The sequence below is a fragment of the Podarcis vaucheri genome (genome assembly GCF_965113315.1).
Source record: "Podarcis vaucheri genome assembly, chromosome: 12".
In the NCBI taxonomy this organism is placed as follows: Eukaryota; Metazoa; Chordata; class Lepidosauria; order Squamata; family Lacertidae; genus Podarcis; species Podarcis vaucheri.
The window spans coordinates 56855104-56999282 of NC_138750.1; the positions used below are offsets into that span (position 1 = coordinate 56855104).

The 144179-nt window shown below is 46.4% G+C and overlaps 1 protein-coding gene across 2 annotated transcripts; it reads left to right on the forward strand.

The window, feature by feature from the left end:
* The first annotated feature begins 958 nt into the window (after positions 1-958).
* MINDY4 (MINDY lysine 48 deubiquitinase 4) lies at positions 959-98811 on the forward strand. Of its 2 annotated transcripts, none has more exons than XM_082192289.1 (18): positions 959-1197; positions 3782-3901; positions 4979-5196; positions 13656-13899; positions 18087-18541; positions 37119-37177; positions 38021-38130; positions 39827-39943; positions 41321-41409; positions 50916-51020; positions 52802-52865; positions 56175-56240; positions 57832-57899; positions 70276-70339; positions 73191-73352; positions 86253-86433; positions 89714-89786; positions 96009-98811. In XM_082192289.1, the coding sequence occupies exons 1-18, from the start codon at positions 1135-1137 to the stop codon at positions 96064-96066; spliced, it is 2316 nt and encodes a 771-aa protein (XP_082048415.1). In that variant the 5' UTR covers positions 959-1134; the 3' UTR covers positions 96067-98811. The 2 variants fall into 2 exon arrangements, with proteins under 2 accessions (XP_082048415.1, XP_082048416.1); XM_082192290.1 differs by lacking the exon at positions 96009-98811 and adding an exon at positions 94595-94799 and having other exon boundaries at positions 960-1197.
* Positions 98812-144179: the final 45368 nt, after the last annotated feature.

Below are 144179 nucleotides of genomic sequence, written 5' to 3' on the forward strand. Positions count from 1 at the left end.
TAATTATAAAAAGCAGAATGTAGGCACCCTATATAGAGAAATGAGCAAACTAGCGATATTTTAGGGAGCAGGCTAGCAGGCGGGGCCCATGACTTACATCCTAGGAGTCTACACAACACAAAACACTGTTGCTTTATGCTGGTTTTATTTTATGTACTTTTTAATTTTATATTTTGGAAATGTACACTCAGGGGTTTTTTTTCCTCCTTTAATTTTTTTGAGGGGTCCCCAAGAGAGTGGGGCCCTAGGCTAAAGCAAGCTCCACTTCTCCTTTGGTGATCCCTCGTAGCTGAGTAAGATTGTCTTCCATAAACACGGTTTTAACAATGAGTCCGTAAGTGACTGTGGAGGCCAATTCTGCATCCACACGTCCTTCCACAGCGGGGACATTGGTTTCTGGGCGGGAGTTGATCACAGTGTGGATTTGCCAAGCGTGCCTTCCTCTTAGACCAGGGGTCAGCAAACTTTTTCAGCAGGGGGCCGGCCCACTGTCCCTCCGACCTTGTGGGGGGCCAGACTATATTTTGGAAAGGGAAAAAAATGGACGAATTCCTATGCCCCACAAAGAACCCTGAGATGCATTTTAAATAAAAGGACACATTCTACTCGTGTAAAAACACACTGATTCCCGGACCATCCGCAGGCTGGATTGAGAAGGCGATTCGGCCTCAGTTTGCCAACCCCTGTCTTAGCACGTTTCTCCCTTGCGTCCTGAGTTCGAGTGTCTTCAAAGCCCATGACACCTTTAGTAAAGGCTGTTCTCCAACTGGAGCGCTCGCAGGTAAATCCGGCACTGGCTGGGTCCCTCCGAAGTGCCCGGCGCGCTGAGTACCTTGCCTTGCGCGTTTACCTGTGCGCGCTCAGGTGAGTTGCCTCGCCGCGCCGGGTGCCTTGCCCCCGCAGGAGCGGCAGGGGGCGCTGCGAACGCTCTCCCGGCCATGATTCCATCGCCACGGCAACCTGCCAACGGCAACGCAACAGCCGGGTTGCAGATGGAGACCTGGAAGCTGCGCAGCTGCAGTTCGCCAGGCGCACAAAACAAAGGCGCTCTCTTTTTCTCCCTCTCCCGGTCCTTAAACTGAGCCAGCAAACGCAGATCTCCCTTTTTTTTTTGCATGCTCTGGGAGTTTTGCAATGGAAGCCTCTTTCCTGGAAGAGGTGGCTGCATCCTTGGTGAGAGAATTTCTCAGCAAAAAGGTAAAGGATAATAAAAATAAAGAGCTTGCGATCTGCCTTGGAGAGCAGTGCATGCGCGCTTTACGATGCTTTGGGAAGGGGGAAAAATAGCAATGCATTTTGTTAAGCTTAAAACATTCTTTCTGCTTTCCCCAGATTTTGCTAAGATAATTAATGCTTGTGTGTGTGTACATATATATGCATATACATGAGAATGACTTTGATTCAGGCTGCAACAACAAGATCTCAGCCACCCACCACGAGGACTACATTTCCCAGAATGCACGTGGGATTCCCATGAACGCGGAAGCAGAAACATGAGTTTTTCCACCCAATTTGATAGGAAAATGCTGTCCAAATGTTAAAACAGAGCGTAGATTGTGTCGAACGGATGTGTACTGGAGAGAAAAAATAAGCACGAGCGATGAAGCTGTGCTAGTGATTATTCTGTTTAAAAATAACATTTTTAATTTTTTTAAAAAGTGGAGGGGAGAAAGGGATTGAAAGCTCCCCGGTAGGAGGTGCTATTAAAAGTCATCTGTTTGGCCGCTTCTAGCATTTTATCCATTAAAAGCTGCAGAGTCGGCGAGAAAGAGACAGAGAAGGAATTTCCAATAGTAAAAATGTATGTCTGCTTTTGTGACCCATATCCATTTCACACATCTAATTCAAGCCTGGATTATTTATCTTATTTGTTAGTTTCACGGAATCGTAGAATTGCCGTGTGGGAAGCGACTCATCTAGTCCAACCCTCCGCATCCTTTGTTTATGTTTCTTTATGCATTTATTTACATGCTTGGTCGACACTTCATATCATCAGGGACAGCTTGCAAGCTCAATAAAAAAAATAAATTGCAACTTGTGGTGGGAAAACAAGCAAACAGAACTGATACAATGCAAATGAAATCATATAACTTTTTTAAATGGTTTTTTTAAAAAAACAAACAAACCCAAAAGTTGCAATACAGCTTTGTCCCCTGCCATAATGTCACAGTTTTAAAGAAATTGAAACCTGGGGGGAATGGTTTTGCAAAGCATGGTTTTGCTGCCTTGCAAAGCAGCTAACCTCACTTCTTCAGGATCCAGCCCTGGTGAGGATCGTGACCTGCTAGAGGGGCATAGGGTTGTAAACACCCGCAACCTCTCTTCCAAACAGGGTGCATAAAAATCAATGATTTAAAAAAATTAATTAATTAAAAATGGATTTTTTAAAATTTAAATCAGATTTTTAAAATAAAATGCTTTTGGAGGAGAAATCTTTCTAAAGATAGTTTTCTATTTAAGTTACATTATAGTCCAGAGGCTATTCATCAGGAAATAAGGATTTAAGTTTTTCATGTGTGCTAAAACTCAGTCTAAGTTTTTTTTAAAAAAAGCATTTAACCACATCAGTTAACAAACATGGATACATATGCTATAATGTTATTGCTTTAGTTAAATAAATTGTTTAAATGGTTGTTAAGGAAATGATTATTTTTTCTCCTTCCAATAAAGTACAGCAGAAAAGTTGCCCAAATATAAACAGTTAACTTATGAAACCTCACAATGATTTCATAATTATCTGTCTTTGTATTTCCAATAGTATAACCAAATCAGTAATTTTCGATATAACTGTAAAAACTACTCTGAAAATTTATCGTTCCAAAAAAAGAAACCTTCCTCTGGTTGTAAATATTAAGATTACACCAGCAAGAATGAGTCTTTCTGTAAAACAAATGATTTAAATCAAGTATTATTGACTAGTGGTTTAAATCGTGATTTAAATCGATTTGATCTAAATCAAATCCACCCTGCTTCCAAAACTCAAAATCTGCCCACAGACCCCAAAAGGTTGGCAACCTTTGCTTTATGCACAGAATCCTATTGCATGCCCCTATGTGCTATGCCAGGGACACGGGTGGCGCTGTGTGTTAAACCACAGAGCCTAGGACTTGCCGATCAGAAGGTTGGCGGTTCGAATCCCCGCGACGGGGTGAGCTCCTGTTGCTCGGTCCCTGCTCCTGCCAACCTAGCAGTTCGAAAGCACGTCAAAGTGCAAGTAGATAAATAGGAACCGCTCCAGCGGGAAGGTAAACGGCGTTTCCGTGCGCTGCTCTGGTTCACCAGAAGCGGCTTAGTCATGCTGGCCACATGACCCGGAAGCTGTACGCCGGCTCCCTCGGCCAATAAAGCGAGATGAGCGCCGCAGCCCCAGAGCTGGTCACGACTGGACCTAACGGTCAGGGGTCCCTTTACCTTTATGGTAACCTTTGGCAAGGATATCTAAAAGGTAAAGGACCCCTGGATGGTTAAGTCCAGCCAAAGGCAACTATGAGGTTGCGGAGCTCTTATTCCTTTCCTGATGGGTCCGTTCAGGATTGGCCACGACTCAATAGGGTCAGCTTCCACATAGTGATTTTATACAGTTCATAATGCAAATATTCCCTAGCGACGACTGGACCTAATGGTCAGGGGTCCCTTTACCTTTATGTGCTGTGCCAACTTCACTGGATAGTATTTTTCTGTAGGAACTTTATCAACAAGTTGTCCTGAACTGTTAAGACAGGATGGGGAGAGGTCTCTATTTTGCACAGCGCCACGTCCGTCCTCTCTCTTCCTTCCGCAGTGCTTGAAGAAAACCATCGTTGTGATGGACGAAGAGTTGCCCCGAACAGCTCTCAGCATCAACAACAGAAATGAACTGCGAAATGTCTTGCACCTCCAGTCTTTGTGCAAGCAAAACAAGGTGAGAAGATGAATCCTCTGTACAAAATTCCCCGGATCCTTTGGAAACCTGAGAGCGGGTGGAGATGAGGCCAGCCGTTCCATAGATAAACTACGGAACTCGCTGGACATGTAAAAAGGTAAAAGTGTATTGGGAAATGAGATATAATGAGTTGAAAAAAAAATGTTTAAAACTACTTTTCCAAAAACACACACACCAGAGTCCTTTTTATCGAGGATAACCCAGACTGAAATTCCTAGGGGTCAGGAAAGGTTATTTATGTATGCAACAACTGCAGCCCATGTTTTGTTAGCCCATAAATGGACAGTGAGTGTGAGGTCCCACCTAAAAAGAGTTGGTAACTTAAGTTGACAGAATATGCAGAACTTGTAGGTTTAATATATAGAATAAGACAGCAAGAAGAACATACATTTAAAGAAGATTGGAAAGCATTTACTGAATATATGGAAAATAACTGTACACAGCTGAAAATGCTGGCAGCATTAAGATAAATTCAACAGAGTAAATAATTTTTGATGGATGTGAAAGTGGAAAACGGATTTGGACAGTTATAGTAAGATATGCAGGGATGTATATGATATGTAAAATGAACCACAGGAAGAGAAGAAGGGTAGTGTTATGTACTGAAGTTCTCACCCTGGGCCAGCAGGGGGATACTGTAGATAGTTATGCAAATAAGGGATTGAAAGTGACGTTCAGTGATTGGATAGTTTTAGAAAATTGTTACAGTTACGTTGTACTGGAGCTCTATATAAGCAGGCTGGCTGAACCCTTCAGTTCAGTTCTGTTTGAAGAATCGCTGTGTTGTCTGATATGTTCACCCACAACTTAACAGGTAGCTCCTGCAGGCAGTGGGAAGCTGCGCACGCCTCCTCCGTCCCGGAAGGAGCGCCGGAAATAGTGTTTGCACATGCGTGAACTAGCCTAAGCCACAAAAACTTTGCCGACTCCTGGTGTAGACAATATTGAGCTTGTTGAACCGGTAGTCTGAAGCAGCTTCCACTGTGCACATATCTCAGTTAAGAGTTCAATGAAAGACAGAGGTTTTCTCTAACCAGCTGAGCTCTTCTGTTGCAGGCAAGGGAGAATCCCTTGAAAACCCTCCTTGAAGTCATGGCCAGCTATTTTCTGGAGCATACGAGCGGCTCCAAGGGTGTTAAGGGGAGCCCGCCAGCCCCACGGAAGAAGCTCAGCCAGCCCAGGTGTACAGAGGACTCTGTCCTGAAGAATTATCTCTCTGATGAAGACGCCCACTTGCAAACTGGGCCTGGAAAAAGCAAAACCGAGACCTACAGGTATGGATAAGCGCTTTGATTCTAAATCCATTTTCTTGGGCCAAGAAATGTCGCTACAGATGAATCTTCTTGGTGTAACTCAGAAGTGGAGAGCATTTTTCATCTCTGCATTCCCTTTTGGAGATCCTTCTAGGCAGCGGCGTAGCGTGAGTTGTCAGCACCCGGGGCAATGCAAGTAATTTGCGCCCCCTAACCCGGGGCAAGGCAAGTAACTTGCGCCCCCCCTAACCCCTAACCTGCAAGTTGCCGCTGGCGCTGCCGCCCAAACGACGCCGCTTGCCCGGAGGAGGAGGGGGGCAGAGAGGCGAGGAAAATGCAACGGCCCAGCAGCTGCAGCAGCACCGGCGGAGGCGGGGCTGTGAGGAGGGGGTGCCTGGCGCGTCCTCCGCGGCGAGCGCTGAGAGCCGCTGCCTGCCGGGCGCCTTCAGCCGGGCGCTGCGAGACATGCGGCTCCGCTACAGCCTGCGCCCGAGGCTCTTCGGCGACTCCGGAGGCAGCGAGCGCGCCCCCCCAGATGTTGCGCCCGGTGCGGCCGGCACCCCTGGCACCCCCCACGCTACGCCACTGCTTCTAGGGACCACATACCGGTGTTGGGTGGGGCCAGGTTGGCTAGTGGGTGGAGCAATGGATGTGACTTTGACCTTTGCACAGGAGATTCCAGCCACAGGAAGGTCAGGGGTTTCTACACACACAAACCTCTCTTCATCCTTTGCCCATGCAACTGAGGCACGGATGCTGCAGCACAATTGTTGACAGGAGCGAGGCCTTGTGTGCATTTACGTAATGCCTGGACTCAGAGGTCTGTTCCAGTTGTGGGCTGGCCCAGTATACCTGAAGGAGCATCTCTACCCCCATCGTTCAGCCCGGATACTGAGGTCCTGCTCTGAGGACCTTCTGGCGGTTCCCTCGCTGAGAGAAGTGAAGTTACAGGGAACCAGGCAGAGGGCCTTCTTGGTGGGGGTGCCCGCCCTGTGGAATGCCCTGCCATCAGATGTCAAGGAAATAAACAACTATCTGACATTTAGAAGACATCTGAAGTCAGCCCTGTTTAGGGAAGTTTTTAATGTTTTCTTACATTTTTAATCTATTGTTGGAAGCTGCCCAGAGTGTCTGGGGAAACCTAGCCAGATCATAGAATCATAGAATAGAATCATAGAATCATAGAGTTGGAAGAGACCACAAGGGCCATCGAGTCCAACCCCCTGCCAAGCAGGAAACACCATCAGAGCACTCCTGACATATGGTTGTCAAGCCTCTGCTTAAAGACCTCCAAAGTAGGAGACTCCACCACACTCCATGGCAGCAAATTCCACTGTCAAACAGCTCTTACTGTCAGGAAGTTCTTCCTAATGTTTAGGTGGAATCTTCTTTCTTGTAGTTTGGATCCATTGCTCCGTGTCCGCTTCTCCGGAGCAGCAGAAAACAACCTTTCTCCCTCCTCTATGTGACATCCTTTTATATATTTGAACATGGCTATCATATCACCCCTTAACCTCCTCTTCTCCAGGCTAAACATGCCCAGCTCCCTTAGCCGTTCCTCATAAGGCATCGTTTCCAGGCCTTTGACCATTTTGGTTGCCCTCCTCTGGACACGTTCCAGTTTGTCAGTGTCCTTCTTGAATTGTGGTGCCCAGAACTGGACACAGTACTCCAGGTGTGGTCTGACCAGAGCAGAATGCAGTGGCACTATTACTTCCCTTGATCTAGATGCTATACTCCTATTGATGCAGCCCAGAATTGCATTGGCTTTTTTAGCTGCCGCGTCACACTGTTGGCTCATGTCAAGTTTGTGGTCAACCAAGACTCCTAGATCCTTTTCACATGTACTGCTCTCAAGCCAGGTGTCACCCATCTTGTATTTGTGCCTCTCATTTTTTTTTTGCCCAAGTGCAATACTTTACATTTCTCCCTGTTAAAATTCATCTTGTTTGTTTTTGCCCAGTTCTCTAATCTGTCAAGGTCGTTTTGAAGTGTGATCCTGTCCTCTGGGGTGTTAGCCACCCCTCCCAGTTTGGTGTCATCTGCAAATTTGATCAGGATGCCCTTGAGTCCATCATCCAAGTCGTTGATAAAGATGTTGAATAAGACCGGGCCCAAGACAGAACCCTGTGGCACCCCACTAGTCACTCTTCTCCAGGATGAAGAGGAACCATTGATGAGCACCCTTTGGGTTCGGTCAGTCAGCCAGTTACAAATCCACTGAGTGGTAGCATAGTCAAGACCTCATTTTACCAGCTTCTTTACAAGAATATCATGGGGCACCTTGTCAAATGCCTTGCTGAAATCAAGGTAGGCTACATCCACTGCGTTCCCTTCATCTACCAGGCTTGTAATTCTGTCAAAAAACGAGATCAGGTTAGTCTGACATGACTTATTTTTCAGAAATCCATGCTGACTATTGGTGATCACAGCATTCCTTTCTAGGTGCTCACAGACTGTTTGCTTAATGATCTGCTCCAGAATCTTCCCTGCTATTGATGTCAGACTGACTGGGCGGTAATTATTTGGGTCCTCTCTTTTTCCCTTTTTGAAAATAGGGACAACATTTGCCCTCCTCCAGTCTGCCGGGACTTCGCCTGTTCTCCAGGAATTCTCAAAGATGACTGCCAGTGGTTCTGAGATCACATCTGCCAGTTCTTTTAATACTCTTGGATGCAGTTCATCTGGCCCTGGAGACTTGAATACATCTAAACTAGCCAAATATTCTTGTACTATCTCCTTAGTTATTCTGGGCTGTGTTTCCTTTGCTGAATCATTTGCTCCAAATTCTTCAGGTCGGGTATTGTTTTCTTTATCGGAGAAGACTGAGGCAAAGAAGGCATTGAGGAGTTCAGCCCTTTCTGTGTCCCCTGTTTGCATTTCACCATCTTCTCCTCTGAGTGACCCCACTGTTTCTTTGTTCTTCCTTTTGCTACGGACATACCCATAAAAGCCTTTTTTGTTGCTTTTAACCTCTCTAGCAAGCCTGAGTTCATTCTGTGCTTTAGCTTTTCTGACTTTGTGTCTACACGTGCTGGCTATTTGTTTGAATTCCTCTTTGGTGGTTTCCCCCCTTTTCCATTTTTTGTACACATCCTTTTTTAATCTTAATTCAGTTAAAAGTTCTTTAGATAGCCACACTGGCTTCTTTAGGCACCTTCCATGTTTCCGTCTCATTGGTATTGCCTGACGTTGTGCTTTTACTATCTCCCTCTTAACAAACTCCCAGCCATCATGAACTCCCTTTCCTTTTAGTATTGCTGTCCATGGGATCTCACCCAGCACTTCCCTAAGTTTTATGAAGTCGGCTTTCTTAAAGTCAAGAAATTGAGTCCTAGTATGCTTGGCTGCTCCTTTCCGCTGTATAGTAAACTTCAGAAGAGCATGATCACTCGCGCCTAATGATCCTTCCACTTCTACCCCACTAACCAGGTCATCGACATTGGTTAGGACCAGATCTAAAATGGCTGTTCCTCTTGTTGCTTCTCCCACTTTCTGGACAATGAAGTTGTCTGCAAGTCCAGTGAGGAATCTGTTTGACCTTATGCTCTTGGCTGAGTTTGACATCCAACAAATATCCGGGTAATTGAAGTCCCCCATTACTACTATCTCCCTTCCTTTTGCATGCTTGGCCATCTGTTCCAGGAAGGCATTATCTATGTCCTCCGTTTGGGTTGGGGATCTATAGTAAACTCCCACAATGAGGTCTCTGTTATTCTTCTCTCCCTTAATTTTGACCCAAATGCTCTCACTTTGGCTTTGAGGATCTAAATCTTGGATCTCTTCACAGGTATACACATCCCTGACATATAACACCACTCCTCCTCCTTTCTTGTCTGGTCTGTTTCTCTGAAATAGATTGTATCCCCCCATTATTACATTCCAATCGTGGGACTTATCCCACCAGGTTTCAGTGATGCCTATTATGTCATATTTAGTTTGCTGTACTAAGAGCTCAAGCTCATCTTGTTTATTTCCCATGCTTTGCGCATTAGTGTACAGACATTGAAGTCCATTAATCATTCCCCCGTGTCTCTTATGTAAGGATTTTTTCCTCCGACCACTAGGTCCGCGTGCTGTTTGCTCCATTTGGTCTATGACATTTGGATGATCATCTTCATTAATTGATAGACTCCTACCTTCAGGAGCACTGTCTCCCTCCCCCATATTAGTCAGTTTAAAGCCCTCCTGATGAGGTTTCTGAGATTTTTGGCAAAAACATTTCTCCCAACCGTTGTGAGGTGCAGCCCATCCCTTGCCAGAAGTCCATCTTCAAGAAACTGCAGTCCGTGATCTAAGAATCCAAACCGTTCCTGTTTACACCATTTGCGAAGCCAGCTGTTCACTTCCACTATTTTCCCCTCTCTCCCTGGGCTACGTCGTTCAACTGGGAGAACAGATGAGATGACAATTTGTGCATTTAGTTGCTTCAATTTCCTGCCGAGAGCCTCGTAGTCTCTTTTGATCTTCTGGAGGCTATTGCTTGCAGTGTCATTGGTTCCCACATGAACCAAGAGGAAGGGGTATTTGTCAGTGGGTTTTATGATTCCTTGCAGTCGTTCAGTTACATCTTGGATCTTAGCTCCGGGGAGACAGCACACTTCCCGAGACATCTTGTCAGGCCCACAGATCACTGCTTCTGTTCCCCTCAGTAGGGAATCCCCTATCACCACTACACGCCTCCTCTTGGGTTTGGTCGGGGTTCTTCCGTGCGCTGTCCGTTCCAAGGTCGCCTGCACATTCCCTGAGGACTGACTTTGCTGCTCGTCTTCATTTACCTGATCGACTGTAATGAGGGAGAGATCCTCAAATGGAGTCTGCTCTTCGTCTTCCATGCTAGGGGAGAGGACCTCAAAGCGATTGTGTATTTCTAAACAATCAGAGTGAACCCTGGGCCTCCTACTTCTTTGAGTCACGTTTCTCCAAATATCTGGCTCCTGTGTTGGTGAACTAGCCTCCTTCTCAGGGGATTCCCCTGTCTCCTCCTTGGTGGAGACGGTGTGCTCTGTTGCTTCCAAGAAGAGCTCCAGCTCTCTAATTCTATGGAGCGTAGCTACATGTTCCTCCAGTTGCTGGACTTTGTCTTTTAAGAGGGCAATCAACATGCAATTGCTGCAGGTAAAGCTGCCTGCAACCTTTGGCAAGATGGCAAACATTGCGCAGGAATCGCAGGCGACTGCAGCTGTTCCCTCCCCTTCCATCTTGAGATCGTGTCGTTGGGGGTGGCTACAGAGGTCCTCCATCATAAAAAGCTTGGAGACAGGACAAATAACTTCCTCCACAAAAAAAAGAACCCTAGGTCTCCCCCAACAAACGTTTGAGACTAGCTCCCCTAAATCTAAAAGATGGATATAACTGCGCGCGCCGCTAGGCACGCGCCGCTGCCCTGCAAGCTCTGATAAGCTCCTCCCACAGCTAATCCCCTGCCTCAACAGAAACCCTGCCCCCTCTGACCTTTACACAGGGAAAACAGCTAATCAGCCACAAAGAAACACACACACACAAGAAAACCCTTTTTGCTCCTTCTTCAACTGCTGCCCTGCAAACTCTGATAAGCTCCTCCCACAGCTAATCCCCTGCCTCAACAGAAACCCTGCCCCCTCTGACCTTTACACAGGGAAAACAGCTAATCAGCCACAAAGAAACACACACACACAAGAAAACCCTTTTTGCTCCTTCTTCAACTGCTGCCCTGCAAGCAGATGGGCGGGGTATAAATAATAAAATATTATTATTACTACTTCAATAAGTTATTGATAGTATTTAAAGCCCTTAGGACCTGCAAGATCGCCTCACCCACTTCAGTTGATGCAATTAACACTCCTACAGGTACCAAATAACTAGGGCTGGGTGGTATCAAGTTAATAATAACTAGTCATAATAATAATTTTATTATTTATACCCTGCCCATCTGGCTGGGTTTCCCTAGCCAATCTGGGCAGCTTATATCACTTATAGGTAAAGGTACCCCGACCGTTAGGTCCAGTCGTGACTGACTCTGGGGTTGTGGCGCTCATCTCGCTTTATTGGCCGAGGGAGCTGGCGTACAGCTTCCGGGTCATGTGGCCAGTATGACTAAGCCGCTTCTGGCGAACCAGTGCAGCGCACAGAAACACTGTTTACCTTCCCGCCGGAGTGGTACCTATTTATCTACTTGCACTTTGATGTGCTTTCGAACTGCTAGGTTGGCAGGAGCAGGGACCGAGCAACGGGAGCTCACCCCGTTGCGGGGATTCGAACCGCCGACCTTCTGATCAGCAAGTCCTAGGCTTTGTGGTTTAATCCACAGCGCCACCCACGTCCCTTATAGCACTTACAGAAACATAATAAAAGGTCAGACATTAAGTAATTCCCCATATAGGGCTGTCTTCAGTTGTCTTATAAAACTTGTGTAGTTCCTTATCTCCCTGACATCTGATGGCAGGGTGTTCCACAGGGAGGGCGCCACTACCAAGAAGACCCTCTGCTTGCATTCCTGTAATTTCGCTTCTCACAGGAAGGGAACTGCCAGAAGGCCCTCGGAGCTGGAATTCGGTGTCCGGGCAGAATGATGAGGGTGGAGACGCTCCTTCAGGTATACTGGGCCGAGGCTCTTTAGGGCTTTAAAGGTCAGCACCAGCACTTTGAATTGTGCTCAGAAACGTACTGGCAGCCAGTGTAGGTCTTTCAGGACCGGTGTTATGTGGTCTTGGCAGCCACTTGTTATATGCTCCTGGCAGCCACTCCCAGTCACCAGTCTAGCTGCCACATTCTAGATTAATTGCAGTTTCCAGGTCACCTTCAAAGGTAGCCCCACGTAGAGCGCATTGCAGTAGTTCAAGCGGGAGATAACCAGAGCAGGCACAACTCTGGCAAGACAGTCTGCAGGCAGGTAGGGTCTCGGCCTGCGTACCAGGTGGAGCTGGTAGACAGCTGCCCTGGACACAGAATTGACCTGCATTTCCATGGACAGCTGTGAGTCCAAAATGTCTCCCAGGCTGCGCACCTGGTCCTTCAGGGGCACAGTTACCCCATTCAGGACCAGGGAGACCTCTACATCTGCCTATCCCATCCCCCCAAAACCGTACTTATGTCTTGTCGAGATTCACAATGGTTTTCAACATATCCCCAACTCAACACCGCAATCCCCAACTCAACACCGCAATACAGTGGTACCTCAGGTTAAGTACTTAATTCATTCTGGAGGTCCGTTCTTAACCTGAAACTGTTCTTAACCCGAAGCACCACTTTAGCTAATGGGGCCTCCTGCTGCTGCCGCACTGCTGGAGCACGATTTCTGTTCTCATCCTGAAGCAAAGTTCTTAACCCGAGGTACTAATTCTGGGTTAGCGGAGTCTGTAACCTGAAGAGTATGTAACCTGAGGTACCACTGTATACTGTTGTTGCCTTCCTATTAATATAGTGCGGTGCACACCCCAATCTCTGAATAGTAAGAGAACCCAGAGGGCTTAATTTCCTTGGAAGCAAGGTCACTGGTGGCTCCTTTGTCATATTATGGTTTTATTTATGCGCCTGTGCCTGATGAACGGAAGAGAGAAAGCTCACTGAAATGACATTCATGCCTGCTTAAACCATGAGACACAGTTTCTAAACCAAAGTGTGCTTCTATTCCACTCCATAGCTCTCCAGGCAGCTGTTCCCATACTGTGGTCTGTCCTTTAGCAATCACTCGTAGCCGAGTAAGATTGTCTTCCTTAAATACAGTTTTAACAATGAGTCTGTAAGTGACCGTGCAGGCCAATTCTGGATCCACATGTCCTTCCACAGTGGGAACATCGGTTTCCAGGCAGGTTATGATCACGGTGTGGATTTGCCAAGCGTGCCTTCCTCTTAGCATGTTTCTCCCTTGCGTCCTGTCTTCAAAGCCCATGACACCTTTGGTAAAGGCTGTTCTCCAACTGGAGTGCTCGCAGGCAAGTGTTTCCCAGTTGTTGGTGTTTATACTTCTCCTGCCAACCCAGCAGTTCGAAAGCACGTCAAAGTGCAAGTAGATAAATAGGTACCGCTCTGGCAGGAAGGTAAACGGCATTTCTGTGCGCTGTTCTGGTTCTCCAGAAGTGGCTTAGTCATGCTGGCCACGTGACCCGGAAGCTGTACGCCAGTTCCCTTGGACAATAAAGCGAGATGAGCGCCACAACCCCAGAGTCGGCCATGACTGGACCTAATGGTCAGGGGTCCCTTTACCTTTTTATACTACATTTTTTAAGATTTGCCTTGAGACAGTCTTTAAACCTCTTTTGTTGACCACCAGCATTACGCTTTCCATTTTTAAGTTTGGAATAGAGTAGTTGCTTTGGAAGACGATCATCAGGCATCCACATAACATGACAAGTCCAACGAGGTAGATGTTGAAGAATCATTGCGTCAACACTGGTGATCTTTGCTTCTTCCTGTACGCTGGTCTGTAGAACCATCAGTGGTCCATGAACTTCATTCAGGCGGTCTAAATGACAGACCTCCTTGCATCTGTGTCCTTGCAGCTACGAGATTGATCGGGAAATAATCCCCAAGCGAGACCAGCACAAGAAAAGCGAAAAGTGCAAATCTGGGACGGCTTTTGAGAGCAGCTCACTTTCTGAGGGAGAGAAACCGGCGAGCCATCACCATGGGGACTTCAGGACACCTGAGCTGTCTTTGAATGCCACGAGGGAGCAACCCCAAGCCAGGAGCGGTGGTCTATTTGGCAGAGGAACGATGGCGGGCCCCCCAGTCAACTCTCCAGAGGTTCTTTGCTCTCATTCTAAACATTTTGTTATTTTTATTATTATAAAAAAAATTTATTTATTGCACTTCTGTACCACCTTTCTGACAAGGCAGCCCAATAAAATTTTGCAATTTAAGATATGAAAACAGAACGAGAAAACCCCCAACATTGGAAAATATGTAAACATAGCAAAAAAAACAACAACCCCAGAGTCATTTCAGGTCGTTGGTGGTTTCCTCAGAACCTGAAGACAGGGACTTCCTTAGCTGGGCTCCCCAGACTAGTGAGAAATTAAATTAAATTCCCAAATTCGTACTTCCTGAAACAATATGAGAACTGGAAAAAAGCAGCCCTCCTTCAAAATTTCCACTGCTCTGAATTTGGCAATGTCATTTTATAGTGTGCATATATGTTGTGCATACATTGGTAAGAATAATGTCCAAGAATGAATTGTATTAAGGGAACTAGCTCTGTAAAAATGTGTATATTAGACAAAATGGCTTAGGAAGTGTGTGTTGTAGAAGAAATTCACACAAAAACGCTGCGGCATTTCCCCTTTTTAAACAGCAATGCAGACTGATGTAGATATGTCGAGAACTGAACATAATAAGGCTGGAAGAGTGAGGAAATGAGAGAAGCCAAACGGACGTATTTGCCTATCATCCACCTCTGATTTTAGGAGGGAGCAGGAAGTTGCGTTATTATTAGTCCACATAGCTCCATATTGTCTACACTGAGCAGCAGGGACTCTCCAGGGTTTCAGACCTGCGATATACATTCCCAACCCTACCTGCAGATGTTGGGGGTGAAACCCAATACCTTCTTTGGATAGAGCAGATGTTCTCCCATTGAGCCATGGACCTTTCCATGGGGTTTATCTGAAGAGCCAAAGTGCTGGGACAAATCTGTGGAAGGATAAAAGCCACATCTTTTAAAAGGCAGCAGATGGTTTGTTGATTAGGACAGCTCTACCTCTATGCTGGTGGCGCTGTGGGTTAAACCACAGAGCCTAGGACTTGCCAATCAGAAGGTCAGCGGCTTGAATCCCCACGACGGGGTGAGCTCCTGTTGCTCGGTCCCTGCTCCTGCCCACCTAGCAGTGCAAGTGCAAGTAGATAAAGTGCAAAGTGCAAGTAGATAAATAGGTACCGCTCCGGCAGGAAGGTAAACGGTGTTTCAGGGGACTGCTCTGGTTCGCCAGAAGCGGCTTAGTCATGCTGGCCACATGACCCGGAAGCTCCCTCGGCCAATAAAGTGCGATGAGCGCCGCAACCCCAGAGTCGGCCACGACTGGACCTAATGGTCAGGGGTCCCTTTACCTTTACCTCTGTGCAAACCTGTTGGGTTGTGCAGGACTGAGTTGGGGGTTTTATACGATACAATACGATACGATAATCTTTATTGTCATTGTCCCATACAGAACAAAGAAATTGAAAATCTACATCAGACATTCAAAAACCAACAAGCCTGCTATCCCAGCCATCCCAGCCTGGTTAACCCCCTAAAAACCTCTGATACCCCATAATTAAATACAGTATACTCCCATAGAGACTACCTTACACTGCAATTAAAACCAAAATCGCATTTGAATAGAAACTGTTTCTCAGGCGGCTAGTCCTAGTCTTTATAACCCTGTACCTTCTTCCAGAAGGCAGAAGCTGAAAGAGATCATTTCTGGGGTGCGCACTATCCTGCACTATCTCTGCAGCTTTCTTGTGACACCTAGAAGCATAGATTTGATCTAAGGTGGGAAGAGTGCATCCAGTTATTCTCTCTGCAGTCTTTACCACCCTGGACAGCATTGTTTTTCCCCTGGCCGTGCAGCTCCCAAACCACACACACAGACCATAAGTTAATACACTCTCAACAGTACAATGGTAAAATGCCATCAACAGGTCCTTTGAGACATTATTTTTCCGGAGGAGTCTCAGAATATATAACCTCTGCTGTGCTCTCTTCATCAGGTCTTTGCTGTTTTCTCCCCAGGTTAGGTCATTTCTCTCTCTTTTTTTTATAAGATATTTATTAAGATTTTCAAAATATTACAAAATAAAAATAGAAAAAAGAAAAATACAAAATAAAAGTAATTAAAAACAACTCAATCTTTCCATTACTTATTTTTCATTAGCTTGTTTCCCAGACCTCCTCACGCCTCCCTTTTTTGTATTCCAATTCAATTTGTTGGTTCAGCCAATCCTCCCCCTCTTTGTTTATCCTAATCTTTAATCTTAAAATATTATAACATTAAATCTTTACCTATTAATAATCTATTTTTCATATTCCCTTATAATATTGCAGCTAAAAACCACTTAGTTTCTATCCAACATCATTCTAACATTCATTAATTTTACAATATTTCTGTAAATAATCTTTAAATTTCTTCCAACCTTCTTCCACCAACTCTTCTCCCTGGTCTCGGATTCTGCCAGTCATTTCCGCCAGTTCCATATAGTCAATCACCTTCATCTGCCATTCTTCCAGAGTGGGTAGATCTTGTGTCTTCCACAGGTTAGGTCATCTCTCAACGCTATTCCCAGAAATCGAAACACCGAGATCTGTTCCACACACTTCCCCTCAATAATAAGTGGCTGAATACTCAATTTACATTTCCTACATGTCCACAATAATCTCTTTTGTTTTCTTTAAGTATGTGCTGTTAATGGAGGAGATCTGGGTTCCAGTGAATGACCCACCCAGGCTTTCCCTGTAAGGGAAAGTAATTGTTTGGGGGAAATGACTTTCACCAGGTGACAAGGGGGCGGGGCCTAGCAACACATAGTGACTGCTCATTGGGTGCATTTGTCTGCAGACTTGCAGCTGATTGGCCACCAGAGGTAGACTGAGTGATCTAATTGATGATTATGTGGGTCATTATGTTGGGGTGACAGGAACAGTGTTGAACCCTGGCTGGGAGAAGGGCAGTGCCCCATTTTGCCCTGAAGAGAAACCACCTATTCTGGGCTACATGGACCCAGAACCTGGCTCAATGTAAGGCAGATTTGACCATCCTAATCCCTATGGTGCAGCAATTAAAACTGCACATTTGCAAAGCTAAGCAGGGTCTGACATGGTTTCAAACTGGATGGGAGACCGTGTGTTGAGATTCCTCCATTTGCAGGGGGTTGGACTAGATGACCCTTGGTGCCCCTTCCAACTCTACAGTTTTTTGATTCTTTGCCATCATGTGTGGCTCATCCTAAGGCCACTTTTAGATGTTTTGAGGAGTCGAGTTAACAATGTCTCTTGTACAGAAGAGAAGGACAAGTGTAGGTCGGTTACCCCTCTGTCATTAAAAACACTGCTGTGTGTATATTCTCATTTTATTCCAAAAACATGCAGTTTGCTTTGGTGCATCAAGGCCTATAGAATTGTAGCAAGGCCTGTATACCTGAAGGAGCGTCTCCACCCCCATCATCCAGCCCAGACACTGAGGTCCAGCTCCGAGGGCCTTCTGGCGGTTCCCTCCCTGCGAGAAGTGAGGTTACAGGTAACCAGGCAGAGGGCCTTCTCGGTAGTGGCACCCGCCCTGTGGAATGCCCTCCCATCAGATGTCAAGGAAATAAACAACTATTTTACTTTTAAAAGACAACTGAAGGCGGCCCTGTTTAGGGAAGTTTTCAATGTCTGATGTTGTATTGTTTTTAATATTCAGTTGGAAGCCGCCCAGAGTGGCTGGGGAAACCCAGCCAGATGGGCGGGGTATAAATAATAAATTATTATTATTATTAAATGCACTTGATTCAACCAACCTTAACCAATGTGGGAAAAGGAGCCTGGGGTTGCTCCAGAATCTCTATGGGTTTCCATAGGAGGTAGTCTTGGGGCTTGCCTGCCTGTCTTCTTTAAGAAGGTATTTTTCAGGGGGAACATTGAAATCAACAGCAAATCCCACCAAGAGCAATGAGTCTTGATGATAGCACAAGAATATCAGTAATAATTCTACTTACCGTGTATGTATTTTACATTCAGTTCCCTTTTAGAGTCATAGGGAGAATTGTGCCTACTTTATGTGAAGTAATATATTATTATTATTATTATTATTATTATTATTATTATTATTAAGCTTCAGAAGGGTACCCAAGGGTCATCTAGTCCAACCCCTGCAATACAGGAATCGTTCGCCCAGTGTGGGTCGCGAACTCATAACCCCGAGATTAAAAGCTTCGTGCTTTGACCACCGCTCTCCTCTCTCGACAATTTATTTCAGGAATCCTTGAAAAGACGGCGCACGAAACAACCATCTGGAATCCGGAGAACATTTAAACCCGGAGAGGAAAAGGAAACTGGGGACCGTTTGGCCTCTCCAATGGGGGATTCGCAAGAGTGGGCAGGAATCCCCAGGCCATCTGCAAATCTCTTTTCTCCGCACCTCGGCCGTTCCATCGACGTAACCAAGGACTATTCATCCACGATCCTGACTGGCTCGTACACAAATGCCGGTGGGGAAGGGGCAAGAAATTCAGCCCAAAGCATCGAAGGCCCGTTTGCCAAACTGATGTCCGAAAGACGCCCAGTTGAAGAAAGGAAAGCTGCACCCCTCTACCCTGCGGAGGTGAATAAGGGGAGCAGCCGCTTGAACTTTCTTCCGAGGCAGATGGGAGCTGAGCGTGAAAGGACAGCGAGATCCGCACCAAAGAGCGAACCTCAAAATACAGAATTCAGGTAGGATCAAGATTTGAAATGGGCTCTATGTGGGCTGCAATGCGCTGTATGTGGGGGCTACCTTTGAAGGTGATTCGGAAACTACAACTAATCCAGAATGCGGCAGCTAGACTGGTGACTGGGAGAGGCCCCTAGACCATATAACACTGGTCCTGAAAGACCTACACTGGCTCCCAGTACGTTTCCAAGCACAATTCAAAGTCTTGGTGCTGACCTTTAAAGCCCTAAACGGCCTCGGTCCAGTATACCTGAAGGAGCATCTCCACCCCCATCGTTCTGCCCGGACACTGAGGTCCAGCTCTGAGGGCCTTCTGGCGGTTCCCTCACTACGAGAACCCAAGTTACAGGGAACCAGGCAGAGGGCCTTCTCGGTAGTGGCACCCGCCCTGTGGAACGCCCTCCCATCAGATGTAAAAAACCCAAAAAAACTACCAAACTTTTAGAAGACATCTGAAGGCAGCCCTGTTTAGGGAAGCTTTTAACATTTAATAGGTTATTGTATTTTAGTGTTTTGTTGGAAGCCGCCCAGAGTGGCTGGGGAAACCCAGCCAGATGGGCGGGGTAGAAATAAATTATTATTATTATTATTATTATTATTATTATTATTATTATTATTAATGACATCCAGTCGTTTATACACACGCTTGTGTGTAAATATGCCACACCAGTGCTTTATTTTCCTGTAGGTTAGGATAGCTCCGTCGGTAAAAAGCATGAGATTCTTAATCTCAAGGTTGTGGGTTCAAGCCCCATGGGGGGCAAAGAGATTCCTGCATTGCAGGGGGTTGGACTAGATGACTCTTGTGGTCCCTTCAAACTCTACAATTCTATAATATAATGATAACCAAAAAGAAAGATCCCCTTTCTTGGTTGGAAGAGAACTTTTTGGCTCAGCCTTCTCCAGTCTTTAGCCATCCAGATCTTGTTTGACCTCAGCTTCCATCATCCCAGACGAATGACTGTTTGGGGCTGATGAAGTACAACATCTGGAGGGCACCAGAGGCTGGTCATTTCTTTTGAATTTAAACCAGAATAGGTTGTGTAATTGTTATTGGACGTTAAAGCTGCTTTGTGACGAGAGGCTGGGCAGAGATGTTCTGCATTCAAAGTAGATGCTCCATCCATAATTGCATATCTACAAGAAACAGGAACAGTTCAGGATTACGCATCCGAACCCGTTGAGTGAGATTCGGGGAGTGGCTTCCTTCGATTCCCGCACGTGGGAATCGCGCGAGACGTCTTTGATCCGTACGTTTCATTTCCCTCCTTGTCTGTGCTGATTTGAAAGCCCCCTCCCTTTCAGAGTCTGAGCTCCGTTCCCGAGCCTCTGGGTGGTTGAAGGGCTCTGGACCATCCCTGAGCCCTTCCTCCTCCTGGCTAATCTCCACCCTCTCTTCCGCTTCCTCTACCTCTGGGCGGTTGAAGGGCTCTGCACCATCCCTGAGCCCCTGCTCCACCTCTTCTGTCACTTGCTCCTCCGAATTCTCCCTGACACCCTTGTAGGAGATGGGTTGAGGATTAAATCTGTAGATTAAAATTTAAACCTCCTATGGTCAGGGGTCCCTTTACCTTTATCCCACATGCATGGAAGAAACACAAAATTAAGCCAGCTGCATAGCCTTTCTAGCAGAGAAAACACTTGTACATTTTTCAGCTCACTAAACATTTTCTTTAACTCATTATATACCATTTCCCTGAAAGCCTTTACCTCTTTACAAGTCCACCACATGTGATAGAAAATACCTTCCTTTTCTTGACAGTTCAGTCCAGCCACAGATGACTCTGGGGTTGCGGCACTCATCTCGCTTTACAGGCAGAGGGAGTCGGCGTTTGTCTGCAGACAGTTTTTCTGGGTCATGTGGCCAGCATGACTAATCCGCTTCTGGCGAACCAGAGCAGTGCACGGAAACACCATTTATCTTTCCGCTGGAGCGGTACCTATTTATCTGCTTGCACTTTGACGTGCTTTCGAACTGCTAGGTGGGCAGGAGCAGGGACCAAGCAACGGGAGCTCACCCCCTTGCAGGGATTCGAACTGCCAACCTTCTGATTGGCAAGTCCTAGGCTCTGTGGTTTAACCCACAGCACCACCTGTGTCCCTTGGCAAGTTTAGCTGGCGTTAAATACCATCTATACGTCAGATTCAGACCATAAATCTAAAGCACTTATGGTAACACTTTAAACAGCTGTGGCTTCCCCTGTAAAATTCTGGGAGCTGTAGTTTCTCAAGGGTGCTTGTTAGCTGCTAAGACGTTCCTATTCCTCATCCAGAGCTACGATTCCCAGAGTCCCCCTGCGGAGGGAGATGGACTGTTTGAAATCTTTTCTGACTTGGGATGCCTGCAGTACGGTCATACATTCAGAAGTCCAGCAGAGGGCACTCTCTGAAAAGCAATGCTCCCTGCCGTTGCTTCCTTGGCAGATAGCTTGCCCCCATTCTGCCAGCTCCCAAAATTCACCGTCCAAAATGCTGTGACTCAGAGCTTCTGACTAATGCTTCAGAAAGATGTGCGATCGCTGACCTTTGAGCAGGAGGAGCTGCCTCAGTTCAACTCGGTTTGGTGTGATCAGCGATCGCAGGATTGCAACACCTTCCAGGCAAGGAGAGAGAGTGACTTTTCGGGGGTCCAGTCTTTAGAAAAACAAGGTGATTTAGGAGGGGGGAAGGCCATGCTGGGAGATTTCTAAAGGTGCGTGTGGTGCAAAGAAAGATTTTGTTCCCCCCCCCCTCCGGCCACGTTCACGGCAAGCATTTAAACAGCTACAACTTTCCCCAAAGAAGTTTTGGAGCTGTAGTTTGTTGAGGGTGCTGAGAGTTGCTAGGAGGCCACCTTCAAGGAACTACACTTCCCAGAGTGATTTAACAATCTCAGAATCGTCGAGTTGGAAAGGACCGCAGGAATCATCTAACCTAACCCCCTGAATCGCCGGAGAATGGATGCTTTTGAATTATGGTGCTGGAGGAGACTCTTGAGAGTCCCATGGACTGCAAGAAGATCAAACCTCTCCATTCTGAAGGAAATCAGCCCTGAGTGCTCACTGGAAGGACAGATCCTGAAGCTGAGGCTCCAATACCACCTCATGAGAAGAGAAGACTCCCTGGAAAAGACCCTGATGTTGGGAAAGATGGAGGGCACAAGGAGAAGGGGACGACAGAGGACTAGGTGGTGGGACAGTGTTCTTGAAGCTACCAGCATGAGTTTGACCAAACTGCGGGAGGCAGTGGAAGACAGGAGTGCCTGGCGTGCTCTGGTCCACGGGGTCACAAAGAGTCGGACGCGACTAAACGACTAAACAACAACAACAACCCCCTGAAATGCGGAAATCTGTTGCCCAATGTGGGATTCGAACCCACAACCATGAGATTAAGAGTCTCATGCTCCGGCATCCAATGCCCTGTTAAATGCGTTCTGCAAGGGGTTATTGGCTTGCTGCTGTTCTTATTTATCTATATATTTTGTGGTTTTCATGTTGTGATTTTACGTGGCGAACTGCCATGAGGTCTGCAGTTGCAGGGCAGTATACAAATTCAGTTGTTGTTATTGATAATGAGGATGCTGATGCTCTACAAACTGAGTGAAACCAGGACGCGCCAGACTCCTTCCCAGGGAACTCTGGGAATTTTAGCTCTGTGCACCCTTAACAAACTACACCTCCCAGGATTCTGGGGTGACTGTTATTTCGAAATTCATTTTTATTTGATTTTACAAAACAAAGTTATAAGAAAAATGATAAAATGCATATCAATATACAGAGATTCCTCTGCATCTCAGGACTTTCCCCTCGCTGGAGTCCCATTTTAAACATTTTAAACTGCATCTTTTCCCATACTCTGTCATATCAGTCCATATTTTCCATGGTAATTGTCACACTATAAGTGAGGGCCGGTCCACTGTCCCTCAGACTTTGTGGGGGGCCGGACTATATTTTTTTTGGGGGGGGGGCGGGGAATGAACAAATTCCTATGCCGCACAAATAACCCAGAGATGCATTTTAAATAAAAGGACACATTCTACTCATGTAAAAACACATTGATGCCCAGACCGTCTGTGGGCCGGATCTGGCTCTGGACCTTAGTTTGTCTAAGGTAAAGGTAAAGGGACCCCAGACCATTAAGTCCAGTCGCGGATGACTCTGGGGTTGCGGTGCTCATCTCCCTTTACTGGCCGAGGGAGCCGGTGTACAGCTTCCAGGTCATGTGGCCAGCATGACTAAGCCGCTTCTGGCGAACCAGAGCAGCGCACAGAAATGCAGTTTACCTTCCCACCGGAGTGGTACCTATTTATCTACTTGCACTTTGACGTGCTTTCAAACTGCTAGGTTGGCAGGAGCAGGGACCGAGCAACGGGAGCTCACCCCGTCGCGGGAATTCAAAAAAACCGACCTTCTGATTAGCAAGTCCTAGGCTCTGTGGTTTAAATAACTCATACATAACTCCAGCAGCTTGGTTTCCCATTCTTCTCTGGTCGGGAGGAGCCGTGACTGTTCTAAGTGTTATCACAGGACTTTAAAGACGTCATTAACCACGACTAGCTCAGACTTGGCCCTTTCCTGTCCTTGGAAGCAGTGGCATAGCGTGGGGGGTGCAGGGGGGCCGGCCGCACCGGGCGCAACATCTGGGGGTTAGGGTTAGGGGGCGCAAATCCACGGGTTAGGGGGCGCAAATTACTTGCCTTGCCCCGGGTGCTGACAACCCACGCTACGCCACTGCTTGGAAGACAACTCTCTGTCAGTTCCAGCTGTTGGGAATTCTGGGATGTGCCCTCTGAAACGCCAATCAAGAAATACATTTCTTGTTCTTTTCCTTCCCGTTCTACTTTTTGTTGTTGTTGGTGGTGATGGTTTTTCTTTCTTTCTTTTTGAACACCCACCCTGTGGTTTGACATTTTCAAAAACGCCTGTTGCTGATCCGCCACTAGCCTCAGGCACCTTTATTTTATTATTTAATTTTTTTGCCTATGCTTGCTGTCTAGAGAGGGATTAGGTCCAAGAACCAGAGCGCTGCATCAAAAAGACTTGTCTGAAGAGCAATGAATTTGAGGCATCAGGGAGGGAGAGGGTTTAAAATAAATAAATAGCTGGCCAGTGAAAGGAAGATGCTGGTTTTTAGTTTTAGGGAAGGGTAAAAGAAGAGTGGAGAATCTCAGGCCTGAGGGCTGGATTTCTTCTCTATATAGTCCTTGGGACTCTTCCTAGGATTCTTCTTCTTCTTCTTCTTCTTCTTCTTCTTCTTCTTCTTCTTCTTCTTCTTCTTCTCCTCCTCCTCCTTCAGCAATCGCTCGTAGCCGAGTAAGATTGTCTTCCATAAACACGGTTTTAACAATGAGTCCGTAAGTGACTGTGGAGGCCAATTCTGGATCCACACGTCCTTCCACAGTGGGGACATAGGTTTCCAGGCAGGAGTCGATCACAGTGTGGATTTGCCAAGCGGGCTCTTAGCATGTTTCTCCCTTGTGTCCTGAGTTCGAGTGTCTTCAAAGCTCATGACCCCTTTGGTAAAGGCTGTTCTCCAATTGGAGCGCTCGCAGGCCAGTGTTTCCCAGTTGTTGGTTACTACATTTTTAAAGATTTGCCTTGAGACAAATGTAGCCAGCATGACTAAGCCGCTTCTAGCGAACCAGAGCAGCACACGGAAATGCCGTTTACCTTCCCGCTGGAGTGGTACCTATTTATCTACTTGCATTTTGACGTGCTTTTGAACTGCTAGGTTGGCAGGAGCAGGGATCGAGCAACAGGAGCTCACCCAATCACAGGGTTTCGAACCGCCGACCTTCTGATCGGCAAGTCCTAGGCTTTGTGGTTTAACACACAGCACCACCCATGTCCCTGCCGCGTCCAGCAATCTGTGCTGGGATGTAAACAGACATGTGACATGCAATAATCCCACACATCTGCAGCTCGGGAGGAGTGTAATCCCAACATAGATGACCTTAGAATCTACAATTCTATTATCTATGATCCACTATGGTTCTATGTGATGTGCAAACACAGCCATTATAGCTCTGTGTTTGTGTACAGGGACCAGCCAACAGAGCCCCTCTCTCTCTCGCAAGTGCAAAGGGAACAGCTTGGAGTAATTGTCTGGGAAGCAAAATGGCCTAAAGTGTCTCCTTTTTAAAAAAACGATGCTTCTCTGAAACATGACTAATTTTCCAATAGAGGCCTTTTAAGCCTTTGTGGCCATTTCAGGATCCCTCCATAGACGCAGCTCGAAAACAACCCATTATCAAATGATGAGGTTTTTGCAGTGATATTTCAGGAGCTATTAAAAAGCACTTGCCTCTGTGCAGGGTAGGTGAGTTGTCGGTGGGTAGAGAAGGCGAAATCTTCCATGCCAAAGATGAGGTGTTGGGCCAACTAATTCTTTCCCATTCAGAGGAGAGAAGGAGGGATAGATGGCAGGAGGTGAACACTGTGATGGCCTGGGACTCGGGCTCAGACTCAGAACCAGAGGAGACTCAGTCTGCACCGGATCCTTTGCCTCAGGCGGAATCTGAACCAAGTCTGGGGCCTGATCCTGAAGAGTCCCAGTCTGCACAGGTTCCCTTGCAGCAAACACCAGCTGGGCCGAGTCAGGGGCCTGAGCCTGCCCTGGCTCCAGATGCAGGGATGACCTCGTTGCCTTCAGCTGGAATATCACTTATAGCTGCTCCACTACCGGTTGGGTCAGGGGAGGCTGAGGCAGCCTCTGGGTCTAGTAACCCACTGACATCTCCTGAGCTGCAGAGACTCAGGTCTGAGAGAAGGAGAGACCTGAGTACTTGCAGCCTCGTGTCCTGCCTCGGCCAGTCGGACTGACTCCTTGCAGAACCCCTGGATTCGGGACTGGACTTGGACCGTGCTACTCGTGTTACCCCCAGGCCCAGCACAACAATAAGGGTCACTGTTTTAAATGCTCCCTGGGCCTTCTCCAAATTTGGTGGGCCTTGGTGGTGGGCAGTGAGAAGGCTCCAAACACTGGAAAATGTGTTGAGGTAAAGTGGATCATAGAATCATAGCGTTGGAAGAGATCCCAAAGGTCATCTAGGCCAACCCCTTGCAATGGAGGATTCTCAACTAAAGCAGCCATGATTTAATCATTTAATCCTTATGGCAGCGGTTGAGATATTTGAAGATGGCTCTCGTATCTCCTCTTAAGTCTCCTCTTTTCCAGGCTAAACATTCCCAGCTCCTTCAACCGTTCCTCATCAGGCTTGGTTTCCAGAGCCTTGATCATCTTGGTCCCCCTCCTGTGCAAACGTTCCAGCTTGTCAACATCGTTCTTAAATTGTGGTGCCCAGAAATGGACACAGTATTCCAAGTGTGGTCTGACCAAGGCAGAATAGAGCAGTACTATTACTGAGAGTGAGAACTGGACCATAAAGAAGGCTGATGGCTGAAGAATTGATGCTTTTGAATTATGGCGCTGGGGGAGACTCTTGAGAGTCCCATGGACTGCAAGAAGATCAAACCTTCTGAAGGAAATCAGCCCTGAGTGCTCACTGGAAGGACAGATCCTGAAGCTGAGGCTCCAATACTTTGGCCACCTCATGAGAAGAGAAGACTCCCTGGAAAAGACCCTGGTGTTGGGAAAGATGGAGGGCACAAGGAGAAGGGAACGACAGAGGACGAGATGGTGGGACAGTGTTCTCGAAGCTACCAGCATGAGTTTGACCAAACTGCGGGAGGCGGTGGAAGACAGGAGTGCCTGGCGTGCTCTGGTCCATGGGGTCACAAAGAGTCGGACACGACTAAACGACTAAACAACATTGCTTCTCTTGATCTGGACACCGTACAGTACTTCTGTTGATGCAGCCTAGAAGAGCATTCACGTTTTTTGCTGCTGCATCACACTGTTAACTCATAGAATCATAGAACTGTAAAGTTGGAAGGGGCCATGTGAAGCTTGTGGTTTATTATGGCCCCTAGATCCTTTTCACATGCACTGCTAGCAAGCCACCCTATATTTGTGCATCTGGTTCTTCCTGCCTAAGTGCAGAACCTTACATTTGTCCCTATCGAAACTCATTTTGTTATCTTGGGCTCAGTTCTCCAATCTCTTAAGGTCATATTCTGTCTTCGGTGCATTAGCTACCCCTCCCAGTTTGGAGTCATCTGCAAATCTGATGAAGATTTGGTGGGGGGGATTATTGCTCTTCTCCCTTTGGACCTGATGCATTCGGCGTACAGTCACTGCTCTTCCTTCCCTGCAACATTTTGTGGAGGAAATCTGGCGTTCGTAAATCCCATTATCTTTGGCGAGGCTGGTCCAAGTTTAGTGCAGGCTCGTGAGATCAGCAAACCCGTTTCCCCCGATTCTTCTCTAACGCTTTGCTTCATCCCTGCTATCCCAGCCTGTAAAGCAAAATCCTCTTTGTTTTTTTTTGCAGATGGAAATTTTAGTCTCGTTTTCTTTGCAGCCCGTTTTCCCAAGCCGCCACGGATAGCGGTTCTAACAAATTAACCCACCAGTAGCAGAGGCTGCAAAAAGTTTTTGAGACGGCACTTAACCTATGACACCCCTCTGAGTGTTGAGCCTCTGGGGAAGACGGACAGGCTCTGGGGATGGAAAAAGTGTTTATCTAATATTATCTAAACCGCGGCTTAGTTCTTCCCTCGCTATAAAACTCTACCCAAGCCTTGCCGTTTGCTCTGTCAGTGCTGCTCCTGTCTGTTCTGTGGAACATCTGGCTATCTGTGGAACCAGCCCAGTCCTTAGGCTCTAGATTTGCAGTGGCACATCCAACTGCCCCTTATTCTGGTTAGCAATACAGTTCTGTCACAGTTAGAGGATAGAAACTGCAATTGCCACCTTCCGCACCAGAGTGACTTGTCTCACTTCTTTCATCAAGGGACAGGGCCATCTTTACCTGTGAGTGCAAGGGGTGCGGGGCACCCGGGCACCGAATTTTGGGGGCACCAAGTGCCCGCCGCTGAAGCCGCCTAAGCTCTTAACTATCTACGTATTACGGAATAATAAATAATTTTGATCAAGCTAGAAAAACAAAATACATATATACTTAGGTATTACTGAAATGTATACCTACTGTTTCACTAAAGGACTTTCGATTTTGTGCACTTATTTACAAAAGACGCGGTGCTTGTTATTCACAACGGCGGTACTTGTCAGACTCGACGTTCTCAGTGGCACTGTGCATGCGAAATTAACTAAATTATTTGTGTATGTATATGTATACACACGCACACATTTTTATTAATTTTTTAACATATCATTTCCAACAGTCATTTAGCATAACTTCTTATCTTATACAATATTTTAGACTTCCGTCAACAATCTCTGAAGATTTTCCGTTCTTTATCACTTATTCTGCATTTCTTAATTTCTCTATTACTTTTAATTATCATTAACTAATAATTCTCTTCATAGTCTTCCTTGCAATATTTCATATAATCCTCCTTACAGAACTTCTTGTAGTCCTACTAGCGTAATCTGCTTATTACAGTTGCTTTTCAAACAGTTCAAATATTTACTCCAGTCTTCTAAGAATCTCTGGTCCCGCAGGTTTCGAATCCTTCCTGTTAATTTATCTAATTCTGCATAGTCCATTAATTTCATTTGCCATTGTTCTTTCGTCGGTAATTCTTCTTGCTTTCATTTTTGTGCCAATATTATTCTTGCTGCCGTTACTGCATATAAAAACAACTTACAGTCCTGTCTGTTAACATCCTCCCCTACAATGCCAATAAATTAACTAAATTTGGGGACGATGAGCGGATCTTTGCACCCCGGTGGCGCATATTCTAAAGATGGCCCTCTCAAGGGAAGCCTGATATCCATTAGATTTCCCTGGAGTCTGGTCTCGTGGCAGATGATGCAGCCTTTTCTTTTAATACATTTTACTGCTTTTTCACATGTAATAAGCATAATTTAAAATACAATAAACAACAACAATAGCAGCTAGTCTGTCATTTCTTGGAAAAAGGCATAGCAGCAGCTTCAAGTTACTTAGAAAACCGGTTTGTGATGCGTATTAAAGACTGTAATCCGATAGGTTTCTCCATATGTTTCTGTGCAGCTTGTCTCGATAGATTGTCATTTCTCATATGGATGCCAGGTGCTGTAGAAGGATAAAGGGCATCTTGCCTCAGGTCATCCTAACCTGGCAGGTAAATTTATTGGCAGTACGCTGGATTGTTGTTTTTTCATGTACAGGATAAGAATGTGAATAGGCTCCAAGATTCACCTTGTATCTGTGTGTGTTTCGAAGAAGAAGAAAAAGCCCAGTCTGTTTTTGAGCGACTCTGTGCTCTGTTCAATTCATTCTGGGATGGAAAAAGGGTCATGAAGCATCAGGCAGCTGCGAGGGATGTGCAATTTGGTGCGGCATAAATAGTTTAAAGGTGGGCTATAAATGCCAAATATTAATAAATCAGTGCATTCCATAGACAGGGAGCCACTGCAGAGAAGGCCCCGTTTTCGTGTTGCTGCCCTCTAGACCTTTTGAGGAGGAGGAACATGAAGAAGGACCTCAGAGGATGATCTCAGGGTCCGGGTAGGTTCATATGGAGAGAGGCAGTCGTTGAGGTATTGTGGTCCTGAGCCATTTGGAAAACCTTGCAAACAACCTCTGTGCTTTGCTCAGTTACAGTTGTTGTTATTGTTTATTTATTTCATTTCTATACCGCTTTATATTTTTAAGGAAAATCTCAAAGTGGTTTACATAATATTGAAACATCAGTAAAACAATCCAGAATCAAACATTTCTGAAGAAAGTCAGATATAGAACATACAGTCAAAGCAACATAATTAACAGAAAGCTTAAAATATTATCTTAAAGGTTTCAAAAGAAAACATTACAAAGGAGGTCAAGTGCAGAATATGTATTTAACACAAAGTTAACAAAAAACCCCTTAAACATTTCAAAAAAACAAACAAACATTGCTAAGTGAAGTCAGATATAAAATGCACAGCATAATTAACAAGAGAATAAAATGGGTTTTTAAAGGTTATCCTTTCATTGATTGGTACATCTTACTAACTTTATAGCTGTAAATATATATATGCATATCTTATTCCAGAGCTGGACTGGGTGGGTGTTGGCTCTGAGTCAGAAACCAGGAATTGGTGGAGTTGGTACCGAATTCTGGAAGGAAGTCCTGTGTCGTCGTCTTTTTTTGGGGAGGAAAGGGCCTTTTGTCTCTGGGCCCAGCTTACGAGTCTGAGTCTTCTTCCCGTCCTCTCTGACTCCCAGGCTATCGTCATGCAAAGGGCAGCTCTTCATTTCCTGTGCCCCTTATTCCCCAGCTTGACGTCACCGCTGCCTTTGGAGCCCTGGCAGGCAGGAAATGGCAGGAGGGAATGACAGCTGGCACTTTGCTTCAGAGACGGAACGCCTCGCCCCTGCCAACTTTGCCTCTGGATAGCGAGAGACAGAAAGGGAACGCCTTGCCTAGTACCACTGAGTGCATCCAGCCACACGCTGGCTACCGAGCAAAGGGAGTCCAGGATAATGTTTGGGCACTGTCTTGGGCTCGTATGGGGAAATAGATCGTTCATTTAAACTGTGGAACTCCTTGCCACAGGAGACAGTCACGGCCACCAACCTTTTCAGTACTGGCCCCGACTTGGTGGAACGCTCTGTCACAAGAGACCAGGGCCCTGCGGGATTTGACATCTTTCCGCAGGGCCTGCAAGACAGAGCTGGTCCGCCTGGCTTTTGGTTTGGACTCAGTCTGACCCTTATGTTTCCCTCCCCTTATGGTTTTGATCTATGGGCTACCTTTAAAATGAGGCTGCATTTTAAATTGCATTTTAACCTGTATTTTAAATTGTTCCCTCCCCCCCCCATTATGCTTTTACTGTAATTTTACTGGTGTTAGCCGCCCTGAGCCCTGCTCTGGCCGGGGAGAGCGGGGTATAAATATTATTATTATTATTATTATTATTATTATTATTATTATTATTATTATTATTATTTTATTTATTGCTTTAAAAGAGACCGAGAAGCAATAAATTCATGGAAGAGAGGACTACTGATGGCTATCCTCTGCCCTCCACGGTTGGAGGCAGCGATGCTTCTGAGTGACAGGTTTCTATTGCTCGAATCCTGTTTGCGGGTTTCCCACAAGTATCTTCTGGCGGTTTCCTCCCTGTGAGAAGTGAGGTTACAGGGAACCAGGCAGAGGGTCTTCTCGGTGGTGGCGCCCGCCCTGTGGAACGCCCTCCCATCAGATGTCAAGGAAATAAACAACTATTTGACCTTTGGGAGACATCTGAAGGCAGCCCTGTTTAGGGAAGTTTTTAATGTTTGATGTTTTATTCTTTTTATTTATCTGTTGGGAGTGCCCAGTGTGGCTGGGTATAAATAATAATAATAATAATAATAATAATAATAATAATAATAATAATAGGTTCAGCCTCTGTGAGAGCAGGATGCTGGCTCAAATGGGCCACTGGACTTATCCTACAAACTCTCTTTCTGTTCTTATAAGCCTTTTTGTCGCTTAGTCGTGTCCAACTCTTCATGACCCCCTGGACCAGAGCACACCAGGCACTCCTGTCTTCCACTGCCTCCTGCAGTTTGGTCAAACTCATGCTGGTAGCTTTAAGAACACTGTCCAACCATCTCGCCCTCTGTTGTCCCCTTCTCCTTGTGCCCTCCATCTTTCCCAACATCAGGGTCTTTTCCAGAGAGTCTTCTCTTCTCATGAGGTGGCCAAAGTATTGGAGCCACAGCTTCAGGATCTGTCCTTCCAGTGAGCACTCAGGGCTCATTTCCTTCAGAATGGAGAGGTTGGATCTTCTTGCAGTCCATGGGACTCTCAAGATTCTCCTCCAGCACCATAATTCAAAAGCATCCATTCTTCGGCGATTAGCCTTCTTTATGGTCCAGCTCTCACTTCCATACATCACTACTGGGAAAACCATAGCTTGAACTATACGGACCTTTGCCGGCAAGGTGCTGTCTCTTATAAGCCTAGAAGAGTTCTTTTGAGGCTCTAGATTTATTTCTAAAGCTACCACCATGCCGTGGAAGACCCATCAAGCAAGCCAGCCCAATGCTGCAGCTTGATTTCTCCTGCAAGGAGAGTTGGTTGTTTTGAAGTGGCCGGTGACCATTGCTTATTTAAAAAACCCTTTGTGTATTTGTTCTATACTGTAAATAGGAAGCTGTAGAGGAAGAGGGCCTTATTGTATCAAGAGAGGGACTTTCCCCAGCAGCGTTGCTCTTCGTGTAAACACCGGGCCCGCAATGCGTGGAGATCAAAAGGGGGAGGCCTGTCAATCTGGAGAGAGTGCAGTATGGCTTCCTTATGGGGAGGCCTATTTTCTTCCTGCCCCCTTTTCCTAATGTGATGGATTGCTTCCTTCTTACAACATGCGGGAACCGTGCATTTTCCTGCTCCACCAACCCATGCGTGCTATGTATACAATAGCTGCGATTGCGAGATCATCTGCTGAAGGGGAAACAGTTGTAAAGTCCTTGCGAGTCTTTCCCAGCCCCACAAACCCTCTTGTTTCAACTTTTGGGATTGTGGTTTTTGCATTGTGTTGACTGGGAGGCAGTGTGCAGATGCCAGAGTTGTGTTGCTGTACCCTGGTGCACAAGGGACGCGGGTGGCGCTGTGGGTAAAACCTCAGTGCCTAGGACTTGCCGATTGTATGGTCGGCGGTTCGAATCCCCGCGGCGGGGTGAGCTCCCGTCTCTCGGTCCCAGCTCCTGCCCACCTAGCAGTTCGAAAGCACCCTTAAGTGCTTAAGAAAGCACCGCTTTATAGCGGGAAGGTAAACGGCGTTTCCGTGTGCTGCGCTGGCTTGCCAGATGCAGCTTCGTCACGCTGGCCACGTGACCCGGAAGTGTCTCCGGACAGCGCTGGCTCCCGGCCTCTAGAGTAAGATGGGCGCACAACCCTAGAGTCGGACACGACTGGCCCGTATGGGCAGGGGTACCTTTACCTTTACCTTACCCTGGTGCACACTTATTTATTTGTCTGTTTCTTGCATTCATGCTTCACCCTTTTCTCCAAGGAGCTTATTAGGTACTCTCCTTCCTAATTGATCTCCACAACAGCCCTGCGAGGTATGCTAGGCTGAGAGGCAGCGACTGGCCCAAGGTCACTCTCAGATACCTTGAGAGACTACATTTCCCAAGACACCCTGCTGATGGCGCACATGCACAAGCTTGCTCTGCATTTTGTGTTGAAGAACTTCAGGAAAACCGAGCTCATCTTGTAATATAATTGAACATTACAAGATGGGGAATATTTGCACTATGAACTGTATAAAATCACCATGTGGAATCTGACCCTATTGAGTCGTGGTCAGTCCTGAATCAGGAAAGGAATAAGAGCTCCGCAACCCCATAGTCGCCCTTGGCTGGACTTAACCATCCAGGGGTCCTTTACCTTTTACCTTTTAGATATCCTTGCCAAAGGTTACCATAAAGGTAAAGGGATCCCTGATCATTAGGTCCAGTCGTGGCTGGCTCTGGGGTTGCGGCGCCCATCTCACTTTATTGGCCGAGGGAGCTGGCGTACAGCTTCTGGGTCATGTGGCCAGCATGACTAAGCTGCTTCTGGCAAACCAGAGCAGCGCACGGAAACGCCGTTTACCTTCCCACCAGAGTGGTACCTATTTATCTACTTGCACTTTGACATGCTTTCGAACTGCTAGGTTGGCAGGAGCAGGGACCGAGCAATGGAAGCACACCCTGTCGCGGGGATTCAAACCGCCGACCTTCTCATCGGCAAGTTCTAGGCTCTGTGGTTTAACCCACAGCGCCACCCGCATCCCAAAGGTTACCATACCCCACTGCAATGTAATTTTATTGATTTGCAACCCATTTGATTCAATCCCATGGCTGGTCTTTTAAAACACGGATGTTCACTGGGTGGGGTTTTCTTTTTTTGCCTTGACTCATCCCTAACGCCGGTGATTCATTTTCTACTCCAGTGTGTACGCATGCTTCAGTTCTTCTGACTGAGTCACGTTGTTGAATCAATACTTTTTAGCTTTCCAGGGTGAAAACAAGCTCTAGCTTTATGTTCTTAAGTTGCAGAAGGGGTCCAGTAGTCAGAGGTCCAGGAGACACCCCCGCCCCACCAGAAAAAGCCCCCCGTATTCTGCTACGAAGGTCCTGAATGTCACGAAGGGAGTTCCCTACTTTGCTCATCTCCTGCTAAAGAGCCAGGAGGGGAAACGTATGAATGGGAAGGATGTTGCAAGTCGGCAATCGCTGATGCGATGACATTGTTGAGCTGGGAATGTGTGGGATCCCATATCCTGGATAACGACCTCCGTCTCTCCTCCCATCTGGGTGTGGAAACGGTTCCCTCACTCTGTGGAGACAAAGAGATGCCAGGAATAGGGTCCGATTTCAGATACCAAACTGGAGCAGATCCAAGTAGGTTTAACAGCCCGATGGGAAGACAACGCAATGTGCAAAACGAGGACGGGAGGAGCCCATGCAACGTGCCATGCAATAATAGTCAAAATAAGAATTAAAAGTCCTCTGTGACAAGAGGTTTGGTTTTTTTAAAAAAATCATTTTTACTGGTTTTACAAATACAAAATTATAAACAAAGAATCAAAAAGGACAGTAGTACCTCGGTTTCAGAACAGCCCTGTTTAAGAACGATTCGATTTACGAATTGCACAAAACCGGAAATAGTGTCCCGGTTTGAGAACTTTACCTTGGTCTAAGAACGGACTCCGAATGGTGGAAGGGCACCAGCTGCGGGAGGCCTCATTAGGGAAGGTGCGCCTCAGTTTAAGAACGTTTTCGGTTTAAAAACGAACTTCCGGAACGGATTAAGTTCGTAAACCGAGGTACCACTGCATATCCATAGAAAGAGATTCCTCCGAATCTCTGCATTCCCCTCCCCCACCCTCTCCATGGGGTCCCATTTTAAACATTTCTGCTGCATCTTCTTCCACACTCCAATTTTTATATCAAACCATATTATCCATGGTGATTGTCACACTACCGGTGAAATCAAAATCCTGCTAATGTTTCCATCTGCTTACAGTGGTCTCCTAAATAACTTCTACATTTCCCCCATTCTTTTATAAAGCTTTTGTCCTCTTGGATTCTGAGTTTTCCGGTCAGTTTTGCCATTTTGGCGTAGTCCCATCAACTTGGTTTGCCAATCCTCTCTGGTACGGACTTTGTGTTCTTTCCATCTCTGGGCTAGTAGCATCCGAGTGGCTGTTGTCCTTTCAGATATCGGTACCTATAATTCCTAATAGAAAAGCTTCTGTTTTCTTAACAAAGGTTATTCTAAGCATTTTTTCCCATTTCATTATATATCACATGGGTAGGCAAACTAAGGCCTGGGGGCCGGATCTGGCCCAATCGCCTTCTAAATCCGGCCCCAGGACAGTCTGGGAATCAGCATGTTTTTACATGAGTAGAATTTGCCCTTTTTTTAAAAAAAATGCATCTCTGGGTTATTTGTGGGGCCTGCCTGGTGTAACATGAGTAGAATGTGTGATTTTATTTAAAATGCATCTGTGATGGCCTGGGATTCGGCTGAACCTGAGGGATCTCAGCCTGCACAGGATTCCCGGCCTCCAGAAGCAGTTGAGCCGGGGCTGGGGCATGAGCCTGAAGGGCCCTCACCTGTGCTGGATCCTCAGGTGCAGGCACCAGCTGAGTCTGCTCTGGCTCCTGAGGTGATGGAGGACCCATTGCCTGCAGGTGCTCCACTCTCAGCCCCGTCAGGGGAAGCTGGGGTTGCCTCTGGGTCCGGTAACCCTCCAGCCTCTCCTGAGCTGCAGAGGCTCAGGGCAGAGAGGCGGAGGGAAGTAAGTTCCCGCAGGAGGAGGGCTCGCCTTAAGGCCAGGAGAGATGAGTCCCCAGAGGATCGGGGTTGCCCTATGCCTCAGGGCAGATAAAAGCCAGCCAGCCCCAGTCCCAGGTTGCAGGAGCAACATTGTTGGTTGCTAGTTCCTGCCTGCACCCTGTCCTGCCGGATCTCCTGACCTCGCCCAACTCCCTGCCTTGCACCCAGCTTCAGCTTTGACGGACGGCCTCAATACTGCACCCTTGACCTCAGACTGGACTCGGACCATGCCTCACGGAAACCCACGGGACCAGCACAGCATCTCTGGGTTATTTGTGGGGCATAGGAATTCGTTCATTTCCCCCCAAAAAATATAGTCCAGCCCCCCACAAGGTCTGAGGGACAGTGGACCGGACCCCTGCTGAAAAAGTTTGCTCACCCTTGATATATCATCTCCCAGAAAGCTTTTATTACCTTACAAGTCCCCCACATATGATAAAAGTTACCTTCATTTTCTTTACATTTCCAGCAGGTATTTGTACTTGTCCTATACATTTTTGCCAACTTAGTAGGGGTTAAATACCACCGGTACATCATTTTCCCATAGTTTTCTTTCAATGCACAACATGTCGTCAAGAAGTTGTTGGCTTTTTCGAAGGCCCTGGCTAAAATTGCACCCACGCTTCCATTTCACTACTCTATTAGCAGATACTAAAATGAAAGGGCAATTTTGACTTTCCCCTGCAGGGACGGGATTTGCAGTAGCATCAGGACTCCTGTCCATCGCTGGAGCAACCATTTCCTGCATCCCAAAATGGCAGATATTGAAACTATATGAGTGTTGCTACATCATACAGTGGTGGCTCGCAAGACGAAAAGAATTCGTTCTGTGATTCTCTTCGTCTAGCGGTTTTTTCGTCTTGCGAAGCAAGCCCATTGACGGATTAGCGGATTAGCGCTATTAGCGCTATTAGTGGCTTTTAGCGGCTTATCTGCTGATCGGATCAGCTGATAAGCGGCTTAGCGGCTTAGAAAAAGGGGGGAAGGGGGAAAAAACAGCAGGAACTCGCAAGACATTGTCGTCTTGCGAAGCAAGCCCATAGGAAATTCGTTTTGCGAAGCACCTCCAAAACGGAAAACTCTTTCGTCTAGTGAGTTTTCCGTCTTGCGAAGCATTCGTCTTGCGGGGCACCACTGTATAGACTAGCCTGCCAGGGCTTTTCAGAGAAAACATGGCAGCAGGGCATTCTCCCCTGCCTAAAAATGTATTGCCCCCCAATAGGAATGGGGGGATTTAATTTTGTTTGCATTTCAGTGAGAAGCTACCCAATTCACACTTTGCAAACCCAAATACAGCTATCCTTCAGAATTCTCACTCGCTTGATTTTTTTTGCAGCGCACTTTTCCAACCAAGCAATATTTACAAAAAATTCACATATTTGGGGCATGAAAACTAATGTGATAGCAAAATGCCTCACAAAAATGCACTCCCTTAGGGGAAACTGCTTGCTAAGATGTGTACGTTGGTCGGAACTGCAGACGAGAATGGGTTTATTGGGAGAAATTGGAAGTGCTGGCGAATCTCTGCAAGCATTAAAGAAGAAATGGCAAATTTGCTGTGGAGGTCTGAATTTAAGATCGCGAAACTGAGAACTGAGATTGACAGTCCCTCAATTTTGTTGAGGGGGGTGGGGGACTTGATGCCTTCGCCCCCATCCTTCTGAGCACAGAATGCGGATGAAAAACTGCTCTCCTTGCTGAAATGTTGTTGTTTATCTCTGTTTATACAGCAGCCTTTCTGATAAATTGCCTCTTGTTTGGTCATCTGTGTGCTTAATTTGTTTCTGTCCAGAAAGATGCCTGTGTCCTCTCCCAGCAGAGACAGCTTGAACCAAGACGCTCTGGAATTAGGTATGTCTTATTCCGTTCTCAACTAGCTCACTTATTGCGAGGGTAAGGATTTTACACGTCTATCCATCGCTATTTCTGGAGGCCGATAGAAATTTTTATTGATTTATTTTATTGGGCTTTATAAACAAGAATAACGTTATACAAATAAGTATAGCAAGTTTTCTCATGTTATTTGTATGCCACAAAAATAGCATAATAAATGTGGGAAAATATCTACAACATATGTTTCATTTACAGGTAGGCAGCCGTGTTGGTCTGCCATAGTCAAAACAAAATAAAAAAATTCCTTCCAGTAGCATCTTAGAGCCTCTGCGCACTGGGTCTTCATCGAGCTGCCTGCTATGACCCCAAGCTCTCGTAATGAAAATCCAAATTCTTTATAGCAGAACTTTATGTACGTGTCAAATCAGTATTCCTGGAGGGTGATGCTTGTGTGTGTCAGCCAGCATGGTGTAGTGGTTAAGAGGGGTGGACTTGTAATCTGGTGAACTGGGTTTGCTTCCCCGCTCCTCCACATGCAGCTGCTGGGTGACCTTGGGCTAGTCACACTTCTCTGAAGTCTCTCAGCCTCACTCACCTAACAGAGTGTTAGTTGTGGGGGAGGAAGGGAAAGGAGATTGTTAGCTGCTTTGAGACTCCTTCAGGTAGTGATAAAGTGGGATATCAAGTCCAAATTCTTCTTCTTCAGCCGTGACAGATATGTAGACAGAACACATATTTAAAGACTGGAAGAGAACGGAGGGCGCCTTCACTTGCCAATGCCACAAAAGCTAATGTTTTGGGGTTGCATGTTTCTGAGTATGTGTTCTGGGTATTAAACAGCCTTTCCTTTGCCCTCCGCAGTTGATGTCGAGGACGAAGAAAATTTCGAGGACGTCTACATGATCCCCGACTCTTCCGCTCTGTCTGCTGTCCAAGTAACGTCAAAGCCCATTGACTACTATCTTGCAAGGGTAAGAAACACATTGATGTGGCTAATGCAGAACATTCTGTTGGAAAGGCCGAATGACTCTTGCTGTACATGGAAGCAGACCAGCACCCCCAGATCTAGCCCAGTGTGGTCAACATTTAGGAGGTCTCAGGCCCAGCTCTTTGGAGAGAGGTTCTTCAGAAGTTGGCTGTCACCTTCATTGCACAAATTCTGTCTTACGCTGAAGATGCATCTCTTTAACTTAGCCTTCTTCATTTACCCTGCCCTTCAAGATTCACCTATTCTCTTTGACTGCAAAGTGTTTTAAGCTGATTTTAATACCATATTTTAACAACAACAACAACATAATATTTATACCCTGTCCATCTGGCAACAACAACAACAACAACAAAATATTTATACCCCGTCCATCTGGCTGGGTTTTCCCAGCCACTCTGGGCAGCTTCCAACAAAAGATTAAATATACATTAAAGCATCAGTCATTTAAACTTCCCTAAACAGGGCTGCCTTCAGGTGTCTTCTAAATGTCAGGTGGTTGTTTATTTCTTTGACATCTGGTGGGAGGGAGTTCCACAGGGCGGGTTCCACTACCGAGAAGGCCCTCTGCCTGGTTCCCTGTAACCTCACTTCTTACAGTAAGGGAACCGCCAGAAGGCCATCAAGCTGGACCTCAGTGTCTGGGCAGAACAATGGGGGTGGAGGCTCTCCTTCAGGTATACAGTGATACCTCGGGTTACAGACGCTTCTGGTTACAGACGCTTCAGGTTACAGACTCCGCTAACCCAGAAATAGTACCTCGGGTTAAGAACTTTGCTTCAGGATGATAACAAAAATCGCGCAGCGGCAGCAGCGGGAGGCCCCATTAGCTAAAGTGGTGTCTCAGGTTAAGAACAGTTTCAGGTTAAGAACGGACCTCCAGAATGAATTAAGTTCTTAACCCAAGGTACCACTTACTGGGCTGAGGCCGTTTAGGGCTTTCAAGGTCAGCACCAACACTTTGAATTGTGCTCAGAAACATACTGGGAGCCAATGTTGTAGCCAAACTGGTGGAACCCATCCTGAGCCGGAGTGCTCCACGCTGTAATATTTTGATAGCACACAAATACCCTGGAAAAAAAATGCTTTTCAACTTTTCAAATTAATTATCTGCCCCCCCCCCCCCGAGCTGCAGTGGGTTCCATTTTCTTTTAACAATTAGGCTTGGCACAGCCTTCCCGAAGATAATGGAAGACTGGTTGAGTCCCAAGTGGGTCTGCAGCCAAAAAGCCTCATTCTGTTGCAGTGACACACACACACAGAGCCATTTATGCCGAAGGAACATTGCGAGGGAAGGAAAAAACGACTCCTCGGGTTAATCAGGACAACTGTATGCGCCATTTATTTTTATTAAATTTACGAGTGTGGCGAGACAGGCTTGGGCAGCGTGCCTCTGGGTTTCTCCTTCCTGCTTGGAAATCCCTGCAGGAATCAGGGGGCTCAGAATGCTGACAGGGGGAGAGAGAATGGAATGGAGTTCCCTGAAATAGGGTGTGGCTGGCTGCAATCCTAACTGTCTGGATCACGCATGCGCCCTTGGGCTATCCCTGAAAACTTCTTACTTGTTGGGAGTTTGTGTGCACCCCCCAGAGTGAAGAATTAGATTTCAAAAAGAACAGGAGGTCTGTCCTTCCCTTTTTAAAATTCTTAATCTCACGTTTCCCCTCCTCATTTAAATCAAGGACCTGAAGATCCTTTTGTTTGGATCCAGCCTCGGCTGCTTCAGTGAGGAATGGAAAATACAGAGCTTTATGTTTAACGACAACCCTCAGCTGAAGTATGGCATTGTGCAGAAAAAGGTAAAGTCTGGAGGCAGGATTTCGAAGCCACTGGGGGCACAGTTTATGGGGGGAAGGAGGTGGGCACTGTCCTAGGCTAGTCCCGTTGAAATGGCTCTAGTGTAATAGTGTGCAAGGTGGCTTTCATCTGGACGGAACCCTAGGCTCAGTCAATTGTGCTTGTGCGTAAATCACCGCACATCTTGATGAGGCTGTACTGGTGACCTCACGAAAGACTGTCTTTGCTCTTCGGCAGCAATGCAGACTCGTGCCTCGGTAATATAGTTGGGGCCTGGGATGAGCAAAGCAGCTGAAGGAACCGGAAGCTGTGGCAAACAGTGCATGCACAGAATTCCTGATGCACCGATCCCACTTCTGGGACAAGAGCAGATCACCTGCGACTCCAGGACACAGAAAGTTCCGTTCAGTCATTCCCCTCTGAATATTCATGCACGCGCTGGCCAGGTGGAGATTCGAACCCTGGTCTCCCAGTCTGAACCCTCCAAACATTGCCCAGTTGGCTGCCTTAAGGAAGAGGACTTCGTATCAGTGCCCCATGTGCTCAAGTCTGTGGATCCATTACTGACCTCCTAAGAATAAGACTTAGGACGTGGGCAGTGCTGTGGGTTAAACCACAGAGCCTAGGACTTGCCGATCAGGTCGGTGGTTCGAATCCCCGCAACGGGGTGAGCTCCCGTTGCTCGGTCCCTGCTCCTGCCAACCTAGCAGTTCGAAAGCACGTGAAAGTGCAAGTAGGTAAATAGGTACCGCTCCGGCGGAAAGGTAAACAATGTTTCCGTGTGCTGCTCTGGTTCACCAGAAGCGGCTTAGTCATGCTGGCCACATGACCCAGAAGCTGTACGCTGGCTCTCTTGGCCAATAAAGCGAGATGAGCGCCACAACCCCAGAGTCGTCCACGACTGGACCTAATGGTCAGGGGTCCTTTACCTTTAAGAGTAAGACTTAGAAGGATACAGATGGGGAGACCAGGGTTCAAATCTCCTCCTGGCTGGGATATTTGAGCTCTTCTGCTCCAGCCGTTTGCTCCCAGGCCACCTGGCCACTGAGAGAAATCAGACCCCTCCTTCACCCCTTGACGACTGAACAAATCAACCATATGCTCCAGATCTTGGCATCACCCACACATACTGTTCTAAGGTTTTCGTCTCCGGGAAAACATCCAGGGATGCAACCTTTTAAGTACAAGTGCAGAATTTTCAGCCGGTTGCAACGTCCACGACATTTGGGCCACAGCGGTTAAAAACACAGAAAACAAAGGGAAACAAGAGGCAGGAGACTAGGTGGAGCTGAAGAGGGTTGCAGCTTATGCAAGCTTCTCACCAGCTTCAAACAGCGCTCATTGTTTTTCTCCGTCCCTTGCCTTTTGCCGCTGTCTAGGGTGGGCCGTGCGGGGTCCTGGCAGTAGTCCAAGCCTGCCTCCTGCGACATCTTATCTTTGGAGACAGCAGCAGGAACAGCGATACATGGTGAGTCGACGCTGGTGAGAGCCGGCCTGTTTTCCACCCTGAGCTGAATGCAAATCCCCCTCTATTGTTGGAAGGGGAAAAGGGGTCTTCCTGGTCTTGACCTCATTAAAGGGAGATAAAGTCCAAATTGCAGCGCCAGTGTTGACTGAGAGGGTAATGGACACCGTCCTTCAGGGTCAAGCCCCATGTATTTTTTGCACTTGCAAAACACACGTTGTTCGTGACGGGCCGGGTGCGTTTGGGGAGGGCTAGGAAGCCAGACGGACCCTCTGTAGAAGCAGTGTGTCGCTGTGCGCAAGTGCACAAACACGTTCTGCATGCACAAACACGGCACAGATGTTGGCAGGTCACTGCATCAGCTCCCCACCGCCATGTCTCTTGGTCCTATGTACACCGTGAGACAGTACTCTCTGCCTCCCCCTTAAATTCCTCTGCAAAATTCCCTTGCAAATGCCCCCGTTTGAGAGGCCTGTTTGCAACTCTCGGCCACGAGCTCCCAGAAGCTGCAATGAGCTAAGTTTGACTGCTGCTGACTGCTAACTCCTCCCGATTAAAATAATGAATACCTAAGCTATGGTTTTCCCGGTAGTGATATATGGAAGTGAGAGCTGGACCATAAAGAAGGCTGATCGCCGAAGAATTGATGCTTTTGAATTCTGGTGCTGGAGGAGACTCTTGAGAGTCCCATGGACTGCAAAAAGATCAAACACATCCATTCTTTTTTTTTCTTCTTTTTTTTTGAAACCAGATTTTAATGGCAAATAAAGTGTTTAAAACTACAATGTGGAGGAATTCACTTAAACAATGCTTCAAGCAGCAAAAGCTTTTTCTTTCCGCCCAAGGCATTTAATTTCTCATGCTTTTCCTGTACTCTGAAAGGAAGGTTCCAATAATTTCTCTTGCCCCAGGACAAACAAACAAAAGGTTAAAAGTTACAGATAGAGGCCCTCTGGGGTGCCTTCTTGTTTCTTATAAAGAACATTCTGAAGGAAATCAGCCCTGAGTGCTCACTAGGACAGATCCTGAAGCTGAGGCTCCAATACTTTGGCCACCTCATGAGAAGAGAAGACTCCCTGGAAAAGACCCTGATGCTGGGGAAGATGGAGGGCACAAGGAGAAGGGGATGAGAGAGGACGAGATGGTTGGACAGTGTTCTCGAAGCTACCAGCATGAGTTTGACTAAACTGCAAGAGGCAGTGGAAGACAGGAGTGCCTGGCGTGCTGTGGTCCATGGGGTCACGAATAGTCGGACACGACTAAATGACTAAAGAACAACAACAACACTTTTATCAGGGTGCCTTTCCAAAATGCAAGGCTTCCCGTTCAAGGTTTACTAAGAAAGCGAGCTTGCAATTTTTGAGATGGTGAAGGGTGTTCATTCATATGGTATGGGGTCAGCAGCAAATAGCCCACGGACCAAGGCTGCCATACTGAATAATAATATCACCTGTCTCCTTCCTTTACCGACCTTGGAGGAGGGAAGAGGGCTGTGGAGGAACAGTGTATATCAGGCATAGGCAAACTCAGCCCTTCAGATGTTTTGGGACTACAACTCCCATCATCCCTAGCAGGGCCAGTGGTCAGGGATGATGGGGGTTGTAGTCCCAAAATATCTGGAGGGCTAAGTTTGCCTGTGCCTGGTGTATATGAAGACGGTCTTGGCAGCTGGTTATTTTGAGGGAAGGAGGTCATTCCTGACCATTTCTGGTCCTCCATCAAATGCAGCTCCTGACCTGAGATGAAAGAGAAGCAAAATTGTTTGTTTAGTTGTTTAGTCGTGTCCGACTCTTTGTGACCCCAAGGACCAGAGCATACCAGGCACTCCTGTTTTCCACTGCCTCCCGCAGTTTGGTCAAACTCATGCTGGTAGCTTCGAGAACACTGTCCAACCATCTCGTCCTCTGTCGCCCCCTTCTCCCAACATCAGGGTCTTTTCCAGGGAGTCTTATCTTCTCACGAGGTGGCCAAAGTCTTGGAGCCTCAGCTTCAGGATCTGTCCTTCCAGTGAGCACTCAGGGCTGATTTCCTTAAGAATGATTTCCTTAGAATGAAGCAAAATTAAATTGGTTTAATTCATCAGGGCTGCAATGTCGCTCCCAATACTCACCCCCCTGAAGTAAACCGAAAGGGGGATAAGATCAAAATCCCTTCCACGCACATTCTAAATCTGAAACATCCGCATTTCAGATGAAGACGCCATTTGGAATTTTAGACAATAGCAGGCATCTCTGTGAGAGATAAGTCTTCTCAGTGTTCCCACTGCTGGTCTGCTCAAAAGATCTCCCCATTTGAGAAGACTAAACATCAAATCAAAGCATCAGACATGAAAGAGAGTCCTTTGGCGTTCTTCCTCTGCCTTTGGGACAGTGTGGGATGTCTCCTCGGAAGGGTGTTGGTGACTTGCAGGGAAGCAGATAAAGGCGAAGCGAAATCTTACATCACTCACAGCTAATCTGGGCACTTCTTGGTGTTGGTCACTTACGGGCAAGGAAAGAGGAAGCAAGATCTTATGTCACCTGCAGCTATTTTGGGTGCTTCTTGGGAGCATTTGAGGACACAGTGCCAGGGGTCAGATTGATAGCCTTGCAGGCCAAGCACCAGTTGGGCAGTTGAGTTGGGTTGGCTGGGCTTACTGGAAGCTACCAGGTTGGCAAAGACTAGCCTACCTTGCATCAGATGGATTGCATCCAATAGGGACCCACTTGGGCAGGTGTTAACATGGCGAATATCCAAAATTTAGCAGGTGGGAGCAGGTGCAAGTCCTACGGCTCACTACCCCTGTCCCAAATCATGAGCTCAAACTGTCATCAGCCTGGGATGAAGAATAATAATATTTTTATTATTTGTACCCCGCCCATCTGACTGGATTGCCCCAGCCACTCTGGGTGGCTTTCAACATATACAAAACCACAATGAAACATCAAACATATATAAACTTCCTGACACAGGGCTGCCTTCAGATGTCTAAAGAAAGTCGTATAATTGCTTATCTCTTTGCCATCTGATGGGAGGGTGTTCCATAGAGTGGGCGCCACTACCGAGAAGGCCCTGTGCCTGGTTCCCTGTAACCTCACATCTTGGAGTGAGGGAACCGCCAGAAGGCCCTCGGAGCTGGACCTCAGTGTCCCGGCTGAATGCTGGGGGTGGAGATGCTCCTTCAGGTATACAGGGCCAAAGCTGTTGAAGACTTTGAATTTTTTTTCAGTTTCTGCATTTCTCCGCCTCTGCTTTCAATTCTCAGGGCTGAGTGGTATGTTGAAACCCTGGCAGTGAGGGACAACCTAAAGCCTCCCACGCTTAAGCTTATGGGTTATAATCAGGAGTCATCAGCCCATCATCATCATCATAATGTTCATTTGTTTTGGTTTTTCTTCCCCTCTCAGCCGTTCCACAAAATGTCCCCCTTGGGGTCTCCTTTGCCCTAGCCAAAGTACATTCTTCTGCATCCTACGGAACTCGCTGTCCAGGGCGGGGTCGTTTTCCAATATCTGGCCCGAAATGGCCCTTTCCTAATGCCTTCCCTCTGCTTTTAACCTTTATGCTAAGTACTTCCTTTCCCTCCCGATCTGAACCCATCAGCTATTTCCAGACATCTGCCATCGTGCTCTGCAAGCCGCCACTTCGCTCGCCCGGCCGCCTCTCATAGAAATCAATCAGCCTCCTTTGAAAAGGGAGTGTCGTTCTTTGAACCAAAGATCTAAAATGGAAAGGGCATTAAGGAAGAGGAGTTTGTGCGGCCAGCGCAAAGGTTGCTTTCAGATCATGACACAGCCGGCTCCCCTGTCGGTTTCTTGCACCTCTCAAGATTTTGTTTCAGTGCATACAAAGGCGTATTGCGTGCCAAAGATGCGTGCAAAATTTGCATTTTGCAACCGAATGTGTCAAATTGTGTGTACGTTAGCAATTCTTTTCAAGTGTGCACCTTGCGTAGAAAGTACCGTATTTTTTGCTCTATAAGACTCACTTTTTCCCTCCTAAAAAGGAAGGGGAAATGTCTGTGCATCTTATGGAGCGAATGCAGGCTGCGCAGCTATCCCAGAAGCCAGAACAGCAAGAGGGATTGCTGCTTTCACTGCACAGCGATCCCTCTTGCTGTTCTGGCTTCTGAGATTCAGATTTGTTTTTCTTCTTGTTTTCCTCCTCCAAAAACTAGGTGCATCTTGTGGTCTGGTGCGTCTTATAGAGCGAAAAATACGGTACATACAAATTGTGTGCAATTTAAATGTGAAGTTTTGCTTCGTCTGTTTGAAAAATCTGCACTGCAAACAGATGAAAACATGAGCAGAGTTGCAATAACACTTGTAATGTAACGGGTATTCTGGAGATAATGAAGTTTTTAATAATAATAATAATAATAATAATAATAAGGAGCACAGTCGTACCTTGGTTGTTGAACGCCTTGGTACTCGTCCGTTTTGCTCCCAAACGCCACAAAGTGAGTATTCTGGTTTGCGAACGTTCTTTGGAAGCCGAACGTCTGACATGGTTTGCACAGCTTCCGATTGAGTGCATAAAGCTCCTGCAGCCAATTGGAAGCCGTGCCTTGGCTTTCGAACATTTTCAGAAGTGGAATGGACTTCTGGAACGGATACCGATCGACAACCAAGTTGCGACTGTATAGAAAAAGATGCAGTAGAAAAGATTTAATAACAGAGCCCATGGATGGGATGGTGGGAAGTCCAGAGCTTTGGAGAAATCTCTTAATTGCTATGTTATTTTTCTAATTTTATACTTGCAAAATAAAATAAAAAATATGTTAAAAAAGAGAGAGTATTCTGCATGAATCAGAATGGTGTCTACCAATGTTTGAGCAACAGCAAGGCTGATATGTGAGAGAATTGGCTGCTTGGTTCTCCCCTAGAACAGCGTCTAATGAGAGTGTGGCTCAGAAGAGGACATTTCAACACATACAGCTTATTGGTGGGGTAGAGGAAGGAAGAGGTGTACAGACTGCAATTTCTCCTCTAGCATAATCCTTTGCGTGTTTACTCAGAAGGAAGCTCTGCTGTGTTCAGTGGAACTTACTTTCTCAGATAGAGATGGGGGAGAAATAGAATGTGAACTGACCTAATTTACGGTCCAAAACAATGTGGAAACTGAAACACTGCCTTCTTTTGAAATTCGCACCTCTCTGAATTTTGCAACACAGTTTTGCAGCCAAGTACGTGGTAGCACTGTGGGTTAAACCACTGAGCCTCTTGGGCTTGCTGATCAGAAGGTCAGGGGTTCAAATCCCCACGACAGGGAGCTCCCGTTCCTCTATCCCAGCTTCTGCCAACCTAGCAGTTCGAAAGCACGCCAAAGTGCAAGTAGATAAATAGGTACCGCTCCGGCGGGAAGGTAAACTGCATTTCCGTGCACTGCTCTGGTTCGCCAGAAGCGGCTTAGTCATGCTGGCCACATGACCCGGAAGCTGTACACCGGCTCCCTCGGCCAATAAAGCGAGATGAGCGCCACAACCCCAGAGTCAGCCACGACTGGACCTAATGGTCAGGACATTTACCTTTACAATGTGTAACCAAAGTGCATATACTAGGAGAGGAAAGCATGCAAATAAAATATGCATATTTGTGAAAATAAGGAACAAGAGGCAAAAATTGCTTTGAAAAATCTGGGAGGAAATACAAAAAAAAAAATGTTTATATTATTAGAAATTCACACTAAAATTCTGGTGTGTTTTCATGTGAACCGAGGGGATCGGAATTTAATATTGGAATCCCAGCAGATCCTGGAAGAGCTGGGAATGTTCTCCATCAGAAGCCCTGCAGAGCAGCTGCTGCCAGCCAGTGTAGGCATTATTGAACTACAGGGGCCAATGAGCTGACTTGGCAGAAGGCAGCTTTCTAGGCAGGCTGGTACGGAGGCTAAGACCCTACCTGTCCACAGACTGTCTTGCCAGAGAGGTGCATGCTCTGGTTATCTCCTGCTTGGACTACTGCAATGCGCTCTACGTGGGGCTACCTTTGAAGATGACCCGGAAACTACAACTAATCCAGAATGCAGGAGCTAGACTGGTGACTGGGAGTGGCCACCGGGACCACATAACACCGGTCCTGAGAGATCTGCATTGGCTCCCAGTATGTTTCTGAGCACAATTCAAAGTGTTGGTGCTGACCTTTAAAGCCCTAAACGGCCTCATTCCAGTATACCTGAAGGAGCGTCTCCACCCCCAACATTATGCCCAGACACTGAGGTCCAGCTCCGAGGGCCTTCTGGTGGTTCCCTCATTGCGAGAAGTGAGGTTACAGGGAACCAGGCAGAGGGCCTTCTCGGTAGTGGCGCCCACCCTGTGGGACACCAGATGTGAAGGAAATAAGCAGCTAAATCCTTAAATAAGAGACACGGGGGAATGATTAATGGACTTCAATGTCTGTACACTAATGCGCAAAGCATGGGAAATAAACAAGATGAGCTTGAGCTCTTGGTACAGCAAACTAAATATGACATAATAGGCATCACTGAAACCTGGTGGGATAAGTCCCACGATTGGAATGTAATAATGGGGGGATACAATCTATTTCAGAGAAACAGACCAGACAAGAAAGGAGGAGGAGTGGCGTTATATGTCAGGGATGTGTATACCTGTGAAGAGATCCAAGATTTAGAACCTCAAAGCCAAAGTGAGAGCATTTGGGTCAAAATTAAGGGAGAGAAGAATAACAGAGACCTCATTGTGGGAGTTTACTATAGATCCCCAAGCCAAACGGAGGACATAGATGATGCCTTCCTGGAACAGATGGCCAAGCATGCAAAAGGAAGGGAGATAGTAGTAATGGGGGACTTCAATTACCCGGATATTTGTTGGACGTCAAACTCAGCCAAGAGCATAAGGTCAAACAGATTCCTCACTGGCCTTGCAGACAACTTCATTGTCCAGAAAGTGGGAGAAGCAACAAGAGGAACAGCCATTTTAGATCTGGTCCTAACCAATGTTGATGACCTGGTTAGTGGGGTAGAAGTGGAAGGATCATTAGGCGCGAGTGATCATGCTCTTCTGAAGTTTACTATACAGCGGAAAGGAGCAGCCAAGCATACTAGGACTCAATTTCTTGACTTTAAGAAAGCCGACTTCATAAAACTTAGGGAAGTGCTGGGTGAGATCCCATGGACAACAATACTAAAAGGAAAGGGAGTTCATGATGGCTGGGAGTTTGTTAAGAGGGAGATAGTAAAAGCACAACGTCAGGCAATACCAATGAGACAGAAACATGGAAGGTGCCTAAAGAAGCCAGGGTGGCTATCTAAAGAACTTTTAACTGAATTAAGATTAAAAAAGGATGTGTACAAAAAATGGAAAAGGGGGGAAACCACCAAAGAGGAATTCAAACAAATAGCCAGCACGTGTAGACACAAAGTCAGAAAAGCTAAAGCACAGAATGAACTCAGGCTTGCTAGAGAGGTTAAAAGCAACAAAAAAGGCTTTTATGGGTATGTTCGTAGCAAAAGGAAGAACAAAGAAACAATGGGGTCACTCAGAGGAGAAGATGGTGAAATGCAAACAGGGGACACAGAAAGGGCTGAACTACTCAATGCCTTCTTTGCCTCAGTCTTCTCCGATAAAGAAAACAATGCCCGACCTGAAGAATTTGGAGCAAATGATTCAGCAAAGGAAACACAGCCCAGAATAACTAAGGAGATAGTACAAGAATATTTGGCTAGTTTAGATGTATTCAAGTCTCCAGGGCCAGATGAACTGCATCCAAGAGTATTAAAAGAACTGGCAGATGTGATCTCAGAACCACTGGCAGTCATCTTTGAGAATTCCTGGAGAACAGGCGAAGTCCCGGCAGACTGGAAGAGGGCAAATGTTGTCCCTATTTTCAAAAAGGGGGAAAGAGAGGACCCAAATAATTACTGCCCAGTCAGTCTGACATCAATAGCAGGGAAGATTCTGGAGCAGATCATTAAGCAAACAGTCTGTGAGCACCTAGAAAGGAATGCTGTGATCACCAATAGTCAGCATGGATTTCTGAAAAATAAGTCATGTCAGACTAACCTGATCTCGTTTTTTGACAGAATTACAAGCCTGGTAGATGAAGGGAACGCAGTGGATGTAGCCTACCTTGATTTCAGCAAGGCATTTGACAAGGTGCCCCATGATATTCTTGTAAAGAAGCTGGTAAAATGCGGTCTTGACTATGCTACCACTCAGTGGATTTGTAACTGGCTGACTGACCGAACCCAAAGGGTGCTCATCAATGGAGAGGAGTGACTAGTGGGGTGCCACAGGGTTCTGTCTTGGGCCCGGTCTTATTCAATATCTTTATCAACGACTTGGATGATGGACTCAAGGGCATCCTGATCAAATTTGCAGATGACACCAAACTGGGAGGGGTGGCTAACACCCCAGAGGACAGGATCACACTTCAGAACGACCTTGACAGATTAGAGAACTGGGCAAAAATAAACAAGATGAATTTTAACAGGGAGAAATGTAAAGTATTGCACTTGGGCAAAAAAAATGAGAGGCACAAATACAAGATGGGTGACACCTGGCTTGAGAGCAGTACATGTGAAAAGGATCTAGGAGTCTTGGTTGACCACAAACTTGACATGAGCCAACAGTGTGACGCGGCAGCTAAAAAAGCCAATGCAATTCTGGGCTGCATCAATAGGAGTATAGCATCTAGATCAAGGGAAGTAATAGTGCCACTGTATTCTGCTCTGGTCAGACCACACCTGGAGTACTGTGTCCAGTTCTGGGCACCACAATTCAAGAAGGACACTGACAAACTGGAACGTGTCCAGAGGAGGGCAACCAAAATGGTCAAAGGCCTGGAAACGATGCCTTATGAGGAACGGCTAAGGGAGCTGGGCATGTTTAGCCTGGAGAAGAGGAGGTTAAGGGGTGATATGATAGCCATGTTCAAATATATAAAAGGATGTCACATAGAGGAGGGAGAAAGGTTGTTTTCTGCTGCTCCGGAGAAGCGGACACGGAGCAATGGATCCAAACTACAAGAAAGAAGATTCCACCTAAACATTAGGAAGAACTTCCTGACAGTAAGAGCTGTTCGACAGTGGAATTTGCTGCCAAGGAGTGTGGTGGAGTCTCCTCCTTTGGAGGTCTTTAAGCAGAGGCTTGACAACCATATGTCAGGAGTGCTCTGATGGTGTTTCCTGCTTGGCAGGGGGTTGGACTTGATGGCCCTTGTGGTCTCTTCCAACTCTATGATTCTATGATTCTATGATTCTCTTTAAAAGACATCTGAAGGTAGCCCTGTTCAGGGAATTTTTTAATATTTAACGCTGTACTGTTTTTAACACTTGATTGGGAGCCGCCCAGAGTAGCTGGGGAAACTCAGTCAGATGGGCGGTGTATAAATAATAAATAATAAATTATTATTATTATTATTATTATTATTATTATTATTATTATTATTATTACTACTACTACTACTATGTTCACTGCAGAATGGTCCTCCCTGTTCATTGCCCATTTCATTTCTCCCCTTGCAACGTTTGCCGCTGGTGACGCCTTGCTATCTCTTTTTGTCTCGAAACAGGCAGTGCCTCCAAGTGTCGGCGGCTACTAGAACCCAGTGCCTCACTCTGGCCATCGCCGGCATTTTGTGGCGTGCAGGCGGATGCAGGAAAGCCACGATTGCCTTGTAAGTGAAAGACACATTTTCGGGAAGTTTGAGCAGACCTCCTCCCTTTCCCGTCCCCCTTCTGACAACGCCCTCCTTAAGCCACTGATTTTTGCACATTTCATCAATAAAGATCCTGATAATAGAGGGTCTGGGGACGCGGGTGGCGCTGTGGGTTAAACCACAGACCCTAGGACTTGCCGATCAGCAGGTGAGCTCCCGTTCTGTCCCTGCTCCTGCCAACCTAGCAGTTCGAAAGCACATCAAAGTGCAAGTAGATAAATAGGTACCACTCTGGTGGGAAGGTAAACGGTGTTTCCGTGAGCTGCTCTGGTTCACCAGAAGCGGCTTAGTCATGCTGGCCACGTGAACCGGAAGCTGTACGCCGGCTCCCTCGGCCAATAAAGCGAGATGAGCGCTGCAACCCCAGAGTCGGTCACAACTGGACCTAATGGTCAGGGGTCCCTTTACCTTTAATAGAGAGTCAGCTTCCTTCGGAGACAGCTCGGCCTCCCTTACAGATTTTCCACCTGGGAAGATACGGGGAAATATTGTGCATGTCAGAACACGCCAAACCAGGCGGGATGCTGCGTGAAAATCCCTTGGGTTTTTCCTCTCCTAGTTAACAGCAGCCGCAGGGAGTGGTGTTCATTAGGACCACAGCAAGGGAGAGAAGGTCTAATCCTGGCCACTCAGCACCACTCAAGTCCCAAAGATTTTGGGTGCCTTTCACATCTGCTCCTAATTTGGAAAACACACCCACGCACCCTGGTATGTTTGCAAAAGTTGCACAGAGCATTGTGACAACCGTGCCCACTCTGCACACGTAGTATTCGTCCTTTTATGAAACTGCAGCGAGCGCTGCAACAAAAGGTTGCAGCGTGGAGACCGCGCTGCTGTTTTCAGGGAGAGGCCCTTGTTGCTCGCTGGCAGTAGCAGAATCAGTCAGAATATGTCAGTTCTGTTAATATTTTTGCAGCAAATTAATTATTTTTGCAGCAAGGACTAATCATGTATGTTTAAGTACTGTTGAAAATGATATATTAAAAAAACTGTGTGTGTGTGTGTGTGTGTGTATTGCAGCAAAGACATGGGAGGCTGCCAGGATATATTGGCCCCCTTTTCCATAGAAAAACCTTATACAGTGGTGCCTCGCAAGACGAAAAGAATCCTTTCTGTGATTCTCTTCGTCTAGCAGTTTTTTCGTCTTGCGAAGCAAGCCCATTGACGGATTAGCGGATTAGCGCTATTAGCGGCTTTTAATGGCTTTTAGCGGCTTATCTGCTGATCGGATCAGCTGATAAGCGGCTTAGCGGCTTAGAAAAAGGGGGGGGGAGGAAAAAACCCAGCAGGAACTCGCAAGACATTGTCGTCTTGTGAAGCAAGCCCATAGGAGATTCGTTTTGCGAAGCACCTCCAAAACGGAAAACTCTTTCGTCTAGCGAGTTTTCCGTCTTGCGAGGCATTCATCTTGCGGGGCACCACTGTAATAGCTTTGGTAGTTCTTTGGACCATAGTTGGACCAGTGGTGTCGCTCGGAGGAGAGGATGTTTTCCCAACCTCTGAGGTTCCTATTTAAAGAAAATCTGAAGGACAAAAGCACATGGGATTGCTGTTTTCCTCTTCCCTGGGAAAGTATCGAGGGGGAGAGATTCCAGACTCTAGTTGCTCCTCCAGCCCCTGCCAAATATTGACCCTGGATGCAAAGGGCACAGTCCTTCAATGACTCCTGCCCTTAGCGAACAGGGCTCCTCATCGGCTGTTTTCCTTCTTCAGATCTTTTGTTGTTCTGTTCTTTTTAGGTGCAGTGGAACGCAGCAGTTCACTCCTGTAGGGAAATACAAAGCAGATGGGATCTTGGAAACGGTAATGTTTTGGCCAGAACTATCCTCCACCCTCCCTCAACCTTTCATAGAATTGTAGAAAGTTGGGAGAGACCCTGAGGGGTCATCTAGTCCAACCCCCTGCAGTGCAGAAACCTTTCTTGGGTATATGTTTCTGCTTTGTAGTTAGAAATAGCATACAGTGGTACCTTGGTTCTCAAACGCCTTGGTACTCAAACAACTTGGAACCCAAACACTGCAAACCCGGAAGTAAAGTCTTCCAGTTTGCAAACTTTTTCTGCAAGCTGAACGTGCTCCGTTATGAGTGTTACGCTTCGGATTTGAGCGCCACACTTCCATTTTGAGTCTTACACTGAGGTCTGTCTCTTTTTGCTATTCGTTTTGCTGCTTTTTTGTTTCTGTGACACTGTGCAACCCAGTTCAGCTACTGATGGATTGATTGTGTGGCTGCAGAGCATTCTTTATTGCTTTCATTTTATGGGCTAATGGTCTCGTTAGATAGTAAAAATCATGTTAAATTGCGGCTTTAGGGGTTGTTTTTAAAAGTCTGGAATGGATTAATCCGTTTTGCATGACTTTCTATGGGAAAGCGTGCCTTGTTTTTTGGAACGCTTTGGTTTTGGAGCGGACTTCCGGAACGGATTAAGTTTGAGAACCGAGGTACCACTGTACTCTATTCTGCACGTGTGGAATTTGCAAACTTGTGCATCTGGGATTTGCGCTCTCGGGATCCCAAGAATCCCTGCTATCCATCAAACTTTAAATGCATGCTTCTAGCCCTTAATGCCAACAAGAACAGAACCGGGAAATATGTGGTCAGCGTCTGGCAAACACTGAGAAGCCAGAGCAGGGTTCAGCAAATCTGGGGGTTTAGCTGCTTGACAGTTATTTCCACAGTCCTGGGAGGGTGTGGTTGTGTGTGTGTGTGTTTTCCCAAAAAAGAGGGAACCCAAATTCCATTTCTTTCAGCGGGGCTGCTGTTAGGGTGGGGAACAGGCGTAAAACATTACGCAGCAGTTAAAAAACAAACCATAAAGTATTTATGTACGCCACGACCGCCACTAGGATTCTAGTGGCTCAAAAATGGAAAACCCAGGAAATCCCAACTTTAATGGAGTGGCAGACGAAAATGTTTGAATACGTAGAATAGGCGAAAATGACCTATAAGATTCGGAACCAAAAAGTAACAAAGTTCAGAGAGGAGTGGAGTAAATTTGTTGAGTACATACAGAATAATTGTAGAAGCTTAAAGACTGTAGCAAGGTTAATATAAATCTTGTGACGTGGACAAAGTGTAAATAAGAATCTGTAAGAGAGCATGTTAATTGTGAAAGCCGATGTAGGGAAGGAAGGAAGTCCGGGCGCAATAGCGCACATGGTAAATAAGAAGACACAAAAATGTTGAATGTAAGAGTATATGCTTTGTTTATTTTTGTTTTGGAAAATCAATAAAAAGCATTAAAAAACAAACAAACAGAAACCTTGACACCGGGAATCCAATATACATGTTTGCACAAAACCCGTGCAGTGAGTCCCAAACTGAGCAGAGTGGAGATGAGATCAAAACAGTAATGAACCGGAAAGATCGTTCTTGTGGAATGAACGTCATGAAAAATACAAGGCGTTTCAATTTAAGCCTCCTTGGGGAGCCGCGGAGCTTCGCGTTCCACCTCCGCAACAGAGGATCCTGATCAGCCCTACATCTCCCGACCATCTCAAAAAGTAGGGGGGAGAGAGAGAAAGAGAAAGAGAGACACCATAGTTCAGGGCTTTCCGTCTTCAGAGGGTCCCAGGTGATGGGAAAGCCCCCCCCCCCAATTGAGACACTGGGGAGTTGTGGCTGGTCAGAGACAATCTTGGGTTAGGCAGACAAATTGTCTCACCTGACCAGGCAGCTTCCCGGGCTCTTGTACGTTATTCCTGGACCCCCCCCCTTCTTCAAAGCTCCACTAAGCCTTCTCCTTAACCCATTTGAGCCACATTTCTGCTTTTTTGAAGGGGGTGTCATTTTTAATTGATTTTACAAATGTGAATTAGTTACAGTACCAAATACGTATCTGTAAAACAAGATTTCTCTGAATCTCACAACTCCCCCACCCCATCCCCTCCATGGGTCCTGTTGTCAACACTTCCAACTGCATCTCATTTCATAGTCTCTGTTTTGTATCTATCCACATTGTCCATAGGGGACGCGGGTGGCGCTATGGTCTAAACCACTGAGCCTAGGGCTTGCCAATCGGAAGGTCGGCGGTTCGAATCCCCGTGACGGGGTGAGCTCCCGTTGCTCGGTCCCTGCTCCTGCCAACCTAGCAGTTCGAAAGCACGTCAAAGTCCAAGTGGAGAAATAGGTACCACTCTGGCTGGAAGATAAACAGCGTTTCTGTGCACTGCTCTGGTTCGCCAGAAGCGGCTTAGTCATGCTGGCCACATGACCTGGGAAAACTGTCTGTAGACAAATGTCAGCTCCCTCGGCCAGTAAAGCGAGATGAGTGCCGCAACCCCAGAGTCGTCTGTGACTGGACTTAATGGTCACGGGTCCCTTTGCCTTAACTTTCATTGTCCATATTTCTTACATTTCAAGTGGGATTAAAATCTTGCTAACATTTTCATCTGCTTACAGCAGTCTCCTAAATAAATTATAAACTTTTCCCATTCTTTCTTGAATTTCTCGTCTTCTTGGTCTCTGAGTTTCCCAGTCAGTTTTGCCATTTCGGCATAATCTAACAGTTTAGTTTGCCACATTCCTGCTTAAACCAGGGCCACATCCACGCCGTGACTTTAGAGCAGCATCGTGCCGTGTTAAACCACCGTGGCTTCCTGCAAAGAATTCTGGGAGCTATAGTTTGTTCAGGGTGGTGAGCGCTATCGGGAGGCCTCCTGATTCCCCTCACAGAGCTACAGTTCCCAGAGCTCCCTGTGAAGGTAAAAAAGGTAAAGGACCTCTGACAATTAAGTCCAATCACAGACGACTCTAGGATTGCAGTGCTCATCTTGCTTTACAGGCCTGCGTTTGTCCGCAGACAGCTTTTCCGGGTCATGTGGCCAGCATGACTAAGCTGCTTCTGGTGCAATGGAACACCAAAACCAGAGCAGCACACGGAAACGCTGTTTACCTTCCCACTGGAGTGGTACCTATTTATCTACTTGCACTTTGACGCCCTTTCAAACTGCTAGGTTGGCAGAAGCTGGGACCGAGCAACGGGAGCTACATATGACAGTAGTCCTATCTCTCTCTCTCTCAGTTTGGGATTTGTTGCCTAGACCTTGGCTGGATGTTCCCCTTGTATTTTGGCCTAAATCCCCCCCCCATGCTTTTTTCTTCCTTTCGCAGCTGATGTTGCACGTTGCCACAAGTTACGAAGACCTGCTGAGGTTCCTGCAACAAAATATTCATCAGGTACGAATCTCGGCCAGGTCCGGTTCTCAATAGCTTCTCAATCGCAGCGTGATTTTTCTCTCACACACTTGTTCAGAGTATTTATTTCCATTTGCACATTGCCTTACATGATTCATAAATCTACAAGTGAGGCACTCAAACTATATCCTTCTTCTTCCTGTGTGTGCCAACTATTCTGTCTGTGATGTTTCTTCCTGTCCTTGTAAAGTGTTATATCTATCTTTTCCTGGTTGTTGCTGTTCTGCGTCCTGCCTTGGGCAGAGCTGATATCAGCTCATTGTTGTTTCAGAAATTCTCCATTGCTCTGCCCTGTGTTTCGTTGTTTTGCAACTTTTTACAGCAGCTGCAAAAATCACTGTCCCAATAAATAACTACGATTCTACACTTCTACCTTGATGGCTTTACCTCCAGCTAGGAAAGGGAGGAAAACCTTCTTTCCTTCAGCTTGTCTACTATAATCTTCAGTTAGCAAGTTTCTGTGGAGCATGTAGCAGACTTGGCTGGCGACAGTAACTTGTCAAAGAGACTGGATTTGACCCCTTTAGCTGTATCTTCTTCTGTAGAATCTCATCTGCCAGGTACAGAATGCTGAGAAGGTCCATAGATTAGAGGCAGAATGTCTGCTTTGCAATCAAGAGCTTACTGGTTCAATCCCTGAAGTCTCCAGGCAGGGTTAGGAGAGGCTGCCTGCCAGAAATCCTCTGCCAGTCAGAGTAAGCTATACTGAGCAAGACAGACCAAACATTCTGCCTTGGTATAAGGCAGCTCCCCCCTATATTTCTAAAATCACAGGTTTGGCAGGGACTCCAAAAATGACTTACAGACCAACTCCCAATTCTACATCAGTACAAAATAAATTCAACCCCCCCCCCAATCAATCATCATAATAAATATTGTGATATTTTGGTTGGCCTAATATCGGGTGGTAGTTCACAGTTTTGCTTAAGAGTAGACCTAGTGAAATCAATGGACCTAACTTAGTCATGTCCATTCTTTTCAATGGGTCTGAGAAAGGTAAGATAAATGACCCCGGGTGGTTAAGTCTAGTCAAAGTTGACTATGGGTTTGCGGCACTCATCTCGCTTTCAGGCTGAGGGAGCCAGTGTTTGTTCACAGACAGCTTTCCGGGTCATGTGACCAGCATGACTAAACCGCTTCTGGTGCAACTGGACACCGTGATGGAAGCCGGAGCGTATGGAAATGCCGTTTACATTCCCGCTGCAGCGGTACCTATTTATCTGCTTGCACTGGCATGCTTTTGAACTGCTAGGAGCAACAGGAGCTCACTCCGTCGGGGGGATTCGAACCGCTGACCTTCCGATCGGCAAGCCCAAGAGGCTCAGTGGTTTAGACCACAAGGCCACCTGTCTTTGTAGGTTTGGGATTCTTTTCTTAGGCACCAACATAATTACCTTTACATTTTTTAAGATGAAACCAAAGTATCTGCCAAAAGGATAGTTGGTGCTCCTGTTCCACTCGGTCAGCACCACCACCTTGCAATTTAACACAAATGGATGCATTTTTGGTTCTAGTTTGAAAGGTGTGCCTTCCAGCTGAGAACCTTGACCTTCTTCTCTTCCTTTCCTCCCAGTTTGAAGCTGGTCCGTACGGGTGCATTCTTCTGACTTTGTCCGCGATACTATCAAGATCCATCGATCAGTGAGTATATCTGCATTTCTTTCTGAAGGGTGGCTGGCATTGGCTCCTAAGCCTCTGGGATATAGTTGTGCGATGTGCAGCGTGGCCAAAGTTTCCAAGTATGCTCTGGCTTATCGCGGATGGAATTCCTTAGGCCCTGGTTTCTCGAAAAAAGGCTTCCCTGAGACTCCCTTAACGGGCACGTCTCCTTGCGCTCCACCTGCCCAGGTAGCATCTGTTATGTGTGCAGTGTTTTAAAGTTCATTAAACCAAAATGGCAAGCATAGACAGTCACTATCAAGGCACACTGCGATGAAGGCAGGATGCCTTTCAGTAGTCAATGTCCTGCAGGAAGTGGTGATAGGCGCTCCAGCAGAAAAGAGCAGAACAGTTTTTCCAGATAGATGAACTGTTAGTATAGTATATAGTATAGTATACCTGAAGGAGCGTCTCCACCCCCACCGTTCTACCCGGACACTGAGGTCCAGCGCCGAGGGCCTTCTGGCAGTTCCCTCACTGCGAGAAGCCAAGTTACAGGGAACCAGGCAGAGGGCCTTCTCGGTGGTGGCACCTGCCCTGTGGAACACCCTTCCACCAGATGTCAAACAGAAAAAACAACTATCAGACTTTTAGAAGACATGTGAAGGCAGCCGCATTCCCACGGCTCCTACCAAAACGTAAGAAGGAAACTAGGGTGGGGTTCTCCCGTTAGTCGTGTGGGTTTCCTGCGAAGTTTCTTTGCCATACCAGGACAGCTGGCCAGAAATTCCCATCCCTTCCATTGCTTCCCATGCCCAAACGATGCCTGCCTCGTCCGTTTAGCTGCCCTTCGCAATGCCTGTACCAGAAACTCATTGGTACATATTTTTTTCCTTGGGCAAGAAAACAAGGGAATCCATCTTCCCCTGAAAGTTTTGACAGTAGTAATTAGAAATATACTTAGGGCAGGGCAGCCTGCTCCTTACACTCCTGCCCTGCAGAGCCGTCCAAAAAACAGCAACACCCCACAAGTCATTCTCGGGAGAGATAAGCGATAAGCTCATTAAGGTTCTTGAATGTAAACAGATGATAAGAACTGGGGCATTTTAGTTCCTCTGCTCGCTTCCTCTGGGCAGCGGCTCTGATCCACCTAATGCCTTTTTGATTGCTTTGTGTTTTTCGATTTGCAACGCCCGCCTCTCCCGACTTTGACATTCAGAGCGTTGGAAGCCAGGGATGGATTTAGGTTTGATTTGGCCCTAAGCTACTGAAGGCAACGGGGCCCTTTATATGTCCAGCTGTCCTTTGTCAACAACAAATTGCCGCTGCTTTTTTGTTTTGAATATATGCTATATGGTAATTTATGGACCTAGTAGGTATCTAAAGCCATTTGCACATGCAGAATGTAGGCACCCTATATATAGAAATGAGCAAACCAGTGATATTTTAGGGAGCAGCCTAGCAGGCGGGGCCCATGACTTACATCCTAGGAGCCGACACAACACAAAACACTGTTGCTGTATGTAGGGTTTATTTTATTGGTTTTTTATCTTTGGAAATGTACATCCAGGTTTTTTTTCCCTTTTAATTTTTGCCCCCCCCCCAAGAGAGTGGGGCCCTAAGCTATAGCTTGTTTAGCTTATACGCAAATCCGGCACTGGCATCCTGGATGCGAGGGCTGTTGGAGAATTCTGATGAACGCAGAACCCAGAGAAAAAAAGTGGCCTGCACAATTTCCCTAATTCCTATAATTGATTATGCAAGTTGTGTAAGCTACTTAGTGTTGCCGCGGCAGGTGGCAAGACAGATGCTGTAGTTTTTGGTGGTAGCCCTAAGCTATACAGTGGTACCTCAGGTTACATACGCTTCAGGTTATAGAGTCTGCTAACCCAGAAATAGTGCTTCAGGTTAAGAACTTTGCTTCAGGACGAGAACAGAAATTGTGCTCTGGCAGCGCGGCAGCAGCAGGAGGCCCCATTAGCTAATGTGGTGCTTCAGGTTAAGAACAGTTTCAGGTTAAGAACAGACCTCCGGAATGAATTAAGTACTTAACCTGAGGTACCACTGTAGCTTGTTAGCTTATACGTCAATCTGGCCCTGGTTGGAAGTCTCCATTTCAAGCATCGTCTTCAACAAAAGCTCAGCAGAGGGCCTTGGGCGCTAAAGGCCTCAGAGTCCTTTCCTGCCCCGTTCTGAAATGCAGAGGGGAGACTAAGGAGGTATGGCTCAGCGGCAGAGCATCTTCTTGGCATTCAGAGGGTCCTGACCTCACTCTTGAGCATCTTCAATGTGGAGCTAAATGGACCAATGGTCTGAATATGTTCCTATATCCCCAGTGGCAGAGCCTTCGCTTCTGCACACAGCGCATAGTTGGACTGCGGAACTCCCTCCCACAAGAGGGAGTGATGGCCACCAACTTGGATGGCTTCAAAAGACAATGAGGGAAATTCACAGAGGACAAGGATATTGATGGCTACTAGGCATGATAGCTGTGCTTTTGCCTCCACGGTTGGAGGCAGTCCAACGCGGGTGGCTCTGTGGGTTAAACCACAGAGCCTAGGGCTTGCTGATCGGAAGGTTGGCGGTTCGAATCCCCGTGACAGGGTGAGCTCCCATTGCTCGGTCCCTGCTCCTGCCAACCTAGCAGTTCGAAAGCACATCAAAGTGCAAGTAGATAAATAGGTACCGCTCTGGCGGGAAGGTAAACGGCATTTCCGTGCGCTGCTCTGGTTCGCCAGAAGTGGCTTAGTCATGCTGGCCACATGACTCGGAAGCTGTATGCCAGCTCCCTCGGCCAATAAAGCGAGATGAGCACCGCAACCCCGAGTCATCCGCAACTGGACCTAACGGTCAGGGGTACCGTTACCTTTAGGCACGATGGCTGCGTTTTGCCTCCACAGTTGGAAGCAGTCATGCTTTTGAATTATAAATGTTGTTGTTGTTCTTATTACAGTGGTACCTCAAGTTCTCGAGTCTTTCGGAAGCTGGACATTTCGGTTTTCGAACGCCGAAACCCAGAAGTCATTGCTTCCATTTTTGAACGCTGTTCGGAAGTCAAATGGCTTCTGCTGAATTTTTTCCCCAATTTCCCCCATTGATATTGCAGACCGCCCTTTGCGCCTCGGTTTTCGAACGTTTCGGAAGTTGAACTGTCTTCCGGAACAAATTATTTTCGAAAACCAAGGTACTACTGTATTATTGTTTTTATATAAAGATGAAGGGTGGTTTACAATATAAAAACACAGCAGTACATACAGTATTGTAGTAAGAAACAAACAGACACACACACACACACAGAGAGAGAGAGAGAGAGAGTTAGCCAAAGAATTAGGCAAAGGCCTGAGAGAAGCTGAACATTTTCCATGCCTTCTTGTTGCTGAAAACTGCAGGAGGTGAGAATACTCTTTTGCTAAGGTCTCCCTCGGGACGTGGTGGATTCTCCTTCCTTGCACTTTTTAAGCAGAGGATGGCTGGCCACCTGTCATGGATGTTTTAGCTGAGATTCCTGCATTGCAGTGGGCTAGACTAGATGGCACTTGGGGTCCTTTCCAATTCTACAGTTCTGTGTGTCAGATGCTGTTTGGTGGTTGCTCGTGAGTAACCAGGCAGGACTCCGACCTGTCTTTTACAGGTTTTATCGTGCAAACTGTTTACAGTACAGATACACAAAGTTCATGTCTGTCTTAGTCACGTGCAGAATCTGGGAGTGGCCTCTTCCGGCTTCTCCCCCAAAATGCCTCGGTCCTGTATACCTGAAGGAGCGTCTCCACCCCCACCGTTCTACCCGGACACTGAGATCCAGCGCCGAGGGCCTTCTGGCAGTTCCCTCGCTGTGAGAAGTGAGGCTACAGGGAACCAGAAAGAGGGCCTTCTCGGTAGTGGCGCCCGCCTTGTGGAACGCCCTCCCATCAGATGTCAAGGAGATAAACAACTATCTGACTTTTAGATGACATCTTAAGGCAGCCTTGTTCAGGGAAGTTTTTAATATGTAACGCTGTACTGTTTTTAACACTGATTGGGAGCCGCCCAGAGTGGCTGGGGAAACTCAGCCAGATGGGCGGGGTATAAATAATAAATTATTATTATTATTATTATTATTATTATTATTATTATTATTAGAACTTCGGCACCCCAAGCCTCCGCCTCCCCTCCTTGCGTCTCACCCCTCTGCGCAAGCTGGGCGACGGAAGTGGCGTGCGTCCCTCCTGGCCCGCCACTGGGGCTTTCAGGAGCATCCACAAGCCCTTTCCTCGCTCGGCTAGCCCCTTCCCTCTCTTCTCCACTGGAGGTGTGGCTTTTCCCATCACTGAAAGAGGAGCTGCTTCTTAGGAGTTTCGGAGGCTCTCTGTATCCCAACGGCCCCCCTGCCTTCCTCCCCTGTTCCGATGGCCGTCCCCTGACACCATGGTTCTCTGATTCTGTGCTCTGTGGTTTCCCATTGGCCACCGTGATGCTGGACAAGACAGGCCATTGGCCTGTTCCAACAGGCTCTTGTTGCGCTCTTCCCTGCATGCGGAAAGGGTTCCAGCTTCAATCCCCATCATCTCAACATTTTTTTGCACTTGGGCAAAAAAAATGAGAGGCACAAATACAAGATGGGGGACACCTGGCTTGAGAGCAGTACATGTGAAAAGGATCTAGGAGTCTTGGTTGACCACAAACTTGACATGAGCCAACAGTGTGACGCGGCAGCTAAAAAAGCCAATGCAATTCTGGGCTGCATCAATAGGAGTATAGCATCTAGATCAAGGGAAGTAATAGTGCCACTGTATTCTGCTCTGGTCAGACCTCACCTGGAGTACTGTGTCCAGTTCTGGGCACCACAATTCAAGAAGGACACTGACAAACTGGAACGTGTCCAGAGGAGGGCAACCAAAATGGTCAAAGGCCTGGAAACAATGCCTTATGAGGAACGGCTAAGGGAGCTGGGCATGTTTAGCCTGGAGAAGAGGAGGTTAAGGGGTGATATGATAGCCATGTTCAAATATATAAAAGGATGTCACATAGAGGAGGGAGAAAGGTTGTTTTCTGCTGCTCCGGAGAAGCGGACACGGAGCAATGGATCCAAACTACAAGAAAGAGGATTCCACCTAAACATTAGGAAGAACTTCCTGACAGTAAGAGCTGTTCGACAGTGGAATTTGCTGCCAAGGAGTGTGGTGGAGTCTCCTACTTTGGAGGTCTTTAAGCAGAGGCTTGACAACCATATGTCAGGAGTGCTCTGATGGTGTTTCCTGCTTGGCAGGGGGTTGGACTCGATGGCCCTTGTGGTCTCTTCCAACTCTATGATTCTATGATTCTATGATCTCCAGCTAGGACACAGAGTGGCTCCATCTGCAGCCCTGGAGAATCGCTGCCAGTCGTTCAGTCCTGAGCTGGATGGAGCAGCGGTCTGACTCAGTATGAGGTTGAGGTTCCTGCGTTGCAGGGGTTGGTCTAGATGTCCTTTGGGGTCCCCTCCAACTCTCTGTGATTCTGTCAAGCTGCTTCCTGTGGAAGAGGAGAGCCTCTGGAGATTGCCATCAGCTAAGGCGGGCATAGGCCACCTGTCGTAAGGAAAGACACTTTGCTAGAGGATTAACGGACAAGACAGTTAGCATGGCATTTTGGGGCCGTGAGTATCATGAGCCCGCGACTCGGAATAACTCCCTCCTGGCCTCCCTCCTCTTCTTTGAATACGGAATCAAGCGTGTTTGGAACACAGATCCCCATCCCAGCTTAGACTCCCAGAAAACTCTCGGAGCTTTTTAACTTTCCCCTCTGAAACTTTTTTTGCTTTTGGGGATGATGGAGCAAACAATGGCTGCTTATGTGTTTAATCGGGAATATATAGCATCATTAAAAACAAGAAAAGAAAACAGGCCAAAAAACAATGGCCTTGAGAAAACAGCTCCAAGTCTCAGGGACACAGAAGGTCAATTGGGGAGGCTGCTTGGTCCATTAAGAGCAATCTATTCTAATCCGTGGAAAATGTGCTTCATAGCCTCTTAATCTGCCTCAGTAGCCAGGTCTCTCTCTCTCTCTCTCTCTCTCTCTCTCTCTCTCTCTCTCTCTCTCTGGCCTCTTACCTTCCTGAAAATGTTCCCACCTCCCTCCTGAAGGGAACCGGGCTTCCGTTGCACGGTTCAGAAGTTTGCTGTGCATTCAAACATATGTTTATCCCATTGCCGTTTCTATAATGTGTAGGAGAAATTCCTCCTCAACTCACACTGCCTTCAAATTAATACAAGTGCTCACACCCTGAAATTTGCAGCTTTTGTTGTGTGGGCTGCCGACAGCTCCCTTCTATTAGCACTGCGTGGTGTTCCGGATATTTTGCATCTCAATCTTCACACCCTGGCCTTTTGCGTCTTGCATGCAAGGCGGCAGCCGTAGCTTGGATCTTCTAAATGGTTTTTTTTTATTATTAACTGTACAGTGGTACCTCGGGTTAAGTACTTAATTCGTTTTGGAGGTCCGTTCTTAACCTGAAACTGTTCTTAACCTGAAGCACCAGTTAACGGGGCCTCCTGCTGCTGCCGCACCGCCAGAGCATGAGTTCTGTTCTCATCCTGAAGCAAAGTTCTTAACCTGAAGGACTATTTCTGGGTTAGCGGAGTCTGTAACCTGAAGCGTATGTAACCTGAGGTACCACTGTATTTAACAAAATGTGTATGCTGCTTAACTGTAAACGAGACCTCCGTGCGGTGTTACAAAGAATGCAAAAACGTGCTTCGGAACTGCCGGTTAGAAAACGTACGTTACCGGCAAGCTTATGGAAAAAGCAAAATGAGTCAGATTGGCAGTCAGAAGTATGCATTCCGAGCTAAAATTGCAGGTTAGAATACACACCAGCTTTGCAGGCCACAGGGGAATAGGGAAGAAAGATACAGGAAGATCTTCACCTTTGGAGGATGGATGGCAGCTAATGGATTGAGGTTGAATCCTGACAAGACAGAAGTACTGTTCTTGGGGGACAGGGGGCGGGCAGGTGTGGAGGACTTCCTGGTCCTCAGTGGGGTAACTGTGCCCCTGAAGGACCAGGTGCGCAGCCTGGGAGTCATTTTGGACTCAGCTGTCCATGGAGGCGCAGGTTAATTCTGTATCCAGGGCGGCTGTCTACCAGCTCCATCTGGTACGCAGGCTGAGACCCTACCTGGCCACAGAATGTCTCGCCAGAGTGGTGCATGCTCTAGTTATCTCCCGCTTGAACTACTGCAATGGGCTCTACGTGGGGCTACCTTTGAAGGTGACCCAGAAAGTACAACTAATCTAGAATGCGGGAGCCAGACTGATGACTGGGAGCAGCCGCCGAGACCACATAACACCGGTCCTGAGAGATCTGCATTGGCTCCCCGTACGTTTCCGAGCACAATTCAAAGTGTTGGTGCTGACCTTTAAAGCCCTAAACGGCCTCGGTCCAGTATACCTGAAGGAGCGTCTTCACCCCCATCGTTCTACCCGGACACTGAGGTCCAGCGCCGAGGGCCTTCTGGCAGTTCCCTCATTGCAAGAAGCAAAACCACAGGGAACCAGGAAGAGGGCCTTCTCGGTAGTGGCGCCCGCCCTGTACAACGCCCTCCCATCAGATGTCAAGGAGATAAACAACTACCTGACATTTAGAAGACACCTGAAGGCAGCCCTGTTCAGGGAAGTTTTTAATGTGTGACATCTTAGTGTATTTTTAATCTTTGTTGGAAGCCGCCCAGAGTGGCTGGGGAAACCCGTAAAAGATACACTTGGCATGTGGCTGCTGGGCTCTCCTGTCTTGCATGCCATTGGACCAAACCCATTAATGGTGGCGCATGTACATCTCCAAGGAGAACATCCCTTCGGAGATCCCTTGTGCCCAGGCTGCCGTTTCCTAGAAGCGTCCCTTGCAATTATTTTAAGACCTTTTCTCCCCCACCCACGGCCTATTTCTGTCACCAACCCCGTAATTGTGTGTGTTTTGCTAATGTTAACAGTCTGTTGCCATGAAGAAAGGGGTGTGAGGTCAGCCCTGGAGCACTGAAAGCTCGCCACATGGAGAGGAACTGCAGAATTGCCAGGCCTCCACACACACACACACACACGTGGCATCCTCTGCTTTTTAAGCGGCCGGGAGTAGGAAAATCTACAATTAAAAAAGGTTTTGGGGGGGGAGAGAGCAGGGAGGAGAGGAGGATGGTTTATTTTTGTGTCTGTAAGTTAGGGTTTTCCCCTGAAGTCAACTCTCTTACTTTCTGTCCGTTAACGTCATGGAACGTGGGGGAGCCCCGTCTGGCTCCCATCTGACAAGGGACTCTGAGAATTTTTTAAATAATGATTATTATATTTCTGCCCTTCCCCTTTCCCCCTGTCTGGGTGGCTCAGGGTGCCTAGCGCAAATAAAACCGAATCCAAAAGCATAGCAGAGACAGTCATTAAGGTGTGAGGAAACACTATTGGAATTAAAATAACATTAAAAGATCCGCTAAAAAAAACACACTAGTGACAATAATGATAACTGAAAACAGCAGAATGCCAAAACAGTCCCTTCTCAAAAGTCCGTTGGTACAAGGTCTTCTTCGCCTGCCAGCAAGAAGGACAACAAAGAAGGAGCAAGTCTAGCTTCTCCATGATTTTCAGAGTTGGAGCAACCACCAAGAAGGCCTTGTTCCACATCCCCGTCAAGAGTGCCTGTGAAGGTGGTGGGACTGAGATAAGGGCCTCCTTTGAAGATCTCAAAGCCCGGGCAGATTCAGATGAGGGAATAATGCTTTTCAGGCATCCTGGGGACAGCGGCATCCTCGGGGCCTTCCCTGAGTGACCACAATGTCTCTTGATCCCACCCCCAGGGCCAGATTTAGGTTTGATGTGGCCCTAAGCTACTGAAGGCAATGGGGTCCTTTATATGTCCAGCTGTTGCTGTTTTTTGTGCTGAATATATGCTATAGGGTAATTTATGGACCCAGTATGTATCTAAAGCCATTTGCACATAACTAAATATTTATTTTATCAACGTAATTGTTGAACTGAAATACAATTAAGAAGAAGTATATTAATAGTGAAATAATTATTAAGCTCTAACTTAAAATGATTTTTTTTTTATTCATCAGAAACTTAATAATGCAAACACATTGGCATTTGGCAATAACAAAAGTTCTTTTAGAAACACAGTTTACAAAGACTCATAATCTAGTCTCTAAAAATTTGCTGTAACATGAAATAATAATAGGTGTAAATATATGATGCAAACTATAGTGGTACCTCAGGTTAAGTACTTAATTCGTTCCGGAGGTCCGTTCTTAACCTGAAACTGCTCTTAACCTGAAGCACCACTTTAGCTAATGGGGCCTCCCGCTGCCGCCGCGCCGCCGGAGCACGATTTCTGTTCTCATCCTGAAGCAAAGTTCTTAACCCGAAGCAAAGTTCTTAACCCGAGGTACTATTTCTGGGTTAGCGGAGTCTGTAACCTGAAGCGTATGTAACCCGAGGTACCACTGTACTAATAATTGTAAATAGCTTTATTAAGATGAAATTAAGTGTTATCATTGTAGTTAATACAATGCATTTTTTATATAATATCAATATCACCATAGTAGTCCACTAATGGGCGGGACCCATTACTTACATCATAGGAGCCTACACAACACAAAACACTGTTGCTGTATGTAGGTTTTATTTTATTTGTTTTTTATCTTATATTTTGGAAATGTACATCCAGGTTTTTTTCTCCTTTTTGGGGGGGCCCCCAATAGAGCGGGGCCCTAAGCTATAGCTTGTGTAACTTATACACAAATCCAGCACTGGCCAATCCACTTACTACACCCTTGCTTGTGAGGTGTTGAGGGGGGTCATTATTTTGTCTCGTGAAAAGTGCGCCGAACCAAAGGAGGAAGAACGAAGTGTGAGGCTCTTTCCCTCTTCCTCTTTCGCCTCTGTGTGCTCAGATTAATTGCAATGGTACCTCGGGTTAAGAACTTAATTCGTTCCGGAGGTCCGTTCTTAACCTGAAACCGTTCTTAACCTGTGTTACCAACTTAGGTAATAGGGCCTCCTGCTGCCGCCGCACGGTTTCTGTTCTCATCCTGAAGCAAAGTTCTTAACCTGAGGTACTATGTCTGGGTTAGCGGAGTCTGTAACCTGAAGCGTCTGTAACCTGAAGCGTGTGTAACCCCAGGTACCACTGTACAGTGGTGCCTCGCAAGACGAAAAGAATCCGTTCTGTGATTCTCTTTGTCTAGCGGTTTTTTCGTCTTGCGAAGCAAGCCCATTGACGGATTAGCGGATTAGCGCTATTAGCGGCTTTTAGCAGCTTATCGGCTTATCGGATCAGCTGATAAACGGCTTAGCGGCTTAGAAAAAGGGGGGGAAGGGGAAAAAACCCGCAGGAACTCGCAAGGCTGAAGGGAAGACATTTTCGTCTTGCGAAGCAAGCCCATAGGAGATTCGTTTTGCGAAGCACCTCCAAAACGGAAAACTCTTTCGTCTAGCGAGTTTTCCGTCTTGCAAGGCATTCGTCTTGCGGGACACCACTGTAATTTGCCTGGATTCGGGGCAGCAGGAGGGCGAAACAATGGACCCAGCTCCCGTGTTGTTCACGTTTGGCCTGTCTTGATAGGTTGCCTGGCTGGCTCCTCACCAAGTTACGTGTACCTAATGGAGACTACTCAGGGGATTTCAATACAACCCAAGCTTAGCCGTCCGTCTCCATCCCATGTCCTTGATGGCTTCCTCACTCTCAGAAATGATGCGAAGCGCAGATGTCACTCCTCTGTGGGCGTCTTAGGTACAACTCAAGATTCCCAGACCGTTTGCACCCAAAGATGGAATTAGAAACTTCCTCCTATTGTCCAGACTCAACATCCCACAGCCCCTAATTGACGCAGGTTGCACCGGTCAGTTGTTTCTAGCAAAGGTTTGGGGTTTCCAGAGTGCGATTGTTCCCTCAGCGAAAAACCGTGGCCAGTAGCCAAAGGTGGTTCTTTCTGAAGCCCCATGAAAGTGTGCAGTGATATTTTCTCTTTGCTCATTATTTGACGTTCTGCTTTGTCAGTTCAGCTCTGAAAACAGTTCCGGTCATTAATGTAACTAAAATAATAAGAATATTGTTTTATTTTATAAGCTATCATCTTTTAAAAATTGAAACATGCTCTTTGAATGCCCTTCCCGTGATAAAGGCTCTTTTTTGGGTTTTTTTAGTACTCATGGTAACTTCCTCAATACTTTCTACGGATACTCATGTTGACAATGAAAAGATATTGTGGCCTTGTTCTTTGAATGAAGTCTTTTATTTACAGAGATAGAGGAGGCCTATGGATTCTATCACTTTGACGTTGGGGGAGGATTTTCAGCTTCAGCCCTTCTTAAATCACCCAGATTCCTCCAGAGTCTTCACTTAATAATTGCATATATATATCAAAAGGGTTTAAGGCAGTCTTCACCAGTCTAGTGCTCTGCAGATGTTTTGGATTCTGGTTGGGGCTGAAGGGAGCTGAAATCCACACATCTGGAGGGCAAGAAATTGGCTAAGGCTGGTTTAAAGTGTGCAGCAGCAATGCAAAATGCACTTGGGTTGAACGGTGCACACACTTATAATAGGACTTTGCACACCCATGGCAGAATTTGAGAGCCATCTCCTAGAATGTCACGGAACCTGGCCCAGTCTCCAAAATATTGGAGAAGCCAGGTAGGCATCCTACCATATTTTTCTCTCCATAAGACACACTTTTTCCCTCCTAAGAAGGAAGGGGAAATGTGTGTGCATCTTATGGAGCAAATGCAGGCAGGGGGCTCTGCTCAGAGTTCCCTTTCACGAGCCACATGGAGCGTGTGTGCGGCTCTTGGGGGTTTTTCCCTGAGGAGGGAGAAGGGCAGCCAGTCAGTCCCTTCTCCCTCCTCAGGGAAAAGCCCCCAAGAGCCGCAAACATGCTCTACGTGGCTCGTGAAGGGGAGCGCTGAGCAGAGCCTGGGATGCATACAGGCTCTGCTCAGCGCTCCATTTAAAGAATATTTTTTTTCTTGCACCCCCCCCTAAACACTAGGTGCGTCTTATGGTCAGGTGTGTCTTATGGAGCAAAAAATATGGGCCGCAAGCATCCCACGGGGGTCTTTAACTGGCCCATGAGCTACCCCCAAACCGAGCCACCCTCTCGGAGAGTCCCCGCACGCTGTGCTAAACCGGCGCAGCGCGGCGTGGGGACTCGCTTCCGCGGTGCTGGAAATCGCGTCTGCGCATGCTCGGATGCCAAAAATCGCGTCTGCGCAGGCACAGGAAATTGTGGCTATGTACGCTCACACATGAGCGCAATCCTGCCCATGGAGGGATCTCTGCTGGAGTGAACTGGCCCAGGGGAAGTAAACCTTGCTGACCCCCGGACTAGACCCATTTTTATGATTTTTTTTGATGTGCCCTTTTGGTGGGAACTTCAGTCGATCTAACTTTGCTGCCTTCATTTTTATCATCCCACCCTAGAGTACGTGGAGATTTTGATGTGATCACAAACCGGCTGATTGGCGCACACGGGTACTGTACGCAGGTAAATATGGCAAAGGCCTCTGAGACAGGGCCGAAATGTATACAGTCATACCTCGGGTTGAAGTAGCTTCGGAATGAATATTTTCGGGTTGCGCTCCACGGCGACCCGGAAGTAAGGGAGCGTGTTACTTCTGGGTTTTGCTGCTCGCGCATGCGCAGATGCTCAAAATGACCTTACGCGCATGCATGGAAGCGGTGAAATGCGACCCGCGCACCTGCATGTTACGTTTACTTCAGGAAGCGAACGGGGCTCCAGAACGGATTCCGTTCATAATCCAGAGGTACCACTGTATGTCGGGGGTGAATTTTGTGAGCGGTTGTCATGGTTTGGTTGGACGCAGAGGAATGGTGGGAGAAACCAGCTGGGGGGACCCCAAAGGGAAAAAGCTCAGAGCCTGGGGGGTTGGTGGTGGGACGACGACAAGGGGTCAGCGGGAGAAGCCTAGGAGGAGGAGGAGATGTCAGAAGCTGAAGAGGTAACAAGGCTTAGTGAGCAGGGAGAATCTGTGGCAGAGAGAAGTCCAGAATCCAAGGCAGAAGCTGAAGCAGGAGAGGAGGCCAAGAGGCAGGGATGAGTCAGGCTGCTGAAGAAGCGAGGGGTTTTCCTCCTACAACAAGCTCCCTTGCAGGAGCAGGAGAGGCATGAAAAGGGCAGATGAGAGGTTGGTTGACCATGGGCACAGTGTCCGATTTCTTGTGGAAAGCCTTTGGCAAGAAGGGGACTTAGACAGCTGTGGGAAGGTGGGGATTTTCAGTCCCGGCAACTGATCCCTGAGGATGAGCTGCTGTGCTCATTAGGCCTGACACCCAACCAAGTCTCTGAAAATCCTACATAATAATACTACAACCAGACAATAATACTACAACCAGATTTAACACGGACACTGGCACCAGAGCCTGTAATAAACCCAGATGCCAACTTTGCTGCCACATACACCCGGACAACACCATTACTGGCCCCAACAACATCACACATACCATCTTGGGACTATTTAATTGCTCATCGTCTAACATTGTGTATGCCATCAAATGCCAACAGTGTCCTTCAGCTCTCTATATTGGACAAACAGGCCAAACCTTACGCCAAAGAATAAACGGACATAAATCTGACATCAAGAATCACAAAACAGAGAAACCAGTAGGAGAACACTTCAATCTCCCAGGACATTCTATACAAGATCTCAAAGTAGCTGTTTTACTGCAAAGGAATTTCAGAAATAGACTGGAAAGAGAAGCTGCTGAATTGCAACTCATTACCAAACTTAAAACCATGGAGAGACCTGGTCTGAACAAAGACATTGGATTCTTATCTCATTATACATGACTAATTTTCACCTTCTCACCCCTTGCCTTTTCCTGTAAGACCTATTGCAGTCGTTAAGAGTTGTCAACAGGCTCATCTCAGCTATCTGCCAATCTCCCATTCCCACCACCCTTCTGAGTAATACCCATCCCCACCTTCTCACTATATAGAAGGATCTGGCAACTTCTGTTTCAGTGTATCTGAAGAAGTGTGCATGCACACGAAAGCTCATACCAAGAACTAACTTAGTTGGTCTTTAAGGTGCTACTGGAAGGAATTTTTTTATTCTGAAAATCCTGTTTTTGCTAATAAAGAACTACAACTTTGAACTGGGGCAGCCCTCCCCCCAGAGTTCCATCTCTCTGACCTCTCCCAGATCAGCCCCTGCCCTTGCAGACAGAGAGAAACTTTTCCAAGGGATCTGGAGGAAAGTTGGGTCCAGCAGAATTAGTCCTAGAACAGGGGTCGGCAACCGAAGGCCCATGGGTCACAAGTGGCCCATGGGGGTCACTTGACTGGCCCATGGACCCCCGCTGCCCACTTGGGGACCCTCGTCACCCACTCGGTTGGTTCCCGTGCACCACGCTAAACTGGCACAGAGCAGAGCAGAGACCGCCTTCGCCTTCCGCAACGCTGTCCAGCTTCCCATTGGCTGCGGGAAGCTCTTGCAGCCAATGGGATAGAATCATAGAATCATAGAGTTGGAAGAGACCACAAGGACCATCGAGTCCAACCCCCTGCCAAGCAGGAAACACCATCAGAGCACTCCTGACATATGGTTGTCAAGCCTCTGCTTAAAGACCTCCAAAGAAGGAGACTCCACCACACTCCTTGGCAGCAAATTCCACTGTCGAACAGCTCTTACTGTCAGGAAGCTGTGCACGCCTCCTCCGCACCGGAAGGAGCACCGGAAATAGTGTTTGCGCATGCGTGCGCGCGCACACACGCACTCCAGCCCACCGCGGCGTCTGCGGGACCGTGAACCGGCCCAAGCCACAAAAACTTTGCCGACCCCTGTTCTAGGACTAATTCTGCTGGACTCAACTTTCCTCCAGGTCCCTTGGAAAACTTTCTCTCTGTCTGCAGGGGGAGGGGCTGATTTGGGAGAGGGCAGAGAGATGGAACTTTGGGGGGAGGGCTGCCCATGGCACCCACTGCCAAATAACCAGCTGGCAGTAAATCACACCGTTCAAAGTTGGAGTTAGTTCTTTATTAGCAAAAACAGGATTTTCAGAGACTTGGCTGAGTGTCAGGCCTTAATGAGCACAGCAGCTCATCCTCAGGAATCAGTTGCTGGGACTGAAAATCCCCACCTCCCCACAGCTGTCTAAGTCCCCTTCTCTCCAAGGCTTTCCCCAAGAAATTGGAGACTGTGCCCATGTGCAACCAACCTCTCCTCTGCCCTTTTCATGCCTCTTCTGGTCCTGCAAGGGAGCTTGTTGCAGAAGGAGGAGGAGACCCCCTTGCTTCTTCCTAGAACATGAGCACCAGCTCTTCCTACTAGACCAGTGTCTGTTCAAAGAGCCCCTTTTTCTTCTGCGGTAACCAGGAACTAGTCAACCTGCTCCTGACTGGCCAAGCCGTGTCCAACGTTTTCAACGATGTGATGGAGCTGGACTCTGGGAACGGCAACATCACCCTCCTGAAAGGTGTCTCCGGCCGCAGCGACATCGGCGTCCTGTCCCTCTTTGAGCACTACAACATCTGTCAGGTACGCACCAAATTCCAGGGCCTCCGACACTGATGAAACTGGCCTTTTCCCCTGTCCAGAAAAGCTGTCTTTGATTTTATTTGTAGAGTGGTACCTTGGGTTACATACACTTCAGGTTACACACTCCACTAAGCCAGAAATTGTGCTTCAGGTTAAGAACTTTGCTTCAGGATAAGGACAGAAATCGTGCTCTGGCAGTGCGGCAGCAGCAGGAGGCCCCATTAGCTAAAGTGGTGCTTCGGCTTAAGAACAGTTTCAGGTTAAGAACGGACCTCCGGAACGAATTAAGTACTTAACCCGAGGTACCACTGTATCTAGTTTAGGAGGAGAACCCCCTTTGAGCCACAGGGTACACTGTTTTCCATCCTGACATCTGTGCAAAATTGGGGTGTGTCAGTGCTCCTTTACCTCTCTGTTGTTCTTACTTGCTCCCGCATTCCAGGATGATAAGGTGAATTTCTGTAATCAGCCCCATGGGAATATAGGAGCATATGGAGCTGCCTTCTACTGAATCATCTCATTATCCCTCGAGATTTCTTCAAAAACGTTTGCAGAAGTGGCTAGAGCCTGACCAACTCTGTAAAGAGTCTTGAAAGAAGCGGCCCCCTCCCTGCCTTGTGGGATTTTGTGGGTGGGTGGAGAGAGATGTATTCTACAACACGTCCATGATGCTTACTTCGCCGTACCTTTATTAGGCATTACAAATAAAGACAATCCTAAAAACACCCATGTATAATAAAAAGTAGAGACATCACCTTCCCAACAAAGGTCCGTATAGTAAAAGCTATGGTTTTCCCAGTAGTGATGTATGGAAGTGAGAGCTGGACCATAAAGAAGGCTGATCGCCGAAGAATTGATGCTTTTGAATTATGGTGCTGGAGGAGACTCTTGAGAGTCCCATGGACTGCAAGAAGATCAAACCTCTCCATTCTGAAGGAAATCAGCCCTGAGTGTTCACTGGAAGGACAGATCCTGAAGCTGAGGCTCCAATACTTTGGCCACCTCATGAGAAGAGAAGACTCCCTGGAAAAGATGTTGGCACAAGGGAAGGGGACGACAGGATGAGATGGTTGGATAGTGTCTTCGAAACTACAAACATGAGTCTGACCAAACTGTGGGAGGCCATGGAAGACACAAGTGCCTGGCGAGCTCTGGCCCATGGGGTCACGAAGAGTTGGACACAACTAAACGACTAAACAACAACAACATAACAATAATAAAAAATACAAATAAACAGCCATGTAAATAATAATAATAAATAATCCTTGTAATAACAAGTATTTTCATTGGAGTTTCTTCCCACTAAACAGTGCCATTCACTGCTCTTGAGAAACTATTGATAAAAGCTCAGCCATCCTTGCAGTTAAAGGTAAAGGTAAAGGGACCCCTGACCATTAGGTCCAATCGTGGCCGACTCTGGGGTTGCGGCGCTCATCTCGCTTTATTGGCCGAGGGAGCCAGCATACAGCTTCCGGGTCCTGTGGCCAGCATGACTAAGCCGCTTCTGGCAAACCAGAGCAGCGCACGGAAATGCCGTTTACCTTCCCACCAGAGCGGTACCTATTTATCTACTTGCACTCTGACGTGCTTTCGAACTGCTAGGTTGGCAGGAGCAGGGACTGAGCAACGGGAGCTCACCACGTCACGGGGATTCGAACCGCCGACCTTCTGATCGGCAAGCCCGAGGCTCTGTGGTTTAACCCACAGCACCACCTGCGTCCCTATCCTTGCAGTTGCATCTGGGGTAATGTCAGACAGATAGAATCTGGTATTTTCATTGTGCCGTGATGTTAGACTACCCAAAAAGAGGGGATAGCGTGTGTTTGTGTAGGTGGTTGTACGATGGACAGTAGAAAAGGATACGTTCTACTGTGTCTGGGGCATTCAAAGAACATCTGCAATATCTATTGTTTCTGGGGATGTTTGGATAGCTGCTCCTTGACAAAAGCTGGGGGAGAAACGTTCAGTCGGGCTAACATAAAGGCCCTGCGTTGGACTGGAATGTCCATGATGCAATAATGGTGAACCAATGGCAGATTCATACTGGGCCATCCACAGGTCATTTTGCTGTATTAGTTGTTCTCCAAAGCTTCCCCCATGTTATCATGTTGTCGCTGCTTGGAAAACGCAAACATGGGTCCAAAAAACGAAAACCAAAATGTTTGTGGTTTGGGAAGTTCCAGGATGCCATCAGGAATTGACGGGAAACATACCGATTGGAAACAGAGTACAGTCAACAACCATTTTGTGTGGCGGTTCTGTGCTGATGGGAGGCAGGCAGGATTGGGCCGAGCGACACTCCAACCCAGTCCAAACCTTCCGTCGACTGGTGCAAAGGTGGCCTAGATTTCTCTGTCTCCCTCTCTGGTATGGTTGTTGCTTCTAGCGCTTGCTTTTTGGGGGTTGTCTTTAGCTCCTGTGATTTCTGTTGCATTTTACATTGGTTGGTTTTAGCCTGCATTAGATTCTTGAGGTTTATTGTCACTTTTTATTTTATCCTGCTTAGAGCACAGTCTAATTGGTCACATTTCTCACTGACGTGCGTGATGCCCAGAGAGCTTGTTCACGAGGCATCTGAGAAGCCTAAGTAATACATGCCATAAATAAGTAAATATCCCACATTTCGCCCTGTACTCTAAAGGGATTCTAGCGTTTGATTAACATACGGCGTCTGGGGGAAATTGGGCTCCTGGTGAGTGACTTAATCAATTGCAGAAATCCCTGCAAAAGGGCATGCCCATTTTTTGCCTTAAGTGAAACTCCTGATGCAAAGAGGCTGGGTATATATAATATATAATTATTGAGAACATGTGCCCCACCACTGTGTGTTGGAATGATTAAGTCTCCAGGCGCACAAGGGAAGCAAATGAAATTCTAGTGGGTTTAATTCTTCCTCGGCTCGGTTCTAAAGCGGGCTGGGGGAGAGCGGGCGTGCTGTCTCCTCTCAACCGCTGGTGTGTAAACAAGAGAGAGGCTCGTAATACTCCTTTAAGCAAGCTGGCATGACCAGAAACCAAGCTGAACCCAAACCTCTGCAATCACACACACACACTTAATTCCCCTGCCCGAAATGTCAGCAAATGGGCTCAGTCAGCACTGAATTAACTCGTAGTAACTGAAAACAGGAATGGAAGAGCAGTAGGGAGAGAGACACGTCTTCAAGGATAAATGCAGGGCTAGGGAACCTATGGCTTTCCAAGCACGGTTGGGCTTTTTGTCCACGGGGGAAGGCTGTAGCTTCATGATAGAGCATGAGTCAGCCTTGCATGCAGAAGGTCACAGGTTTAATCCCCGGCATGACTGTCAAGCAGCTCTTACTATCAGACAGTTCTTCTTGAGGTTTTTGTTGGAATCTCCTGTCTTGTAACTTGAATCCATTGGTTCGGGTCCTAGCCTCCAGAGCAGGAGAAAACAAGCTTGCTCCATCTTCCATGGGACAGCCCTTGAGATATTTGAAGATGGCTCTCATATCTCCCCTCAGTCCCCTATTTTCCAAGCTAATCATGCCGAACCCCCTCAAACGTTCCTCATAAGGCTTGGTTTCTAGACCCTTTATCATCTTGGTTGCCCTCCTCTGTCAATATCCTTAAATTGCCGTGCCCAGAACTGGACACAGTATTCCAGGTGTGGTCTGACCAAGGCAGAATAGAGCGGTACTATGACTTCCCTTAGGGACGTGGGTGGTGCTGTGGTGTAAACCACTGAGCCTTGGGCTTACCGATCGGAAGGTCGGCAGTTCGAATCCCCACAATGGGGTGAGCTCTTGTTGCTCTGTCCCAGCTCCTGCCAACCTAGCAGTTCGAAAGCACGTCAAAGTGCAAGTAGATAAATAGGTACCGCTCCGGCAGGAAGGTAAATGGCGTTTCCGTGTGCTGCTCTGGTTTCACCAGAAGCGGCTTAGTCATGCTGGCCACATGACCCGGAAAAACTGTCCGTGGAAGTGGACAAACACCAGCTCCCTCGGCCTGTAAAGCAAGATGAGTGCCGCAACCCCAGAGTCCTTCATGACTGGACTTAACTGTCAGGGGTCCTTTACCTTTTTTATGACTTCCGTTAATCGGGACATTCTATTTCTGTTAGTGCAGCCTAGAGTAGCATTAGCTATTTTTTGCTGCTGCTTCACAGAGTTGATTGACCTCCCTGTCAAGATCTGAGCTTGTTATATTTATTCTGAACCTCTCGATTCTTTCCATCCTCTCTCCTCTCTTCATTGCCTTTCATGTTCTCCATTCCCATTCAAATCTGCAAGTGATCATAGAGCAGCCTGGTCCTTGTGTTTATTTTCAGATGTGGCCTGTCCATATGGGAATGCGTTTTATTAATGACAAATCCTTCACCCTCCTGGAAGAAGCTCGTGTCCGGCTTACAGGTTTTCCATGGGCCTCTACTTGGCCCCTGTGAGAACGGGCCTGATCTAACAGGCCTCTGCCTAAGTGTGTGTGTGTGTGTGTGTGTGTGTGTGTGTGTGTTTATGGATTAATAGAATTCCAGGGCTGGCAATGCCCTACAAGTTTTTGTTGTTGTTTAGTCATTTAGTCGTGTCTGACTCTTCGTGACCCCATGGACCAGAGCACGCCAGGCACTCCTGTCTTCCACTGCCTCCCGCAGTTTGGTCAAACTCATGCTGGTGGCTTCGAGAACACTATCCAACCATCTCGTCCTCTGTCGTCCCCTTCTCCTTGTGCTCTTCATCTTTCCCAACATCAGGGTCTTTTCCAGGGAGTCTTCTCTTCTCCTGAGGTGGCCAAAGTACTGGAGCCTCAGCTTCAGGATCTGTCCTTCCAGTGAGCACTCAGGGCTGATTTCCTTCAGAATGGATAGGTTTGATCTTCTTGCAGTCCATGGGACTCTCAAGAGTCTCCTCCAGCACCATAATTCAAAAGCATCCATTTTTCAGCGATCAGCCTTCTTTATGGTCCAGCTCTCACTTCTATACATCACTACTGGGAAAACCATGACTTTAACTATACGGACCTTTGTTGGCAAGGTGATGTCTCTGCTTTTTAAGATGCTGTCGAGTAGCCCTATAAGTAATTTCATTTCATGCCAATGGTGGATGATATTGGAGACTGGCGGGTGTGCAGCAGGGAAGCGGTGCCGGAGTCTGACTCGGGAGAGGAGCCCAGTGATTTGTGGGGACCTGTACCAGCCAGGAGGCAAGAGTTGAAGGCAGGGGAAAGCTTCAGAGCTGGAGGGTCCAGCACAGGGTGGGCTGGAGGAAGAGGCAGATCAGGCAGGTGAAGGGCCGGGTTCATCTCCACTCTCTCCTGCACCACCCTCTCCCAGAACCAGTAGCAGATTGAAGAGGGATGAGCAGAGGCAGCTTCCATGCAGGCGTAGTCTTTGTGTGCATGCAGCCCCATCGGGCAAAGGTACATAAACTGATGGAGGGGGGTGTCCTCTGTTGCTGCAACTGCTCCATAGTGCACATACTTGGGAATAACTGCCTAGCTGTTAGATTGTAGTCCATCATTACATCTTGAGATAGTGAGTTCCGTCCTTTATGCGTTGTGTGCTTTTGTCTGTTCTGAATCTTCATAGGATGGCTCTTGAGTGCTGGTATTATGAGAGGGGGAGAAAAACAGGTCCGTCTACTGCAATATTGTCAACACTGGCTGGTACCGTCTCTCAAGAATGTTGGCCATCTCTTTCCCAGCCTTGGAGATGCCAGGAATTTAACCTGGGAGCTTTCGCATGAAAACTTTGTGTTCTACAAGTGAGCTGTGGTCCTTGCCCAAAGCGGAGCCACCGGGGTGGGTGGGGTGGACACAAATAGAGCAACTGGTCCCATAGGCAAGATGCACCTCGTGTTTCGTTTCAAAGAGAATGGGGAGCAAGTACTTGATTTTAGCCTTGTTGGGAATCTGATAAATGGACTGTGATGGGAACATCTTTCAATAAACTGTGCTGGCAACCCTTGTTCAAGCCAAGGAGTGGTGCTGGAAACATTATTTATAGAGCTGAGTTGGACATTTGATGTCAAGAAACTGACCTGGAGCTTTTGATTGACTGTAAACTCGGCAAGGATTGAGCTTGGGAGTTTGAACTGATGGGAATCTGTTATTGGGAGACTGGTTTACCACATGTTCGAATGACGGGCAGTAAAGATGTAATTTTGTTTTGGGGGTGAGCAAGTCGTATGGAATTGTCATGGCCAGTAAGAAGTGTTAGAAGGGAGAGATGTCGGCAGGTGATAGATTTTGTGAAATATATCCAATCAGAATGTGGTTTCAACAGCAGAGAAGAAAATGCATTTTGATTGATTGGATGGTGACGATTTAGCTTCTTGGAAACTCATATCAGAGTTAAAGATGTAAAAGAAACTATAAGAAAAGTCTGAGCAGTAAGTTAAAATATGGCTTCAGGCCCAGTTGGCTTTTCCTGTGAATATTATCAGTAATATAAAAGCATCTTGTCATCCAAAGTAACATTGGGTATGAATGACTACTTAGTGGGAGACACAGCTCCTGAGAGAACCATTATATTAAAACCTAAGTTTGAAGGGGATCTCTTGTAGATTGGACTATTCAGACCAATAATTCTGGATTATAAAATGTTGGGTGGCCATGTTGTCTTTCACCTAAACATATTATTAAGGGGGAAGGTTGCTTTGTGGTACTCCTCCCTGCTGAGGTATATGAAAGGGTTTCAAAGGGTATGTGGCATAATTTTTTATTTTAATTTATCATAGAAAAAATATTATTCTGTCCCTGCTCCTGCCAACCTAGCAGTTTGAAAGCACGCCAAAGTGCAAGTAGATAAATAGGTACCGCTCTGGCGGGAAGGTAAACGGCGTTTCCGGGCGCTGCTCTGGTTCGCCAGAAGCGACTTAGTCATGCTGGCCACATGACCCGGAAGCTGTACGCTGGCTCCCTCAGCCAATAAAGCGAGATGAGCACCGCAACCCCAGAGTGGGCCACGACTGGACCTAATGGCCAGGGGTCCCTTTACCTTTACCTTCGCCAGTGGCATTTCAGCAGAGGCTGCATAGCCAGTGTGGAAGCTGAGAGACTGGCCTTCTATCCTGCACCACACACTTTGACCTTTGGCTCCATCCAACACCTGTATGTGGCCCTCAGAAGATCAGTCAGGAGGGAAGAAGGACATCAAACTTGAAATGGTTCCATGCCCTTGTTTCACTGCGTTCTGTGCCGTCCCTGCAAGGGACAGGGACAACTCCTGTGGTGTCGGGACGCCATTTTGCATCCACCACAACGCCCCGGACCCGGCATCCTTCCAGGGCATTGTGGGGCATGTGTACAGGGGTGAGGATGTCATAAAGAACGATGGAGTTCTTTTATCCCACCTAGAGAGGTGGGATAACAGAAAAGGAAAAGAGAACCATCAAAGAAAAAGGTCTCCAAAAAAATCCAGGTCGCTTCTGTTTCTTGTACCAAAGGCATTCTGAGATAATCAGTGTGAAATGCTTTGCAGATGCAGGAAAAAGGTCTGTGTTGATGTCAAATACTTGCAACTCCCTCCCATCTTGCTTCAGGCAGGCATTGCGTCTTTTCAGCACCTATCAAAACCTATCCTTTTTCAACAGGCCTTTCAAATAGAGGTGGTGTTGTTTTTTAACCCAGCCTGTAATCTGTATCGGTTTTGAAATTCTTCTCATATATGAAATCATGTTATGTGTGTTTTTGATGCTAAATTGCTTTGAGATGTTTCATAGGATGTGATTCATAAACGAAATAAATTATTGCTATTATTATTATTATTTTAAAAAAATTGGTTTTCCAAAATTTTAAACAAACAAACACACATACACCTTAACTGTACTTGATCCAATCTTAGTAACATTGTTAAGTGACTTCCTCAAATCCCCCTGGCTGCATTTCAGTGTATATCATTGTAACAATTTTCCAAAACCTATTTTCTCATAAAATTAACTTAATCACTTAACCTCTTACTTTGTTTTCATTTTGACTTTAAACATATTGTTCTCTAAAATCACATAATTAAATCCTAAGCCTATCTGGAATTTGCAAGCTTTTCCAATTAAGCTATCTTAACATATTTAACTAAATAGTCTTTGAATTTCATCCATCCCTCCTCCTCATTATTAGCTCCCTTCTCTGCACTATCCAGTGTAACCTCCTTGGCAATTTGTTGGGGCGCCTTGTTTGCTGTAATGCCTTCCTTTTATCTTGCAAAACATGGCAATAACCTGATTCCCCACCCTCTATTTGCATTTTGGGATGTTGCAAGCATTGAAGGCAGAGAAGCAGTCCGGGCTTCATTCCTATCACCCCCCTCTAACTAGCTACAGGCAAGATTCTGCCTCTCAGCTGTAACAAAGGGGCAAAATGCCTTTGGGTGTTAAGAACTTTTGTGCTCGAAGTGACCAGGGTCACCTTGTTGAGAGGAATTGATTCACCATCCGGGAAGCATGGAATGAAGTCAAACAGGCATGAACTCCTCCTGGGGAGCTGGCAATTGCTATGCCTTTGAAGAGGCCTCATTGTAAAAGAGGTTGACATTTCCCCCAAAAAATGAAAACGACTGCTCAGACTTATGAGATAAAGCAAGAGTTCCATTGGTCAGAAGGGCAGTGAGGTATGCAGTTATTCTGATCATATTGGACCCACCATTTTCCCCACAACAGTGGATTGCTGGGAATGTCTTGGAACCAATCAAAAGAGGTGAAAGGTTTGTTCTGCGCTCTGATCTGATACTTCGTTCATCTCTGCACAACTATAGCATTTTGAAAGCTGGCTATCCACAGTTTAACTTTGAAAATATATAGGCTGTAGATAGGCACCAGCCACAAGATGTGACATGCATCTATATCTGTAGCTTTGCAAAGCAACTTGATCTGTTTCAGAGCTGCTCTGTGTTTTCCCAATTGGACTCATTATTTGGATATAACTTTCCATCCCGTTTTTACAAAAGTGAATGAAATTTGCAGGCATAGGAGAGGTGCCAATCAGACTCTGGGCAAATGCATCCAGAGGTCTTTCTTCTTCTTCTTCTTCTTCTTCTTCTTCTTCTTCTTCTTCTTCTTCTTCTTCTTCCTCGCTGTTCTTGTTAAACTGTGGAGAGTCAGAGATATTTGACAATGTTCTGCAAACCACCCAAAAATCTACCGGTAGCTCCAGCCTTGCTTTCTTGGACTCAAAGCTGTCCATGGAGGGGCAGGTTAACTCTGTGTCCAGGGCAGCTGTCTACCAGCTCCACCTGGTACGCAGGCTAAGACCCTACCTGCCCGCGAACTGTCTCGCCAGAGTAGTGCATGCTCTAGTTATCTCACGCTTGGACTACTGCAATGCGCTCTACGTGGGGCTACCTTTGAAGGTGACCCGGAAACTGCAATTAATCCAGAATGCGGCAGCTAGATTGGTGACTGGGAGTGGCCGCCAGGACCACATAACACTGGTTCTGAGAGATCTGCATTGGCTCCCAGTACGTTTCCAAGCACGATTCAAAGTGTTGGTGCTGACCTTTAAAGCCCTAAACGGCCTCAGTCCTGTATACCTGAAGGAGCGTCTCCACCCCCATCGTTCAGCCCGGACACTGAGATCCAGCGCCGAGGGCCTTCTGGCGGTTCCCTCATTGCGAGAAGTGAGGCTACAGGGAACCAGACAGAGGGCCTTCTCGGTAGTGGCGCCCGCCCTGTGGAACGCCCTCCCATCAGATGTCAAAGAGATAAATAATTACCTGACATTCAGAAGACATCTTAAGGCAACCCTGTTCAGGGAAGTTTTTAATATGTAATGCTGTACTGTTTTTAACACTGATTGGGAGCCGCCCAGAGTGGCTGGGGAAACTCAGCCAGATGGGTGCGGTATAAATAATAAATTATTATTATTATTATTATTCTGTCTGTCCCTGCTATGCAAGTTACAGGCATTCTGTGTTGGTCATGGAGGGGTTTTTTGTCGTCTGTTTTTAAAGAACAAATAGATGTGGGAAAGGCTCCTTGAAGCTAGAAAGTTTGAAAATCTTTTAATTGAGCGGCATTTGCGGTTTCGCTCCGGAGAAATGTTTCAATGTGTTTCTCATTTCACATCAAACGGCATTCTTGAGAATTTGTTTCTTCTGGAGTGGGAAAGAGTTGAACGGCTTGTTTGCTTTTCAAAACGCTTCCATATGCATGCGTTCGAAAGGAAATCCTTGCGATATTATCTTTCCCCCTTTTGAAATTTACCTTTTGCGCTCTCTTTCTCTCTCTTTGTTTAATTCTGACGGCGTATTTATAACTGCGGGCCTCTGTTCGCAAATCAAAAATTTACCCAAGAAACAAACAAACAAACCATTGTCTGGAACAATGGCTTTAAAAATAGTCATTATCAAAGTAATGAAGCAGAGAACGGTTTATCCCCCCAATGAGGGGGTGGAAATAGGGTTATCTAATTGTTCAATCGAAAAGAAAGCAGGTCAGTTGTTCCATTCAGAACTGGCGTCAAAGGTCCACATCATTGGACATTTGATGGTGACTCGTTAAGGGACCCACAGACAAGAGCCCCTCTGAATCTGCTCCTACCACTCACTTCTTCTTCTTTTGAAATATTTTTTATTATTCCCTACAGGGCCTGCAAGATAGAGCTGTTCCACCAGGCCTTTGGTCAGGGCGCAGCCTGACTCCCTCCTCTGGCAATCTGCACAGAATTTTGCTTAACGGTTGCCATCAATTTGATTTTAATTAATTTTTAGAATGAGATGTTTTTAGAATGTTGGATTATTTGATTGTTGTTAGCCGCCCTGAGCCCGGCTTCGGCTGGGGAGGGCGGGATATAAATAAAAATTATTATTATTATAATTATTATTACACTGTTATAACCTGCATGTTCACCCACCTTTTCTTTTCTTTTTTAAATATTTATTTGGTTTTTCAACTTAAAATTTTGCAGAGATATATCGAGCATAAATCATAAAAACAGGAATCTCCTGGAGTTTGTGTGTCCTATTATTAAACAATTCCTCCTGCATCTTTTATGATAATCCAAACCTTTTACCTCTTCCATTATGTCCTGAATTAACCTTAAACTACAAGTGATATTCCTATCCTACTTTTAACTGTTTACAATGGTCTTTAAGATAAGTTGGTTTTTTTTTAAAAAAAAAAATCCCATTCCTTGTTAAAATTTTGGTCTTTCTTATTTCTGACTCTTCTGGTCATTTTAACCATTTCTGCATAGTCCATTAACTTCATCTTTCATTCTTCTCTGGTAGGGACTTTATCTTCTTTCCATCTCTGGGCCAATAACATCCAGGCAGCCGTGACCACATACATAAATAGTCTTTTCTGTTCCTTTGGGATTTCGGCACCTAGAATTCCTAAAAGGAAGGCTTCGGGCTTTTTAACAAAGGTTATTTTAAACATTTGTTTTTCAACTCATGATATATCATTTCCCAAAATCTTTTTACCACCTTACAGTTCCACCACATATGATCAAATGTTCACCCACCTTTTCCTTTGGGCCAGACAGGTGGTGGTGTTGAGCTGCTAGGAATCACAAGAGCTTAGGATGGGAGAACGCAATGATGGATCAGATGGGTCTTTGGCCAGATTCAACAGGGCTCGTCTGATGTTGTTCACAACACGGGTCCTTCTCACTCAAAGAGATGCCAACTGGCCTTGCCAACAATGCCTAGGCTTTCAAATGTCACATCAGCAGTATGGAATTAAGCTGCTACATTTCCAAGCACAATTCAAAATGTTGGTGCTGACCTTGAAAGCCCTAAATGGCCTTGGCCCAGTAGACCTGAAGGAGCATCTCCGCCCCCATCGTTCAGCCCGGACACTGAGGTCCAGCTCCAAGGGCCTTCTGGTGGTTCCCTCCCTGCAAGAAGCAAAGTTACAGGAAAGCAAGCAGAGGGCCTTCTCGGTAGTGGCGCCCTCCCTGTGGAACGCCCTCCCACCAGATGTCAAGGAAATAAACAACTTCATGTATGTGACAACAGCCACGAGAGTTTTAATAGCACAAGGATGGAAGACTGAAGAAACCCCAACTAAAGAATCATGGCAAGAAAAATTGATGGACTATGCAGAACTGGCAAAACTGACATATAAGCTACGGGACAAGGATAACTGTGACTTTAAAGATGAATGGGAACCCTTTGAAGTATTTGAAGACGCAACAAAGCGAACTGAACTCCTTGGCTGGCTTTGAATAAACATTCATAAAGTTTTTATTGATAATAATCAGCTAAATAGTTTGAGGATCTATACAACAGTGTAATAAGCAGAAAACAGCATTCTTAGAGAAATCAAAGACTGGAACTGAGGGAAGTCGGGGGTGGGGGTGGGTGGGTTTTGTGTGGGAGGGTGGGGGAGGGAGGAAAAATGGGGGGAGTAAGGATGATAAGTTTCTGGATAGTATGTTTTGTTTTAATTTTGAATAAAAAAAGTTTTTTAAAAAAGAAAAGCAAATAAACAACTATCTGCCTTTTAGAAGACATCTGAAGGCAGCCCTGTTTAGGGGAGTTTTTAACGTGTGATGTTTTACTGTGGTTTTATTATTATTATTATTTTATTAGATTTATAACTGCCCTTCATCATAAGATCTCAGGGCGCTTCACGGAATAAAAACCAGTAGATAAGTAAAGCAAAACAGCAAAACAGTAACGCCCTCCTTCCCACAGACACATTTAAAAGGCTGTAGAGTATCACGTTGAAGAGGAAACGTTCTCACCTAGCAAAATAATTTGCTGGAAGCCACCCCGAGTGGCTGGGGCGACACAGTCAGATGAGTGGAATATAAATAAATTATTATGATTGTGATTTTTGCTAGGAAACAGAAACGACATTTGAAGGGACTTTCCTCCCACTTCTTAAAATACTTGTGGTCTTCCACAGTGAAAATAAGATTGAAAGAGCCTTTGGGCATTATCCAGTTGTGAAAATCTAACCTTGTCCTAAATGTGTGCACTTCCCCCCCCCTCCTCTTTGCTCAGGTTGGCTGTTACCTGAAGACCCCCAAGTTCCCAATCTGGGTTGTGTGCAGCGAAAGCCATTTCAGCGTGCTCTTCTGCTTGCGGAAGGACCTGCTCGCAGACTGGAAAACCGAGAGGCGGTTTGACCTCTATTACTACGACGGCTTAGCCAATCAGCAAGACGAGATCCGTCTAACCGTCGGTAGGGAGACAAACAAAAGATTGAAACTGGGGTGGGCGTGTGATTTTTAATCGTGAATTTCATGAAGAGACTTAGGATGCCTTCAGACGTCTCATCCCTGATTTTCCAAACCATGTTTTGGAAGGCAAGGACAAGTTCTGTGAGCTCCATTCCTCCCCTTCTCTTCCCTCTTGGCATGCCCAGCTGAATAAGTTTGATCAAACCACAGTTTGCTTTTACATTTGAGCGAGCCAGCAAACTATGGTTTAAGACAACTTTTCAAACCATGATTTGATCCTGGTCTTCAGTTCTGGTTTGAAGGACTCGCACCTTTACATCATCCCAGTCCACATGAAAAGCAGATTAAATTGTTGAATGAGCCTCACCTGCTTAATTCTTGCACATCAACCTGCTGCTACAAGCACAGCAGCAGGGGCTATTGGGAAAACAGTTGGCAACCCCTAGCTTAAAGTCTTCCCACACTGCATTGCTCAGTCTCACTTTCTTGAAATTTGCAAAATCCTATTTCTGGATCACCATTCAAAACAGATGCAATTTCATGGTGGCATCCGTCAACTCTCCTTATTTACCATCCCAGACTCCTTAAACTTTGGGTCCCTGCATGTGGTTGACTACAACTCCCATCACCCCCAGCCCAGTGGTCATGGATGATGGGAATTGTAGTCCGTAGCTTGAGAAAAGCTGCTTCCTGTTGACTTCCTGCAGCTGTGGTTCATGTACTAAGTTTCACTTTAGACGCCTTCATAACTCTGGCTTTTTTTACATTTTTCACCCCCAGCCTGCTGCCAGGGTACCTGCAAGGCTCAAACTTTTCCAGCCCTTTCCTTGTTCTTCAGCGTATTGTCGCGTCGCAGTTTGAACGGAGGAAAACTCTTTGCTTTCATTCCAAATGCACCCACGCGTCTAACCATCCTGGCAACCCCGGCTGCCAGTAGCTCCAGAGCTGTGGGCTTCTATTCATAGAGGAACGGCAGGGGAGAGAGGCAGTGGGTGTTGTGAAACAGAGAGATGTCGTTCAGCCCGACGGGAAAACGAAGCCGCAGGAGAGTGGAATTTGGTGCTGAGCTCTGAAATTCTCCCCCACCTCCCTTTTGGTTTCCAAAAGCATTTGACCCCCCCCCCCCAGGGCTGGGCCCTGCCTCCCTTTTTCTCCCTTTATCATATTGCCAGAAGTGGCCCGAATTTAGGGCCCAAATAGATGGCGCTTCAGTTTCGTGGCTGGCAGAACCGTCTGGCTTTTATTTTAAAAAGTCCCAGTTCCCTCCATGGCCGGAGGGTGCGATACTGCAGCCACACAGGGAGGGAATGCTTAACCCTTCCCTCCCCAGCCATGATCCTGATAAAAATCCACGCACCCTTTGCACAACAATTAGCATGATGAATCTTTAAGTGGTATTTTAATCAATTGTTTTTATACCTGGTGTTAGCCACCCTGTCTTGGCTGGGGAGGGTGGGGTATAAATAAATTATTATTATTATTATTAACATTTGCATATGTCCCCAAAATGTTGGGCTACAGCACTTTCAGGAAAACTGACCAAGGAAGTTAAAGCTCCACCTGGAAAAAGAGAGAAGCATTTTATAGAGACAGAATGCTTTTGCCTGGCTGGGATAAGTCTTTGAATTCTGAAGCTGCCACTTGCTTACCTGGGTGATGGAGAGATGTTTATGTCTAGAAACCTCTGCCTTGATAGCTCAGTCGGTAGAGCATGAGACTCTGAATCATAGGGTTGCGGGTTCAAGTCCCGTGTTGGGCGAAAGATGCCTGCATTTCAGGGGTCGCAGTTGCTGCTCTGCTTGCTTTTGCCTCTGGTCACGCTCAACAAAGGCACCCCCAAAATGTTGCCCCCAAGGCCCATGTCCTGCAAAGGGGGGGGTGAATCCCACCCCTGCTTTTTCTACACCCAGTTCCTCTGTCAAAGGGACAATCTGATTTCTCCAGCCCGAAGATAGGAAAGGGGAAATTCCTTTTAGAACACAGCAACAGGGCCAGATTCAGACATGCTGGAACCAAGTACTTTTCAAAAAACACACACAGAGTTCTTTTTGTTGGAGATAATTCAGGTGGAAATTCCCAGGTGTCAAAAAAGGTTGTTTATGTATGCCACTAAAAGGGACGCGGGTGGCGCTGTGGTTTAAACCACAGAGCCTAGGACTTGCCGATCAGAAGGTCGGCGGTTCGAATCCCTGCGAGGGGGTGAGCTCCCGTTGCTCGGTCCCTGCTCCTGCCCACCTAGCAGTTCAAAAGCACATCAAAGTGCAAGTAAATAAACAGGCGGGAAGGTAAACGGCGTTTCCGTGCACTGCTCTGGTTTGCCAGAAGCGGCTTAGTCATGCTGGTCACATGACCTGGAAGCTGTACGCCGGCTCCATTGGCCAATAAAGCGAGATGAACGCCGCAACCCCAGAGTTGGTCACGACTGGACCTAATGGTCAGGGGTCCCCTTTACCCCCCTATGTATGCCACTACTGTGACCCATGTTTTGTTAGCCCAAAAATGGAAAATGAACGAGGTCCCAAATAAAGAGGGTTGGCAACTTAAACTGATGGAATATGTGCAACTTGCAGACCTAACATATAGAATAAGAGAACAAGAAGAACAAGAATAAAGGAAATTGAAACATGTTTATTTATTATATGGGGGAAATTGTGTACACTTGAAAACGTCAGCAGCATTAAGATAAGTTCAACAGCGTAAACAAGTTTTGATGGATGTAATAATGGAATACTGAATGGTTCTGTTTATGTAAAATATGCAGGGATTTATGATATGCAAAATGAACCATGGAAAGAAAAGAAGAGAAGTCACTGATGTTTTAAGGTTGTTTAAATGAATATTCCAAATTGTAAAACAGAAAATTTAATAAAAGTTATACCCAAAAAGAAGAAGACATGCTGGAACCCCAAGCCAAGTCAAGTTTAAGAGGCCCCATAGCACCACCAGGAAAATGTGCATTATTCTAACGAAACGACAATGGAAATAGAAACAAGAAAGCGATAAATTTGCACATATCCTGGTGCACAGGCAAGGATGCAACCAAAAAAATCAGCAGCCTAAGTAAGATGAGACTGAAGGGTGATTTGGGTCAGCCTTTCCTCAGGTTAAGACTGGGTGTGGTCTTCACCAAAACACTGGGCCTAAAGAAATTTTGCTGTAAAGCAAAAGACTTATTTCTGCACAGGTATCCAAACATAATATAACAAAGTAATCGTGCAGCTGTTAAGTATGCTTGATCCACTCACATGCAACATTAATGGATGCCTGATTTCCCCCCTGTAGATACCTCACAGACTTACATCGAAGGAAAGGATAATGACCTCATCCCACCGCTGGAACACTGCATTCGGACCAAGTAGGTGAAATCCACCATTAGGGAAGGGAGAGCCAACGTGGTGTAGTGGTTAAGAACGGTGGACTCGTAATCTGGTGAACCGGGTTCGCTTCCCCGCTCCTCCACATGCAGCTGCTGGGTGACCTTGGGCTAGTCACACTTCTCTGAAGTCTCTCAGCCCCACTCACCTCACAGTGTGTTTGTTGTGGGGGAGGAAGGGAAAGGAGAATGGTAGCCGCTTTGAGACTCCTTAAAGGGAGTGAAAGGCGGGATATCAAATCCAAACTCTTCTTAATCATCTTCTCTTCCATTATTTTGTCATGTTCATATTTTTTCAAGCGAGTTGCATGTCTTCAGTGCCAGATACGTGCTTGCAGCCAATTAGTCCTTTTGGTATGACTTCATAGTCAGATGGTAGTTGGGAAGTCTTGCAGGCCGAAAATGCAGGTGGCATCTCTCGGTTCTGCGTCTCCCAACAATGCCAGCCAAATTGCACGCTGCTTAGCAAAAGGCGTTATCTGCAGCCTATGTGCGATTTTCAGAGAACGTGAGGAGTCTTTTCAGCTGCCATTAAAGCCTTTGTTCAAACATCACAACCTGTTTTGTTGCTAATACACGTGCCTAATTGTCCCCCTCCTCCCTTAGACTCTCTTTTCCTTACACTTTTATAATTTCCAGGTGGTGGATTTTCAGAAGGTTAGATAAAATAACTGTCGTCTGCAAACACACACTTTCGTTTATGTATTTATCCTTTTCCTGCTGGAATCTCTGTTCAAACAGATTCAAGGGTTTTTTAAATGCTTCAAAAACCTGGCTAACTTGTTTGGCCAGAGATAATGCGACCAGAGGGACGTGGGTGGCGCTGTGGGTTAAACCACAGAGCCTAGGACTTGCTGATCAGAAGGTTGGCGTTCGAATCCCCACGACAGGGAGCTCCCGTTGCTCAGTCCCTGCTCCTGCCAACCTAGCAGTTCGAAAGCACTTCAAAGTGCAAGTAGATAAATAGGTACCGCTCCGGCGGGAAGGTAAACAGTGTTTCCGTGCGCTGCTCTGGTTTGCCAGAAGCGGCTTAGTCATGCTGGGCACATGTACGCTGTACGCCGGCTCCCTTAGCCAATAAAGCAAGATGAGCACCGCAACCCGAGAGTCGGTCACGACTGGACCTAATGGTCAGGGGTCTCTGTACCTTTACCTTTACCTTTACCTTTAATGCGACCAGCAGCCAATTGGGGCTCCTCTTCAGAACATCCGAAAACTTATCTGATATGTTACCCAAATATTCAGCCTTCACAGTTCATGTGCAGATGACACACCAACTCTCTCCACTCCTCTACAAGCAGGGCTCCTGTGCTTTTAACAGTTGCATGACAGCCAGAAATTCAACAGGCACTGTTTTTCCTCCAGCATGGATCTGATGGCAATGGGGGAATCCTTGCGTAATGAATGTTTTGTGTGGTCCTTCCATGGAGGATTGGGACACGGGTGACGCTGTGGGTTAAACCACAGAGCCTAGGGCTTGCCGATCAGAAGGTCGGCGGTTCGAATCCCCGCGACAGGGTGAGCTCCCGTTGCTTGGTCCCTGCTCCTGCCAACCTAGCAATTCGAAAGCACAAAGTGCAAGTAGGTAAATAGGTACCGCTCCGGTGGGAAGGTAAACGGCGTTTCCGTGTGCTGCTCTGGTTCGCCAGAAGCGGCTTAGTCATGCTGGCCACATGACTGTACCCCAGCTCCCTCGGCCAGTAAAGCAAGATGAGCGCCGCAACCCCAGAGTCGTCCGTGACTGGACCTAACGGTCAGGGGTCCCTTTACCTTTACCTTACCCATGGAGGATTAACAAAACATTTTTTTATTTTGTGTGAATTCATAAATGGAATGATGTTGTCATTTTTATGGGTGGCATTCCATGCTAGTTCTACTCTGATGTGTGACTAATTTAGTAAAGGGGCCCCTGACCATTAGGTCCAGTCGTGACCGACTCTGGGGTTGTGTCGAAGGGATTCGAACCACCAACCTTCTGATCGGCAAGCCCTAGGCTCTGTGGTTTAACCCACAGTGCCACCCGCGTCCCTTTTGACTAATTTAGTAGGCCTGACTATTTAGGCTCATTGATTTCAGTGGATTTGGTATACTCTATGTTTTTAAATGTGTTGCAAATCCCTAAGAGCAAACCCTACTGCTGGGGTGTCTCCTGTCGTCCTCCTCTGACATGTATGAAATGAAAATCTGGGAGACACGACCCACGCCCCTTCCTCGTGCTGCTTCCAGCCTCAGACTGCATTGCAACTCCCATCACCTGTGCGAGAAGTTCAGTTCTGATCTGAGAGACGAAAGGAATGTGTTTTTCTGGAGTTTCCCCCCCCCCCCGGAATGTCATGTGGCCGTAATGTATTCCATCGCCCCAAGGAATAAAAAAGATAGGGAGAGAGAGGCTCATATCACACTCCTGATCCCCCTGTTGTTTACTGTCTCCAGCAAGAGGAAATAACTTCTGTTAGCTCTGCCGAAGGGTAGGCTGCAACTTTGATCTCGCCGTGATCTCTAAGTGATCTCTAAGGCAGCCGTCTTATTTTGTTAACTCCTGAGGCCAGCCTCTCCTGGAATTCCCTTGGCTTGGAGGCATATCTCTGGAATGCAAAGGTTCCAGTCCAGCCCCCTTGCAATGGAGGCATCTTTTGCTCAACGTGGGGCTACGAGTCTCATGCACTACCGACGGAGCTATCCCAGGTCAGCCTCCCCACAACCTGGTACCTTCCAGAGGTTGTCAGACTACAACTCCCACCTGTCAGTACGCCTTTCAACCGATGTCAGCGACTGGGCTCAACAACTGGTTCTGCTTTGACCGGGCTAGGCCACGGGAGCACTTTCAGAGACCTTCCAATTCTGGAAAGCAGGTCCCAGTGTACTGGACCCACAACTGTGCATTCTGAGCACCAGACTCGTGCAAAGTATAAATAACGTGGAAGCTAGCTGTGAAGCATAACTCCTTTTCTTTCTAATAGCTACTACAAACTAAAGAACTACAAACTAAAGAACAATCTCTTTCATTGTGGCAGGGAGTTCCAGAGATGCCACAATGAAAGAGATTGGCTCCTCACACAAGTGCAGCATAAGGCCCCTTAGGTTCAAAGTTTCCAAGTTGGCATAAATATAGCTAGAGATGTGAATCTGTGCCACCACTGTTCCATCTTAGTCAAGGTCTGTACAGACAAAATCAGAAGATTGTTGTTGTTGTTTAGTCGTGTCCGACTCTTCGTGACCCCATGGACCAGAGCACACCACGCACTCCTGTCTTCCACTGCCTCCCGCAGTTTGGTCAAACTCATGCTGGTAGCTTCGAGAACACTATCCAACCATCTCGTCCCCTTCTCCTTGTGCCCTCCATGTTTCCCAACATCAGGGTCTTTTCCAGGGTGTCTTCTCTTCTCATGAGGTGGCCAAAGTATTGGAGCCTCAGCTTCAGGATCTGTCCTTCCAGTGAGCACTCAGGGCTGATTTCCCTGAGTGCTCACTGGATAGGTTTGATCTTCTTGCAGTCCATGGGACTCTCAAGAGTCTCCTCCAGCACCATAATTCAAAAGCATCCATTCTTTGGCGATCAGCCTTCTTTATGGTCCAGCTCTCACTTCCATGCATCACTACTGGGAAAACCAGAGCTTTAACAATACAGACCTTTGTTGGCAAGGTGATGCCTCTGCTTTTTAAGATGCTGTCTAGGTTGTCTATCAGAAGATAGGTTCAGGATAATCATCTGACCCTACAAATACGTAGTGGAAATCAAAGAAGTCATACGATTCCTTCATCCCGTTTATTTGCACATTTAAAACAACTTATGAAGAAGCAAAACCCAAGCAAACACGCAAGGCAAAAGCTGCATGATCTGCAACAGGGTTTCCCAAACTTGAGTCGCCAGCTGTTTTTGGACTACAACTCCCATCATCCCTAGCTAGCAGGACCAGCGGCTGTGGATGATGGGAATCGTAGTCCCCAAACAGTGGGAGACCCAAGTTTCTACAACATCTGTGTGCGGAGTTACAGTGGGAAGAACAGAGACCCGGAGAGGCCTCTGTGTCTTTTAAAAAACAGATACATGTTTGGAGGACATAAAAGAAGTTAAACAAGTTATGCTGTTGCCATTCCCGGACTGACTCCCAAGTCAATTAAGGCGGCAAACCTGCGCTGTTACAAAAGCTTTTAGAAGCGAGAATTGACTCTCCATTGAACTCCCAAGTGTATTTCAAGGATTCTGGCTCCTCGCTGGAGCTCCTTTGAAGTCATAGCCATAAATAAACATGACTGTCAAAAGAGTCCTTAAGAGAACAATCGGTCCAGGCTGATTCAAGCCTCAGGGCACTTTTGTGAAGGCCACTGGCAGGAAGCATTTGCTGATGAGCTCCCATTGTAATGGCGGTTCATGTGACGTCGTTGGGCCGAAGCTCTCCTCCTGAGAGGGTTCGCCCACCTCATTCAGTTGCAGAATCTTGACTCTCAACTCAGGAACAAAAGTTCCGTTTTGTAAGGCGAGTGAGAGGCGACAGGATGGTAGCAGGGCATGGAAAAAGCGAATAGAGATAAGTTTTGTTTTTCTCTCCCTCTCTCATGAAACTAGAACTCGTAAACATCTGGCAAGGCCAGATTAAGTCCTTTAGAGGTCCTCAGCACTTAAAAGATTTTTGTGCCCCTGTATATATCTGATTCGAAATATAAACAACAATAAACACATGTTGTTTTTCATGGTCAGCTGTTAATTTCTCCTTCAACCGGTCCTTGCCAGTCTTGTGGTAATTCCACCTTTAAACCCATCAAAGTAAACAATTCTGCTTTGCCTTTAGGTGGAAAGGCGCCGTCGTCGATTGGAACGGCACAGAACCCATCCTGTGATGACTGTGGCCCGCAGCGACTGAAAACCAGCCTTTTCCCACAGCGATAGGAAACCACGGAAGGTGCCGTGCCTGCTTCCATCGCATGCGACGAGGCCGAAGGACGTTTCAGGATTCCATCTGGCGCACCGTGCGCTCCTCCTATTGTTGTAAACAAGCGGCCGTGCGCACACGCGCAACTGGGCCTGCGCTGCGTGCCGCGTGTGAAAATGGAGAGCCAACCTTGACAGCCAAAACAAGCTGCGGGGAGAGAGCAGTAAATCTGTCAACATCTACTCAAGTTCCGTTTCTGAATCCAATCCACGTCCTGCGATTGTATCTGCTTCTAAACAACGCCGACTGCGCCCACAGTTGGCTCTTTTTCACTGTCTCCGTTCTAAATCAAGGAAACCGGAGTGCACAAACACACAAAAATGAGAGAAGAAACTGTTCTTCCTAATAGTGTGATCAAGCATTAGGCTAACTTAGTGGCTCCCCAAACACTCTGGAGGGTATCACACCAAAGGGTATCACTGCCAACGCTTATTATCTTTTTCCCTCTTTTTTTCTTCCCCTTTTGTTGGTCCTTTGACTCCTGGCTACCGAGAGACCCAAGTCAAGAGCAGGCATAGGCAAACTCGGCCCCCCAGATGTTTTGGGACTACAACTCCCATCGTCCCTGACCACTGGTCCTGTTAGCTTAGGATGATGGGAGTTGTAGTCCCAAAACATCTGGAGGGCCGAGTCTGCCTATGCCTGGTCAAGAGCATTGGTCCTCCCTTATTTCCACCAAGGAAGGCCTCAGTGGGCCCATTTGGAATGCCGAGAAAGTGCCGTGGGTGCCCGTCACAAAATGGCAGCCGTTGGGTGGGACATGACATAGCACAAGATGGCCGCTGCGGTGGTGTGGCGTAATGGCTGCCACTTCTTAGAGAGCTGAATAAGAAACAGGGTCACAAAATGGCGGGGGCCTACCCCACTGCCAGCCAGCCATCCCATCAATAGGGAAGAAGACGCCACACAGGGTGGGCATACAAACCTGGTACCCAGTGAAATGTCATGTTTTAAGGGGGCATGTCCAGTGTAGAGGAGGCTGTGCCAGCACACGGGAGCTGAGGTCAAAGAGAATTTTTGAGGCGATATTTATGGAGACCTTTATGGAGGTACTGGTGGGTATACTGGTGCCTGCACTAAGGGGCACCTTATCTAAGCTGAAAAATATTGTTGGACAATGAGAACTATCCCGTTGTAATTCTTAAGCATTAAAGGCCACCCACTGCAAGCCAGGTCACAATACATTGTCGTGATCTGCATCTAAATGTGCTTTTGAAACAATCTAGATATTAGAATCATGACGGCTGGCTTGCCAAAACATGGTCTTTTTAAGGAGCTGCCAGGACCTGAACTGCGAGTATCCCCACAGCCTATCCGTTCAACTTCCCTAGTTCTGCGGATTTATCCACCGGCCAAACCAAACTGGTGCAGCGAAGACGACTGAGTTGCAAAAATTGAACAAAAGCTTTATCGAGGACGCACCCACAGTGCGTCCCCGCCCCTGCCCAGACTTCACAGAAGCAGATTAAAAATCGGCGAAAATAAAGGTTTCTTACTCTTCCAAAGACACTATATTCCACTAGGGGAGGTAGCTAGATTGTCAGCCACAATCTTGGTGGTTAACCAGCAATGCAACAAAGCAAGCCCCCCATAGAAATTCCACCGGGATCCAAGTCAAGAGAGTCACCCAAGCTTCTCTCGCCATCCCTTTTTATGCCATTGCTTGTGCCCCTTTGTCAATCCCTGATTGTCTCTCTAACATTTACCTCCGGGTCTCAGGCACAGCTTCTGTCTGTCAGTCAGAAAGTACCTATATCAGGCACCCCCAACCTTCGGCCCTCCAGATGTTTTGGACTACAATTCCCATCATCCCTAACCACTTGGTCCTGTTAGCTAGGGATCATGGGAGTTGTAGGCCAAAACATCTGCAGGGCCGCAGGTTGGGGATGCCTGACCTAGATAGTTATTTGGGTACTTCCTGTGTCAAGGTTCACGTAGTATTCATCAGTGTGCAGAGTGGCCTAAACGCTAACTGGCCCTTTGTTTCCTATTTTTGCTCCAGCCCAGGAGTGGGGAACCCCTGGTCCTGGGGGCAAATGTGGCCTGCCAGCTCTCTCTGTCTCTGGCCCTTAGGATTCCTCCCCCAGCCCAAACAGGGCACACCCCTCACCAGCCCTGCTCTACATCTTAAGTGCTTTTGCCTGGCTGGAATCTGCCCCTTGTTTGCCTGGATGGAGGGAGAGCTGTGTACAGATACCTCTGACTTGTGCAGCTGGAATGTAGCCTATAATAACAAAAGTTAAGAGTCAGGTCCATTGGCCCTTCTACCATTGGCCCTTCAGCCTCTTTGGCTGAAAATCACCCCCACCACCACTGTCCTACACTAACCGCAAGCTATATTTCCTGCTGCACTGCAACCAGTTTTATTATTTTAAAAAAAATGACAACCGCAACACCTCTTTCCACCTTTCCACCACCTAAGGAGGCAGGGTCACATTACTGACGCAGATTTATTGGCATCTGTTGGGGAGAGCCAAAGTGATACGTCTTCCATCTGTTGATGGACTCCAGCTCCCATCATCCCTGACCGCTGTCCATGGTGATCGGGGACGATGGGGATTGTTGTCAAACAAAACAGAGGGCACTGCTTTGGCTACCCGGTTAATGTTTTGCCAGGGTTCTGAGCTCTGGGACTGGGTTGCTCCATTTAAGGGTAATAATAATAGTTTATAACTTATAACCTGTCCGTCTGGCTGGGTTGCCACTTTGGGCAGCTAGCGAACATCTGAGTCCCTCCAGATCAGGCATAGGCAAACTCTGGCCCTCCAGATGTTTGGGACTACAACTCCCATCATCCCTAGCTAACAGGACCAGTGGTCAGGGATGATGGGAATTGTAGTCCCAAACATATGGAGGGCTGGCGTTTGCCTATGCCTGCTCCAGATATTGCTCAAATGCATCTCCCATCACCCCTGGCCATTGAACCAAGGTCCGATGGGAGTCAGGAGTCTAGTAGCATCCACAGAGCATGATGGTGGCTATTCCAGTACAGTCATACCTCGGGTTACAGATGCTTCAGGCTGCGTTTTTTTGGGTTACGGATCCGCCAAAACCTGGAAGTACCGCAACGGGTTACTTCCGGGTTTCAGGGGTCGCGTTTGCGCAGAAGTGCTAAATCGCGCTTTGCGCATGCACAGAAGCACGTGTGCAGACACGCCGCTGCGGGTTGCGAACGTGCATCCCGCACAGATCACATTCACAACCCGACGTATGACTCTATAAATTGCTCCTTCGAGGCCTCGAATCTCTGCAGGAATTTCCGGCAACTGATCCCACCTTAAAGCTGTTGGGAGTTAGCATGTGATGCTCGGTCACAGCGCAGTTAAGGTTGAAGCTAGGCCACAGCGTTGTGAGTTTCCTTTGCCCAGCTGGCAAGCCGTAAGCAGTGTGGGTTATGGGCAGGGAAACTCATCTCCAAGACGGTCCTGACTCACACAGGCCATTCCAGCAGACAATATGGCTGGGATTAAGGAGAGAATTTGCCCAGGGGGGGATGCTGATCTCCGTGGTGACCGAAATGTCTAGACTGGGTCTCCATCCCTAGAAGCGTTTCCAGTAATTCTATCAAATGCATTATCTAGGAACCTATCGGAAATAAAATGACAAGAGGTGGGCGGTTTCTCTTGCGGCCTGTCAGTCTTCACTGGTGAAAAGAGCTTCGCCTTTTCCTGATGAGATGCTGCCCGGGTCCTTCTAGTTGCAGCTTGGCTTGAAATGATTGTGGTCATCTTTGGGGCTGGATTCTGTTATTTCGGTGAAGAAGGTTTGGGGGTGGCAGCGGTTGGATGTGGGGAGAAGTCAAAGGACTGCAGGCAGGTTATCTTGTTCCCCGCTTGTGCCTTCGGTTTACCAGAAGTGAAATGTGTCTTTCAGCATATCTTTGGAGTTACACTTTGCTATAATTTCCATTAAACAAAGCAAATGCATGCGATACTTAGCAGAAATGTTTTCAGCATAACATAGTAGTACGTGCCTTTGGCGATGCTCCTTGCAGCTCCAGATTTTATTTCTAAAGCAAAATATATTGTACTTAGTGGACATGCCATTTTGTAAATAAAAAAAGGCCCGAAGATTAACATTAGGCATTATTATTTATTTTCCCCACAGAAGCAGCAAACGAAGGAATTCAGGGTGGCTCTTGACTGTATTTGTAGCAGGAAAGAAGACTTTTTTTTTTTTGAGGCCATTTGTAGAATTAACAAATGAATCATACCAAATATGTTCAAACTACTGTTAGGAAAGCATTTTCACACACCCTGGACTGCTCTTGCAAATTCTCTTGTCATGGTTTCAAAACACATGAGATGCGGCCCGGGGAGCTGAGGAGAAAAATGTTTGAGCTGACAGAGAAGATAAGTGGGGAAGGGGTGATAAAATAAGATGCCTACTTCAGATGTGAAGGGGGAAAAATATTTTGGCTAGTGCTGTCACAACAACTTTGTAATCCTCCTCCACCACCCCCCAAAAAAAGAAAAACTACGGCTGTTTTTTGAGGAACTGTGTGTGACAATAAAAAACATTTAAAAATAGAATAGCTGCCAAATTCCACCCCAAGTGAGAGTTTTGGTGGGGCTGCCATGTGTCTGGGTCTTTCCTGACATGTCTGGGAATTGGCGTAATGTCAGGGGAAACTCTGGCATATGGCAAGTAGTGCTACTTTTAAAAATCGGGGGAAAGCAAAGGCTCCCCCCCCAAAAAAAAAAAACCCTCAACAATTTTGTTCAGATCCTCACTATTGGAAACCCTATTTTTGGGAGAGACTATTAATTTTTTTCAGGCGAGAGGAGCACAGACGCATTTCTAGGCTGCCGCAAAATTACACCTCCAGCAAACTTTGAAATGAACGCAGGGCTCTCAGTCTAGCGAAACATTTGACAATTTCACTGTGTGTTAAGCAACAGTAATTGCCGCTTCAATGTTTAATGTTAATTCCCTCTGTTTTCCAGTGCCAGTACTGGCCTTCCCTGCCACTCGTGTGTTTCTGCATCTCTCCAAAATGCATTAGTCGCCCTCTGTCAATATATTTATATATAAACATATATGCTTGCGTATATCAACGAGAAACAAGCCCCCACTGACGTAACAAAACAAAGGGTTGTGTCCAACTAAGTTCTACCCAGAATAGAGCCATTTAAATGATGGCTCTAAGTTAGGCCACAAACACACCACATATTTGAAGCGCTTCAAACAGTTGTGGCTTCTGCCAAAGAATTCTGGGAGCTTTAGCTTGCAAAGGGCTCTGAGAGTAGTCGGGAGACGCCCTTTTCCCCTCACAGAATTACAGTTCCCAGAGTTCCCTAGGAAGAGGGACTATGCTACCACTCAGTGGATTTGTAACTGGCTGACTGACCGAGCCCAAAGGGTGCTCATCAATGGTTCCTCTTCATCCTGGAGAAGAGGATGGGGTACCACAGGGTTCTGTCTTGGGCCCGGTCTTATTCAACATCTTTATCAACGACTTGGATGATGGACTCAAGGGCATCCTGATCAAATTTGCAGACGACACCAAACTGGGAGGGGTGGCTAACACCCCGGAGGACAGGATCACACTTCAAAACGACCTTGACAGATTAGAGAACTGGGCCAAAACAAACAAGATGAATTTTAACAGGGAGAAATGTAAAGTATTGCACTTGGGCAAAAAAAATGAGAGGCACAAATACAAGATGGGTGACACCTGGCTTGAGAGCAGTACATGTGAAAAGGATCTAGGAGTCTTGGTTGACCACAAACTTGACATGAGCCAACAGTGTGATGCGGCAGCTAAAAAAGCCAATGCAATTCTGGGCTGCATCAATAGGAGTATAGCATCTAGATCAACGGAAGTAATAGTGCCACTGTATTCTGCTCTGGTCAGACCACACCTGGAGTACTGTGTCCAGTTCTGGGCACCACAATTCAAGAAGGACACTGACAAACTGGAACGTGTCCAGAGGAGGGCAACCAAAATGGTCAAAGGCCTGGAAACGATGCCTTATGAGGAACGGCTAAGGGAGCTGGGCATGTTTAGCCTGGAGAAGAGGAGGTTAAGGGGTGATATGATAGCCATGTTCAAATATATAAAAGGATGTCACATAGAGGAGGGAGAAAGGTTGTTTTCTGCTGCTCCAGAGAAGCGGACACGGAGCAATGGATCCAAACTACAAGAGAGAAGATTCCACCTAAACATTAGGAAGAACTTCCTGACAGTAAGAGCTGTTCGACAGTGGGATTTGCTGCCAAGGAGTGTGGTGGAGTCTCCTCCTTTGGAGGTCTTTAAGCAGAGGCTTGACAACCATATGTCAGGAGTGCTCTGATGGTGTTTCCTGCTTGGCAGGGGGTTGGACTTGATGGCCCTTGTGGTCTCTTCCAACTCTATGATTCTATGATTAAACCATGATGGAAACTGCAGCTCTCAGCACCTTTAACAGTAATGGCACCCCCAGGGAATTCTGGGAAGGGTAGTTTGTTAAGGGTGCTGAGAATTGTTAGGAGGCTCCTATCTAAGTGTCCTAGAGGGACACGGGTGCGCTGTGGGTTAAACCACAGAGCCTAGGACTTGCCGATCAGAAGATCGGCGGTTCGAATCCCCACGATGGGGTGAGCTGCTGTTGCTCGGTCCCAGCTCCTGCCAACCTAGCAGTTCGAAAGCATGTCGAAGTGCAAGTAGATAAATAGGTACTGCTCTGGCGGGAAGGTAAACTGCATTTCCGTACGCTGCTCTGGTTCGCCAGAAGCGGCTTAGTCATGCTGGCCAAATGACCTGGAAGCTGTACTCCGGCTCCCTCGGCCAATAAAGCGAAATGAGCGTCGCAAGCCCAGAGTCGGCTACTGGACCTAATGGTCAGGGGTCCCCTCACCCTTCACCTTTAGCTAAGTGTCCTAGAATTACAGAAGCCGTCCTGGTTTCTGATTTGATCCTGGAATGTCCCGCTTTTCCATAGGATTACCCTGTTCTCATCAGAAAAATGTTGGAAGATATGGAGTTGTGCAATCCCCAAGCCATCTGAAGGCAGCCCTGTATAGGGAAGGGTATTTTGTTAATGTTTAATGTTTTATTATGTTTTTATGTTGGAAGCCTCCCAGAGTGGCTGGGGAAACCCAGTAAGATGTGTGGGGTATAAATAGTAAAATTACTATGATGGAATAGCTCCCAAATCTCTGAGGTTTTATTTTTGTACCCTAATATTTGGTGGTCTTTCAGAGGAACACATTTGCCGTCCAGATTGTCCATGCTATCAGTTCTCAGCGCGTCTCTCAACAAGGCTCAAGCCACCTATTGTTATCTGAAGTTAATATTATGACTACTCTGCAGTATTTCTGCTTTTATTATGTTTGCTTCTGAGCTGCTGGCAAGAGGCGACTCTCCGTGAGAGAACAATCCCTCCTACCCTTGAAGTACAACACCAGCTTCCCGTTTGCTGTGTAAACTGTTACAAGAGTGTCCCAGCAGGCTGCTGATATATTTAGGGATTGCCTAAATATATCAGCAGCCATTACAGATATATGCAGTGTTGCCATATTTCAAAAAGTGAACAGAAAAGCTTTTCTTTTTTGTTGTTGAGTTGTTTAGTCGTGTCCGACTCTTCGTGACCCCCTGGACCAGAGTACACCAGGCACTCCTGTCTTCCACTGCCTCCCGCAGTTTGGTCAAACTCATGCTGGTAGCTTTGAGAACACTGTCCAACCATCTCGTCCTCTGTCGTCCCCTTCTCCTTGTGTCCTCCATCTTTCCCAACATAAGGGTCTTTTCCAGAGAGTCTTCTCTTCTCATGAGGTGGCCAAAGTATTGGAGCCTCAGCTTCAGGACCTGTCCTTCCAGTGAGCACTCAGGGCTGATTTCCTTCAGAATGGAGAGGTTTGATCTTCTGGCAGTCCATGGGATTCTCAAGAGTCTCCTCCAGCACCATAATTCAAAAGCATCCATTCTTCGGCAATCAGCCTTCTTTATGGTCCAGCTCTCACTTCCATACATCACTACTGGGAAAACTAGAGCTTTTACTATACGGACCTTTGTTGGCAAGGTGATGTCTCTACTTTTTAAGATGCTGTCTTTCTTTTTTAGTTTTGCCCAAAGTTCAGTCTTTCCTCATACGATTTGGGGGAGGAATGGAATAAGAGCCCTGCTACTTCAGATCAAAGGTCCAGCTATTCCTCATTTCATCCCCATGTCGAAGCCAAGAAACAGTGACATCCCAGCTCTGTGAGCCTAGCAGGGATTCGAACCCTGGTCTCCTGGGTCCTGGTCTGACACTCTAACTCAGGGGTAGGCAACCTTAGGCCCAGGGACCGGATGCAGCCCAATTGACTTCTCAATCTACCCCATGGACGGTCCGGGAATCAGTGTGTTTTTACATGAGTAGAATGTGTGCTTTTATTTAAAATGCATCTCTGGGTCATTTGTGGGGCATAGGAATTCATTCATATTTCCCCCCAAAATATAGTCTGGCCCACCACATGGTCTGAGAGATGGTGGACTGGCCCACAGCTGTAAAAGGTTGCTGACTCCTGCTCTAACTACAGTACCACACTGGGGACAGAAGTGGTAGCATTATACAGTAGTACCTCAGGTTACATACACTTCAGGTTACATACGCTTCAGGTTACAGACTCCGATAACCCAGAAATAGTGCTTCAGGTTAAGAACTTTGCTTCAGGATGAGAACAGAAATCGTGCTCCAGTGGCGCGACAGCAGCAGGAAGCTCCATTAGCTAAAGTGGTGCTTCAGGTTAAGAACAGTTTCAGGTTAAGAACAGACCTCCAGAACGAATTAAGTACTTAACCCGAGGTACCACTGTAATCAGGAAAACAAAGGCAACATCCCCCACATCTGAGTGCACGCTAGAAATAAGACCATTTCCTATGTTCCTTCGTTTACACTCCAGTGTTGGGGAGCTGCTTTGGAATCCACCAGGAATTCCGCCAAAGTAGAAGTCTTCACATTCACCCAGAAATGTTGCTTAAGGGAAACTATCCCATAATTAACGTGGTCAGGTTTATCAAGGCTCTCCAGGAGGCCTTGGCAGTTGAGAAAGGATAAGTAGGATTTGCCTGTGGGGTGGGAGTCAGCGCTCAGCCGATAACACTTGACAAATGGGCTGAGAACAGGGCCCTGGGCTTTTGCCAAGGCTGGGGATATTGAGAACTTCTGGGGTGTGTTTGATGAGCAGAAACTCCTTTTCCACAGCAATCCCAAAGCACAAAAGGGGAAGGGGGAGATGTGAAGAGTTTGATAGAGAGAGAGTAGGTTTGGGTTTGGAACTGGCTTCTTTCCAGATCTTCTGAAACTCCTTGGGCCCCGGCCTGCAGATCATCCAGCAACTAAATATGCCAAGTATTTGCCGCCATGCTGTTCCACTGGTATTTATCTGTTTGCAGAATGCAAGCAAAGAATGTGCAGGACAAACAACCACTGGCCTTTCCTGCCCTCGCTGCATTGCACAGAGAATAGATATCGGTGAATTATGTCCAACACACATAATCCTCTCATTAGACCTGTTTGTTTTGGTTGAGCCTTGCGAATAACAGCTAGGGCTGCCAAGCAGGCGTTTCACAAATACCTGGTCTTCTGGGGGTTAGATAACAGGCGGAGCCTGCAAGCTTTGGATGGGTCGGGGTGGTAATACCTAACAGGGTTTGGAAGGGTAGGTCCTGGAAGGTTTTGATGGTTCAAAGGGTGGATCTCGATGGCTTTGAGGCTGGGGGAATGGGGAGGTTTATAGCAGGACTAGGCAACCTAAGGCTCGGGGGGCCGGATGTGGCCAAATTGCCTTCTCAATCCGGCCCGCAGACGGTCCAGGAATCAGCATGTTTTTACATGAGTAGAATGTGTGCTTTTATTTAAAATGCATCTCTGGGTTATTTGTGGGGCATAGGAATTCGTTCATCCCCCCCCCAAAAAAATAGTCTGGCACACCACATGGTTTGAGGGACGGTGGAGCAGCCGATGGCTGAAAAAGGTTGCTGACCCCTGGTTTATAGGCACCAGGGCTATTGATGTCTAACTGAACAGGATGCATAGTTGATAGAAAGCAAACTACAGTGGTACCTTGGGTTACAGACGCTTCAGGTTACGGACGCTTCAGGTTACAGACTCCACTAACCCAGAAATAGTACCTCGGGTTAAGAACATTGCTTCAGTGTGAGAACAGAAATCGTGCTCCGGCGGCATGACGGCAGCAGGAGGCCCCATTAGCTAAAGTGGTGCTTCAGGTTAAGAACAGTTTCAGGTTAAGAACGGACCTCCAGAACGAATTAAGTGCTTAACCCGAGGTACCACTGTATTTGATTTCATTGTTTATTAAGTGCATTTACCGGTATATTCCCTCTTTCCTCCAAGGAGCTCGAGATGATTCACACAGCTCCTCCCTTCCCATTTTATCCTCCCACCAACCCCATGAGTTAGGATAGGCTGAGAGTGACCCAATGAGCTTCAGCATTGAGCTTGAACCCTGATTTCCCAGGGCCTTATCACTAATCACTGCACATGCAAACTCCCAAGACTCAAAACAGCTGGTTCATTCAATAAAAGGGGTAATATTGTTTGTTTCTTTCAAATATTTATAGACTGCTTTTCATTTGACTAAGTGGTTTGCAAAGAAAAGCAAACAACATATTCAAATACATAACAATAAAACAGATGAAACACCAAAAATCTATAAAAATGGATTTCCACTTACTCTATGCCCACACAAATTATGTTAAGTATAGTGATTTAATTTTCTGAAATTGGGCGTGCTTAAATGCATTATTGTGTGTTTGATTCTGGAATGTTCCCCAGTAACTCCTGTGTGACTGGTTAACTGGTCCCTCAGGAGGTATCTTATTCGGTTCTCCATTTTGTTTGGTGTGTGAGTGACGTGACTGTAACGGCTGCATCTCCATGAAGGCTGAAGAAGAGACTGTCTTAGATAACACACTCTCTCAACACAACAGAGGAGAGGAGTGGTAATGGTTCTGTATGAATGCATGTGACAGAAAGAAGTACAAATGTTGACGTTCTCCCAAAAAAGCAGCAAGGAGAAGTCTTCTGGAAAGAGAAAGTGGAAACCTCCCAGAAGGAACTGCGTGGCCTTGCTGGGTCATGCAAGCCCCAGAAAGAGAGAAATACACAGATTTGCTTGAATGTTTAAGGAAGAAGCTGTAATCTTCAGCTAAGGAAAACTTAGTCCATGCTTGGATAAGCACGCGAATGTAAATACTTTGCATATTTTTTTCTTTAGCTATATGTTCTCAAAGTAGAAAGCTGTTGAATATTTTAACAAATGTTTGGAGATTGTTTTAATTTCGAGAAAAGAGTCGGTATTGCACATGATTTGGCTTCCCAGCTGCAATTTAGCTACACTGCCAACAAATACCACACCCACCAACACAACTTAATGTCAACCCAGCCTATGCCAGCACACATTTCCCCACACAAACGCACTCACCCTTACTCTCAACAATAATTACCAACCCCCCAAAATCCCCTAGGTGCATACTCAAAAAGACTGCAGTACCACATGGGTAGCCCAACAGCATGTCGCTAAAAACCAAGACTGCATTCACTGTTAAGTTGTGGGTGAACATATCAGATGTCACAGCGATTCTTCAGACAGCTCTTGTTTATTTCCAGAACAGAACTGAGCTGAACGGTTCAGCCAACCTGCTTATATAGAGCTCAACTACAAAGCAACAGTAACAACTTTCTGTAACTATCCAATCACTGAACGTCACTTTCAGTCCCTTATTTGCATATGTGGACCTGAGTGAAAACTATCTACAGTATCTCCCTGCTGGCCCAGGGTGAGAACTTCAGTACATAACATTCGCTACATACATTTAAAGCACTGAGATACTACTCTGAACATTCTTTTTCGTTTCCCCCAAAATAATTCTGGGAGTTGTAGTTCGTTAAGGGAGCTGAGAGTTCTTAGGAGACCCCACCCTATGCCTCTCCTGGAGCTATAATTCCCAGGTGATTTAACAATCCCCCTTCACTGGGAGCTCTGGAAATTGGATGGTGAAGACTGAAAAATGGAGAGGTGAAGCTCTCGCCCTCATGGTGCCCCAAAGCCAAGGTGGCTCTTTGCAGCTGCTGCCATCGCATGATGTCCATCTTTGGAACCAGAAGAGCTCAATGTGAGGTTGAGTTTGTAGATTACATCCCCCTCTGTGAATGATCAGTTCCCACCTTTCAAGGCCAGGGATTTAACCAAGACAATCCCAGCCAGCTGACATTTCGGTTCGCCCATAACCTCTCCATGTCCAGGCCGGGACACAAGCACAATGTACTTCCTCGGTTTTACTGCCCTTGTTCACTTCATGTCATGCCAGCAAAACTTGATTTAGGAAGCTCTAATCACGAAGCGACAATGTTTTTCACCAGCCCTTCCCGAAAAGATTTCCAGTGAGCTTCGCCGACTGTCGTCTAGGACGTTTTTGCCTGGAACAGTTGCAGAAAACATCTCTCTCCTTCCTGAGGGGTTTCGGGTAGGCTGCCCTTTTCTTTTATTTTTCAAAGGAAATGCAACAGGGGTTTGTTTATAAAGTGCTAAATACCTTTTTGTCATGCCAACAATCTGTTTCCCTTCGGCTTTCGGGGCGTTGAGCCGGCACTTGTAAATCATGTTGTCCACGGGCAATAAATGTTTCTCCAAAATGGTGGCCATTCCCAGGCATGATTTGTGGCGTGTTATAAATAAGGCAGCAACTCATTTCTTCCCAAGAAAGAGGCACAATGTGGGCCCACCCTCTGGTACCCTCCAGAGATTGTAGGATTCCAGTTCCCAACCGCCCCTGTGGTCAAGGATGCTGGATTCTCAAGGGCACCAGGTTGGGGAAGCTTGTCTCAAGCCTTTGGCGATGCCAAATGGTACGTTTCTGCATCTTCTACAGGGTGTCTGTTGTGTGTCGAGGTCCCCAAGCCACCCCTAAATCATTCACAATTCACACAAGGTTTTTGGCATAAGTTGGGACACAACTTTATTAAAATACATAAAGGTGAGTGGTTGCTTAGGCATTGGTTATGACTGCCTGTCCCCAAGCCCAAGAACAGAACTGACTTCTAGATTCCAGCGAAAGCCAGTAAGGGAGAACAATACTGGGGAGAGCATGGAGACAGGCACCAGACCCTCATCCCCTCCCCTGCATGCTCCCTGGGGCTTGCACGGCCCTAAACCCCATTCAGGGGTACGGACACAAGAATGGCGAGCCCCTGGATTCCTTTAAAGGAATTCCCCTACAACAGCAGCATTGGAGGGGTGGGCACTGCCAATCCTTGCCCCTCCACCAACCAAAGATTAACCAATGCCTAACCACAACCTAAGGAACGTGGGTGGCGCTGTGGGTTAAACCACAGAGCCTAGGACTTGCTGATCAGAAGGTCGGCGGTTTGACTCCCCGTGACGGGGTGAGCTCCCGTTGCTCGGTCCCTGTTCCTGCCAACCTAGCAGTTCAAAAGCATGTCAGAGTGCAAGTAGATAAATAGGTACCACTCCAGCGGGAAGGTAAATGGCGTTTCTGTGCGCTGCTCTGGTTCGCCAGAAGCAGCTTACTCATGCTGGTCACATGACCAGGAAGCTGTATGCCAGCTCCCTCAGCCAATAAAGCAAGATGAGCGCCGCAACCCCAGAGTTGGCCATGACTGGACCTAATGGTCAAGGGTCCCTTTACCTTTACCTTTAACCACAACCTTACAAGTTGTGTCAATTTGCTATGCGGTAGGCAAAAAAAACAAATGGCACCAGCCAATCAGCCAAATGGACAAAATTCCTACCAGGCCCCTGCTCCAAAAGCAGACGACCCCATGACAGGCATAGCAAGGTCAACCGCAAGAGCCCTAGATTAGGAAGGGTGGGCAGGTGATCCACTGCACACAGCAGAAGAGCCCAGTCAGTGCTGCATGACTTAATTTTATAACCTTTGGTCCGTCCCCCTAAATGGCAACACCAAAATTTGCCCAGTAACCCAACCGCCCAATCACTGCGGATGGTCATCCATACTAACCTGCCCAGCAACAGAGGGGTGGCCTGTCAGACCTCATCGAAACACATGCCCTCTATGAAGGAGAACACGCTGGAGCGGTTTGTTTATTAGCACCACAGTTCCAAACATGTTTACTCAGAAGTAAACTCCATTGGACTAAGGATGAGGGAAGAAATGCAGTTCAGTGACCCGGAAACTGCAATTAATCCAGAACGCGGCAGCTAGACTGGTGACTGGGAGTGGCCGCCAGGACCACAAAAACTCGGTCCTGAGAGATCTGCATTGGCTCCCAGTATGTTTCCGAGCACAATTAAAAGTATTGGTGCTGACCTTTAAAGCCCTTAACAGCCTCGGTCCTGTATGCCTGAAGGAGCGTCTCCACCCCCATCGTTCAGCCCGGACACTGAGGTCCAGCGCCGAGGGCCTTCTGGCTGTTCCCTCATTGCTAGAAGTCAGGTTACAGAGAACTGGACAGAGGGCCTTCTCGGTAGTGGCGCCCACCCTGTGGAACACCCTCCCTTCAGATGTGAAGGGAATAAGCAGCTATCCTTTTTTAAAAAGACATCTGAAGGCAGCCATGTTTAGGGAAGTTTTTAATATTTAATGCTCTATTGTTTTTAGCACTTGATTGGAAGCCGCCCAGAGTGGCTGGGGAAACTCAGCCAGATGGGCGGGGTATAAATAAATAAATAAATAATAATAATAATAATAATAATAATAATAATAATAATAATAATAATTAGGCAAAGCTTCCTAATTTTCTGAAACAATATGCAAACATAAACACAATTCTCCCCCAAATTCTCACTTGTCTGAATTTTGCAATGCAGTTCTGCAGGCAAGTAACAGGTGTAAAAAATGCATACACCAGAGTCAAACGCCCGTATTAGTGAAAATTACATTAAAAATGAATTATAGCAGGCTCAAAAGCTGAAATGGAAGGCAGGGAAGGGGCATGGCCTGAAGACAGGTTGTGTGGCTAGGGAGGACCTGGAGAGAGTATTGAGGGCCATACAGAGAGGTCTGCAGGGCCACATTCCTCCTGGGCCCAAGGTTTCCTATTCCCATCTTAAAGGATGACATTTGTGAATACAGAACGTCTCCTGGATCAGGAATCTGGGCAAGACGACGCTAATTCCATTGTGGCCCAAAATGGAGTCTTTTATAGCATTGTGAGATCCCTCCCTCTTCCGATTCAGAGTTTACAGGACAGAACTTCTTGTTCCAGCCTGGGGAAGAATCACACTGCAGCAAGACAGGGGAAACTCAGTTTGGTCTGGAGCCTTCGCTGGCATTTTTGAGCATCAACAGCCCAGGGTGTAGGAAACAGCCTCTGGTGACATTATTCAGTCGTTCAGTGGCTCGGTTCCAATGTGCCAGTTCATAAGAAACACACTTAGGAGCAGGGGTCACAGCCTTGCCACTCCTCTGAGTCAAACCCCCTCTTTGGTCTGGTTTGAATTCCGTACAACACAGCCGTGCTTGCCCTCTGTCAAGCAAAAAGAAGGAACTGTTCCACATGCATAATTTAAGGCAAAAGCAAGACACCTGCATTTTTTAAAAATAATATTAATAACTAGAGATCAGTGAGCGATTTCAAGTCAGTGTGTAGATTATAGCTCTCCTTTTCTGGGGCTTATACCGTAGAATCTCAAACCGCTCCTCTGTTTCCACCATTGTGATTATGTGGGTGCTAATTTTTGTAATCCAGCAACTTTTTTTGCTTCTGTAAGTCTGCATTTAACACTAAAAATGTGGTTTGAATGCTCTAAGGTGGTTTAGTTCTGCAAGCTGAGTATCGACCATTGAGTAACATTGCTGGCCTATAGAATAACAGGCACCAGGTGGAAGCAGTGTTCTAAGTCAGGGGTCAGCAAACTTTTTCAGCAGGGGGCTGTTCCACTCAGACCTTGTGGGGGGCTGGACTATATTTTTTTGGGGGGGGCGGAATGAACAAATTCCAATGCCCCACAAATAACCCAAATGTTATGTACTGAGTTGTATAGGATCCAAAATGCAGCAGTCTGATTGGTCCTAGAACAATGCAGCAGTATGATTGGTCCGCAGGAGCCACCCAATCCAGCTCCAGATGGAAGTGAATCCACAACCTGATTGGCCTACAGGAGATCTTGGAATTAGCCAATCACGTGCAGCCCATTGTGTAAATAATGTATATAAAGCAGATACTTTGGGGGAACTTTCATTCCTCCTCACCACTTTGAGCTGGATAAAGAGCATGAAATCCACTCTCGACTCCGAGTATATTTCACCAGAGATGCATTTTAAATAAAAGCACATATTCTATTCATGTACAAACACCAGGCAGGCGCCACAAATAACCCAGAGATGCATTTGAGATAAAAGGACACTTTCTACTCATGTAAAAACACGCTGATTCCCAGACTGTCCTCGGGCCAGATTGAGAAGGCGATTGGGCCAGATCCAGCCCCCAGGCCTTAGTTTGCCTACCCCTGGGATGATGTCTTCCTAAACACCTTTTCCAGCCCTGTTATACACTAATTCCCACCGCAAGTGAGGAGTTGGCGAGAGCCGAGAGACTCGGAGCATGAATTGTGCTGGCTGCAAAGGGGAAAGCGGGTGGGCAGCGGGGGGGGGGGACTGAGGATGTTTGAGATGTGTGGGGCTGTGAATAAAATGTCAATTGCTAGAGGAGTGAAGGAGGGAGGGACGGAGGGAGGGATTTCTGCAGTTCTCAACCAAATTGTGTGATTAAGAATCACTTTAATCTTTGGGGTGAAATATAGCCAAGTCCCTAGGAATGTTAGAATGATGTTGGATTGAAGTTAAGTGGTTTCTAGCGGTAATGGTTTAAAAGAATATGGAAAAATTGGATTTTTAATAGGTAAAAATTTAATGTTATAATATATTAAGATTAAACATCAGGATAATAAGGATGGAAAGGAATTGCTGAACTAATAAATTGAACTGGAATACAAAAAAGGGAGGTATGAGGAGGTCCGGGAAACAAGTAAATGAAAGATAAGTGATGTAAAGATGGAATTATTTTTAACTGTTTTTTATTTCTTATTTTTTCTTTTTCATTATGTAATATTGTGAAAACTTTAATAAATATTTATTTAAAAAAATAAAATGAAATATAGCCAAGTCCCCAGTCTCTCTGAAAGAGAAAGGGTTCATGTTTTTATTTACCAACAGTGTGTGTGTGAGGTCCCGGGAATCTTTTCACAGCCAAAAGAATCAACGCACAACCCCAGAGGAAGTGCTAGGGTGTAATTAAGGCCACTAATTAACGTTGAAAAAAAAATTTTTTTTTTAAGCACAGCTTGGCTAGGATTTTTTTTCCCTTTGGAAAGAGGCAGGAGATTGTTTTATTTTGTTTGCATTGCAGCAACTGAAAGGGGCATGGGTGCTCTCCCCCATGGTGTTATGTACTGAAGTTCTCACCCTGGGCCAGCAGGGGGATACTGTAGATTTTTTTTCACTCAGGTCCACATATGCAAATAGGGGATTGAAAGTGACGTTCAGTGATTGGATAGTTACAGGAAGTGGTTACAGTTGCGTTGTACTGGAGCTCTATATAAACAGGCTGGCTGAACCCTTCAGTGCAGTTCTCTTCTGGCCTGTGAATAAACAAGAGCTGTTTGAAGAATCGCTGTGTCGTCTGATATGTTCACCCACAACTTAACACGTATAATACTCTGCTCCGTAGGAGCCATCTCCTAGGGGCTGAGATCCCTCTGGCCCCCCAGTAAAATATTTGAGGGGTCTGCCCCCCCCAAAGTTGATGGGCATTGCCATTCAAATGGTCTGGATGTGCTGCGTCTTGTGATCAGTTATGCAGGGTGTGGCTTACCTGGGCCCCCTCAACATTTTATTAAGGTTGGCACCCCTGCTCAGCTCACACCTGGCTAGTAGCCGGATTCTGCGCCCAGATTTGTAGGCACAGATCATCCTCTAGAATAAAATAGCTTACTAGGGAAATGCTGAAGTTTCCCTTTGAGGCACCTCAGGGTCAATTTTTTATGGTAGCCCAAATCTCAGTTGTATGGGTGTATGTACATACAGTGGTACCTCAGGTTACATACACTTCAGGTTACATACGCTTCAGGTTACAGACTGCGCTAACCCAGAAATAGTATCTCGGGTTAAGAACTTTGCTTCAGGATGAGAACAGAAATCGTGCTCTGTCGGCACGGCAGCAGGAGGTCCCACTAGCTAAAGTGGTGCTCCGGAACGAATTAAGTACTTAACCCGAGGTACCACTGTATCTCAATTTTAACTCATGAGCTATTACTGCAATCTGTTCCAATTGTATATTTTATCTTTATGAATGCTGTTTTTATTGTGTTATGTTATGTGAGCTGGTCTTTGACTGTAATAAATTATCTATCTATCTATCTATCTATCTATCTATCTATCTATCTATCTCATACCCTAGTTCTGCCCCCAGAGTCCTCTTCAGGAGTTGGTGTAAATACGGTGTGTGTGTGTGTGTGTGTGTGTGTGTGTGTGTGTGTGTGTGTAGAGCCCCCAGAGTGGTTTAACAATCAATCCCTCTTCACTTTGCAAATTGTAATTCTTTGTTGACAATAAGGGGTCTCCAACAATTCTCAGCACCCTCAATAAACTACAGCTCCCAGGATTCCCAGGGACCTGTGACAGTGGTATTGAGGCGCTTGAAATGTATTGCATGAATTGTGTCCAAATTCTATCTGTACAGTGGTACATCGGTTTAAGTACTTAATTTCGTTCCGGAGGTCCGTTCTTAACCTGAAGCTGTTCTTAACCTGAGGCACCACTTTAGCTAATGGGGCCTCCTGCTGCCGCCGCGCTGCCACCACACGATTTCTGTTCTTATCCTGAAGCAAAGTTCTTAACCTGAAGCACTATTTCTGGGTTAGCGGAGTCTGTAACCTGAAGCGTCTGTAACCCAAAGCATCTGTAACACCGAGGTACCACTGTATTATATGAGAAATTTCTAAGCACTCATCTGTATGTACTAAATTACATATGCTCTCCCCAGAGAGGCTTGCCTGGCGCCATCATTAAATGTCTTCTTTTCCCAAGCTCTTTAGTTATTAAATAATCTATGGCTGTGGGGAGGGGCAGGTGGTGACTGCTATTATGATTATTTTATTATCATGCTGTTATTGTGCTTTCTATTTATGTTATTGATGCTCTGTAAAATGTGTGCTTGATGTTGTACATCACCCTGGGATCTTTTGAAAAATTGAATAAATAATAATTCAACAACAACAACAACTGCATTAAAAAAAAATTCAAATCTGGGTCCTCTTTTCCTTTCTATTTAATGATGCTTAACTGCTTTCTTCTTCTTGTTGTTGTTGTTGTTGTTGATGATGATGATAATTTATAACCCACCATTTACCCTGAGGTCCCAGGGTATGTTGCAACATTAAAACACAACACATAAGTGTCCACCAAAACCATCTCCTTCTCTCCCTCTCTGTGTACCATTGGTATCTTAGTGACAAGGCAAAGGATTTGAAATCATTTAGGGTTTTCTCTTATTAGCATAACAGCGTGATACCATTGTGAGAGATTAACAGCAAGAAGGAGCAAGTTAAAAACACCACACACACACACACACACACACACACACACACACACCAGCCATTGTTTTTTTGACCTGAAATATTTGGGAGCAAGAGGAGGTGTTGGAGAGCCTGTCAGCTTTCCAGGAAAATGAATAATTTCTCTGTGCTCTGCTCAACATTTCACAGCTGTCAACACAATGAAGAGAGTGGGGAATCTGCCAGGTTCTTAACAATACAACTACACACACACACACACACACCCTCTACACCCCTGCAGTTTCTTCATAAGTCACAAGGAATGATGGGTAAATTGCAATTCCAAAGCACTTAAGCAGCTCTACTCAGACGATGGTTTTTGAAGGGAGTTCTTCCAGTTCCAAGTCTCCTGTCCTGTCTGAGCTTTTCCTACCTCACCTTGCCCTGCCTTCAGTTCCCGGCCTTTCTTTTTCAAGGGCATTTATTTCATCTCTCTACACTTTGTTAAAAAAAGTAGAGACTGATCGCCAAAGAACTGATGCTGGTGGTGGAGGAGACTCTTGAGAGTCCCATGGACTGCAAGAAGACCAAACCTATCCATTCTGAAGGAAATCAGCCCTGAGTGCTCACTGGAAGGACAGATCCTGAAGCTGAGGCTCCAGTACTTTGGCCACCTCATGAGAAGAGAAGACTCCCTGGAAAAGACCCTGATGTTGGGAAAGATGGAGGGCACAAGGAGAAGGGGACGACAGAGGACGAGATGGTTGGACAGTGTTCTCGAAGCTACGAACATGAGTTTGACCAAACTGCGGGAGGCAGTGGAAGACAGGAGTGCCTGAACCGGGGACCTCCAGCATGCAAAGGAGATGCTCTTCCACTGAGCTACGCCCCTTTCTCTGCCCCCTTTCTCCACCAGACTATCCTCCACCAGTGCCAGAGCTTTTCCAGTGATGGCTCCAACCTGGTGGAATGCTCTGTCCCATGAGACATGGGCCCTACAGGATTTGATCTCCTTCTGCAGGGCCTGTAAGACACAGCTATTCCGCCTGGCCTTCAATTTGAATTAGCCTGATCCTCTATTCGCTTTTCCCTTTCCTCTTCTATGAAGAAACCCTTTCTGGGACCCCACATTTAACTTCTTCCCTGCTCTCCTTGCTGGCCCTAGTAGGACCAACTTGGCCACTTAGCCCTGGTGATCATTTGATGTCTACTGACTAGGTTTTTTTTTCTTCCCCCAAAATGACCCCTGAATTTTTGAATTTTATTGATATTGATGCCTCATTTTGTGTTGTATTTTATGCTGTTTTATGCTCTTTTTAAGTTGCATTTTAATCAGTGTTTTATATTTGCTGTTAGCTGCCCTGAGCCCGGTTTTTAAACCGGGAAGGGAGGGGTATAAATAATAATAATAATAATAATCATCATCATCATCTACCCTCTGTTCTTCCTGGATTCCTTTTCTGATAGCTCTTCAGGGCAGGGACACAACAAAGTACACATTCCCTCTTGGGAGCTGGAGTTGGTGGTTACAAAGCATGACAGGTTTACAAACAAAAATTAACACAGAAAAACCAGCTAAATAGGAATAGTCACCAGCCCATCTTATCCTATTGAACTCTTGAAAGACTTATTATTACAGGTGTTCTAGTGTCCTGCAAAGTATTTACTGGTCCACCTGAGTTAGTAGCTTTTCTTGAAACTCCATAAAGGATCTAAGCAGATGTTCACAACATCAAGGTCTGGTACGAAAAACACTGGATGAGAAATGGTTGTGCAGATAAGATCCCCCTTTCCCTAATTCCAGGCAACATTTCACCCTTCCAATAGATCTTGCCTTCTTCATCTGGTAACATTTAGGTCCATCCACATTTTGTTTCCCTGAAGATATTCTGGCTCAGCAACCCATCCCTGGTATTTCAAGTTAAGATGGCTCCCAACATGCCTTGGCAAACCTCCTAAAAATATTGTTCTCCGTGAACTTCCTAGGAAAGGTTAGCCATTATCACTCACTCGGTTGGAATGGTCAGAACCATAAAAGGACACACCCAGCTCTCCCTTTTCATTTTTCATTTTTTAAAGCATTGTTTTCCTAAGATCCTTTGGGGTGGGGTTTTGGGGAAAACATTTTTTAAATAGCCCAGGAACACTGTCCATCACTGAGTCCTTCTCCCATATGAACTGCAGAACAGAAGTGGTTTTGTAAGACTTTCAGCAGATTTATTAAGCATGCAATTCATATGGCAGAGAGACCCCCAACTAAATGGTAAGGCACCTGCAAATCACACATAGATGGCACACATAAATGTACACACACACACACCATATTTCTCCATGAGTGTCAAAAAGTACTTCTTGGTTTTGGTGGGTTTTGGCACTCATTGCAAACACATTCAGTTTGTACGAACAGGCTCTTTGCTGCCATCACTGCCTCCACTCTTCTTCACCCTCACTGTCCTCGACTTCACTTGCCCTCACTGTTGGGTAGTCCCACTGGCTGTGGCAGCTCACGTGATTTTGCTGACAGCATCGTGAGACATCTGACCTGCTGGTCTCATGTGTGCTGGTTTTAGAAGGAATGAATCAGGCCAATCAGATTAAGCAGTGGGCTGGGCAAATGAAACTGGGAGTGCTGAGAACAAATAAGGAGAAGGAAAATGCTACTGAGAAGATCAGGAAAATAGAAAGGTACTGAACAGGTCCAAAACAATGTGCATGTGTGACAGGTACACTTTTGCTCCTCTGTTGATGCAAAATATCAACTATCTGGTTGGTCTAATATGAAGTTGTCTTGCAGTGATGAGTCAGACCAACCTTTTCTAACCAGCTTTAGGAGTTTTAGACCAAAGGTCCCATCAGTGTCAACCAGGACAGCAATAGGAATGATGGGAGTTGGAAATCCATCACCATCTGGAAGGCTCTCTATGTGTGTGTCTGTTATCGAGTCTCCCAAAGAATTATGGGAATTGTAGCAGAGTTCTGCTTTCTCCCTGTCACCCAATAGCATTTCTGTGTCTTCTCCATGCAGAAGTCATGGGACATGGAAGTTTCTGCATACATGAGTGGAGAAATCAATGCTTCTGAATACCAATTTCTGGAAAGCACGGGACGGGAGAGTGTTCGAATCCTGCTTGTGGATTTCCCATGGGCATCTGTTTGACCACTATGAGAACAGGACGCTGGTCTAGATGGGTCATTTCCAACTCTTTGTTGTTGTTTAGTCATTTAGTCGTGTCCGACTCTTCGTGATCCCATGGCCCAGAGCACGCCAGGCACTCCTGTCTTCCACTGCCTCCCGCAGTTTGGTCAAACTCATGTTGGTAGCTTCAAGAACACTGACCAACCATCTCATGCTCTGTCGTTCCCTTCTCCTTGTGCCCTCAATCTTTCCCAGCATCAGGGTCTTTTCCAGGCAGTCTTCTCTTCTCCTGAGGTGGCCAAAGTATTGGAGCCTCAGCTTCATGATCTGTCCTTCCAGTGAGCACTCAGGGCTGATTTCCTTCAGAATGGAGAGGTTTGATCTTCTTGCAGTTCATGGGACTCTCAAGAGTCTCCTCCAGCACCAGAATTCAAAAGCATCCATTCTTCGGCGATCAGCCTTCTTTATGGTCCAGCTCTCACTTCCATACATCACTACTGGGAAAACCATAGCTTTAACTATTCGGACATTCCAACTCTATGGTTCTATGCTTCTATGATTTGGTGGGCCCAACTCTCTATCCAGTGGCAAAGTCATCACTTGATGGAAAAGCTAAGACTTTCAGTCATATTTCTTCTTATTCTTATTTAAATAATAATAATTTGGTGTGTGGGTGTGGCACTTGCTTATCTCCAGCAAGAGAGAGGAAAAAGGAAGAGGAGGGGGGGAAGCAATCTATTTTTGCTACCCGTTTCCCCCCTCTTGTGAAGAGTTCTCTCTGTCCCCCCTCTTTGCTCTTTTCTTTCGCAAAGCTTTGTTTGTTTAAAATTAGCTCTTTGAGATGTTTTTTGGGGGAATTTTGAGCGACAAATTCGCTGGGGAGCCAGTTATCCTCAGGAAAACACAGGGATGCCAACGTGCCCGTGAGTCAGCTGGACCTTTTCTGCCGGGCAAACTTGAAGGCAGTAGGAAACTTTTGTAGAAACAAGCATAAAAGAGGAAAGAAAACGTTCCCATCCATTCTGGGTGAGCAAACAGGCGTCAGGCGCTATGTCAGACACGAATACAGGGCACTTCGCATTTGACTTTGATCACCCTCACATTGTTTGACCAAAGACAGGAGCTGAGAGCCAAGGCCCGAAGCCAACAATAAGATCCACGGAGTAAGGTATTGTTCATGATTATGGCACACTTTTCGCTATTATGTAAAGAAATGGTTGGCTCAGGGATTGTTATTTTTAGTGACACTCGCTGCCTGAGAAGCAACTGTGATGCAGATTGATCCCCTGGCACTTTGCAGGGGACAAAAGCAAGACAAAACAAGGAATTCCTGGCAGGAAAATAAATGAATATGAAAATAATGTTCGTTTTTGCAGAGAGGCCTGCCAATTCTTAAGGATCCACCTGAAGATTCAGGGTGTTTGGTCTCTTCTTCAATATCTTTCCACCATGTTAGGGCATCAGAGGCAATTAGCTCTGCTCCCAGATACTGCTATAAATAAAAATATGCCTTTTTCCCTTATGGGGTATCCAAGAGCCCATACAGAGTCCTTACATAGGTTCCCTATTGGTAGGAGAAAATAACAGAGGCCAACCAGAGAATATTGGGAAGCAAAGCAGCTAGTAAGCTTGATCTTTATTAATCTGTTGCAACAGGGTGCTCCCCTCACACGCAGGAGAGGAAGAGGACCCCTCAAAATTGCTGTGCAAGGGCTTATAAAGACTTTTGAAATTCCCATCCTCTAGATCAAGACCACCCCCAGAAACATTATGCATACATCACAGAAGGGGTGTAACCTAAGACCACCCCTCAGATACATCCCACCTACATTACAGAAATTTTAATGTTGTTTTTCTCCTGTCACAGTTTATCTCCTGTCTGGCAAGTTATTTGATTGGATTGCCTGGGGAGCCTGGCCATTCTTTTGTAGTGGTAAAATACTTATTTCCTGGGCCAGGTCACAGGCTCACACCTTATTCAAACAGACATATCCTTGAGACAGGATTTGTGAGGAAAGAGACAATGGGGAGGCTTTTCCAGTTTAAGCTTGCAGAGAAAGGATTTGGTCAGTTTAGGAATCAAAATGGTTCCAGGTTGGTCTTCCTGTGTTGATTTATGTATGTGCAGTTATGAACATTACCATATATCTAAGACCATAAAATTCCTATCACAATACATTAGGCTCCATCTATGAGTCACCAAACACGGACCGATTCTGTCCCTTGATGAGCCATTGGGTTCTGCTTCTATCCCACCGATCTAACAGGTATATCCTTTTAGTTCTAAGGTCACACACTTCTCAAATTTGAAGTCTAATCCTCTAGAAACCTGGTCTACTCTCCTTAAAGAAGGTAGAAGGCTGAGCCACCACTGCTGCACTTGATGACCTCCCCTTCAGATATACAACTGTACCAGTAATGGTCAATTCTTGGGTGAATGAGGATTCCTGGGATAAGTCCTTGCACAAGGGACGGGGATTTTTTGTTTGTTTGTTTAGTTTACCTTTAAATGTGAAACTGATTAACACACACTTCCAAACAGGCAAACTGACCACAAGTATCCTTTGAAATTCCCACATCTACAAATGTTGTAGATCTCCAACGCAACCGTGTGCAAAAAAAAATGTTCAAAAATTGCATTATATTAGGATAAATAACATGCAGGAATGTGTATACAAGGCAAAATTGTGTAGGAGAATGCATATGTTAAGAGTGATAAACATAAAAATGCATATAAAGATTCATACAAATTTCATTTTGTTTTGTTTAGAAATGAAAATGAGAAATTGATGCGGAGATGGGTGGGAAATGAGAGAAACCACAACTCACACAATTGCCCATCCCTATCACTGCAAAGATGACCACCTCTGGGGTGATGATATCTGATAATGTGAAATTCCTTGTCCTACAAAGTTGGGTTATCTTCTGCTCTATTTGTGTTCTGCCAGGAACTGAAGAGCATTCCCCTTCAAAGAAGCTTTTGTTTCTGTTGCTGATTAATTTAATTTATTGATTGTTTGCTCTTTGCCTTCTTCTTCTTGCTTGATGCTGCTTTTGTTAGTCTGGCAATTGTTAAAATGATGGATTGCTGTAATTTCTGGTTTGGGGTTTTTTATAAACGGCTTTGAGTGACTTCTTTCTGGGAGGGGGGGGAAACGGGTCGAAGTGTCTGCACAAACCTATAAATGGCTCTGCCTCTATGCTTCAAGAGACTCAAGAAGGGGATGGAAAGGGGTTGGTTATTGTTGTTTTGTTCATAGGGCAAGACTCCAAAAGGGCAAGGCTTTAAATCTATCTTTAAAAAATGACAACAGAACATGGAAGGTCTTCTCACTTGAAAAATCTGGCCCCATTTTGAACTGGATACAATTTCTCTGGAACGGCACCCAACCTGAAATGGGGGTTCGCAACTCGCCTCCACCGCTAACCAGGCCTCCCTGCCAACTGCACAACTTTTCACAAGCAAGGAGATTAGCCTACTGTAGGCAGGAAGATCATGGCCACTGGTCCCATCACCTCCTGGCAAATAGAAGGGGAAGAAATGGAGGCAGTGAGAGATTTTACTTTCTTGGGCTCCATGATCACTGCAGATGGTGACAGCAGACACAAAATTAAAAGACGCCTGCTTCTTGGGAGAAAAGCAATGACAAACCTAGACAGCATCTCAAAAAGCAGAGACATCACCTTGCCGAAAAAGGTCTGTATAGTTAAAGCTATGGTTTTCCCAGTAGTGATGTATGGAAGTGAGAGCTGGACCATAAAGAAGGCTGATCTCCAAAGAATGGATGCTTTTGAATTCTGGTGCTGGAGGAGACTCTTGAGAGTCCCATGGACTGCAAGAAGATCAAACCTATCCATTCTGAAGGAAATCAGCCCTGGAAGGACAGACCGTGAAGCTGAGGCTCCAATACTTTGGCCACCTCAGGAGAAGAGAAGACTCCCTGGAAAAGTCCCTGATGTTGGGAAAGATGGAGGGCACAAGAAGAAGGGGACGACAGAGGACGAGATGGCTGGACAATGTTCTCGAAGCTACAAACATGAGTCTGACCAAACTGTGGGAGGCAGTGGAAGACAGGAGTGCCTGGCGTGCTCTGGTCCATGGGGTCACAAAGAGTCGGACACAACTAAACGACTAAACAACAACAAGGCAGGTAGCATGGACATCCATTGGCCCACCCACTTTGCCGCTGGCTCCCCCCACCACCGACATGTGGCCCCTGGAAAAATTGCCCCAAATGGAATGTGGACCTCAGGATGAAAAAAACCTTCCCTACCCTTATTTTGTATGTTGGTATTCTTCATTTCTGAAAACGCCTTGTTTCTTGTGAGCCATCTTGGAAGGATCTCTCCCCCGAAAGGTGAGATATAAGAAGTTGCCGTGAATGAATGAATGCATCCCTACACCATCCTTTTGTGCTTTGGACAGAGAATCAGCCAGCGGCTTCCATTCATCTCAGAAAAGTGTCTCACTGTGTACTGGGCACCATAGCTGTCTACGTTTCCCGTTTTTTAAGGGAAATCCCCTTATTCCGAATAGGATTCCTCACAAGAAAAGGGAAAGGTTGACAGCTATGCTTGGCACTCAGCTGTTAGCCCAGGGACTTTGACTTGAGAACAAGTTAAAGGTTAAGGCCATTCAGCAGTTTCCAAACAAGGTTTTATTGCCTTTTCAGACCAACAGTTTCCTGAAAATTATAGCGCGGCAAAGGACATTTTATTGCCGAGTTCCTCTCTGGCAGGCAAATTATGCTCCCTTCTGCAGGTAGAAAATCGAGTTTTCCAAGGGCGACCCGCAAATGCCAGAAATTGTCCTGTTTTGGTGAGCGGTGGAGCTCTGAACCCAGAGAAGGCCTTACTTAGCCCATCTGCAAAACCATGTTGTGCAGTGATTGGAGAAACATGCTAGAATAGGAAGGGCGAAGGGTTAACTTTGGTGATCTAACCTGGATTCAAATTTGCACTTTAGTGACCTGGTGAGTGAGGAAGTACAGAAGGCATGGAGAACATCTGGCCTGGTGGGAGGAGAATGTGGCCCTCTAGGCCTTTCTGCCTGGCCCTTTGGGCCCCTTGTGGCTTGCACACCCTTCTGGGTCACACCCCTGTCCAATAGGGTTGCCAGACCTCCAGGTCCGGCCTGAGGTCTCCAGGTTTGACTGGCCTCCAGGTAGCAGGTGGAGGGCCTGTATTTCCAGGTGGGCGAGAGTGCCTAATAATAATAATAATAATAATAATAATAATAATAATAATATATTAAGACAGTTGTGCATGCAATTTGCAAGCTTCAGCCCACCAGGGGCTGGCTGCAAATTATAGTATAGGCACTCTGTGGGGTCTGCCCTTCTTCCCTCCCAATTAACTTCCGTCTCCAGGGCTCACCCTTGTGGCATCACTAGGGACTGACCCTAGGACTCAGGCTTGTGTGGGATGTGAAACACAAGAGCAGTCAAGTACAACATTCCTAGAGTGAACATGTTTACACATGGAGAGGAGTGTTTGTCCAGCCAGCAGGTAAACTTCCTGTTTCCTCCTGGGCTGGGACAGATTTCCTCTGCATGTGATTAGAGGTGGGTGTGGCCTCACCTGTGCAGGTAATGACAAAAGCACAGGGCAGGGCAGCCATCTCTCTCTCTTTGACTGCATGCATCGAAGAAGCAACATCTGCTTAGCCAAAGATGCTCTCTGTCTCCTTATGAGATAGTTTCCAGGTGTATGTTACTTCTCTAAGATAAGTCTGCCTTCTGCGAACCGATTGTGAACAGAATGTGAGTAAACTCTTTTTTTATATACTTTTATAGAAGACTGTTGTCAGGGGCTCAGGGACAGAGGCACAGGGGAGAGAGGAGATGGAGAGCGAAGGGGAGGGATCTGAGGGCAGCATAGGGGAGTATGACAGTGACCCGAGAGATTCCATGAGCTTCTCCAGCGAATCAGAAGATTCCCAGAAGGAGGCGCCGATGGTCACGGCGAGGGGGGTCCCAGGGGGGACACACCAGAAACAGGGGGCCAGCGGGGACTCCCAAAGCAGCAGCTGGAGATCAGGACCAGCTTCCCCACCAGAGCAGAGTGGGGGGGAAGAGGCCCAGGTGTCAGGTCCAGCTAGCACCCCCGAAGGGGGAAGCAGTGACAGGAGCAGTGAAGCGGTCAGGAGGAAAGTTACCGGCTGGGCGCGCGCGCCAAGTTCAAATGTACAGGCGCGCGGGAAAGCAGAAAGCCCGGATCGGGAACCAGGTCCTAAAGCCCGTCGGAGGCAGGGAGAAGACTCAGGGGATTCAGCGTCAGAAGAGTCTAGGAAGGGAGAAACCCCAGCTGATAGGCGGACCCAGCGGAGGAAAGAACAAAGGAAGAGGTGGAGCAAGGCTAGGGTCTTAAACTGGTGTATGGGGGGCGGAGACTCAGACGGAGCTTCAGCGGTCTAGAGTTTCAGACATAGAGCTGCACGCTGCTGATGTGAAAGACAAACTGAACTTCAATAAAGACTTTTGTATACAACAACGAAGTGGCGTTGGTCCTTTGTGAGCTGGGACCTAGGGCAGTTCTGACAACTGTGTAAGGGGAAAATACCAGAACAGTAATTATAGAGGCTTTAGCGAGCCTGAGCAAACGTATCCGCTGTGAGTTTAAAAAGGGGAATGTTACTCTGCTAAATTGTGAACTTGTTAACACAAGTTGGAAAGGCTATAATCAAACAGTATATTCTCTCCTGCATCCCTGAACATTCCCACAGTTTGGACCCTGAAATCTCAGGGTCTGGGATGCTCCTGACCTGGCAACCCGGCCATACCCTCCATCACACTGAGGCGAAAAACCAGGCCCGTGAGTCACGTGACCCATGTGTGATTGAGGGGCTGCCACCCAAAAACTTGTGTTTTGGGGTGCTGTGCAAGATTGTGGCCCTGGAAAACCATTTTAACGGGGCGAGATTGTGGCACCCAAAATGGCCACTGTGCTCTTGCTATTAAAAAACAAGGACGTCCCGGTTTTATCAAGACACTTGAGGGGTATGCCCTGCTCACCACCTCTGCTTTGCACCCTCCTGAACTCTGACATTGCTTCTTGCTTATCTGGATGTTTACTGGAGCTGATGTTTTGTTGGAAACACCATATGGTAAGCACATGGGTAGGCAAACTAAGGCCCGGGGGCCGGATCCGGCCCAATGGCCTTCTAAATCCGGACCATGGACGGTCCGGGAATCAACGTGTTTTTACATGAGTAGAATGTGTCCTTTTATTTTAAATGCATCTCTGGGTTATTTGTGGGGCATAGGAATTCGTTCATTTCTTCCCCTCCAAACTATAGTCTGGCCCCCCACAAGGTCTGAGGGACAGTGGACCGGCCCCCTGCTGAAAAAGTTTGCTGACCCCTGACCTAGCAGGACCCAGACTAACACCAGGCACCATGGAGCGCCCAGGAAAGTTAGAAGCCTAGAGAGATCCAGTTGCTTCACCTAATTTCTTACTAAATCACTGTGTACGTGTAATCTAACAAGAGAAGACTGATCCGCAGCAACAGATTTAATTGAAAACCGGAGGGCGTGAGCTTGATAAACCCTGAGGGAATTTCAGGAAAACACTCGCCCCAACAGTACAATTGGTGCTCATTGTTTTTCTCTTTTTCAAAGCTTTTAGATGCAACTCGATATATCGACGTATCAAAGATGCTGCTCGCTAATAGCAATTAATGGATAAGCCAGGCTTTCGTGGCGCAAGCATTTCCATTTTCTCATCTGCATAAAGCATTTTCAAAGGCCTCACCTCTCTTCCTTTTCTCCCCCCCCCCCCACGACAACTTTATTCAAATGACTTTTTAATCAGTTTCAGCCAGAGCACTCAAGAGCCCTAAGTGTTGGGTGGAGATGGAATCCACACCCAGGAAATCTGAAACCTGTAACCAAATCTGCCAAATGAGAGGAATGGGAATGGTGTCTGCATGTCCCTAGTGTGCGAAGAAGCTGATGAGGCTGTTGACCTTACAGTCACATAATGACCCCTGACCATTAGGTCCAGTCGTGGATGACTCTGGGGTTGCGTGCTCATCTCACTTTATTGGCCAAGGGAGCCGGCGTGCAGCTTCTGGGTCATGTGGCCAGCATGACTAAGCCGCTTCTGACGAACCAGAGCAGCGCACGGAAATGCCGTTTACCTTCCCGCCGGAAGTAAACCTATTTATAAATAGTAGACCTATTTATCTACTTGCACTTTGACGTGCTTTCAAACTGCTAGGTTGGCAGGAGTAGGGACCGAACAATGGGCGCTCACCCTGTTGCGGGGAATCGAACTGCTGACCTTCTGATCGGCAAGTCCTAGGCTCTGTGGTTTAACCCACAGCACCATCCACGTCCCTAGGATGACTTTGAAAAAGGATGAGACACATTTAAACCTCTTTTGTTGACCACCAGCATTACGCTTTCCATTTTGGAAGACGATAATCAGGCATCCACACAACATGACCAGTCCAGCGAAGTTGATGTTGAAGAATCATTGCTTCGACGCTGGTGATCTTTGCTTCTCCCAGTATACTGGTATTAGTAACAACAACGTAAAAAAGGGGTATATTAGGAGGAATTGCATATGAAAGTATGTAGATTAGGATAAATAATAATAATAATAATAATAATAATAATAATAATAATAATAATAATAATAATAAAGTAATAATAATTTAGTACTTATACCCCGCCCATCTGGCTGTGTTTCCCCAGCCACTCTGGGCAGCTTCCAACAAAATATTAAAATACAATAGTCCTTCAGATATTAAAAGCTTCCCTAAACAGGGCTTCCTTCAGATAAAGACACACAAAGATGTTGATGAATTTTCACAAGGACTTTTTTTTTAAAAAAGCCAGATGTGAGGAACTGTGAAGAACCAAACAGGAGACTGAAAGAATGAGGAAACCCAAGAAGCAGAAATGGACATTATTTGCCCTTCCTTATGTGAGGCACAGAACACAGACTTCTCGAAAGACCTTGCGGGGAGGAGAAGCTCATTTGGTGATCCTTTTAAATACTCTGGTCCCAAACCATTTGGGCACAGAGATGGACATTCCAAATGGACAATAACCAGGCACCCTATAATGAACCCTATAGACTAGAGGACTAAAGGAGGAAAAGCCATGTGCTCAGCTTCACCTGTTGGCAATCATTATATAAATAAAGAAGGCTTCCTCCCATGGCCTTTGGTCATGTCTTGGAGAAGCATGACTCAGTCCTCTTCAAGCCACACCCCGAGGCATGAGACCACAGCAGATAGCATGTCGACATTCCTTAGGAAATGGGAACATTTTGTACTTTGCTGACATGCTGCTGTAATTAAGTTTAGCATCCTGGTCTTGGGGTTATTCAGCAGAACAACCTGGCGGTGCTCATGCTTACGCAACCTTGAAATCCACAAGGCTGCAGTGTTTTGGGATAGTCGGGGTGGAGGGCTGGCGTTGAAGCATCTAGGATATTTCAAAGCAAGGAAGCGCCAAGCAGATGTCAAACAAAGCCAGGCTGATGGATAGAGGGTGGTGACCTCTGTATCCCTAGGACACTTTTCTGCCATGCGCATGAATGGATGTGGGACAAATTCAGCGCCGCATATTAGGTGTGGCCGCAGATTCTGAACAGCTAGACAGGAACAGAATTCTTTCCAAGGCTTCAGCTACTTTGCAAATCAATTAAGATAAACCGGAGCGGACTGATTCATCTTGCATGGCCTAGATTTTGCTTTGTTTTGCTAGACTCCTCGTGGACCGCCAATGTGTTTCCAATTTGCAAACCAAGAATGCGTATTCAGCATCTCTTGACGGCTGAGGCACATCTGATTGAAAACATGATGTGCCTCGTTGAATCTGACGGAGGCTCACCAAATCTAGCAGTCCTTGCAAAAGCACCAACAACCAACAGGTACTGGAGCAGGAGTCCTCCAGATGTTTCTGGACTACAGCTCTATCATCCTTGAGCACTGGTCATACTGGTTGTGGCTAATGGGAATTGGAGTCCGACAGCATCTGGAGGCATAAAGGTTGCCCACCTCTGTTCTAGGAGGTGGACCATTAACACAAGCCAATAATCTTCTATTGGCCCATGATCCAATTTCTGTCTGCTCATGAAATAATAATAATAATAATAATTTTTTATTTATACCGCGCCCTTCCCGGTTCAAAAACCGGGCTCAGGGTGGCTAACAACAAATTTAAAACACTTAATTATAAAAGCAGCATAAAATACAGTATAAAAACATGAATAACAGTAAAATTCAAAAATCAACTTAGGGGAAATAGGCATTAGATAATCCCCAAGGCTAGCTGGCTGAATTGGTCCTACTTGGGCCAGCGAGGAGGCCAGGGGAGAATTGGCTGTGGGGTCTCAGAGCGGGTAATCTTCATAAAAGGGGAGGGGGAGGGAAGGGAAGGGAAATAAAATATAAGGCTGAATTCAAATTAAAAGCCAGGCAGAATAGCTCTGTCCGTCAAAGCTGAAGCGGGGTCCGAGGCAGGGAGTCGGGTGAGGTCAGGAACTCTGGCAGAAGAGCAGGACAGGGTGCCGGCAGGAACAGGCCACCAACAATGTTGCTCCCACAACCTGGGACTGGGGCTGGCTGGCTTTTATCTGCCCCAAGGCATAGGACAGCCCCGGTCCACAGATGACTCGCCTCTCCTGGCCTGGAGGCGAGCACTCCTCCTGTGGGAACTTAGTTCCCTCCGCCTCTCTGTCCTGAGTCTCTGCAGCTCAAGAGAGGCTGGAGGATTACCGGACCCAGAGGCAACCCCAGCTTCCCCTGAGGGGGCTGAGAGTGGAGCACCTGCAGGCAATGGGCCCTCCATCACCTCAGGAGCCAGAGCAGACTCAGCTGGTGCCTGCACCTGAGGATCCAGCACAGGTGAGGACCCTTCAGTCTCATGCCCCAGCCCTGGCTCAGCTGGTTCTGGAGGCGGGGACTCCTGTGCAGGCTGGGATTCCTCAGGTTCAGCATCCGAGTCCGAATCCCAGGCCATTACAGATGACCCATAATCCCACCTGCCACCACTGATCAAGTGATGCCAGTGGTATAGAGCCTCAGGAGCATGGAGATTCCTCTTCCTGCTGCCTAATATGTGGAAGATCCTGCCAGTGGCAGAGTGCGAAAGATCTCCAAAGGGGATGGATTGAGGGGCTCAGCCAGAAAGGGGTGAACTACCCTGATATCTTTTGGATTCTGAAATGGCCCCATTGCCATCATATCCAGGCCCACTTGCTGCACCAGAATAACCGTCCTGCCCCTTCTCCTTCCATCTTGGCTGCTGTCACGGACTGGTTGGACGCAGAAGAACGGTGGGAGGAACCAGCTTGGGAACCCCCAAGGGGAGAAGGCTCAGAGCCCAGGGAGTGGTGGTGGGATGAAGATACGTGGTCAGAGGGAGAAGACTGAGAAGAGGAGGTGTCGGGAGATGAAGAGTTAACAGGGCTTAGTGAGCTGGAAGAGTCTGTGTCAGAAAGAAGCCCAGAATCAGAAGCCGAAGTAGCAGAGGTGGAGGAGGAGACCAAGAGGCTGAGGCGAGCCAATCTGGTGAAGAGTCACAGGTGTTTCCCTCTCTTGCTGTGACATTCTCCCCTCTCCCCTTGTCTTCCAGAACCAGAAGGGGCATGAAAAGGGTGGAGAAAAAGTTGGCTGCACAAAGGCACAGTCTCCAATTGTTTGGATGTGCTGGTCCCGGGGGTTAACCAAGAGGCGAGGTCCAAGTCCAGTCCATGGTCAATGATGCAATCAGGAGGCAGTCCGTAAAAGCTGAAGCTTGGTGCAGGGGAGGGTACAGGTAGGAACCAACAACATTGCTTCTGCAACTCGGGACTGGGGCTGGCCGGCTTTTATCTGCCCCGAGGCATAGGGCGGCCCCAGTCCTCAGGTGACTCGCCTCTCCTGGCCTGGAGGCGAGCAGTCCTCCTGCAGGAACTTAGTTCCCTCCGCCTCTCTGCCCTGAGCCTCTGCAGCTCAGGAGAGGCTGGAGGGTTACTGGACCCAGAGGCAACCTCAGCTTCCTCTGACGGGGCTGAGAGTGGAGCACCTGCAGGCAATGGGTCCTCCATCACCTCAGGAGCCAGAGCAGACTCAGCTGATGCCTGCACCTGAGGATCCAGCACAGGTGAGGACCCTTCAGGCTCAGGCCCCAGCCCTGGCTCAGCTGGTTCTGGAGGCGGGGATCCTGTGCAGGCTGGGATCCCTCAGGTTCAGCCTCCGAGTCCGAATCCCAGGCCATCACATTGGAAGAGGCCCTAGAGAGGAGGGGAGGCACTGGCTGAGGAAGATGGGGGCAGGGGGAGCTCACTGCCCCCGGCAGTGCGATCCCGGTGGGGTGCCATCATGGGTGCCCCCTGCCATCGCTGGGCGCCACGCCCCTGCAGGCATCACACCACACCCCCAGGACACACGCCACTCCCCTGTGGGTGGCACGCCTTGCCCCCAGGATGTGACCACGCCACCAGGACACATGTGCCACACCCCCGGGATGCATGCTAGCCCCGCCCCGCCTGATCTCCGCCCCCCAGTGCCGGAACATGAAGCTCCACCACTGAGGAAAGACAGGGACTTTCAGCCTTGGTGACTGATTCACGGGGCCAGACCTACTTAGGTCTGACTCTCAACCAAGTCTGTGAAGATCATGCTTTTGCTAATAAAGAGTTAACTTGGACCATGAATGGTGAGATGTGTTACGGAAAAGGAGCAATGCGGCAGCGAGCTGCAGCTGGCTGGAAAGCAAAACATGCTGGGAATGTTGGGACTGTACCGTGGGAACAAAGGGACAGTCTATTCACTGTGCTGAGCACCAGAATTAGCTCAGAGTGTAATTTGACCTGTACAGGAAGTACAGGAGGTGGAGTTTGCCTCTTGGCTGTTGGAGTTTGAAGAGAGCAGACGCGTTTCTCTGTAACGCTGCAAAGACAGAAATAAAGACATGTAAATACATGTCTGTCTATCTCTTTCCCCTCCCTGGGGGAAGCAGGGAGCAGGGAAGAGTGGTGTGTCCTTCTTACGCTGAGGAGGATCGCTGATCGCGACCTAGCCTGTATCCTGCCAGGGAATGCAGACAGGGAGGTCAACAGGGAGATCAAGCCGGGTGCCTGGAGAATGGCCAGTTTCTCCTGATAAGGCTGAGATTTCCAACAAGATGTACGGTACCTCTCGAGTGCTAACAGCTGCCATCTGTGGCAAAGACTGCATGTGCAGCAGTGGCCCTGCCAGTCCAGAAAGCCCAACCAGTCAGTAGCTAGCTTTGGGTTGTTCCTTAAGGTCTTAGCACCAGGCCCAGACTGTTCTCTCTTACAACATAATGTGAAGGCTCTTAGTTTATTTATTTTATTAAACAAAACCCACATACCTGTCGGTTGGTAAAAATAAAGGAACCACCCTCTGAGCATTATAGAACCCCATAGAACAAGACATTAAATCGACTGATAAAAACACGGTTGAAAACAGGTATTGAGCATATCCAGCTGATGATTAAAAATAAGCACCAGCTAAGAAGTACTGAAACACGTGTAACTTCCACGTGGCATGATATGCTTGCCTAAACAAAACATGTTTTAACCAGGTGCAGAAAATAGTACAGCGTAGGAGCCTGTCTGTTGTCAATAAGCAAGGGGTTTCAAGGTGTAGGGGCTGCCACATTAAAAGACTGGATTCTTACAACTGCAGAACAAGCTGGGAGCCACAGTTTAAGAAGGATTTTTTTCCTATATTTTTCATTAAATTTTCTGTTTTACATTTTAGAATATTCATTTAAACAACCTTAAAAGATCAACAACTTCCCTCCTTCTCTTTCCGTGGTTCATTTTGCACAACAGAAATCCCTGCATATTTTACATAAACAAAACCATTCCGTATTCCATTATTACATCCATCAAAACTTGTTTACACTGTTGAATTTATCTTAAGGCTGCCAACGTTTCCAATTGCACGCAACTTCCCCCCTATAATCAATAAATATTTTCGAATTTCCTTTAAATGTATGTTCTCCTTGTTCTGCGCTTAGCACAGTTTCCAAATCAAGCACAAGGGAAGCCCCACTTAGAGTGCGTTGCAGTAATCCAACCTTGAATAAATGCTTTTGCATTTAGTTTAGCTCTGATAAGTACCTGTGGGGTGGTTTTTGTGCAGGTGTCCAGCATATGGGACCAACAGCGGGGTGACCTCATGCCCTGTCTTTATCTATTTCCTATTCATCTATTTAAGCCAGCACATGGGCAGCAACATCTGAAAAGAGCTGTAAGCTAATAGCTTACATTTATTTATCTCTTGTGTTTATATCTCACCTTTTTTTCTAAGGTTGGCATCCATGGTTCTCCCTCACAACAGCCCTGTCAGGTAGGCTGGGCTGAGAGGCAGTGGCTGTCCCAAGTTCACCCAGGGAGCTTCTGGGCCAAGTAAGAATTTGAACCTCGGTCTCCACAGTCCTTGGATGCGGGTGGCGCTGTGGTCTAAACCTAGGGCTTGCCGATCAGAAGGTCAGCGGTTTGAATCCCCGCAACGGGGTGAGCTCCCATTGCTCGGTCCCAGCTCCTGCCAACCTAGCAGTTCGAAAGCACGTCAAAGTGCTAGTAGATAAATAGGTACCCCTCTAGTGGGAAGGTAAACGGCATTTCCATGCGCTGCTCTGGTTCGCCAGAAGGGGCTTAGTCATGCTGGCCACATGACCCGGAAGCTGTATGCTGGCTCCCTCGGCCAATAAAGCCAGATGAGCACCGCAACCCCAGAGTCGTCCACAACTGGACCTAATGCTCAGGGGTCCCTTTACCTTTACCTCCAAAGTCCTAGTCCAGCACTCTAACTATAACACCACACTGGCTCAACAATGGTTGCATGGACTTGCACTGCACCTCAAATATTGGCAACCATTAAAATGAAAACTGGATGTCAAATGCAGACATTCTGTAGATCTTGAGCATCAATATGTCCAATTCCAAGAAGTGCTCCATTTCCAAATAACACTCAACGTACTCGTTTGGCATAATGGGAAGCTGTTGATCTGGAAGGGGAAAGTGGGCAAAAAGCGTGGGATTTCCATCCCCGCGAAAATATTTATGCTTTGGAGATCTGGGTGGTTGAAGGGCTCAGGAATAGGAAATGGAATCTTTCATCTCGGGGGTTATCTGAGGAACTGAGATGCCAGACCACTTGCAATCAAAGAAATTTGGTATTTCAGTATGTTTATAGAGGTTCATCTGCTGTACGTGTGAGAAAGGAAATCCTATTGTTAACATCTTTCGTGTCTGAAATATACCGTTGGCCAGCACTTATCTCTTGATGCTGCTGAATTTCCCCCCCTCTAAATCTTTGTCCTAAACTGACTTCCCTGCAGTCTTTGCTTCTTGCCTTGATGTTGGTGGATAACGTGAGCAAATGTTTCCCTTTCGTGTGAGCTTTGTGCGCTTCCGAAATTCGCTCTCATCCAACTTTCTCTCGGGGTTTTAAATTCCAAATTATCCATTTTTATTTACTTGCTATATATTTGTGGGTACAGGGAATCTGCCCTGAGTCCCTTCCGATTCTTGGGCTCCTGTATCTGTGGGGGTATTAAGTATGGGAGCATGCTTGCCAAACCAGTGCCTTTGTCTGGGCAATGGCTTTGTCTGGCTAGTTAAGAGCCACGATTATTGTAACCAAAGAAGTTACACTTCTTTTCTTCTATGTTTTGATGTTTTCCTTTCTCTTTCTCCCTATGTATTTTTTATTTAGATTAGTTTCTTTTATCTTATTGTATTATGAAAAAGCTTTAATAAAATCTTAAGAAAGAAAGAAAGAAAGAAAGAAAGAAAGAAAGAAAGAAAGAAAGAAAGAAAGAAAGAGCGAGCCTGCTGAAACTCTTCGGGGCCAGTAATACTAAAGGCTTCGTTCTTAGTTGTTGTTGAATGAGCCTGGCGTACAGTCTGTGTACGTGATCATTGAGCTGAACGAATCAACAAGTGTACGCTGTTTCACACAAATGTTTGTACACGGGTGAAGGCAGCTGGTACAGTGGTACCTCGGGTTACATACGTTTCAGGTTACATATGCTTCAGGATACAGACTCTGCTAACCCAGAAATAATACCTCGGGTTAAGAACTTTGCTTCAGGATGAGAACAGAAATCATGCTCCAGCGGCGCAGCAGCAGCAGGAGGAGGCCCCATTAGCTAAAGTGGTGCTTCAGGTTAAGAAAATTTTCAGGTTAAGAACGGACCTCCAGAACGAATAAAGTTCTTAACCCGAGGTATGACTGTACGGACCTGCCGAAACCCAGAAATACCGGAACGGGTTACTTCCGGGTTTCGGGGGTCATGCATGTGCAGAAGCACTGAATTGCAACCCGCGCGTGCGCAAACATGCCACTGCAGGTTGCAAACGCTGCAGGTTGCGAACGTGCATCCCACACAGATCACGTTCGCAACCCGAGCATCCACTGTATTCAGTTTCATGTGTGAACCAGCCTATAGTCACATCAAGGTTTGCAATGTAGTGTGTACCAAGAGAGAGTGATACAAAGGAAACAGAAACACAGACAAACTCGGCCTGCTCCCATTCCAGAATGCATTTCAGAATTCATCCGAGGAATTCAGGAATTGTGGGATGCCGAGCAAAAGAGTAAACCAGACGAACAGGGGATAGTAGATAACAAAGCAAGTCCCTCACCCCTACCTCTTTCTGATATAACATTACATATACAAGGGACGTGGGTGGCGCTGTGGGTTAAATCACAGAACCTCGGACTTGCCACCCAGAAGGTCGGCAGTTCAAATCCCCGTGACAGGGTGAGCTCCCGTTGCTCAGTCCCTGCTCCTCCCAACCTAGCAGTTCAAAAGCACGTAAAAGTGCAAGTAGATAAATAGGTACTGCTCTGGTGGGAAGGTAAACAACGTTTCCGTGCGCTGCTCTGGTTCACCAGAAGCGGCTTAGTCGCTTAGTCATGCTGGCCACATGACCTGGAAGCTGTACACCGGCTCCCTCGGCCAATAAAGCAAGATGAGTGCCGCAACCCCAGAGTCGGTCACGACTGGGCCTAATGGTCAGGGGTCCCTTTACCTTTATATACAAAGCCCATTCCTAACTGCAGAGCTCCACCAAAATTTATACCTCTTCCCTGGGCCTTTTCTTCCATTCCAGCATCTCTGAGATGGGCGCCATTGCCATTCTAAGAGAACGAGGGAGGTGTTCATGGCGAGTTCTGGCCCCTCTTTTTCTAGAGAAACAGCACTGCCTCTTCCTATCTGCCTTCTAGATCCTTCACAACGTCTCCAAGATTCATCCAGCCAATGGTAACGGAAAATCGGCTGGGAACTCTGAGTGTGCAGTTTATTTGCAGGCAGTTATTTCATTCTGCTTTTAGCAAAGAGTGGGAATTCTGAGTTCACCAAGTTTTATATATCTATATAATTCATGGTTAAGAATAGTTGAGGGGTTCATATTTGCCAAACGGTACTGTAATGCCTTGACGGGTGACTAAAAAAAGAGGAACTTTTTTTGCCCTGCTTGGTGACTCCCCAAGACAGAATCTGTTTGATCAGATCCTTCCGGGCTCGTCTTGGTGGCAGAAACAGCCACCTATTGTTCAAATGACGAAATATTCTGCCTCATTGAAACCAACAGCCACATTTTTATTTTTAACCAACAGGATTATCCGTTTTGACAGATTTGTCCCTAAATGCACCGCGTTCCTTCTGATCGTTAATCAGAACCTTGCCCATTGAACGGGACCCAAAATACACACATTACATTTTCTCTGGAACTTCTCCAACCTTCCACTCTTTTATGATGAGGATTTGATTTCCTTCCTTAAGCACAGGACGCAAATGGTACATCTTGAGCCACACATGAACACACGTCTTGAGGGCCTCTATTTTTTGGGTGGGAGGAGGGAACACTTTCATCCATGAACATAACAATCTGTGCATCACTTGAGAATCTGATGGGATGCAGTCATCTCTAGGTAATAGAGTGAGTGGGGAGAATTGCCCAGTTAATTCTGAAAAACTGCCTTTGGAAGGGTAGCCCATGCAGTAGGGGGTCAGCAAGTTGCAACCAGCAGAACAAATGCAACCCAGTGGAGGACCCTCAGGTGACTGGCCAACATCCAACGAGGCAGAATATTGGAACTAGGACTGGGCAATATATCAATATATCGTCCAAAACTGGTTTGAAGTTCATGTTGTGATATTGGTGTCATAATTTTGACCTGGCAATCAGGGCCAGGATTTAGGTTTGATGAGGCCCTAAGCTACTGAAGGTAATGGGGCCCTTTATATGTCCAGCTGTCCTTTGTCAACAACAAATTGTTGCTGTTTTTTTGTGTTGAATATATGCTATATTGTAATTTATGGACCTAATAGGTATCTAAAGCCATTTGCACGTAACAGTCCATGCAGAATGTAGGTATCCTATATATAGAAATGAGCAAACCAGTGATATTCTAGGAAGCAGGCTAGCAGGCAGGGCCCATTACTTACTCCATAGGAGCCTACACAACACAAAACACTGTTGCTGTATATAGGTTTTATTTTATTTGTTTTTTATCTTATTTTTGGAAATGTACATCCAGTGTTTTTTCCTTTAAATTATTTTGGGGGCCCCTAGAGAGTGGGGCCCTAAGCTATAGCTTGTTTAGCTTATACGTAAATCCGGTACTGCTGGCAATAGATTGCGAATCATGATGTGCGTGTATTGAAATTCTCAGGTGACAAAAAATTTATTTATGTATGCCACTACTGTGGCCTGTGTTTTGTTAGCCAAAAAATGGAAAAACAATGGGGTCCCAACTAAAGAAGAATGGCAACTTAAGTTGATGGAATATGCACAGCTTGCAGAATTAACATATAGAATAATCGAACAAGAACATATGTTTAGAGAAGATGTTTATAGAATATATGGGGGAAAATGTGTACACTTGAAAACGTTGGCAGCATTAAGATAAATTCAACAGTGTAAATAAGTTTTGATGGATGTAATAATGGAATACTGAATGGTTTAGTTTGTGTAAGATATGCAGGGATTTATATGCAAAATGAACCATGGAAAGAGAAGAACGGAATATTTTAAGGATGTTTAAATGAATATTCTAAACTGTAAAACAGAAATACAAATTATATTTATATATATATAACTTCCCTGTTTAGGGAAGCTTTTAATATTAGATGAATTATTGTATTTTAATATTTTGCTGGAAGCCACCAAGAGTGGCTGGGAAAACCCAGCCAGATGGGCGGTGTGTGTGTGTGTGTGTGTGTGTGTGTGTATCTTGCCTCCTTCCCCTTGATCATTCTGGTTGCCTTTTTCTGAACTTTCCCTAGCTCCACAATATGCTTTTTGAGGCATGCTGATGTCAGGGAAGGCTTAGAGGATTCACACCAATCAGGAAGCTAGACAAGAACTTTAGTAACTTAAACAAGAACAGGACAGATGTGGATAACTGCTAACCCCCCCCCCCGAAATACAACCAAGTGCATTGACACCTAGTGGCTGAAGTGTATACTGATGTTATCCACATGATACAGCAAGCTCACAATTTACATGGGAGTTATGTTCTGGGGATCGTGCCTGAAGCTAAAATCACATATAGTCAAAACACAAAGGGTGCAGTGGTGGTTGGGGTACTTATAATTATTACCTTCATTTATTCATATTTCCTAATACACTCTTACAACATATCGTACCAATTTTCCTTATTTCTTTGTTATTATTATACACAGGGGTCACTCAAATGCAGCCACTGATGTCACACCACTGTTATATTTTTGTAAATACATCGTAAACATGACCCATTTTTGAATGATTGTTTTGCATTACCTCTCAACCAGTTAGTCAATTGTGCCATTTCTGCATACAGTGGTGCCTTGGGTTAAGTACTTAATTCGTTCTGGAGGTCCGTTCTTAACCTGAAACTGTTCTTAACCTGAAGCACTACTTTAGCTAATGAGGCCTCCTGCTGCCACCGCACCGCTGGAGCAATATTTCTGTTCTCATCCTGAAGCAAAGTTCTTAACCAGAGGTACTATTTCTGGGTTAGCGGAGTCTGTAACTTGAAGCGTATGTAACCTGAAGCGTATGTAACCCGAGGTACGACTGTATTCTAGTAATTTATTTTGCCATTCCAATCTTGTTGGAACCCTTTCCAATTACCCACAATATTCACATCTCTCTCAATTGTGCCACGCAGCTCCGGGAACTGTAGCTCTGAAAGGCGTAGGGGTCTCCTAAAAATTCTCTGCACGCTTGACAAACTACATTTCCCAGGATTCTCCAGAGGAAGTCATGTAGACTGGGAGTGTTGCAGAAACTCTCCCTTTCCACGCCTGATTACTGATGGAAAGCATATGTGCTCCAAACACACTGGATAAACTGTTCAATAACATTTCCTCCTAGTGGAAAAAGAAAAACCCTCTGTGTTTCTGCCAAAGAGACAGGGAACTGAGGCAATTGGCTGGAGAAGTGCTGCCGATGCAAGTTTGACCAAGCTGTGGCTCCTACGGGTGCCTGCAATGATGATGATGATGATGATGATGATGATGATGATGATAATAATAATAATAATAATAATAATAATAATAATAATAATAATGATAATAATAATATTTTATTTGTATCCTGCCCTCCCCAGCCAAAGCAGGGCTCAGGACGGCTAACAGCAATAAAATAATACAACATTCTAAGATGATGTAGAGGGAGCATGAATGGAACAGCAGAGATTAATGGAAATTATATCACCCTGAGCGTGAATGAGACGTCTTTAAATAGCTGTGGCTCACCACCCCAGGGGATCATGGAAAATGTAGTTTGAGAGTTGTTAGGCGGCCCCTGTTCCTCTCCCAGAGCCACAGTTCTCAGAGTTCACTGCCAAGAGGGATTGACTGTGAAATCTCTCTGCAGGGCCTTCTTAGTTGTGGCCCCACTACCCGTTTTAAGGTTTGGCACCCCAGTTAATTGACTGGCCAGCTATTGCTGCTTGACTGTGCTCAAGTCGGACTGTGCTCAAATGTGGCCAAGCGTTCCAAGAGGAATATGAGCTAAAATCATGGAAAGCAACGAAAAGAAAGTTAATATTCCTAGAACCATAGAACTGTAAAATTGGAAGGGACTGCAAGGCACATCTAGTCCAACCCCACGCAACGCATGATGGTAAGTGAATGCAGCAGGCCTGAAATTTGGAGACGCCAAGGTGCACACACCATGACTCTCTGTTAAATCATTCTCCCTGAAGACTGCAGATGTTCTGGCCTGCAATCCCAGCCAGCACAAAACACCTCCGGGGCATCATCTTTGGGAGCAGTTTTGCTGGCCATTTCGTATACCAGCATTTAATTTAAAAAGAAGCCCTTCCTGAGATAATATTCCCCTGGGGCGCTCAGCCTCTCTCCAGCGCACGTCTCGTCCGTGGTCTCTGATGGAGTTAACGCAAGGCCCCTCAATCCTCTTAAGCGTGTTGCCTTTCAGAAGACAGTGAGATCATTTCATTGCAATTTCCCACGGACAGTCTTCCCATTATATGCAGAGGGACATCAATTATGGAGTTAGAGCGGATTGCTTTGTGTGTTCATAAAAGGCCATTTAACCTCGGGTTGCATGTGCCTCTCAAGACTCCGGATCTCAGGAACTGGCAAGACATCAAAGTAGGCCGGGCACACCAGTTAATTGACCACTCCGCTATTGACAATCGACTGCCTATTATTTGACTGTCGTCAGATATGGTCAAGCATTCCAAGAAAGCCGCTGGGTAAATGGTACCGAACCTTTCTTCTTTTAACAAAATCATTTTTATGCCCCTTGTTAGCAAGGGAGCAAATCAGCTCCCTCTGTCTTTCTCCTGCAACAGGGATGTCAGAAAAGTCCAGCAAGGACTGGAGAAATTCTAACAAAAGAAAAATGGGAAGAAAAACTGATGAACTATGCGGAGTTGGCAAAGCAGACAGACAGACTTCGGGAAAAGGACAATAGTGGTTTTGAAAAAGAGTGGGAACCTTTTATATTATATTTGCAGAAACAAAGAAAGGATATTGACTCGATGGCAGGATTTAAATAAACATTCACAATTTTATGGCTAGGGAACAAATAACGTAACAAAGGGAAAATAGGATATATTGTAAAAACAGCAGAATACAATGGAGAGGATAACAAATCAGAAATGGAAGTTGAGGGAAGTCAAAAGAGAGGGAGGGGAATATGTTATTATATTTATGATAAAGAAAAGAAAATTAATATTTTTTTTTAAAGAAAAGTCCAGCAAGATTGGAAATGGGAGTTGAAATTGCCAATGTTCTGGCCTTGTCCAAAATATAAAATTGATTGCAGTGAATATTATTGGGACAATAGTGTCAACAAACCTAGCCATTTGGATATTCCAGAGGTCAGCCAGGGCTTCAACAGGGAAATAATTCATAATTGATTGTGCCCAACCCCACCAAATTTGCATCCTGTTTCTTTTGCACTGAAATGAATGTGGTAGAATAACAGAATGACTATGTAATTTGCACAATCAGTGACATATTTTACTCGAGTTACTTAAGTTTGCCACAATGGATGGTGAGACAAATGGCATAAGTTTTGGTGGAAGAGAAACTGCAGGGGAACAGCAACAGCGCTGCATGTGAATAATAATAATAATAATAATAATAATAATAATAATAATAATAATAATAATAATAATTTTATTTATATCCTGTCCTCCCCAGCCGAAGCCGGGCTCAGAGCGGCTAACAACAGTAAAATAATACAGCATTCTAAAATCAATTCATTATAAAATCAGTTCAAATCAAATTGATGGCAACCATTGGGCTAGAGTTCTGCGAAGAATTACCAAAGGAGGGGGCCAGGCTGTGCCTTGGCCAAAGGCCTGGTGTCAAGTCCCACAGGGCCCTAGTCTCTTGTGACAGAGCGTTCCACCAGATCGGAGACATAGCCGAAAAAGCCCTGGAAGTGACCGTCACGTGGATCACAGTGGCTAGGTCAGGGCGAGAGAGGTAAGGAGCCAACTGCTTAGCTTGGCGGAGATGAAAAAATGCCGCCTTTGTTATAGCTGCAATCTGCTCCTCCATGGAAAGGGAGGTGTCGAAGATTACACCCAAACTCTTAATGGACGGTGCTGGCACTAATTGCGCCCCCGCAAGAGATGGGAGTTGCTGCCCCCCCCAATCTCAACCCAAATCTGTCTTCGAAGGATTTAACTTCAACCGGCTCCCACGTAACCATCCAGCCACAGCTTCCAAACATCTGATCATCTGAACCTCTGATCTAATGCAAGGTTGTTCTTCAACCTTGGATGTTGTTGAATCACAGCTCCTATCATCACAGACCACTGGCTAAGAGTTTTAGTCTGACAACACATGGGGACCCAAGGTTGTAGGACCCTGGTCTAGATGTTTTTCAGCTCCAATTCCTATCAGCCCCAGTCAGTATGGTCAACACTTAGGAATGATGGAAGTTGTAATCTAAAAATATCCGGTGAGTCAACATGGAAGATGGAACACTGCTGTGGAGCCCTCCCATTGGCCAATGTTGCTTTTTTTTGGCAGGAGTCAGCTACTGTACCAGTCCCATATTTCATGGATTGGTGCTCTGGTTAGAGCCTTTGCTGGTGTCATCAGTTTCTCATTAGTGGAGACAGTGGAAACAATATTGCACAGCCTGTATCTATAACTCCAGGAATGCATAACTGGATTACAGCAAAGAGGAATCCCAAGAGATGAAGGAGATTAAGGGAAGAAGAGAAAGCTCAGGTCAATGGAGATGGGGAGAAGATTGAAATGCGTAAGGAAGTCTCCACAGCTAATTGGGGTCACCTACACTAGTGGAAAAATGCATGCTGGTTCAGCTGTCAGTCAATGTAAAGCCATCAGGAGTGGCCTGTTCATCATGTCAATGTCTGCTTAAAAACAAGCTGCGCAAAGCAACCACATTACTGGAAAAAAACACCCCACACATGTCTCTGATGTTTTATCTTGGCACCATGTTCTCCCCCCCCCGCCTTCATTGTCCTTGCCTTCATTTGCCTGCCCAGCCTTGAAATCCAATCAGCTGTGGTGATTTTCTTGGCAAGCATCCATGACATACATGCCCAAGTCCAAAGTAGAACTGTGGCCTTGGGGACCAAATTGCATGGATCAGCACTGCAGGATTGAAGGGCCATGCAAGAAAATGAAGGCCAGGGCAGTGAAGGCAAGGAAGTACAATGGTCTTCCAAGAGGAATAGCTTGCGGGATGTGTCAGTTACAAATGGGAAAAGGCTTGACAACCATATGTCAGGAGTGTTCTGATGGTGTTTCCTGCTTGGCAGGGGGTTGGACTCGATGGCCCTTGTGGTCTCTTCCAACTCTATTATTCTATGATTCTATGAAGGTGGAACCCTCTCACCAAACAAGACATAGGCTTCTGGAAATGATGCTGATGATGAACTGATATCAAAGCATCTCATAGAATCGTAGAATCGGAAGGGACCCCAAAGGCCATCTAATTAAACTCCTTGCAACACAAGCACTTTACAAAGTTCAAGAGGACAGGTGTTTATCCCAAGGAATGTACAGACTAAGGTATGATACAAAATAAACACATGAGACGTAACCGGCTGTGTTCTTTGATAAATAAGATATACTATTCATAGTATCAAACTGTAAATTTCAACAGAAGTAACTCATAAAGTTCAACAAACAAACAAACAAAGCAGAAGGCCCGGTGGATCAGATCATTCTATAGTCAGGTCCATCCATGGAATGGTGTCTGTTCCACCTGTCTGTTCATAAAGTCCAAGCCATCCACATGAAAGGTTGTTACAGTTCCACAAAATCCTTTCACAAAGTCTAAGACAAGGATTTCCAGAATACAGTGGTACCTCGGGTTAAGAACTTAATTCGTTCTGGAGGTCCGTTCTTAACCTGAAACTGTTCTTAACCTGAAGCACCACTTTAGCTAATGGGACCTCCTGCTGCCCTGGCGCCGCCGCTGCACGATTTCTGTTCTTATCCTGGAACAAAGTTCTTAACCCGAGGTAATATTTCTGGGTTAGCCAAGTCTGTAACCTGAAGCGTATGCAACCTGAAGCGTATGTAACCCAAGGTACCACTGTATTGGCCTTGTTTCGCTGTCCTGGGCTTCATCAGTAGTTGAAGCTCATATGTAATATTACAGGACAGTGGATCTTATGGCATAGTAGTAGAACTGTAATAACCTTTGTTGAACTTTATGAGTTACTTCTGCTGAACTTTACAATTCGATACTATGAGTAGTATATCTTATTTAGCTAAGAACACAGCCTGTTACGTCTCATGTGTTTATTGAGTATGCTTTACGTGACCATAAGTTTGTTTGTTGTTGTTGTTGTTAAGATATGATACAAGCAAGAATATGCATTTATCTGAGATGCAGCAGTAAGATTTGACAGGATTCAACACTTTCAAAATGGCAGTCTTAGGTGACATTAGTTGACATTATTGCTCTCAGTGATTTTGCAGTAGTAAAGGTAAAAGGTAAAGGACCCCTGGACGGTTAAGTCTGGTCAAAGGCAACTATAGGGTTGTGGCGCTCATCTCACTTTCAGGCTGAAGGAGCTGGCATTTGTCCACAGACAGCTTTCCGGGTCATGTGGCCAGCAGGACTAAACCGCTTCTGGCGCAATGGAACACTGTGATGGAAACCAGAGCACATGGAAATGATGTTTACCTTCCCGCCACAGTGGTACCTGTTTATCTACTTGCACTGTTGTGCTTTCGAACTGCTAGGCTGGCAGGAACAGGGACCAAGCAACGGGAGCTCACCCCGTTGCGGGGATTCGAACCGCCAACCTTCTGATCAGCAAGCCCAAGAGGTTCAGTGGTTTAGACCTCAGCACCACCCGCTCCCAGGTTTTTGCAGTAGTAATTGCTTGTACATGGACATTGTAAATGTGTTTTTTTTTTTAAAAAAAAAGTTATAAAAAGGGGGCCTGACCCTTTTACCTCTGAAGATGACCAAGGACTTTGTGACTGACTTCAACGCAAACAAACACCATTCCAAAACTAGCTGTAGGAAATCCAGCATTTGGAATGTGGTTGTGTGTGTGTGAACCGTCCCAAGTGAGACATATAGGAAAGAATTTTCAGGTTTCCGTTCGTGTCGCCTGAACAGCCTTGACTCCTTTTTAGGTCATTCTTAAAGCTGCAGGGCATCAGGAGCCAGGGATGGGCAAATATGCCAATGTTGGATCCTCCCTTTTCTAAGCCTAAATTCTTCTTTCCACATCACTTTGCTTCTTTAAAAGGACCTCTCGAAAACCCATCAGCATGTTAGTGCAAACTTCTAATGCACCTGTTTTATGCAATTTTGCCTAGCATACACCTTGTCACAGAGCATTTTTCATTGAAACCTTGTCAGATGCATTCATGTGCATGTTTAACCCCAATATGTGCAGTTTTGTGTACCTTATTTGATTCAATGACTGCGTTGACAAATTTGGGAAAGCGCCAGTTTTGAAGGTCGGCTGTCTTTCTGGTTCATGCATTGCTTCAGAAAGTGTAAATCAGGTGGGTTCACCTTTAAATGTGAACTGCATCCAATTTCACTCCCATCCTGCTTACGAATACAGATCTCTTTGCTCTGAAGGTGGAGAGGAGCTTGAGGAATTTGCAAGAGCAACAGAAATCACCAGAAAACCCATAGGGCATTCACTGCGATCTGAAATTACCAATACTGCAGTGATTTTCATTTTGGGTTAAACTCACTCTCAGTGTTGCCCATCTGAATTCAGGGAAATGCTGTTGTGGTGCGTTTGATTCCTGAGCTGCTACAAGCAGCTTGTGGAAGCCTGTTATGGGACGTGGGTTCTTTTGTTTTCTTAAGTTGTAAGAGCAGAAGAAGGACCCACAACAAAATATCCACTGTTCTTGTTGACCAGAAATGCCC

What these genes read in the sequence shown, in the direction of transcription:
- MINDY4 (XM_082192289.1), top strand. Translation starts at nt 1,135, where the DNA reads ATGGAAGCCTCTTTCCTGGAAGAGGTGGCTGCATCCTTGGTGAGAGAA. An exon ending in TGCAACAAAATATTCATCAG is followed by an intron (nt 56,241 to 57,831) that starts GTACGAATCTCG and finishes CTTTCCTCCCAG; the next exon opens with TTTGAAGCTGGTCCGTACGG. An exon ending in AGCACTACAACATCTGTCAG is followed by an intron (nt 73,353 to 86,252) that starts GTACGCACCAAA and finishes CTCTTTGCTCAG; the next exon opens with GTTGGCTGTTACCTGAAGAC.